The sequence below is a fragment of the Myotis nattereri genome (genome assembly GCF_964212035.1).
Source record: "Myotis nattereri genome assembly, chromosome: 1".
NCBI lineage: Eukaryota > Metazoa > Chordata > Mammalia > Chiroptera > Vespertilionidae > Myotis > Myotis nattereri.
This window is the reverse complement of record NC_138075.1, coordinates 163566788-163698392: the sequence shown is the minus strand read 5'-3', so window position 1 is coordinate 163698392 and position 131605 is coordinate 163566788. Positions and strand designations below refer to the sequence as shown.

Below are 131605 nucleotides of genomic sequence, written 5' to 3'. Positions count from 1 at the left end.
CCAGACCCTAGAAAGGCTCCGTAATCAGCAGCCTCGCGCCTTCCAAGGACCAGCTCCTTCCTGCTGTTGTTGTTTGTTTTTTTAACAATGCTTTAAAGTTTTCTTTTGTTTACTGTGTTTGCTGATCATATAAGCCTGTGCAATTTTAATGTTTCAAGACAATTTTTTTTCCCTTGGGGAGGGGGATGGGTGGAAGTGGACGAGGGTATAGGGGGATAAATGGTGACAGAAAAAATGAAATAAATTTTAAAAGACAATTTTTTTTTCTTTATCACTGTAGCTACCCTCAGTAGAAGCTTTAATCTTTAGGAAAATGTTATGTTTACAACGATCACTGACAATTAGTCATTTATCCCCAGGCTGGCATCCTATATTTCCTTCAAGACGGTGTTCTTCCGCACAGTCTGATTATTAATACAAGTAGAAAAAGAGAAACCTCGTAGAGAACTACTATGGTGTTCTAATGAGAGAGACATATTATTGGTATTTCCCATGCTTCTTAGGAATGTTAACGCCCAACATCAGTAGACGCAGGCTGCCTGTGCCTGCCCGCCTGCCTGTAGTGTCACTGATGTCCAGAGCTGCGTCATACCTATTATTGAGTACATAATGGTTGCTTGAGTTGACTAACTCATAATTGAGGCTGCATAACAACTCAAAACCATTGCCTGTTCATGTTTTGATTTACCTGGATTGTCGGATGTGATTGCTGAGAGCTTTTATCTAGTCTGCTTAGCTGTAGTAGGTGTGAAGTAGATGGAATTCTAAAAAGTTAACCAATAAATGGACTTCACCTTACTGAGACCATCTGTTAACTAATAACTACTGACTATTATAGTTACTTAAACTATCCAAAGTAATTATAATTGATCTCAGTGGTATTTTCTGTTAGTTAAAAGTAGAATCTGATTATCTTCTTGGGGGAGATACCATACATGTACCATCTTCACGATGCTGCTAGGTAACAGCAAAGAATTAAGGAGATTTCAGTACCTACATAGGCCTGAAAACCAGTGATTTTCTTAACTATTTTTTTTAATGATAACCTCCAATTTATTAACTTTCCTCTTGATAAAAAAACTCCCCATTTTGTCAATCATCCTCATACTTTTCCAATACTTATGCTCCTAGTCTTTATAACTGTTGTGCCCAGATTTCAAGATCCCCAAGAAAACCACACCAGGGAGCCAGCCAGTCCGATGCAAAAGTAGAGGGTCCTTTATTGAGCTAGCTCGACTCCCCCTCCTGGCCGACGCAGCAACCGGAAGCAGAGTGAAACCCCCGTGAGAGAAACAGGGTTTTAATAGGGGGTGGAGTGAGGGGAGGGGAGCTGACTGTGGGCCCTGCCGATTGGCCAGGCGCCAGTCGGGTCTTCTTACACAGGATGTGGTCATCTCTATGGCACGCATGTCCCTTGATTGTCATTGGTTAGTTCAAAGGAATCCAGGGCGTGGCCAGCGGGGGCCTGGGCTTCCGGGAAGAAGGTACTCTCCTGAGCACATGGTGGCTGCCCCAACATGGAGAGTACGGGGCAAGATGGAGGGCATAGCCCTCGCCCTTTCAATAACTTAATTTCTCTCCTTTTTGTATTCAATCTGTTACATGTGTTTTATGGCACATTCATGTGTCTGCCTAATATCACCATTAGATTCCACCATGTCAAAGATTTGTGATTAAAGCCCTGGCCAGTGTTGCTGAGTTGGTTGGAGCCTCGTCCCAAACAACAAAAGGTGGTGGGTTTGATTCCTAGGTTTCTGGTTCAGTCCTAGGAGGCAACTGATTGATGTTTCTCTCTCCCTCCTTCACCCTTCCTCTCTCTAAATCCAATAAAATAAAATAATTTTTAAAGATTTGTGATTAGGTTTTTATCTATGTGTATATGCGGTTGTTTTGGTTTTGCCAATCAGAAATATACACAGCAGAAATTTTATACTTTTTTCCTCTATTATTCCACAAAAAATTACATTTATTACCTTACTGCCATCTTTGTGCTTAAAGAAGAGAGTAATAGGAAGATATATGAAATAGAATATGGTACTAAAATACTATTCTACTTGATCACATCTAGTTTAATACATAGCTAATTATAGCTCAGTACTATATCATGGTAACTATTATTTATAAGCCTGGAATAATTGGTTATCATTTAGCATCTGTAAATAGTCATGACCTTTTCTCTACATAATATAATTAAGTTGGTATATTATTAGTCTTTATAGTCTTTATGCTTACTGTAAGGGACTAAATAATTTAGTATAACACAAGTTGTTCTTAATTATGTATTTACCTCTTTGTCATTGGAGTTTTATTTATGTTCTCTAGATAACCAAAGTCATTGTTTTCTGGGCATTGTTCAACTATGTCATGTTGATTATATCTGTTGTGATCAATCCCTCACTGTCTACACTGTCTACAGTTTGAAAAAAAACAGTCCTCAAAATTTTAAACGTTCTGTTTAGATGCCTTTCTTTGTCTCTAATCAATAATAAGCAGCCGTTTTTCTTTATGTGAATAGATTTTTGAAACAGAAGATATGAAAATAATAAATGATCCTTAATACTGAAATGTTGGGTATTAACTTTAGATATAATGTAAAGCAACCTCTAATTAACATTAATATTGATGTGATTGTTTTTAACCTTGTTCACTCTTTTTAAACTTGGTTGTACTTACACTTTATGCTCTGTTTTTGTTGTTATTGTCACATCTATAGTGACATTTCTCTAGGAAAGACCTGAGATGATGGCTTCTAACAGGATCGTTTTAAATTATAATTGTGTAATTTGGTACTGAAGAACATGGGCTCCGATGTCAAACTATCTTGGTTATAATCCCAGCTGTACCACTTACTATTTGACCAGAGGCAGTCTCTTTACACCCCATTTTTGTTATGAATTAGATGGGACATTAACAGTAGTTATCTTGTAGGTAAGTGTGAGAAAGAAATGAGCTAATCTATGTAACATGCTTACAATAGTTCTTATAGTAAGCACTCAGTGTTAACTATAATTCTCATTATATAGTATTATGACATAAATTTCTTATACTTTTTAGTATAGTATAAATGCTTAAAAATTCTTTTAAGCATAGATAGAACCAACCCCCGCCCATTATCTTTAAGGTACTCCAAGCTTTCAAAGTAAACTAATGTTTATTGATTTCCTATAACATAACAACTATTTTTCTTTTTAAAATTTTATTTATCATATTCTAAAATATGATTTTATTGATTTTAGAGAGAGAGAAGCGTCAATGCATTGCCTACTGCACAAGCCCTGACCGAGGATCAAACCCGCAACCTGGGCATATGCCCTGACTGGGAATCAAACCAGCGACCTTTTGGTGCACTGTACAAAGTTCAACCAACTGAGCCATACCGACCAGGGTTCCAAATATTTTTCATATTGATTACTTCATTTGACCTTGATAACAATTATGTGAATTAAACATTATCATCCCCATTTTATTTTATTTTTTATATTGTTTTATTGATTTCAGAGAGGAAGGGAAAGAGATAGAAACATAATGATGAAAGAGAATCATTGATTGGCTGCCTCCTGCACATCCCCTACTTGGGGGGGATCAAGCCCACAACCTGGGCTTGTGCCCTTGGCTGGAATAGAACCTGGGACCCTTTAGTCCGCAGGCCAACACTCTACCCACTGAGCCAAACCAGCTAGGGTTATCATCCCCATTTTATAAAGAAACAGACTCAGTAAAGTTAAGGGATGCATGAAAGTCCACGCAGCCAGTGGTAAGCTGGAATCCAAACCCAGTTCTCTTGACTCCAAGATTCTTGCCTGCATACCATAGCTGCTTTCCTCTGGTAGGTTCTTCCAAATGCCTTTCTCTTCAAAGGACTTCTAGTACCAGGTTCATTTACAGAACTGACCGGTCATTCAAGAAATACCAAGTTAGTAATGGGAAATGTGTCATTGCTGGAGGCTATTTAAAGGACATGGGAAGCCCAGGCTCTTCCTTCCTGGACTCTAAGAGCTGCTTGGCACCCTAAGTCATAGGAATATAAATAGCTCAGTACCCCCACAAACGCATGTGACTAAGAACCTAAAGGATGTAGCTAACAAGCACTCACTCACCTAATGAATGAGCCAGTCACATAGTTCTCTCCTTTCATTTTGCTCTCTGTTCCAACGCCATCTCCTGAGGGAAACCTTCCTTGACCACCCTATCTAAATTAGCATGCCCACTACTCTTTATCTCTTTATTTTTCTTCAGGCCACTTCATAACCCTAGCTCTAAACCCAACATTATTTAATTAATTGTCTGTGTCTCCACTAGTAAAATAGTACCTTCTTGATGATTTGTAGGTAGAATGCTAACAAATATTTGGGGAAAATCAAAATCTAATTTTAAAAGCTGCACAAAAGTCTGGCCTCAAGACTAATGTAAGTAATAGGAGAATTACTACATGCAAGGCACCATGTTAATCCGTTCACATGGATTGATAATACCTCATTTTTTCTTCAACATTTTGAGATAGCCCTAGCCAGTTTGGCTCAGTGCGTCAGCCTGCAGACCCAAGAGTTCTGGGTTCAATTCTGGTCAAGGACACATACCTTGGTTGCAGGCTCCTCCCCAGCCCAGGCACTGGTCAGGGCTCATGCAGGAAGAAACCAATCGATGTTTCTCCCACATCAATGTTTCTCTCTGTCTTTCCCTTTCTCTTCCATTCTCTCTAAAAATCAATGGAAAAATATCCTCAAGTGAGGATTAAAAAAAAAAATTCTGAGATAGATAAGGAAACTGAGGTTAAAACACTTTCCCAAGAAAACAGTTCTGTCTTCAGGGCTTGTTTTGTTTTGCTTTTCTTGCTTTGTTTTGTTATTTGTTTGTTTGTTTTTATCTTCAAGGCTCTTAACATTATATCATATTGACTAGATTGTAATTGGACTGCCTAATCAGAAAGATTATTGTCTGAAATAATGAGAAAGAAATACTCTACAAAGAGTATGTGAAAAATTCATGTAAGTAGTATACTGGGTCAACAATAAGGTACTTTTCCCAAAATGAATTTCATTTACCTTTTAAAATTTAAATTTGGAAATAATTAAAATGTATGGGACAAGATAAATAGTCTTTAGAAATAACCCACAGGTTGTAAACACCCAAAATTCAGAGGTTTGGGTGGAACTCCAGAGAGAGACACTGGGTTTTCATTGCTACACACTTAAGTAAGGGCTTGCATTAAACTTGTCTAAAGAAAGAAATGTATTCATGGGTAGGAGTTGGCCTGCTTGCCGTTTATAAAAGCGGAATCTAGAATGAAAGCATTTGATGATCTATCTCTAGCATTATTCCAGGGACAATGTACTCTGGCACAAAAATATGGCTCTCTGGTCCATTGGGAACTAGAGGCCCGGTGCACAGATTCGTGTGAAAGGGCGAGGACTACGCCCTCCACCTTGCCCCAGGGTAAGGGCTACGCCCTCCACCTTGCCCCAGGGTAAGGGCTATGCCCTTCATCTTAACTTGGCCATGTGCTCAGCAAGCTTCTTCCCGGAAGATAGTCAAGGGAAGTGCACGCCATCACTATGACCACATCCTGTGTAATGAGACACCGACTCGCGCCTGGCCAATCGGCAGGGCCCACAGTCCTTTCTCCTCCCCTTACCCCAAACCCCTATAAAACCTCTCTCCACACAGAGTTTTCTCTCTCTCGGCCACTGGAGCTTACCGTTGCATCGGTGAGTGTGGCAGGGGAGCCAAACCTAGGTTTGAAATGAATGACTCTTTGCTTTTGCATCGGACTCGCTGGCTCCCTGTGGGTTCTTGGGAATCATGAAATCTGGGCACAACACGTGCACCAGTGGGGTCCCTTGGCCTGGCCTGCAGGGATCAGGCCAAAACCGGCTCTCTGACATCCCCCGTGGGGTCTCAGATTGCGAGAGGGTAATTGTCACTTTAGAAAAAGGAATAACCAAACATTTGAAATGTTTGGACTCAGATATGACTTTACATTGATACCTAAAGCCCTGAAGCATCATCCTGGTTCCCCTTTTAGAATGAGGACATATGGTGTTCAGGTAAAGGTGATCAGAGTCTAGTTCACGGTGAATCCACTGTGCCCACAAACCCACACAGTGGTTCCTTTACCATTCACCAAATGTGTAACCAGAATAGATATGTTTAATAGTTGGGACCTTGACTTTTGGGAGAAGAGTTACCATAGTGAGGAAGGTCAAGTAAAAACCTCTGAATCTCCCCTAGCTGGTTTGGCTCAGTGGATAGAGCCTCAGCCTATGGACTGAAGGGTTCCGGGTTCGATTCCAGGCAAGGGCACATGCCCAGGTTGCAGGCTGGATGCCCAGTGGACAGCATGTAGGAGGCAGCCGATCAATGATTCTGATCATTGATGTTTCTATCTCTCTCTCTCCCTTTACCTTCCTTTCTGAAGTCAATAAAAAATATATATTTAAAAAGCAAAACAAAACAAACTCTGAAACTGTCCCTGGCTAAGGCAATAAGGTAAAAGCAATATATTTCTGGGAAAGATAGTAATAAATATTACCAATTCTAAAACTGAAAAGGGGAGAACCAAGATGGCGGCATAGGTTAACGCCGGAGTTTGCTGCTTTGAACAACTACTTCAAAAGTGAAACCAAAAAACGGAAGGGACATCACCCAGAACCACAGGAACGCTGGCTGAGTGGAAGTCCTACAACTAGGAGGAAAGAGAAACGCATACGGACACTCAGAGGAGGCGCAGTGCTGAAGTCAAATTCTGAGGTGCGGAGTGCACGGAGCGGGCTGGCGTTGGAGGGCGCGGTTGGCGTTTTCAATCGGGAGGGAGTCGCAGACTCTGAGCTCCAGATACAGGCGAGTCTTTAGGGACCCAGACTCAAACGGGAGAAGCGGGACTGTCTGGCTTTGGTCAGAGCGAGTGCAGCTTTCTCTCCGAGGTTTGCAGCCATTGCTGGGACTCAGAGAGGCAGAGCCCCTGGGGACAGGACTGAGAGCCACCATAACTGCTCTCTCCGGCCCACCCTGTTGATCCTGTGCGACCCGCCCCGCCCAAGCCCTGCACAGAGGCATTTGCCGGATAGCCTCAGGCAAAGGCTAGATTAGCACCTCCCTAGAGGACAGAAGTTCTCTCACTGCTGACACAGCTGATTCTCATAGCCACTTGGCCTGGAGGTCAAACCCTCCCTGGAATTAGCTACAACAAGATTTAACTATAAGACTGTGAACAAAGACCACTAGGGGGTGCACCAAGGAAGCATAACAAAATGCGGAGACAAAGAAACAGGACAAAATTGTCAATGGAAGATATAGAGTTCAGAACCACACTTTTAAGGTCTCTCAAGAACTGTTTAGAAGCCGCCGATAAACTTAATGAGATCTACAAGAAAACTAATGAGACCCTCGATCTTATATTGGGGAACCAACTAGAAATTAAGCATACACGGACTGAAATAATGAATATTATACAGACTCCCGACAGCAGACCAGAGGAGCGCAAGAATCAAGTCAATGGTTTGAAATGCGAGGAAGCAAAAAACACCCAACCGGAAAAGCAAAATGAAAAAAGAATCCAAAAATGCGAGGATAGTGTAAGGAGCCTCTGGGACAGCTTCAAGCATACCAACATCAGAATTATAGGGGTGCCAGAAGATGAGAGAGAGCAAGATATTGAAAACCTATTTGAAGAAATAATGACAGAAAACTTCCCCCACCTGGTGAAAGAAATGGACTTACAGGTCCAAGAAGCGCGGAGAACCCCAAACAAAAGGAATCCAAAGAGGACCACACCAAGACACATCATAATTAAAATGCCAAGAGCAAAAGATAAAGAGAGAATCTTAAAAACAGCAAGAGAAAGAAACTCAGTTACCTACAAGGGAATACCCATATGACTGTCAGCTGATTTCTCAACAGAAACTTTGCAGGCCAGAAGGGAGTGGCAAGAAATATTCAAAGTGATGAATACCAAGAACCTACAACCAAGATTACTTTATCCAGCAAAGCTATCATTCAGAACTGAAGGTCAGATAAAGAGCTTCACAGATAAGGAAAAGCTAAAGGAGTTCATCACCACCAAACCAGGATTATATGAAATGCTGAAAGGTATCCTTGAGGAAGAGGAAGAAAAAGGTAAAGATACAAATTATGAACAACAAATATGCATCTATCAACAAGTGAATCTAAGAATCAAGTGAATTAATAATCTGATGAACAGAATGAACTGGTGATTATAATAGAATCAGGGACATAGAAAGGGAATGAACTGACTATTCTTGGGGGGGAAGTGGGTGTGGGAGATGCGGGAAGAGACTGGACAAAAATCGTGCACCTATGGATGAGGACAGTGGGTGGGGAGTGAGGGCGGAGGGTGGGGCGGGAACTGGGAGGAGGGGAGTTATGGGGGGGAAAAAAGAGGAACAAATGTAATAATCTGAACAATAAAGATTTAATTAAAAAAAAAAACTGAAAAGGATGCAGGGTTGGTGGTCTCCATCACATTTTTATTTAATTTACAAGGTTGGCCCATGTAAAAACTGGATAAATTCCTCAAAATGACATTAGATTCAACCATGTGGAAGGCCCAGTTGCTGTTGCCATACCAGACATACTATCTTTGCTATAGCAAGTTAACATGGCCTCGGTAGATGGTACATATTCATTAATTTGGTGAAATTTCTTTTCTATCCTTATCCAAAATGGGGATTAAAATATTTTGCATTTGCATGGACAAGGTAGTATACATTTATAATTTTGCCCTTGGACCATATTATAATACAGTATATTATATACTCCTGTCATACTCCAATGAGGTTTTGAATGTCTGGACGTCCTGCAGAATATCACACCACTATATCTATGACATCATTCTAATAAAACTGGATAAACAAAAATGAGCTAGCACATTGGAGACCTTGGTAGGACATATGTGCACCAGAGGGTGGGAGATAAGCCTTACTCAGATTTGGGAGCCTGCCGTGTCAATAGACTATTTAGGGGTCCAATGGTCAGGGGCATGCCTGGTTATGCCACCCAAACTAAAAAAACAATTATTGTATCTCCCACCTACTGAAAACAGAAACACAACATCCAGTGTTCTTGGAGGCAGCACGTGCTACATCTGGGATCAAGGGATAAGAAAGGGTGCTATCTTTGAGTAGAGCCCAGAGGATAAAGGGCTTTGAAGCAGGACCAGGTTGTGGTGCAGCCCTGTCCCTTGGACCGTATGACCCAGAAGACCTATGATGTTAGGGGTATCGATGGTGGAAAAAGATGCCGTGTGAAATTTCTGGCAAGCCCCAGTGGCACAGTCACAATGCAAACCTTTTTGGTTCTAGAGCAGCAGAGAAGTTTACGGTTCTTGAAAAACAATTTGTGGCATACTGTTTCCCTGGTAGAAGGAAAATACTTGACCATGGGATAACATGTTGACTATATGGTTGCAACTATTCATGATGAGTTGTATTCTATCAGCCTTATTCCACCAAGTCACAACATTCGACAGCCTAGCAGTAATTCATGATGAGATGAAAGCAGTACATCTGGGACCCAGCATAAGCGGGACCAGAGGGCACAAGCAGGTTGTATCAGCACCTCTCCTTGAACTTGCACTATGGCTATATGGGAAACTCTTCATGATTAGCTGATGGAGAAGGAAAACCTCAAGTTGAATCACGGCCAGGTCAATCAATATGTGGTTGAAAGTAGAAGCATCATTACATTCCCACAGGACTATGCCCTTATAAAACACTAGTGCGTGAAATTCTTCCCAGTGGGTACCTTGTGCACTGGGTTTTCCACTTTGTGTAGAAAGGTAAGTGCCCCAGGGTTAGAACATTGTAAACTAATGGCAGTGGTGGATTCCATGGCCAGCTGGATGGAGGTTTGAAAGAAGAAATATTAGAAGATTAGAGTCAAGTTCATCTGGGGTAGAGCATGTGGATGAACAAATGAGAATGAACATGAAGTATGATGATCTTTATGTCACATGTTAATGTCCACTAGAGAAGAAACTAAACCAAGAAAGGAAATGACTTGGCCACTTGATATTAGCCACCTCTTTCATTAGTTACCTCAGTGCTTGAACAATGGGTTCATGAACAGAAGACCCCTGGTGGCAGGGAATGGGAGGCTGTGTATGAACTTTACTTACCAAGGCTGATCCAACTACTGCCATTGGCAAACTCCAAGTTAGTAGACAAAACGAGGAGTCATCATCCTGTTGGAAATAATTGACCCTGATGATCAGGAAGAGAAATAACTACTGCTGAGCTATGGGGACATTGAAGATAAGCTTGGTGTCCAGGAGGTCCATTTGGGTGCCTCTTGGTACTTCATTGCCCAATTTTGATAGCAAATGAACAAATACAGAAACTCTGGGATGTGAGGGCGATCTGGCTGTGACATCTGTCTCCCATTGATCTCCAGGGTTGATTCGGCTGATCTGGCTGGCTATGCAGGTGTCTCTCTCCTCCTCACGGATCCAGGTGCATCCCTCCCTAAGCTGCGTGCTAGGTACGAGAGGAAGACCTTCCCCTCAGAGGAGAGGACCTGCCATACTAGTAGCTGCACTCCTTTGCTAAAACCTCTAAACAAGCTCTCAGAAACTCTGGCCAAAGAAGGACTCGAAATCCTGACAATCAGACCCCTACCATAAGGACCTAGGCCAAACCATGGGCAGACTACCAAGACCAGCAGAGGTACCGTCTGAGGGGGAGGAGAATCCTGAGTGGATAGTGGAGAAGGGAGATGAAGGGCCTTAAAGAAATATTTTAAAAATATGTACCAGCATTTGAATTGACCTGGAGAAGTTTATGATCTACACTAATAAAAGAGAAACATGGTAATTGGCGTACGACCACTACCCTTTCCATTGGCTAATCAGGGCAATATGCAAATTAACTGTCAGCCAAGATGGCGGCCGGCAGCCAGGCAGCTTGAAACTAACATGAGGCTTGCTTGCTTCAGTGACGGAGGACTCCAACGTTCCCCGCCAGCCTTGCTGGCCTCCGAACCTGCAGTTTCAAACATTGTAACAAATAGAAAATGCTAAACAAAACTCCAGAAATCAGCTTTTAGCCAGCTGGGATCTCAGAGCTGGAGTTGATACAGAGTTTCGATTGTAGAACCGAAACAAACCAGATACCTGCTTTCAGGAGCGGAGGCCTAAGAGCTGGAGCCTCAGAGCTAAAGCCGGCCCAGAATAAAAAAAAGAAAAAGAAAAAAAGGAGCAGTTGGGAGCTTCAGTCCCAGCCTGAAAACAGCCCTCAGCCCCTCACCCAGACTGGCCAGGCACCCCAGTGGGGACCCCCACCCTGATCCAGGACACCCTTCAGGGCAAACCAGCCGGCCCCCACCCGTGCACCAGGCCTCTATTCTATATAGTAAAAGGGTAATATGCCTCCCAGCACTGGGATCAGCGGAGTTGCGAGGTCTCCCAGCACCGGGATCAGCGTAACAGGGGGCAGCGCCCAAACCCCCTGATCGCCCTGCGGCTCTGTGTGTGACAGGGGGTGGGGCCACAACCTCCCTATTGGCCCTGCTCTGTTCGTGACAGGGGAAGGCGCCCCAACCCCCCCCCCCGCCCACCACGGGCCCTGCTCTGTGGGTGATGGGGTAGAGCCATAACCTCCCCATCGGCCCTGCCCTGAGTGTGACAGTGGCGGCACCCCAACCCCCTGATCCGCCCTGCTCTGTGTGTGACAGGGGGCAGTGTGCCAACTCTCCTATCGGCCCTACTCTGTGAGTGACAGGGGGGAGCTCCCCAACCCCCTGATGGGCCTTGCTCTGTGCGTGACAGGGGGTGGCGCCACAACCTCCCCATCGACCCTGCCTTGAGTGTGACAGGGGACGGTGCCCCAACCCCCCAATTGGCCCTACCCTGAGCATGACTGAGGGTGGCATTGCAACCTCCCAATCCGCCCTGCTCTGTGCACGACAGGGGGCGGCACCCCAACTCCCCAATTGGCCCTGCTCTGAGCCCAACCAGGGGCTGCACCTAGGGATTGGGCCTGCCCTCTGCCACCTGGGAGCAGGCCTAAGCCAACAGGTTGTTATCTCCCAAGGGGTCCCAGACTGCGAGAGGGCACAGGCCGGGCTGAGGGATCCCCCCTCCCCAGTGCACAAATTTTTGTGCACCGGGCCTCTAGTTAAATTATAATTGTGAATAAATTGGGAAAGGTATAATGTCATAATTTTTTATAAAACCCTGAGTACATATATTAAGCTGAATATGTAAATCAAAGAGTGAAAAATATTAAGTTGCGATGTGACACATCTGGCAACTTAAGCTATGATTTCTGTATTTTTTTCTGGCTTGTTACATGAATAAGTCATATGTCCTGATTGAAAGGATTATTAATGCTATTTGGGAGGATACAGTTTGAGAATGTGGCTGAATATTATATTTATTTTTTATTTTATTTATTTTTATTTTATTTTTTAATATATTTTTATTGATTTCAGAGAGGAAGGAAGAGGGAGCGAGAGATAGAAACATCAATGATGACAGAGAATCATCTATCAGCTGCCTCCTGCACTCCCCCCACTGGGTATTGAGCCCACAACCCAGGCATGTGACCTGACCCAGAATTGAATGGTGATCTCTTTGTTCCTAGGTCGGACGCTCAACCTCTGAGCCACACCTTGTCTGGGCTGAATGTTATATTTAGATGGAAAGCTTACTCATTTCCATATTTGGAAATGCTGAAATCCTAAAATTATACTTCATATGTTATTTATAAAGTTCCTGCTATTTTTGCTTGGGTTGAGAACAGGTAAAAATCCAGCATTCAGACAAACTGGACCTACAGTCTCCAATCCCCACCACTAAATTCTAGCCCTGGGCTGCTAGGGCAAGACTTTCCCCACTAAGTGACATTTTGTGTCCGTATTAGTCAGGGTTCTCCAGAGAAACTGAAACAAAAAGATACAGATATAGATACATGACTCACGGAACTGACTCATGCCATTAGAAAGGCCACGAAGACCCACAATCTGTCATCTGTAAGCCGCAGAACCAGGAAAGCCAGTGGTACAATTCAATATGAGTTCGAAGTTCTGAGAATCAGGGGGCCAATGGTGCAAGTCCCAGTGCCAGTACTAACACTCAAGAATCAGGAGGCTGATGGAATACATCCAGGACCTAGTACAAAGGCCAAAGCTGGGAACACTAATGTCCTAGGGCAGAAAAAAAAAAGGATGTTCCAGTTCAAGTAAAGAGCAAATTCACCCTTCCTCCATCTTTGTTTTATACAGACCCTCAACTGATTGAGGGATGCCCACCCACTTTAGTGAGGGTGATCTTATTCCATCTACCACTCAAATGCTAACCTCTTCCAGAAATACCCTCACAGACACACCCAGAAATACAAGTTTTGAGGATTGTACTAGCGGAAGAAAGAGTTCAGAACAGCCTGTGTTATCAGAATGACATACCTCAAAAGGTTGTTATCACCCAAACAAAGTAATGTTTCTTAGATGAGAGGAGTGAAATGGGAGTTTCCTTAAACTAGACAGGAGGCATCCTCTCCCTCTCGGGAGAAAGCCCACACCTTTCTTCCTTCTCAGGCATGCATCTCCTAAACTCTAAGGCAGTGGTTCTCAACCTGTGGGTCGCGACCCCTTTGGGGGTCGAATGACCCTTTCACAAGGGTCGCCTAAGACCATCGGGAAACACATATATAATTACATATTGTTTTTGTGATTAATCACTATACTTTAATTATGTTCAATTTGTAACAATGAAATTGGGGGTCACCACAACATGAGGAACTGTATTTAAGGTCGCGGCATTAGGAAGGTTGAGAACCACTGCTCTAAGGGGTCCCAGGAGATTTGCAACCAGGGGAGCAATGGGCAATGGCAGCTTGTCCTGGGCTAACCCCCTGAACCTGTCTCCAAGACCCCTTTCCTCTGACTTTCCAATGAGCCAGAGCAGCCACACCTCAGCTTATTTCTTTCCTATAATATTTCTAGAGGGCCAAAGCAGCTCTTCCTTGTTTCAGCTTTAAGAAACATACTCTCAAAACAAAGTAAAATAACATTTTTAAAAAACTAAAGAGGATATGTTATTTAGGAACCTAGCATAAGCAAAAAAGGGGGGAGTTAGTTGTAAGTCTGTTTTAATTGAAGGAACTTGGAAAAGACAAGAATGCAACCTAGGTCTCAGGATCAGGGAGCTTGAAGGACTTCAAAACTTCCTCTGTCTCTTATTGTGCTCTCATGTCTGCTTCGTTCTCGCACTGCAAACTGGCTTTCTCCACATTGTAGGAAACATGACTGCCAAAGATTCTAACTCTCACCAGTGTCTTACAGTGTTTCCCACCATAAAGGTACTGACTCCCACGGTCCTATGCTGAAGTAATCCCAAGGAAGGAAGAGTTCTAAGTCAGTGGTCAATGCCTGGACCCATCAAGGACGTCTAGCAGGGGTGGGGTGCTATGATTAGCCTAACTTGGGTTATATGCTTAGCCTTGGACCAGCCAGCTCTGCCTGGGGGAGGGGTAGCAGGTGTAACAATGTAGTTGCTTCTGTGTGAGTCCGAAAGTTGGAGGAAAGGGAAGAAGAGCAGGTTACAGGAAGGGGGCAGGAGTGATGTACTGCCAAGAAAGGAGTGTTTAACCTGGCTGGTGTGGCTCAGTTGGTTGAGCGTCGACCCATGAACCAAGAGGTCACTGGTCCGATTCCTGGTCGTGAGGCACATGCCTGGGTTGCAGGCTTGATCTCCAGTAGGGAGCATGCAGGAGGCAGCTGATCAATGATGTTTCTCTCTCATTGCCGGGAGCTGGTCCATGCTTGCTGTTTCAAGGGACCTGGCATATATGGCATACTGTTCTTAATATGTTTGCTCACCTTCTTGGCACTATGTGTTTTAACCAAGGTCTCTGAGAAAGGTTGTTTCCCTAGGTAGGGATTTTCCCCTGAAGTTAGGGAGAGAATAAAACCTCTTAACTAAGTGCCAGGTGGGTAATTAATCACTTTAACTACGAACAATCATGCTTAAGCCACATAATCTTTACTCCCTGGAATGGAGATAAGAAACGCCCTAACCTTTGGAATAGAGATTGATAGGATTGGAATCAACTGGTATAAATACAGATGTAACAAGACAGAATGGATAGAGAGACAGAAATTGGCACAGAACCTACACAGAACGTTCTCTAGAGACAGAAGAACTTCGCTGGAGAGAACATGGCAAAAGATCCTGGACAGAAACTGGCAACAGAACCTAGAGACAGAAGAACTTCGCTGGAGAGAACATGGCAAAAGATCCTGGACTGAACCTGACTACAGAAATTGGCAAGAGAACCTGACTAGAACCTGGTGACTGAACCTGGCTGGAGAACCTGGAGAACCTGGCTGGAGAACCTAGCAAGAGAACATGGACACAGAACCTGGCTGGAGATCCTAACCAGAACTTCGCTGGAGATCCAGAGCAGAACCTCTCTGGAGATCCAGACCAGAACTTGGCTGGAGATCCTGGCTAGAGATCCTGGCTTGGCTGCTGATCAACTGAACGCTGTCTCCATGTCATTCCTTCTTTGCTGACTCCGTCCACACCTTTGGGGACCCCTGGTCCTGCTGGGGTTGGACCCCAGCATCTCATCGATGTTTCTATCTCTCTATCCCCTTCCCTTCCTCTCTCTCTAAAAAATAATCAATAAAAACATGTTAAAAATAAAAGAAAAAGAAAGGAGTGTTTCATATAGGAGAAAACCCAGGACAAGAACTTAAGATCATATACAGATGAGTAACTAATCGGATTAACCAGCTTAGACTTAATGAGTTCTAACAACAATAGACTAAGAACTAAAGCATATTTTGAAAGAACGGTAATGTGAAAACATCCAGAAGGATGCACATCAATGTGTTAGCAATGGTAATCTCTGGAGAGTGTGCAGGAGGAAGGGACCATGGGGAGGCTTTCACTCTTTACACTACGATAGTGTTTGAAATTGTTATGAAGAGATGTACTTTTGTAGTATGTCAAAGCTGGGGAGGAAGTAGCAAACGAGGATAGAAGGCCCAAGATTCCTTTAAAGTCTTTCAAACAACAGAATTAGGGGAATATTATATATTGGGAAGCTAACAGAGGTGCCCTGTGTGATGAAACACACGCCGGAATCTATAGAATGTAACAGTCTTCAATTCTGTAGATTTGAAGAGAAAATAGCTCTGGCAGAAGAGCACAGTAAGACCTTACTTATCGTCATCATAGGTTCTTGGAAACTGCGACTTTAAGCAAAATGATGTATAACAACACCAATTTAAACATAGGCTGATTTATAAATAAGAGTTAAGTTCCTTCCACATATTTCTGGTCATAAAAACATCACTAAACTTCTAAATAAAGACCCAAAACACTTCTAATATTAAACATTGAAGTAAATGTGAGCTACACATACATTTAAGAAAGATGAATAAAAACAAACAAAATAATATTTTCCAACCCACTTCAGGGTTGAGGGTGGCACAAGGTAGGACCCACCCTGGGCAGGAGGCCCTTCTATCCAGGATCACTCACATGTTTAACCAGCCTAGACATAAGATGTCACACCCACACTCATCGGACTGGTACAATTGAGACAAACCAATTCACCTCATGTGCACATCCTTGGGATGGGGGAGGAAATCAGAGTCCCTGGAGAAAACCATGCAGACATAGGGAGAACATGTCAACTCCACACGGACAGTGGCCCCCACCAGGACTCGATTTCCCCCCCTCATCATTTGTAGTAACAAAACTACATTGACTGAGCCAACATTACTCAAGTACCTGCTACATCTGCAAGAGAACACCCAAGCTGATGAAATTAGTAAGCCACTGATATAAGGTTACAAAGTGCATTGGCATCTAGCTAGATAAGAGAGAAAAATAAGTGATTAGAGAAATCTGAGGCAAGAAAAAGTTGGCTAGGGATAGTTCAAATATCTTTAAGGCCTAGATTGTTGAGATAGGCCTGTAACCAGTAATCTCTATATATAAAACCCTAATATGCAAATAGACCCAACAGAGGAACAACTGAACAACCGAAAAACCGCTTGCTATGATGTGTGCTGACCACAAGAGGGCATGCCCAGAACATGATGGGCATCGGCCACAGTGGGATGGTGGAGCAGGCGAGCGGGGACACCAGACCAAGGCAGGGCACTGGTCACTGTCATCGGGGTGAGCCTCTGGTGGTTACTGAAAATTATTTGCTCCCATGCACTGTGGTCCTGCCCAGTGCTCATAACTACTGCCAGCGCCAGCCCCACTCGCACCGGCTGCTGGCACCTGGCACCAGCCCCAATCACTCTGCGCCATCAGCAGGTACAAGCAGCAGCTGCCGGCCCCAGTGGCCCCTCAGGGCTTCTCCACCTCCCCCTGCTCCTGAAGGGCGATTGGGGTCAGCAGCCACCTCTAGCACCCGCTGCCAGCAACAGCCCCACTCATACCCACTGCCACTCTCACCTGCTGCTGGTGCCTGGCACCAGTCCTAATTGCTTGGCACCATCAGCGGGTGCAAGCGGTGGCTGCCAGTTCTGATTGCCCCTGAGGGCTTTCTCCACCTCCCCCTGATCCTGACGGCGCAAAGCAATTGGGGCTGTGCTGTCAGCAGGTGCGAGCGGGGCCACCATCAGCACATGGGACAGTGGTGGGAGTGGGGCTGCCAGCAGAGAGGGGACAGGGGGCTGTAGTGGGAGGGGCCGGGTGAGGGTGCAGAGGATGGGCCAAGGCCCGCCCCGTGCCCACCGCAGCCTTGTGGCCACAGTTCCTTTCAAGGTGCACGAATTTGTGCACTGGGCCCCTTGTCCTATATAAGAAAAGGCTAATATGCAAATTGACCAAATGGTGGAACAACCAGTTGCTATGACACACACTGACCACCAGGTGGTAGACACTCAATATAGGAGCTGTCCCCTGGTGGTCAATGCACTCCCACAGGGGAGCACTGCTCAGCCAGAAGCCAGGCTTACAGCTGGCGAGCACAGCGGCAATGGCAGGAGCCTCTCCCGCCTCTGTGGCAGAGCTAAGGATGTCTGACTGCCGGCTTAGTCCCGCTCCTGCCAGCAGTTGGACATCCCCCGAGGGCTCCTGGACTGCGAGAGGACGCAGGCTGGGCTGAGGGACGCCCCCCCTACCCCGCATGCACGAATTTAGTGCACCAGGCCTTTAGTTTAAAAATTAAAAAAATGGGATGAGGGTAAACTTACGTGATTCAAGGAAACAAAAGCAAAGCATGAATGATAAGCTTGCTTCCTCAGTGAGAACAGAATGAGGGTGTCTAATGTTTCCTGGTTAGGCAGGGTTTGACATTTGTTTTCTTTTTTTATTTTCTTTCTTTTTATCGTTGACTTTATTACAGACATCCCTGTTCCCCTCTCCCCCTCTGCCCATATCTAACCAGTCCCTCTCCCCCTTCCCCCTGGCACTGTTGTCTGTGCCTATGGGTTATACATATATATTTTTTGGCTAATTCTTCACCTTCTTTCATCCAGTCCCCATCTCCCACCTCCTGTCTGTCAGCTGTCAGTGCTTGTATATCTATATCTCTATATATTTTTGTTTTGTTTTTAAATTATTGTTGACAGTTTATAGATATCCCCCATTTCCCCCTCCTTTGCCTCCCTCCACCCAGCTCCTGTCCCACCCCAGGCCTTCCCCATGCTATTATCTGTGTCCATGGGCTATGACTATATACATATATGTTCTTTAATCTTTTCTCATCCCCTCTATTCTTCTACCCTCTGAGATCTGCCATTCTGTTCCATGCATCAATGACTCTGGACTTACTTTGTTCATCAGTTTATTTTGTTCATTAGATTCCACATATAAGTGAGATCATGTGATATTTGTCTTTCTCTAACTGGCTTATTTCTCTTAGTATAATACTCTATAGGTCCATCCATGCTGTCTCAAAGGGTAAGAGATCCTTCATTTTTATAGCCACATAGTATTCCATGGTGTAAATGTACCACAGCTTTTTTATTCACTCATCTACTGATGGGCACTTGGGCTGTGTACAGATTGTATCTATTCTAAATAATGCTGCTATGAACATAGGAGTGCATATATTTTTTCTGATTGGTATTTCAGGATTCTTAGGGTAGCGACCCAGAAGTGGGGTCGCTGGGTCAAATGGGAGTTCCATTTTTACCCTTTTGAGGAAATTCCATACTGTTTTCCACAGTGGCTGCACCAGTCTGCATTCCCACCAGCAGTGCACTAGTGTTCCCTTTTCTCCACATTCTTGCCAACACTTGTCATTTGTTGATTTATTGATGGTAGCCATTCTGGCAGGTATGAGGTGATACCTCATTATAGGTGGCTTTTTTAAAATTTTTATATGTTTTTATTTATTTTAGAAAGAGAGGGAGGGAGAGGGGGAGATAAAAACATCAATGATGAGAGAGAATCACTGATTGACTGCCTCCTGCATGCTCCCTACTGGGGATCCAGCCTACAATCTGGGCATGTGCCCTCAATGGGAATCAAACTGGTGACTTCTTAGTGCATGAGAATACTAGGGCACTCAGCCAACTGACTAGGCCTCATTGTAGTTTTCATTTGCACCTCTCTGATGGTTAGTGACATTCAGCACGTTTTCATATGTTTCTTGGCCATCTGTGTGTTCTCTTTGGAGAGGTGTCTATGTAGGTCCTCTGACCATTTTTAAATTGGATTGTTTGTCTTCCTGGTGTTGTTATATGAGTTCTTTGTAGTTTTTAGAAATCAACCCCTTATCAGATGTATCACTGGCAAATATGTTCTCCCATACAGTGGTCTTTTCATTTTTGTTGGTGGTTTCTTTTGCTATGTAGAAGCTTTTTAGTTTGATTTAGTCCCATTTGTTTATATTTTCCTTTGTTTCTCTTGCACTTGGAGATGTATCAGCAAAAATCTTACTAAGTGAAATGCTGAAATTTTACTGCCTATGTTTGCTTCTAGGATTTTTATGGTTTCAAGACTTACATTTAAGTCTTTATCCATTCTGAGTTTATTCTTACGTATGGTGTAAGTTTTTGGTCTAGTTATATTTTTTTGCATGTACTGCTCCAATTTTCCCAACACCATTTATTGAAGAGACCATCTTTATTGTATGCTTGATATTTATTTTAACAAATTTAAAAGTTGTCAGCTGCTACTCTAAACAAAGACAGAATTTGACTTTAGAGCAGATCTTTCTTTTCTGAGGAGACTCACTGGAGTGGTTGATTTTACTTATCTACACTAATAAAAGAGAAAAATGGTAATTGGCGTACGGCGATACCTTTTTCATTGGCTAATCAGGGCTATATGCAAATTAACTGCCAACTAAGATTGGCAGTTAACTGCCAACTAAGATTGACAGTTAACTGCCAACAAGATGGCGGCTAATTTGCATATGTAGGCACAATGCAGGGAGGTGAAAGGGAAAGCAGGAAGAAGCCCCCTGCCACTGACAGTGATCGGAAACCCAGGGGGGAGCTAAGAGCTGGGGGGCAGGGCAAAGGCGGCCCTGGGGCCCCCCAGCCATGATCGGAGAATCAGGCGCCTTTGCCGCCCTGGCCAGTGATAGCAGGAAGTAGGGGTGGAGCCAGCGATGGGAGCTGGGCACGGTCGAAGCTGGCAGTCCCAGGAGCTAGGGGTCCCTTGCCTGGGCCCAAAGCGAAGCCCACAATCGCGGCGCCCCCCGCTGCCACTGCAGGTCCCCGCTGCCTGGGCCGGACGCCTAGGCCAGAGGCGTTAGGCCTGGGCAGGGGCGGAGCCTGCAACCGCGGGGAGCTGGGGGTCCCCTGCCCAGGCCTGACACCTCTGCCGGAGGCCTCAGGCCTGGTCAAGGGGCCGATCCGGTGATTGGTGATCGGAGGGTGATGAGGGTCAACTCCTCTGGCTGAGGCATCAGGCCTGGGTGGGGGGCGGAGCCGGGGATTGGGGGGATATGATGGTCAGAGGCGTCAGGCTTGGGCGGGGGGTGGAGCAAGCGATCAGAGGGAGATGGGAGTCCCCTGTCCAGGCATGATTCCTGGGCCAGAGGCCTCAGGCCTGGGCGGGGGCCAGAGCCAGTGATCGGGGGGAGATGGGGGTCCCCTGTCCAAGCCTGACACCTCTGGCAGAGGCGTCAGGCCTGGGCAAGGGGCCGATCAGGCGATCGGAGGGTGATGGGGGTCAACGCCTGAGGGCTCCCAGTATGTGAGAGGGGGCAGGCTGGGCTGAGGGACACTCTCCCCACCCCCCCCCCACACCCAGTGCACGAATTTCGTGCACCGGGCCCCTAGTCTATCTATATAAAACCCTAATATGAAAATTGACCAAACAGCAGAACAACCCGTCGTTATGCCATGCACTGACCACCAGGGGGTAGATGCTCAGTCAGAAGCCGGGCTAATGGTTGGTGAGCGCAGTGGCAGTGGCAGGAGCCTCTCCCACCTCTGCAGCAGTCGGACATCCCCCATGGGCTCCTGGACTGCGAGAGAGCACAGGCCAGGCTGAGGGACTCCTACCCCCGAGTGCACCAGGCCTCTAATCCTATATAATAAAAGCCTATTATGTTAAGTGTCTGACCGTTCATTTGACTAGTTGCTATGATGCGCACTGACAACCAGGAGCAGACGCTCTGACAGGAAGGTTAGCTTGCTGCTGAGGTCCAGCCGATTGGGACTGGGCGAGACGAGCCAGACACACGCTGGAGCCCTCCCACAGTCCCTCCCTGGCCCCGATTGTGCACCAGTGAAGTCCCTCAGCCTGGCCTGCACTCTCTCACAATCCGGGACCCCTCAGGGGATGTCGGAGAGCTAGTTTTGGCCTGATCCCCACAGGCCAAACCAAGGGACCCCACCAGTGCACGCATCCGTGCACCAGTCCTCTAGTGTAAATATAAGAACATACATCACCCTTTATTTTGTGGTTTGACAAAGGCTGCCCATCTAATGCCTCTTGGTATGCAAATTTTCATAGAAAACAAGGAGCCTCCTGGGTGGAAAGGAACAAGACCTTGACCTTTTGTCTTTTGATATTCCAGTTTATTAGAATCTATTTAATAGAGGGAGATGGTCCCAAATAATGTCTTCTGGTGTAATGAACACCAAAGGCACTAGGAGTTCACCATGAAAAAAGGGGGCATCTGGGAATGAGGATCAAGCCCTATATGGCACAGTATGCGGCTCACAAGGAAAGTCTCCCCCTCTCCACCTCACATCGTGTCTCAGAGAGTGTGCTCCTAAATGCAAGTTAAAATGCTGTAGCTTTGGTGGGCCCAACCCTAGAGTGACCTGTAGGAACAGCAAGGCTATCATTGTGGGAGGCAACCAATTGATGTGTCTCTCTCACATGGATGATTCTCTTTCTCTCTGTCTCTCCCCCTCTTTCCGTTCTCCATTCTCTCAAAAAAAAAAAAAAAAAAGTCAATGGGAAAAATATCTTTGGGTGTGGATTAACAATAAAATAAAATAAAAAAGTAAAAATCATAACCCCAGCGAGGGCTGTTAGTGAACTGGTCCACTTTCCTAATTCTCTCATCCACAGCTAAGCAGTGTGGTATTAGAACAGACCTCTAGACTTTTTTTTTTTTCCCCCAGAGGAAGGAAGAGTGAGAGAGAAACATCAATCTGCTGCCTCCTGCATGCCCCCTACTGGGGATGGAGCCTGTAACTCGGGCATGTGCCCTGACTGGGAATGGAACGGGGGACCTCCTGGTGCACAGGATGATGCTCAACCAACTGGCCCACACTGGCTGGGCATAGACGTTTTTATAATTCCAGAGAAAATGCCAAAACAAAGCATACTCCTCTAATAATGAGTAGAAATTACAAAATTCAATGAAGATGACTTATATGTAAATTTAGGGAAGTCCAATTGGCTTGCGATTTTAACCAGGAAACTTAAAACTAAGCAGTTGCAGTATACTCTGCCTGATCCACAATTGTCTCTTAAGAAGGGAGGTGGGGTGGTCTCCATGTCATATTTAAAAGGAAAGTTCAGAAAGATAAATTTGGCTGTGTGCAAATTCAGGGCCCTGGCACACAAATATGGTAGCTGAACTGTGGGCCAAGGGTCTCCCTTTCCCAGACTAACAAAGTTGGTGACACTTATCATTCGGTATGTTATAAAACTCAAAGACAGCCTTAGCTGGTTTGGCTCAGCAGATAGAGCCTCGAACTATGGACCAAAGTGTCCCAGGTTTGATTCCTGTCAAGGGCACGTACCTCGGTTGTAGGCTCCTCCCTGGCCGGGCCCTGGTTGGGGCACATGCAAGGAGGCAACCAATCAATGTGTCTCTCTCACATCGATGTTTCTCTCTCTTTCCCTCTCTCTTCCCCTCTTCCTAAAAATCAATGGAAAAATATCCTCAGGTGAGGATTAACAAAAACAAAACAAAACAAAAAGCAAGCAAACAAACAAAAAACCTCAAAGACAACCTAATAAAATTAGTCCCCAAAATGGTTTCCAGAAAAATGCTGATGAAGTTAAGTAAAGACCAAAACGGTACTAATCTCCCTGCTGCCTCACCAAACATGATTCTTTTCCTGAATTATTTATCCTGGCTTATGATAAAAATCGCCTTCCAATGATTCTTTTTCTACAAATCTTGCCATCATCCTTCCAATGACTTTTCCCCATCCTAGCCATGTGGTCCCACTGGAGTCTCTCTCATACATCTCCTATTCTAGCTGCAAGTGGAGGCACATGACAAGGGTTAGGAGTTAGAGGGGAGGCATTAGGGTGTGCTCAGAAATTAGCCTTCTTCAAGTCAAGGTTAGTATAGCGGTCACGGGAGATGACGCTCCAGCATTGGTCCCTGCCCAGATGATTAGTCTTCATACCATTGACATGCGGGGTCAGATTTATTTTTTATTGATAAAATAGACGTACAGTTCTGTATAAATTTAAGGTGTACAGCATATAATGGCATACGTATATTGTGAAATGATTACCAGATACATTTAGTTAACATCTATCACCTCATAAAGTTACCAAAAAAATTATATTTTCCTTGTGATGCGAACTTTTAGGATGTACTCTCTTAGCCACTTTCAAATACACCACTCAGCAGTGTTAACTATAGTCATCCTGTTGTATGTTACATCCCCTGTACTTATGTATCTTATAACTGGAAGTTTGTACCTTTGAACCAACTTCATCCAAAACCCACCCCCACCCCCACAATCCCCTGCCTCTGATACCACAAATCTCATGTCTTTTTATATGAATTTAGAGTGGCTTTCTTTTTCATATTCCTCATATAAGTGAGGTCATACAGTATCTCTCTCTGTCTTTACCATCACTTAGTGTAATGCCCTCAGAGTCCATCCACGTTTTCACAAATGGCAGGGTTTCCTTTTTTTTTGGTGACTAAATTTTATTTATATTTAACATAAAATTATATATACTAGATACAACACATTTTCTTTATCCATTCATCTGTCGATGGACAGGTATCTGGGCTGTTGTAAATAAGGCAGTCAACAGGGGGGTACGGTGATTTTGTTTCTTTTGGACAGATACCCAGAAGTGAAATTGCTGGATTGTGTGATATTTCTTTTTTTATTTTTTTGAGGAAGCTCCATGCTGTTTTACATAGTGACTGTATCAATTTATATTCCCATCAACAGTGTATAAGGCCTGGGTGAGTTAATTCTTGGTTGTGGGAGGCTGTTCAGTGCATTCTAAGATGTTTAGCAGTCCCTGGTTCCTACCTGTTGGATCCCTGTAATACTCTTCCTCCAGGTTGTGACCAGAATGCATCTGGACATTGCCAAATGCCCCCTGGATGACAAAATGACTCTAGGTTGAGAACCACCAAGCTATTCATTTTCCTGCCTTAGGTTAAGGACTGGGCAGTGCTCCCAGTCCTTCCACACTCCCAGACCTGGCTAATGTGGCACTAAGGAGTTGTCCACTAGAGGGCCTAAAGCGATTGCCTCATTCTTGAACCCCAAAGAGAGTCCTTTTCTTGCTAGAAGTGTGTCTGCATGCAAGTACTTGCAGCCATCTCGTGACCACAGGGAACAACTTTTAGGATGAAGCCTACATGAAAGGAGAAATATAGAAATGTAGGAATGTAGAGAAATGCAAGAAATTTGCATAGTTAAGTACTGAGTTGATGCTCGCCCTATGTGTACCTACAGCAATCTTATCTCTGGACTACCACTTATTTTTGAATATATATATATGTTAGTATATATACTTATTTGAGTATGTGTATATTTAAAAATATATATGTATATTATAAACATCAATATACAGAATATGCTAATATACTCTCAATTGGGTATATGTAAATGTTAATATTTTAAAATTTTTAAATATTTTTTTACATAATAATTTTTTTCTCATAATAGTTTAGGAGATGCCTCCATCTAAGTTTATATTGAACTGCTTCATTCTTTTAATTTACTGCAAATTATTCCATTTTATAAATGAAACATAATTTATTTAACCAGTATTCTGAAGGCTTTTATGTTTTTTATTTTTTATATACTTTTAAATATTTTTTTTTTGTTTCCGTGAGAGGAAGGGAGAGGAAAGACATAGAAACATCAATGAGTTGATTGGCTGCCTACTGGAGGTGGAGCCTGCAACTCTGTTTGTGCTAAATTGGCTCAGGTAGTGACAGGCAGCCCGGACCCATTTGTTGTCTGGTTTCACATATAAGAAGAATGAAATAAGCACATGATAAACTTGAAAATGGGTGATTGCTTTAAAGGAATTGCTTTAAGGGATGGTGAGGTAAGTTACAAGAAATTAGATATAAGGGAAATAAGAATTTCCTCCAATACTTAACTTTGAAAATAAATACAAATGATAGAACATGTATACACTATAACAATACTTACTATTAAAATGATTACATACATTCATAGTTATTGACATAGAAACATGTCTATAGAATATTGTTGAGTAAAATGTAGGTTATAAAAAAAGGCATGCAGCTGTGGCCAGGTGGCTCATTTGGTTATAGCATCATCCTGTACACCAAAAGGTTGTGGGTTCAATTCCTGGTCAGGGCTTGTATGGAAGGCAACGATAGATGTTTCTCTCTCACATTGATGTTTCTCTCTCTCTTTTTCTCCCTACCTCTCTCTTTCAAAAGTCAATAAAAACATATCCCCAGGTGAGGATTAAAAAAAAAAAAAAAGGCATGTATAATATACTTTTTTTTTAAAAAAATTAAGGGTGATCTGGAAGTATGTTTAGCAACTTCTTAACTGGTTAAAACTGGGTAGTAGGTCTCTGGTCCATTTTACATGCTTAATGCTTTTTGGAATATTTAAATGTTCCAGCTTGTAGTGATTTTAAAATCAGATAATAAACGTATTTGCATATGAAAAGCAAGAACCAATAATGGGTAAAGTCATATCGGATAGAACGGCTTCTTGACCTACCTGACTGGACTGGACGACGAAAGCATTAACAAATCTAAAGAAAGAATGTGTGAATGTGTCAGAGAACAGGGGACTGGTCTACTACTGAAGTTCTGAATGAGAAGGGCCGGAGAAACAACCTTAGGCAGTGGCCATGCCAGCGCTGTCCCAGAAAGGAAGACTCAGGCCAGCGGGGAAGTTTGATTGACAAGACCATTCCTATTGTGCAGGCGGGTGTCTCAGGCACTCTCAGCCTCATGGCACTAAATTATAACAAAAGAGAGAGAGAGAGAGAAGAAAGGCAAATATACCACGTTAGAAATGAAAAGGGAGTGTAGCCAAACAATTGAAAGAGTTTTTGAAAAATGACACAAACACGTTATATACAAGTTTATTGCAACAAACAAACAAGCCAGCCAGCCCTGCCTAGTGTGACTCAGTTGGTTGAGCATTGTCCTGTGCACCAAAAGGTCGCTGGTTCGATTCTGGGTCAGGGCACATGCCCAGGTTGTAGGTTTGGTCCTGGGTCAGAGTGAGTATGGGAGGTAACCTTGATATTTCTCTTTCTCTCTCGCCCTCGCCCTCTCCCTCTCTCTCTAAAAATCAATAAAAACATATTTAAAAATAAATTAAAGAATTTAGCCAAGAAGAGTGATGATTAGGTATACTAGTAACAATACAAAAGGTTTAAAGGTTTGATAAATTATATCAGATTTCAGGGAACAGATACTATATATTCTATTTATTTAATTTAATTTACTTTATTTTTTCCAACACCATTTATCCCTTTAATGACCTCTTCTACTTCCACCCACTGACCTCCTCACTGCAGTCACCGTTTAGATATTTGGGAGCAAATATAAAATACTAAAAATTTCTTTATTCATTTTAAGAGGCAAACATGATTCTAGCATCAAGAACAAACAGAGAACAAAATTAAAATACACAAAAACAATCCCTTAAAAATAGAGGATAAAAGGGGGTGAAATGTGTGAAGGGGGTCAAAAAGTACAACCGTCCTAAGTCATAAGGGTATAATAAACAACATGGTGACTAGAGCTTGTAATACTGTAATTGCTGCATATTTGAAAGTTGCTAAGAGAACAGCAACTCTGTATGGTGACAGATGTTAATTAGACTTATGATGATGATCATAAACACAAATATCAAATCATTATATTATGCACCTGAAACTAAGCTAATGTTACATGTCGATTGTACCTCAATAAAAAACAGAGGAAAAATAATTTCAAATAAAATATTGGAAAAATGTAGAGAGCACCTGGGAAGGCACATGAGCATTTCTTTGATTATCGTCAGCTGAGCCCAGTGGCGTCAGCAGAGCCACGTCCTGGAAACATACCAGAGGCAGGTATGTTGTCAGCCTGACCCTTAGCTCAGGTGCCAGGGGGTGGGTTTCATTATCTAAGTTCAGGAATGTTCGCAATTATCCGGGCTTAGCCAGGAGTGACAATTACAAAGAAGCCACAAGAATGAAGAATTACAGCTTGATCTTTAACCACGATTTCACATAATTTCCTTTGTCTTAACCTCTAGTAGAACTTCCTGGAATCATACTGTATAAAATAAACGTGCTGCACTGGCCCTGGGTCACCGTCTCTCTAGCAGAGGGCAATGTCCCACCTGGTCCCAGCTTTCCCTACTGTCTCTGTGTCTGTCTCTTTCTTTTTCTCAGTCCCCCATTGCCCCTACTCAGGACTCATAGTCCATTCTCAAGCCGTGCTGGCCGCAGCCCAAGAGAGAAATACTTACAGAAAAATATACCATTTCTGTGTTAAAATGAGTCCTGACAAAGCAAGATTCATTTCCACAATTTAAAAAAGGCATTTATTAAAAGACTATTATCTGTATGTATGTGTTATGTATATAATTGATGACATTAAACAGTTAAAGGAAAAAGTTCTCAAATTCATCTAGATAAATACCGAAAATATGTTTAATAAAAATTCAGTGCCCAGCTCAGATTCAAACTAGAATTGCAGTGCACTACTTTATTATCATAATAATCACTTATCTGAAGCAAATAGCCAATGTCATTCTTAACAAGGAAATGCTACAGGCATTCATCTGAAGTCAGGCATTCTTTTAAAAATTCTTACTAAGATAACAGTTGTTATGACTTTATGTATTGGTTCAATTTAAGCAAAGTTTCAGAACATAGCCCAGAACAAATGCCTACATGGAAGGCAGGTTGCATAGATGTGTGAGGCAGCCAGGGTATAATAAAATATTCTTGGCCACACACAAAGAGAGTGCTACCTTTTTTTTCAAGACACATGTAACTCATGGGCATAAGAAAGGTTTTCTTTTCCTCTGAACTTTACTACAGGAACCACAGAAACACAAGTATAATGATGAATGTCTATTGACAATAGCATTAATGTGGGGGAATGGTAGCAACTGAGTGTGCTTGCTAATAGGGCAAGCATCTTCAGACCCGGCACTGATGCAGAAGCAGAAAAACACACACCAAGTAAGCTTGAGGTCGGACTCTATTAGTTTGAGTCTTAACTTGCATGTACTTGCGAGCCACATCTATGGTACAAATCAGAGGTGGCCTCAGAGATATGACTCAGGACACCATAATAATGGTTTACACTCTCCATTTATGAAATGCAAGAAGTCATTCCATAGGGAAAAACTTCCTCCAAATTGCATTTGAATCTTTTAAGATCAAGTTTCTATGGTGGCCAGACCTGTGGTGTGTCCATTGGGAATATTTGTTTTGTGTTTTTAGTCCCTTTGTGATTTGGGATTTCACCTCTGCCTTTTGCCTTACCCGTCAGTACTACCTCCTGTCCCCAAGGATTTTCTCCCAAAGAATTCTCTTACCTCATGGTCACATCTCCGGGATATCTTTTCTCTTCAGCAAGCATGACATTTTCTATCCTGACGTATCTGCAAGCTCAGCCTTCAGCTTATACAAAACACATTGAAGACTGAGATAGCCCTTGGGAAGCTGAGAAAAAGACCACATGAACTCACTCATTTATGGATAATAAGGACCATTATAGACTGATGAACAAAAATGGATACAGAGGCAGAGCAGCATTGAGCAGACTGTCAAACCACAGTGGGAACCCTGGGGAGGGTTGGGGGGAGGAGGAGATCAACCGAAGGACTTATATGCATGCATACGAGAATAACCAATGGACACAGACACTGGGGGGTGGGGGAAGCCAGGGGAATGTCAAGGGGTGGGGGGAAAAAGGAGACATGTGTAATACTCTTTGTAATACTTTAAGAAATTTAAAAAAACAACAACACATTGATTGTAGGTAATTATGAAAGTTCAAAATTCTTTAAAGTTTTTTTTCTGAAAATGGAATATTCATACATAAGTAAAAGGAATAATAATAGAAATCACTTGCTTTACCGTGTATCAGGCAATGTTCTAAGGACTTTACCTGTAAAATCTCATCTAATCCTCACCACAACCCTATGAGATAGGCACTTTTATTATCCCCGTGTTCAGATGAGGAGACTGAGCCACAGAAGTGGTAACTGCATTGTGTAGGCTCAGACTACTAAGACGCAGAGTTGAATGTGAACCCAGACTGTTTGGCTCCAGTCTGCACTCCTGACCACATTGCCATGCTGCCGCAAGAACAAGGGTCAAAATGTTGAAGGGAAACAGTCCTTCTCTTACACATGCCAATCATTCCTTTGCCCCTTCATTATCATACTCTTTGGAATGCTTGCTATGGAAAAAATTTTCTCCTGGTGTAGGAAACAGGCCCCGGTGACCCATCTCCAGCATAGTCAAATGTTAATGGAAACAGTTGCTGAATTTCCCCAGCGTAAACAGAATGTAAGGAGGAGGGAAGAGGACATAAGAACAAAGAACGGTGGACATGAGCCCGCATCATGGTGGAAACCCTGAAGGCGCCCGCATCAACTGGACAGGGGGAGGTGGAGACAACTAGAAAAGGACTTAGCCCATTTTTTTAAAAAATGGCCCAATGGGAGACAATAAGTCCTCAACCTCGGCAATGTATGAGGAAAGAGGTGACCAAACAGTGCTCAGCCAATGAGGAACCAGAGGAGGGCCTGGATAATAGGCTGTGATTGCTACTCCGGGTGTTCTTGTGCAACCAGATGGACACCTACTCTCGAGAGCGTATTAAAAGTCTCGTTTTCGCCATACTTCTGTCTCCAAGTCCATTCTTTGAATTCAGACAGGTGAGCATTTCTCACACCTGGGAATGGTACAGACTAAAAGCAAACAAAGAAATAACCAACAAGTGCTACAGTAACTGAAGAAATATGTAAAATCAGTATGGGATAAAACAATTTAATTAGTTAGTAATCTATCTATAGAAAACCCTAATATGCAAATAGACCCAACCGAGGAATGACCAATTACTATGACGTGCACTAACCACCAGGGGGCAGACGCTCAACGCAGGAGCTGCCCCCAGCCTGCAGGCCCCAACCAGCAGTGGTGGCCGGGGGGCAGGGCCGGCAAGCAGGTGGCACCAGGACAGCCAAGGCTGGTGTGAATGGGGGCCCTGGTCACCCTGCAAGCTGCCCCACAGATCAGCCCTGACCGCCGGCCAGGCCTAGGGACCCTACCTGTGCACAAATTTCGTGTACCGGGCCTCTAGTTTATGATAATCAGATTTACAGTTAACTTTTATTTTTAGAAATCTTCATTGTTGAAAGTAATACATATGTCCTCTTTTTTCCGCCTCCTTGACCTCTGGATTTACAGTTAACTTTTATATAGTTCATAGTAACTTGTTCTTGAATCCCTAGTGAATGCTTTGGCATTTCTCAACAAAACTAGCTCAAAAATTCTTTTTATTTTCTCTATTTAATTCTATTTAATCTGAATAAACAATTGCTTTAAGCACATCTGATTTAGTCACTTTCTATGATGAGTTATCATGATAGATTTGACCTTTATTTTCTTTGTTCTTTGAATTATGGCCAGCTTTCTAAATTATTTTAAGATTCAGGATTTCAATGACTTATTATTTGTGTAATAATTTATGCAAAGTTGCTGAAACCTGAAAAGTCTATAATTAATTAGTCTAAGCAGTTGGCTCTGACATGAAGTAGGTTTTGTTTTTCTCATCTCTATGGTACTCTCTATCATTATGTTATCGCTTGTCCCTGTATATAAGGATGCCCTGGTTCTACTTTAGTGATGGAAACAGCATATGTATTTGTGCAACACCTACTTGAAAATCTCCTTTTATTCAGGCAGGCAGCACTGGGATATTGGACTTAGCTAGTCTTTGTAGCTGGTATTCCTATTATTCCATTCTCTCCACTGTCTTTCTTAGCTCTTGCCATTCATAGTTTATGACTACTCTTGACTTCTACTGTCTCAGGGCTTCTGATTGTTGCTTTTTCTCTAGGCATTTGGTTGGTTTTGTTCTTTTCATTTTTGAATTCTACCCCAACAATAAACTGCTGACTTACTCCATGTTTTACACATTCAGACTTTGCAAAAGAGACTATTGGTCCATTCATTCAGTTATGGCCACCTCTTTTGGGCAGAGTTCTCATACCTGAGTCATCTTTGCTGCATCCAGAGCCATGGGTTCTTGAACCTTTCTGAGCCTGCCTCACAAGGAATTGTGGTAGGACTGACTGTGGGCTAGATCTTGTTCCAAGTGTTTCCCAGTTAGTTTGTTCAAACTTCCGAATAAAATTTCCATTTTACAGATGAGAAAGCTAGATTGGTTAGAATTGAGCAATATTTTCAAGGTCACACAGCCAGGAAGCAGCAGAGCCAGGATTCTAGCTGGGTAGTCTGGCTTTTAACCACTGCCTTGCTAATTCAACTGAATTTAAAGAAATGTACATTGGAGTTGCTGTGCATAGCAGAGATGATTCAAATTCAGTGTCACAGTGGAGAGCTGTTAGTGAGAAGCAGCAGTGCAGGCAAGAACTACAATTTCCACTTCCTTTTTAAAATATATATATTTTTTATTGATTTCATAGAAGAAGGGAGAGAGGAGAGAGAGAGAGAGAAATATCAATGATGAGAGAGAATCATTGATTGGCTGCCTCATGCACACTCCCTACTGGGGATTGAACCCGCAACCCAGGCATGTGCCCTTGACTGGAATTGAACCTAAAAACCTGCAGTCTGCAGGCTGCTCTATCCACTGAGCCAAACTAGCTAGGGCTCCACTTCCTTTTCATCTAAATAGGAGCATATGACTGGTTCTAGCCAATGTGAACTTGTGTTTTACATTCAGGTTAAGGAGGTAAGGATCTGGTGTACCTTCCTCATGCTCTATTTCACTTCAGTGGAAATCTTGGAATTCACATATTTACAATGGTAGTGCTATGTGAAGGGGAGTACCTGGTTCCTTCATTGACCAGTTGGAGAAGAATTGCCTGGAAAGCTGCCCAATTAGAAGTATTTACTACACTTTGCATAAGAGAGAAAGACACTTAGGCATATGAAATATTTGGGTTGTTGGTTATGGAAGTGAGCCTGTTCTGTTAAATATACTGATTTCTTTAAAAAAAAAAACACTTGTAAATTTGTTGATAGATATGTGGTTGAGATGTTCTAACCATATAAATGTCTTGGACACTGATATTAAGTGAGATGACCTAAACAACTTTGACAAAGGCTCTGGGAAGAAAATGTTATAAACTTTTTACTGTTCTTTACTTAAGATCAATACATTGCAGTAGTAATTGGCTCTTCTATTCTGCATGTGTGTGGCCATGTATGAAAATACTGTTGTATGCTGAGGCATCTTTCCCTGGACCTCCAAGATCATCCATTGGGAAATAGTGTGAACTGCTTCCACATTTCCTGGATCTAGATCTTGATAGATCTAGCATAGCATATTCCTCAGTGTTATGGGTTGAACTGTGTTCCCTCAAAACTCATGTGTTGAAGTCCTAACCCCCAGTATTTCCAAACGTAACTGTATTAAGGTAAAATAAGATCATGGGTATGGGCCCTAATATAATATAACTGATGTCCTTATAAAAGGATAGAACACAAACAACTCAGACCCAAATATGACCATGTGTGGATACAGGCAGAGAGTGGCGACTGCCAGCCAAGAAAAGTGGCCTCAGAAGAAACCAAACTGTTGACACCTTGATCTTGTACTTCTAGCCTCCAGCATGAGAGAAAATAAATTTCTGTTATTTAAACCACCTAATCTGTGGTATTTTGCAATGGCAGCCTTAGCAAATTAATCTCTATATATATAAGCCTAAGTGACCAAATGACCATTCGACCAGTAGCTATGACGCATACTGACCACCAGGGGGCAGATGCTCAATGGACAGGCATGGAACCATGGAACAGACTGATGAATCTCAGAGGGGAGGGGGGAGGGGGGAGGGTGGGAAGAGGTTAAGCAAAGATCTTATATGCATACTAGAGGCCCAGTGCAAGAATTTGTGCACCAATGGAGTCCCTCGACCTGGCCTTTGGGGATGGGGCCAAAATCGGCAATCTGGCATCCATTGAGGGGTTCCAGATTGTGACAGGGAGCAGGCCAGGCCGAGGGACCCCATCAGTGCATGAATCCGTGCACCGGGCTTCTAGTATATCTCTAAAGGCCCTTTGTCCCTCAGAATCAACTTCTGCTTCAAATCTCCTAAGTCATCATAGGTATAATCTTGCATAGCATGGGTAGGATTCTTTATATATAAGCCAATTTCTGAATACGGTGAACACAAACATTTTTTGTTTTACTAATTCCATGGGCAAGAGCTCTCTATTTGCATCCTAGGAAATCTCTGTATATTAATAGCTGTTCCTTTATTTTCTGAGTTGGGACAGATAACCCAACTTTTCAATTAAGCCAGGAACAACCCTCTAAACTACTGATTGCATTTCAATTTTTGACTATCACTAACAATGCTAGTTAGAAAGATTCTTTTTTTTTTAATATACATTTTTTATTGATTTTTTATAGAGAGGATGGGAGAGAGATAGAAACATCAATGAGAGACAAACATCGATCAGCCGCCTCCTGCACACCTCCCACCGGGGATGTGCCCGCAACTAACGTACATGCCCTTGACCGGAATCGAACCTGGCACCCTTCAGTCCACAGGCTGACGCTCTATCCACTGAGCCATTGATAATCTCACAAATTCATCAAATGCTTTATTCCTAAGTGTAAAATAAGGGAGATATCTTCTTACAGTAAATATCCAAGGGAATATTGAGACTATTGGGGACATAACATGGTTTTGTTGGAGACTTCTATTTCTGTTTATTTTAAGAGAGGATGGAAGCCGTTGAGAGCAGGTTCACTAATATCAGAGTTTTCAGAGAGCCCTCCAAATGTATTTTATGGTATGACCTATTCAGTTTTTATAAATTACAGAATCAAGTAGTTATAGATAATACCAATGATTTAAATAAGATGGAAGGACATGAAGAATTGGAAGCCTATCCTGTTCATCTTTTTAAAAATATATATATTTTTATTGATTACAGAGAGGAAGGGAGAGGGTGAAAGAGATAGAAATATCAATGATGAAAGGGAATCATTGATTGGTTGCCTCCTGTACTCCCCACACTGAGGATCAAGCCCACAACCTGGGCATGTGCCCTGATCGGGAATTGAACCCTAACCTCCTGGTTCATAGGTCGATGCTCAACACCACGCCAGCTGGTATATCCTGTTCATCTTTGTAAAAAATAACAGAAAACATGAAGAAATTAGTAATGGATATAAAATTACTTGCGAATCCTTAGAGATGCATTACTAATAATCTTGTTGTAAAGACTTACTGAAAAAAAAAACTTGCCTAAATTCATTGTGTTTGAGAAGAAATATGGTTTAACTAAGATAAGAGAACTGAATTGTATTATGTAGTTGCATTATTCATTCTGATGCTGATGAGACTGGAATAAAGCAAAATAGATAGCTTGTGCAATCCCAGGCTGCACATCGACACCTTTTGAATTATCAAGACAATTCACCTTGCTTCTTTCATGGGCTTTTCTCTAAGCAGTACGACAGTCATGCTCGCTGGTCATTCTCACAGCACAGCTGTACACACAGCTGGATGAAGTGGCATCTGACAATCTGACCTCTCCTTTGAGCCTTCTCTGTTGCCCCTGTAGAGCTTACCTCTTGCACTGCTGTCAGACATGCCCAGAATAGAACTGAAGTCCTGCCATAAATCAAGGTTCATGAATGAATACTATAAAATTTCTAATTTATATGCTACGTGGTGTGTGTTCCTTTGAGACACATAAAGCTGTGCAAATGGAGCAACTAGGAAGCACTGATAGAAAGGACCATTTTGCGAAGAAAGGAAGCAACAGAAACCAGTCAACTCATTTTATGTGAGTGAGTGTATCACTCAGCAGGGCGAAAGGGCAGCTGCAGAGGGCCTCCTAAGAAGCTTGGCTGAGCTATCAGAAAAGAAGCTGATACCTTTATAAAATAAACAGGTGCTGTCTTTCATTTCCAAACTGGTCTAGTGCAGGGTGTCTTTCCTTCCATCTACAAGGAAGACATGGCATGACAAACCAGTCTGTGTAATCTGAGCCAAAGTGAAAGACAGGAAAAAATTGTTATTTCGCCTTGCTTCTGTCATGGGCCTTTCTCTTTGCTAAAAGGGTTGCCATGAACATAAGCAGACTACAAGAGGTTATTTCCTTGCGTATCAAAGTTATGTTCCGCAGTAATCAAATCTCCGTCTTTTAGATCCTGTTAGCCTGCAGAAGATGCATTACTTTCATAGTTCAAATAAGAAAGAAAGTTCAGAATCTGCTTTGGTGTTAAATGTATATGTCAAATATTACATAATCTATGGCTATTGTCTAACCCTACTTGCTCAAAGATTTCACTTCTTTCAAATTTATCAGAAGCACTCAAGATAGAAAACCAGAATGGTGCTTATTTTATACCACATCTCTAGGCCCACTTTTTAAAAAAATCACTTTCAGTTCAACTTGTATGTGTAATCAATCTTAGAACAGTCTTGTAATACATTTAGAATTTGGCAGCGGAAATAAATTCAAGCAACTCTTCAGTATCTCTTGCTGCCTCAAAGGGTTAGCATATGATGCCACTTGCCACTGTAATCTGTTAGACGGTATGGAGGGAAACCAGGCTGCAACATGGAACACGTATTTCCAATGAACCTTTGTAGAGCTTGGTTGATATTTATCTGAGGCATTGCATTTTAGCGTTGTATTAGCACAAAATTGGAGTCAATCAATTCAGAGACTGGATTGTAAACGAAACATGTGTTTTCTATGAAAAGTAGAGAAGATGGTTCCAGGAGTTTGTTAGGCGTGTGAATCCAGAACTCTTAGATGTTACTTTTTGGAAATGCATGTTGAAAAAATCCTCACCATTATCATTGAACTGAAATCCAGAACTTGTAATGAATTCAAAAGAAATAGATAATTTTGAAAATCCAAAATCCAAAAATATGTGGATTTCATATTTTTATCAATAGTATATTATGTAAGTTAAAGAAATAATGCTTCTTCGTTTTTAAATAGCTTTCCCCCTTCATTTTAAGAAAACACACCTTCATTAGGGGTACTAGAAAATATAGAAAAATATATAGAAAAAATTATTTGTCATTGTCCCACCATCCAAAGATAAGTATTATGCATATTTGGGTATGTTTCTCCTATACTTTTTTTATGCTTCTGTTTTGAGTTTCTGTTTGTTTTTATAAAAATTTTAAAATTCTGCTTTTTATAATTAGCAGTAAATAATAGCATTTATTTATGTTCATACATAGCTTTACAAACAATTTTAAAGGGTTGTACAATTTTCTATTAAATGTGGGCTTCATAGTTTATCTAGTCTCAAATCATTAAATAATTAGGTTTATCTACGATGAATATCTTTGTGCATAGAAAATATTCTTAATTCTCAATTTTAGACTATTTATTTAGGCTTTCTTCTCAGAAGGGAAGTCATATTTAAAGACCTTTTCTTTAGAAAGGACACTAGCATCAGATACCATCAGTAGGTATCATTGATAAGGTGTGAAAACCTGAATCGCATCCAGCATGACCAGGGGTGAACCTGAGGACAGGCAGTGAGGGATTAAAGAAGACAGACAAGAGAATACAGTTGGGACCAGGTGGCTCACTGCCTGGATGAGGAAACAGTGACCCAGCCTGTAAGCTGAGTCTTTATTTTATAGTCAGATCACACAAAGCAAAACAAGGGGAGTGGTCAACATGTTTACAATGTTCTTGCAAGTTTCAAATCTATTTTGTTACTCAAGCCTTGTTTTGGCAGCACTTGCTGCACCTCTCACAGCCCATTAGCTACCTAGGAACAAGGGAGGACTATAAGATCAAGCTTAATTGTGCTAGGAAGGCTCTGCCCTCCAAGCTGGGACTTGTATGTGGCTCTGCCACAGGTCAGTCCGAGGCTTGACCCTATAGCCACTCCCTACAAAAACCATCCTTTTAAAAGCACTAACAGCATGGCTCAGTGATTGAGTGTTGACTTATGAACCAGGAGGTCACGGTTTGATTCCCAGTCAGGGCTCATGCCCAGGTTGTGAGCTCCGTCCCCAGTGAGGGGCCTGTAGAAGGCAGCCAATAAGTGATTCTCTCTCATCATTGATGTTTCTATCTCTCTCTCTCCCTTCCTTTCTGAAATCAATAAAAAAATATTTTTTAAAAAAGGCACTAACAAATATTTACTAACTAATATTTATTATATCAATTTTTAATATGGCTTTAAATGTAAGTGTCATATTTGGAATAATTTAAAAGCCTATGTATTTATGTGTGAGGTGGGCATGTGAGTTTTTCCTCCCAAGGATGATTCCACATGCACATTGGCAAATAAAGACCAAGAGAAATTTTGTTATTTATACTCATAGTTTAATGAAAGCATATATTAAAATGAATTTAGTGCTTTATCCTATATAATAAAAGCCTTATATGCTAAGTGTCCGGTCATCTAGTCGTCCATTCAACCAACCAAAGCATAATATGCTAATAATATGCTAAGGCCACTCAACTGTTCTCTATGAAGTGCACTGACCACCAGGGGGCAGACAGTCGACCAGTTGACCAGTTGCTGTGACGTGCACTGACCACTAGGAGGCAGACAGTCTACCAGTAGGTTAGTTAGCTGCTGGGACCCGGCCAGACACGCCCTGGAGCCTTCCCATAGTCCACCCCACCCCGCCAGCTGGCCAACCTCCTACATCCCTCCCCAGCCCCAATCATGCACCAGTGGGGTCCCTTGGCCTGGCCTGCACCCTCTCACAACCTGGGACCCCTCAGGGAATGTCAGAGAGCTGGTTTCGGCCCGATCCCACAGGCCAGGCTGAAGGATCCACCGGTGCATGAATTTTTGCACTGGGCGTCTAGTAATTTAATAAGAACAAAATATAATTGTTCAGGATTGTAAACAGCTTGTTATGTAATTTGGTTATTAAAAGATTTTTAAAGTATATTGCAGAAAAGTCACACTATGGCAATACAGTAAAGGAACTATGGCTTCTATATAGGTTTAAGCAAGACATGCTAATTCTATTGCATTTCTTGAATAAAAATTATTATTAGAGATACAGTTTTTCATATCCATTGTCTAATGAACACATGGATATTGTATATTAGTACAGGAATATGTTTTGTGTGGTTCATGGCTGAAATGTGCATTTGTGTGAGACCATCGTTCTGTTATTCTGTTACTCTGTGTACATACACACATAAAAGCATAGACAAGTATGTATGTTATTAGTATTAACTATAAAAACCACTTTCTAGTAGAATTAAAATATGTACATGCTAAATTGAAAGCATTTAAATCAAGGTCAACCTATTGCCTCAAAGTAGATCTGGCAATTTTCATAATATCTATAGGTCAAGAACTAGCTCTGCCTATAATTTAAAAATTTTTAAAAAGTTTATTGTACTTTACATTAAAAATTAAATGTTATTTTATAAATACTTGCATAGAATGAGGCTATATTTCTTGAAAGAATTTCGAATTTTGAGAAAAGTTGTAAGTATAGTACAAGAATTATTTTTTCTTAAACATTTGAGAGTAAATTGCCTACCAATGGCCCATCACTCCCTAATACTTTATATGTTTATTGACGAGAGAGAGAGAGAGAGAGAGAGAGAGAGAGAGAGAGAGGCATCGATGTGAGAAAGAAACACTGATTGGTTGCCTCCCGTATGTGTCCCAACCAGAGAGTTGGGGACCAAACCTGCAACCTGACCAGTAATTGAACCCACAACCTTTACAGAACAATGTTCCAACCAACTGAGCCACACTGGCCAGGGCTCCCTAAAACTTTAGAGCGTGTTTCCTAAAACCAGGGCATTCTTCTCCATAACCATACACTGCTATGAAAATCAGGAAATTGCCATTGGTACATTGCTACGATCTAATCCTCAGAACCTGTTCAAGTTTTGCCAGGTATTCAAATAATGTCCTGTAGAGCCCAAGGACGCACTTCAGCATCGTACATTGTTTTTAATTGTCATGTCTCTTTAGTCTCCTCTGTCCAAAACAGTTCCTTAGTATTTCTTTTGTTTTCATGACCTTAACTCTTTTGGCCATTACAAGGCAGTAGTTTGTATAATGTTGCTCAGTTTGGGTTTGTCTGATGTTTCCTCATGATTGGATTTACTTGAGGCATTGTTGGAAGCGACATAAGTTCTTCTCACTGGATTTAATCAGGTGGAGCACAATTTCACTATGTCTCTTTCCCAATGGTATTTACTTTGCTTACTTGAGTAAGGTGGTGTCTGCTAGGCTTGTCAACTCTGAAGTTAAATTTTGTCCTTTATAAATTGACTAGAGGCCCGGTGCATGAAATTTGTGCATGGGAGGGGGGTCCCTCAGCCCGGCTTGTGCCCTCTCACAATCCGGGACCCCTCAGGTAGGGTCTCTAGGCCTGGCTGGCAATCAGGGCCTATTGGGGCTTTTCTTCCCCTGGCTGCTGGCAGCAGGCCCTGCATCCACCACTGCCACTGCTTGCCATCTGTGTGGTGCTGCCCCCCCTCCCCTGCCACCAGTCACCTCCTTCTGTGAGCGACAGGCATGGGGTGCGATCACCTGGCTGGCCTGGGACTCCTTCTGTGGGGTGATCGATTGTGGAGCCCCCAGATTGATCGCCCAGCAGAGGGAGGCCCCACCCACCTGGCCAGTGCTTCACAATCGATCACTGTGCAGAGGGTGGCCGGGGCCTCCCTCTTTGGGGCAATCGCAGAGCCCCCATCCCGGATCGATTGCCCCGCCGGCTGGTGTCCTGGGTGTCCCTCTGCGGGGCGATCATGGAGAGATGGCGGGCCCCCTGACCAGTCACATTGCACCTGCCTTGGCTGGGGAATGGATATTGTATTATGACTCAGATGACAGTGTCATTGACAATAATACTAGATTCAATGGATGACGCCAAAAAGGAAAATCTTCCCATTGAATTTCTTAAAAGTATTATTCCTTCGGGAATGCCATGTCATAAATTAGAATTGAAAGTAGGTGCAATCATCATGCTACTGAGAAATCTTAATAGTAAATGGGATCTTTGTAATGGTACTAGATTTATTATCAGAAGATTGTGACCTAACATAATCGAAGCTGAAGTATTAACAGGATCTGCGGAGGAGAGGTTGTTCTGATTCCAAGAATTGATTTGTCCCCATCTGACATTGGCTTCAGTGTTAGAATAAGTGTAATCAATTTATCAATGTTGTTTTTTATATCATGTTTTTGTTCTTTTTATATCATGTCTTTGTTGTTGTTATATCATGTTGTTATTGTTTATTTATTAATCAATTTATATATTTTCATATACATTTTACTAACTTTCTTTAATCTCTGACACTTCTATTATAAAGGGCAAATAGCAATATTAAATATTTCTTCTAATTAGTTTCCTTTCAACGTGCATGAATTCGTGCACTGGGCCACTAGTCTATATATATTTAAAATGGTAGTTCACACAGATTACTCAAATTCCAATTTAACATCACAGATTTTGCTTTAGTTTTCTATCTTTCATACTTTAATTCCCTTCTTTGAAAGAGAAAACTGGCTTTAATTACCCTTAACATATTAATTTATTTAATGGACCCAGCATACACAAATAATCTCCATTGCCACCACTGCCCTCCCCTCTGCACATTTTCTTCTTACCACATTAACACACCACATCAGTCTCCCCTTCCACACGGATTACTTCCTCACTCAGGTCAGGCTCCTACACCTTGTACCTGCCCCCTTCCCCATGGACTCCTCCACATAGCATTCAGGCTCCCCATGTTGGACCATCCCACAAGAGGGGTGGGTCTCCTACCTTACCCCATCAGGCTATGACTTTCCATGTGGACCTTCCCCTCTCCCCTGGGCTGGGACCCTCCTCTCTACACTCAAGAGCTGATGCCCCTTGCTAGGCCATCCTTCTGTGAGGATGCCCTTCTCACCCTACTCAGGTCATGATACCAAGCCTGGATTATCACTCTGCAGAGATGTCCTCGTCACCAGGGTGGGGCTCTGACACCTACTCCAGGTCATTCCCCTTGGGAAATACCATCCTCACACTGAGTATCAGAGCTTGAGCAGGATAAAAAGGGAATCTCCAAAAAAAGGCAGACCACAGTGGGTGTCAGCCTAAGCTGGGTGAGGTGTCAGGCTCTGACACCCAGTGCCATGCTATCTCCTTGCGTGGACCCCCCTTTGCAGCCTATGTAGGTAGTGACACCCGATTCTGAACTACATGGATCCCCATGCATGCAAGGAAGACTTCCTAGTCACTCTTGAACTCAGATGCCCTGTCCTAGTTGGTTCTACTCAACCTCCCATGGACACTTTTCTCACCTTTCTTGGTGCTAAGAACGGAATCTCTTGAAAAAAGAGCTAAGTGGAAGAACAGTACACCCTATACAGCTATAGTAATAGAGACAAGGGATAGCAAAATGGGCTAATATAATCTAATAGTATCAAGACACAAATCCACTCACATATGGATGCTTGATTTAAGACAAAGATGGCATGCAGAGCAGAGGGGAAAGGGTGGCCTTAAATAAATGAAGACTCTGTGTCTTGTTTAAGACATTGTTGCCTTCTGCAATGCCATGAAGATATTTTCCAATGTTATCTAGAAGATGTAGTTTCACCTTTCATATTTGTATCTATAATCTTCCAACACTGAATTTTTATGTGGCTGTCCAGAAAAAAAAAAAAAAGTGATTCCTACACAAAAGTCTCAGGGTAGACTTCTTACATGCTGAGTAGGTCCTGAGAGAGAGAGTATTCCAAGAGGAGTTAAAGTTGCTGTTGCAGCTCTCTTGAGGCCTGACCTCAGATGTTTCAGCATGCAGGTGCTCACCTGTGAAGAAGATTGAGGTGGCCAAGCAGGTAGGTGCACATTACAAGCCATACATATGAGATTTTGAAAGAAGATTTCAGAAAAAAGAGTTTCTGGCTGTGTTTTCTAAGGAAGGTAGACACTGCCATGGTGTCATCAGAGAATGGGTCTAGTCATGGGGCAGCATCGGCATTTGACAACCAATCCTTCCAAACCCTACTTCTGGGAAACAGGATTCTTGAGAAGCAAGTCAATTCTCAATGGGGCTTAACTACACACACACAGTAAAAGTGCTTTAGGCATTTTAGATGATGCAAATTCAATATTAAAGCATTATTGGGATGCTAAAAATGAATAGTGGATATTAGGCTGCATTAGTATGTGTATATTGCATTCATTTATTCACTCCTTTATTTATTCTACAAATATCTCTTGAATGATAGATGCTGATAGCTAGATGCTGATTGATCAAACTCATTTACTCTTATTTCTACACTAGAGACCTGGCGCATGAAATTTGTGCCCTCAGGAGGGGGGTGGGGTCCCCTCAGCCAGGTCTGTGCCCTCTCGTGGTCTGGAAGCCCTCGGGGGATATCCGACTGCTGGCTTAGGCCCACTCCCCATAGGGAGTTGGACATCCTTTGCGCTGCCGCAGAGGTGGGAGAGGCTCCCACCACTGCTGCTGCACTCATCAGCCGTGAGCCCAGCCTCTGGCTGAGTGGCGCTCCCCTGTGGGAGCACACTAACCACCAGGGGGCAGCTTCTGCATTGAGCGTCTGTCCCCTGGTGGTCAGTGTGCTTCATAGCAACTGGTCATTCCACTGTTTGGTTGATTTGCATATTAGCCTTTTATTATTTAGGATTTCTAGCTTTCATTGGAGCACTATGTGACCAGTGATTGACTTCTGGCCAACGGAATGGGCTAGCATGAAGAGCAGCGCTCCCAGGGTCGGCCTGTTAAATCTCACAAGCACAATTGCTCGGGTGCTAGCCTATCCTCAGGTGAGGTTTCCAAGGGTCTATCAGTGGTAGAGATAAAAGATGGATCTGGAGTCTCTGATTGAGTGGGAGAGCAGGGCTTCCTTGGCTGACATGTATAGATGATTCTGTAAACTCTGATTTTCTTAAGCTACTGAGAATTTCGCGATTGTTTTAGCAGTTCTCCTTCCCTGATTAAGGAAGTGTCTATTCAGTGCCAGCCTTCATTCTGGGCAAGAAACATAATAGCAAGCAAACAAGAGACAAGGTGCCTGCTCTCACAAGTCATGTTACAGAAAGAGGTGGGGCAACAATAAACAGCGGTCATTTACATTCATGTGGTGCTTTACAAAGTGTTTTCATAAGCACCCATTCATTTCATTTTTATAACTGTTTTACAGATGAGGAAACAAAAGCTCAATGATTTTAAGTGCCTTCCACAAAGCAGAGTTAGGAGCCATACACATGCAGCAGTTTTCTGGCTCCCAACCCATTGTTTATACCAGGATGTTTATCAAGTGTGAGGCTATGACAGAACAAGGACAATGTTAGTCCTTGCCAGAAAATTCCATTACTCAATTTTATTTATTTTTTATATTTTTAAAATTGATTTCAGAGAGGGAGAGAAACATCAATGATGAGAAAGAATCATTGGTCAGCTGCCTCCTGCATGCCCCCTACTGGGGATTGAGCCTGAAACCTGGGCATGTGCCCTGATTAGAATTGAACCATGCACGCCCTGGCTCATAGGTCCACACTCAACCACTGACCCACACCAGCCGGGCTATGTTTCTTAACCAAAGGTTGCAACTCCTGTTAGGAAGCTCTCTCTACCCAGCTCACTTTGGGTTTTGGTATTTGCCCTGTCCCCTTATTCCTTGGAATGGAATGGAAATGCTGCCCCATTGTGCCTTAACATATGGACCCTTTATTAAAACTCTTCACTCTTGTCAAATTTCCCAGCTTGAGGGTGTCATCTGCTTATTTCTAGGTTCTGACTGATGGAATGTTCTCTCTTCTCTCTTTCTACACACACACACACACACACACCCCACATTTTTTTCTTTTTTTACATATTTGAGATAATTCATATTTATAAAAAAATTAAGAATAAAAACCATTATGAAGCATTTATTATATGTCAAGCATTGTGACAGGGTTAAAGGTTGGGGATATAGAGAAAAATGAGAAATAAACTCTCCTGTCGCAAGTACGTCAGTCTGGTAGATGAGAGATGGGTGAAAAATTAAAGGCAATGAGTATAGTGGTTAAGAGTGTGAGTTTTGTAGTCAAACTCACTTGAGCTCAAGTCCAGGCTAAGCCACCTACTGGTGATGTGACCTTGGCTAGAGAGAAAAAAATGGGATTAGTACTAGGACCTTCCTTATAGAGGCCTTGTGAAGATGAAAAGTAAACCCATTAGCATCTATATGTACTCATACATTAGCATTTGGTGAGACCTTAATAAACGTTAACTAAGATTATTAACTGCTACAATTGCACTTTGTACCTAGTTTAAAGGTAGCACCGAGGAGGTCAGCAAAAGTTTAATGGGTGAAGTGATGCCTACGCTGGATTTTGAAGAAATAGTGATTGCACTGAGAGATCAAATAGAGACAGGCAGGCCAAGCAGAGGGAACAGCATGTATAAGAACACGCAAAAATAAAATAGCAGTGTGTGTCCAGGGAACTGTGAGCAGTTTGCTATTGCTGGAGGGTCAAGGCCAAGGCATGAAGAATAGTGAGAGGTAAGACTAACAAGTACTTTTGGGCCCTTAAGCACTACACAAATTCTACCCAACTTAATCACAACAAACTCTATGAGGTAGGCACTATAATCTGGATTTTTCAGATATAGAAAGTGAGGTTAAACAATTTGCCCATGAAAACATGACTAAAGGAGCAGGGTTGAAGGAAAGGGGTTTGCTTATTGCCCACGGCACTGCTTTCCTAAAAATGCAAGGAAGAGCAGTCCCCAGAGCAGACGGTCAGTAGGGGCAGGACAGTCTCTACCCTCCTTGTGCCCAAGAAGAAATCTTAGGATCTTTGGGACCAGAATTTTCAGAAATTCTTGTTCCTCCATTTTATTAGTTCAATCCTGAACACAACCCATCAGGGGTCAACAAACTGGAATTTCTTTAGAGTAGGTGGACATGGATTACAAGGGATCTAAATGTTCTATATAATACAAGGGGATGTTGCCGGAACTGACAAACCAGTTCCGACAACATCCCCTTGTATTTGTCTCAAATACATAAAGAGCTATCATATAGAAGAGGACTTACTGGTTTTTCTAAATCTAAGAGTAATCCATGGCATAATGTTATGTGAATGTGTAGACTAAAACATTTGATCAATATGTAAACATCGAATATGCCCGTGGATAAGGACTAAAGGTAACAAGGACAAATGAAACATTGACGTGTTTAGTTGATGGTATTGTGGCCAATTTGTGTCTTGGCTGCTGCTGCTTCTTCTTCTTCAGTATTTTTCTGCAAAAAAGAAATTTTAACAAATAAAAGCAAACATAAAAGAAAAATACAAATATTAATAAGAAAAAAATGTCTTATAATTTATTAAAAAAACAGGACATCATTTTCATTTATCAAAATTACAAGCGTTAAAAATAGATCGTAACTGGCACTAGTATGGTCTCTGGAAATAAGATCTCTAGTGCAGTTCTGACCAGAGTGTAAACATGTACATACTTTCTGAAGAAAATTTTGACAAACTGTATAAAAAATGAAGTGACAGCCTTTCGATGTATGGATTCCACTCTCAAGACTATATATCCCCCCTCCCAAAGAATATATCCTAAGTAAATAAGGATGTATGCAAAGTTCTTATTAAAAGGGTATTCGCCGAAGCCTTGTGTGTAACATATAACAATTGAAAATAACCTAAATGCCTATTAGTGAGATTGGTTCAGTAAATTATCCATACAACAGAATGTTATGCAGACTGTAAAATCATGTGGTAAAAGTATATTTAATGACAAGAAAAAAAGTTCATGGCATAATAATTGAAGAAAGCAGGTGACTAAATACTCTGCATGGTATGTTTTCCTGCTTTTGTAAAAAAATATTTTATATGTACATATATACACATGTAAAAATATATATATATATTACACATATATTTGGTGGTTGATGCCTTTTTGCTTATGTGTATATAACATCTTAAATTTTATTACATTATTTGCATTGCTTACATTGCAAAACAAAGTTATTTAAAATAAAAGTTACGTGAGCTTTTCTTGTCTAATAAATATGCATTTAGCCTTAACTGGTTTGGCTCAGTAGATAGAGCATTGGCCTGCGGACTGAAGGGTCCCAGGTTCGATTCCAGACAAGGGCATGTACCTTGGTTGCGGGCACATCCCCAGTAGGGGGTGTGCAGGAGGCAGCTGATCAATGTTTCTCTCTCATCAATGTTTCTAACTCTCCCTCTCCCTTCCTCTCTGAAATCAATAAAGATATGTTTTAAAAAAGATGCATTAAAAAATGGGTTAGCTATCACAAAGTTCACAGTATTTAGTTCAGTGGTTCTCAACCTTCCTAATGCTGAGACCCTTTAATACAGTTCCTCATGTTGTGGTGACCCCCAACCATAAAATTATTTTCATTGCTACTTCTTAACTGTAATTTTGCTACTGTTATGAATCGTAATGTAAATATCTGATATGCAGGATGCATTTTCATTGTTGCAAATTGAACATAATTAAAGCATAGTGATTAATCACAAAAACAATATGTAATTATATATGTGTTTTCCGATGGTCTTAGGCGACCCCTGTGAAAGGGTCGTTCGACCCCCAAAGGGGTCGCGACCCACAGGTTGAGAACCGCTGATTTAGTTGACCAATAAATTTTAGTTCCTCTCTCTTCTCTAGTGACAGGAGGTATTCAAGCACAAGTCAGAAAATGGCAGATCTGGGATGTGGTTGGAGAGATTGAGGCAACAGGTTCGCATGGGATGACCTCTAATGCTCCTTGCAACTGACGTTTCATGATTCTTACAATTGCCCTCTATTTACCTCTTACATTACTTGGGATGATACAAAAACATAGATACAGTATAACTAAGGCTTGTACTGAATACATAGTAGCCGCTGCCCTACTATTATTATTAGCACCTTAGATTGTGAATGGAGGGGGTGGTGCGAAAAGAATACCCGGCGCCAGGGAGGGCCAACGCCACCCCAGCCCCCCTCCTCAGACAGCTCTCCGGCCCCTTCTTTGTGAATGAGCCGCGGCCCCCAGCCTCAGAGCGGCGTCCACGAGAAGCAGAACTTTACAAAGGGGCGTTAGTCCCCTTTCCCAGGAGCTGCCGGCGGGACTGACGCCGGGAGCGAACCGCCCTCGCCAACCGCCCGGAGCGGGGACACTGAGGACACCGGGGCTGTCAGGCGGGACGGCTGGGCATCTGCCTCCGGCCGAGCGCGAGGCACGTGGGCCTCCCCTCGCGGGCCTCCCGGCCGCCCCGCCCCGCGCTCCCAGGGGCCGTCCGCCGCGCGGGTGGGGGTCTCGGCCAGGTCCCCGCGCCCCCACGTGCGCCGGCCGCCGGGGGGCGGGGCGAGGCCGGGGGGGGGGGGGGGGGGAGGGCGGGGCGCCCGCTGCGCGCGCGCGGGGCCGGGGCGGGGCGCGCAGCTCGGCCTGGGCCTGTCGGGCGCTCTCCTTCCTTCCGCGCCCGGCCTGGCGGGCCCAGCTCCTCCCCCGCTCGGCCTCGCTCCTTCCCTGGCCCTCCCTCCACCGGCCGTTCCTCTCTCCCTCCTCCTCCTCCTCTTCCTCGGCGAGGCGCTCCTCCAGCAGCCAGACAGCATGGCGGCCGTGGAGACGCGGGTGTGCGAGACGGCCGGCTGCAGCAGCGAGGCCAAGCTCCAGTGTCCCACCTGCATCAAGCTGGGCATCCAGGGCTCCTACTTCTGCTCGCAGGTAGACGCCCGCCTCCGCGGCCCGGCGCCGGTCCTCTCCCCTGCCCTCTCCGCCTGCCCTCACGGCCGGCCAGACGCGCTCCTCCTCTTCCCGGGGCTGGCGCGCCTGCTGCGCTCTCCGCGCCCCCCCCCCCCCCCCCCCCTTCGCAGCGCCGGCGCCCCCTGCAGCCCCCCTGCGATCTGGGGCCCGGAGGGACTGGGGAGCCGGCGGGGGCGGGGCGCGGTCTGTTGCGGCCATGTGGGGGGGAAGCGGAAGAGGACTTCCCCTGGGCGCCCGGCCGCCCCGGGGCGCTGCGTTGATGGGCCGGTTCCCGCCGCGCGTCGTCTGCTGGGGCGAGGGCTCCCAGGTGCGCGGGCTGCCGGGACAGGTGGGGATACCTGGGGAAGGGGTGGCCCTGGCCCTGCGAGTCGCCCCGGCAGCTCTCGGCGGGGCTCTTGTTTTGGATTGCGGAGTGGGGTGGGGGTGGGGGTGGGGGGTCTCCGGGGCCGGTAGTCGCTCTGGTCTCGGCGGGATTGAGGGGCGGGTGGTGGTCGGAAGAGACCCTCTGGGCTTTGGGGGGTGGGTTGCCTGGGGATGGTGGGAGTTGCAGGGAGGAGGAATGCTGGCTCCAGCCCTACCTCCGTCTTTGACACTTAGGCAACTTTGGGGGGTGGGGTGGGGTGGAGAGGGGTTTGTGTAATTTATTATTTTCCTTGGGTGTCCACAGTGACTGATTTAGAGAACCATAGCTTAACGATCCGAGTCAGCTTTTGCACTGACTGCATTTCCCATGGAGTGAAAAAGACAGTTCCATTCAGGGTTCTGCTTTAAGGCGGTAGTGCGTCTTAGTAAGTTTTGTGCAGTGGAGCACACCCGGCACCGAGTGGGGTCCTGACGGAGGCGTGTGCTTGTGTGTATGTTTACTGAGAAGTACTAGTGTTCCGGCTGCAGTTCACACTTAAGATTTGGGCAGAGCGGCAACGTTTTGGAATTGTGGCTTTTCGTTACAGTCCGGGTTTGCAGGAGACGCAAGAATACTAACGTATTAAATCGGCAGTGTCCTGCGGGGAGAAGAACATGAACATGGTCTGAAGGCCAGGTCAGGACCCTGCGCTTGCCAGTTACTGTGCGATTTTGAACGAGTCAAGTTACTTACCCTTTCTGAGCTCTCATTCCACCACCGTACAGAGAGGAAGATGATATTTTACTGACATATTTCGCAAGGTCGTTCCGAGCCCCAAATTATTCAATGAATGTGAAATGCTGGTAAAAATCCAAGGCATTTTTTAAACAGGCCACCAGTACGATGTAACACTGCCATATGTGAAAATATCAATGAATAGAATGAAAACATATATAAGAACAGCACACACAAATATGAGTCTGTAAACGTAAAGATGTATGTAAAATAAACATAAATAACATCCAAGACACTTGTAGATAAACCATTGTGAGGGATCCTAGCTATGTTGTGTAGGTCTTGTTTTCAGATAGGATATGATCCTTGACCTTGTTAGTATCACTTGGAAAAAGTTGCACATTGAGAAGTGTTGCTTATTCTAAAAATAGCAGTGGGCCTTCTCAACATACTAAATCTGGTATGAGTCCGTTTGTTTCTTTAAAACAATTTTCAGATTCTAATTTGTTGAGGCCTAAGTGGGACCTGGACTTAAAACATAACATATAGTTTCCTTTTGGAAACTGTGTGCCGTTTGAATCGAGTAATGTGGGTTACATTGTGTTTAAGAATAGGTGGGAATTGTAATGCTGAATTAATTAATATGTATACACATTTATCTGCTGAGATTTAAAAAAAGATACTATGAAACCATATTCCTCAAAAATAGGTGATGCTCTCTTAGGCATGATATTCTTCAGTAGAAGGAACTTTGGCTCATTGAGGTTTGTGGAAAAGTTCCAACACTTTTGTGAAAACATGCAGGGTTTATTTAGTGCTGTAGAACTGGAGTTGTGTCATGCTGGGTTCTGCAGGTATATTTCTGGTACCATTGCTATACTTGCAGTCAAACATATTCCAAGTTGCTCTCACACTGTCTCTCTTTCTTCATTCCTATTGCTACCTCTTAGGGTCAGTTTTTAAAATTTGACACCAAGCCAGTTGTAGTGGTCTCTTAATGTATTTCCCAAGTGTAGTTCCCCACTGTGCAAACACCCACCCACACACACAAAAACATCCAAACAAAACTTTCCTAAAGAAGTTATTTTTCCCCCAGCATAGCTCAGGATAATTATGCTTGCCCTCCACCCACAACAAGTAGAGTTACCATTGCTTCTGGGATGCTAGCCCCATAATCAGGGCCCTCTTCAGAGTTTAACTTTACATATTCTCTTGCTCTAACTAGTGCAGTGGTTCTCAACCTTCCTAATGCCCCGACCCGACCCTTTAATACAGTTCCTCATGTTGTGGTGACCCCCAATTTCATTGTTACAAATTGAACATAATTAAAGCATAGTGATTAATCACAAAAACAAGATGTAATTATATATGTGTTTTCCGATGGTCTTAGGCGACCCCCAAAGGGGTCGCGACCCACAGGTTGAGAACCCCTGAACTAGAGGCTGTACTTGTACTCTTTCTTTCACCCAACATGTCACCTGTTTTCTCAAATCACAGCTGTTCTTTCAGTCCCAGCTTGAGACTTTAACCAAATCACTAACTTTCCCTAAGCCAGTTTATACATCTGTGATGAAACTAGAGCTTTTTCTTGCCATTTCTCTGATTATCTTCACTAGGAGTGCTGTGCTCTCTACTTTTAGCTCCTCCAGTCCCCAGCCTGACTGGCCAGTTTGTCTTGTGAATAAACTGAGAATAAAACTACAAGAAGCCATCACAGAAGGGAGCCTTTCCCAGTTACTCTGTCACACCACCTTGTTTATTTCCTTTGTAATTTATACAATCTAGTTATCTTGTTTTCTTATTTATCTGTCTTTCAATCTCTGATTTAGGTGAGCTTCATGAATAAAGCTATCTTGTTCATTGCCCTATTGTCATTTTTCAACACAATGCTGTGTATGTGGTAGATGGTCAATACATTTTTTTAATGTGTTAATAGGTACATTTATTGAAAAAAAATTGAAGGCTATGTATCAAAAACCTTAAGAATGTTCACTATTTTGACCTAGGAATTTAAATTCAAGCAAAATAAAGAAAATTCCAGGGATGAGCACAGACTTGTTCCCATAAGACCAACATGCCTCTGATAGAGTGCCTGATAAGTTGTCCTTCTGCATGGTTGATCTGTCGGTGAGATCAAGAAGTGACACAGCATAGCTGAGGCTGAAAATGTTGCCTGAATACCAGCATACTGATGTGGGATCATCCTGTTTCTTTTCCTTTTCTTTCTTTTTTTATTTTAAGTTCTTTATTGTTTAATGTATTACGTAAGTCTCCTTTTCCCCCCATTGAACTCTCCCTGGCCGCCCCCAATCCCCCAGCACATGTTTCTCCCCCCCCCCCCCCCATCTGTGTCCATGGGTTATGCTCATATGATGCATGCATTCAAGTCCTTTGGTTGATCTCTTAGCCCCTCAACCCCCACCTTCCCTCATAGGTTGGACAATCTACCCGATGCTTCTATGACTGGTTCTGTTTTTGTTCATCAGTTTATGTTGTTCATTCTTTTTCTTTTTAAAGAACCAGGATAGTGAAATTTGTATTTTGGTAAAAATTTTAAAGGTGATTTTCCTTTAAGGTAAAAAATTGTTTAGTACTTAATATGTTTAGTGTTTGGTTTACAGTAAAACTGATAGGAAGGTACAGACATTTCTCATATATTTCTTGCCCCATAAACATGCATAACATCCACTATCAATATCACTCATCAGAATGGTATACTTTTTTAACCAAGGATGAACCTACACTGGCACATCGTAATCACTCCAAATCCAGTCTGTCTTTAGGGTTCATTATTTTTATTTAATAAATAAATAAATTATTGATTTCAGAGAGGAAGGGAGTGAGAGATAGAAACATCAGTGATGAGAGAGGATCATTCATGGGCTGTCTCCTGAATGCCCCCTACTGAGGATCGAGCCTGCAACTAGGCATGTGCTGTGACCTGGAATGGAACCGTGATCTCCTGGTTCATAGGTCGATGCTCAACCTCTGAGTCACACCGGCCGGTCTAGGGCTCATTTTTAATGTTGTACAATATGTAGGTTTGGACACATGAATAATGACATATGTCCATTTTATAGTGGCATACGTAGTATTTTCACTGCCTAAAATCCTCTGTGCTCTGCTTGTTCATTCTTCCATCCATTCCCACCCTCCCCACCCCTCAAACCCTTGGCAACCACTGATCTTTTTATTGTCTTCACTAGTGGCCTGGTGCATGAATTCGTGCACATTGAAAGGAAATTAATTAGAAGAAATATTTTAATATTGCTGTTCGCCCTTTCTCTATAATAGAAGTGTCAACCAAATTCACAATTGACAATGACAGATTGAAACACACGTGTGTGATTGGCACCAGCGAGAGCTTTATATGTATCGCATATGCATGCGTCAACTTAGCCTTTCATGTATATACTAGAGGCCTGATGCACGAAATTTGTGCAAGGGGCTCGGCCCTCGCAGCCCCGGCTTCATCTGGAAGGTTGTCCAGATGGTCTTTCGGCTGTTTGTTCTAATTGGCATATTAGCTTATATAGTATAGAATAAATTTGCTTAATTAGACCTGCTTTCTGATGTAGCTAAACTTTTTCCAGCCCAGTGAAGCACCCCAACTTCTCTTCCAGGTAATTGTCAGCAACACAGCAGTAAATATCAACATGAAGCAGATTATTATTGTAGATCACGCAGGGAGAACAAAGGATAAAATATTTAACTGCAGCAGTGTTTGACTATATTCTGTGCAGTGAGAAAACTTGAAGTCATTTTCAAGGTCTGTCATTTCTTCTTTTCAGTCAGGTCAAGTTTCTAAACTTTCTAAATCTCTGTTTTCTGGCTAATGAAAAGAAAATAGGATTCCACTGCGTCTCCTATCCACCTACTCCAGGACTTCTGTGAGGATCAAATGAGATGAGGCATGGGAAAACGCTTCACAGACATTCAGTTAAGGTGTGAAGTGTTTCCACCTGGCTATAAAGCAAGTTGTGTTACTGGGTTGAAGAAACTGCAAGGAGGCTAGTCGTCACTAGGGAGAGGAAGCCAGGCATTGCTACGTGACATCATTACCTGGATGGACACTTAGCATATTAGCCATATATATCTATCTATATAGATATAGATTTAGATTTAGATATATAGATATAGATATAGATATAGATATAGATATAGATATAGATATAGATATATAAATGTCCTGTTGCTAGGGAGAGGAAGCTTGGTGTTGCTACGTGATGTCATTACCCAGCACTCACAGCCATGGTTTCTGGGCTGGGCTGGGTTGGGCTGTGGGCTGCAGTTTGCACCAGTGTTGGCTGTGATTTGGTGAGCTGTCACTCTGGGGTGGTGGCAGGGCCTTTGTCCCACTTGGGGGAAGCTGAGTGTTGCTTTGTCAGTGCCAGGTCTGCGCTGCTGTTTCTCTGTAAATGGCAAGTTCACATCAGGCAGCTCCTGTGTTGAGCATCTGTCCCTTGATGGTCAGTGTGCATCATAGTGACTGGTTGGACAGTGGGAGGGACACTCAGCATATTAGCCTTTATGTATATACTAGAGGCCCGGTGCACAAATTTGTGCACGGATTGGGCCCCTCAGGGTGGTCCGTGGAGATCGGGTCCCAGCTTGCACCCCCAGCCTCACAGCCTCGCAGCCCTGCCTGACACCCCGCCTTGGCCTGGTGCCGCCCCCTCACCTGCTCCACCATCCCACCTACAGGGCAATCGATTGGGGCCGGGTCCTCCACCCAGCTCCCTCAGTGCCTGGAAGCTGGGTGGTGGCCCTGCCCCCCCGCTGCTGCCCCTGGTCACCATCTGTGGGGCGATCGGGCCCCTGCTCGCACCCGTCTTGACCTGGTGTTGCCCGCTCACCTGCTCCACCATCCCACTGTGGTCCTGCTCTCGTTGGGGCCCACTGGAGCTGGCAGTGCCTCCACAGCCGCCCACTGCCAGCTCTGTGTCGCCAACGTCTGCCATGTTCCACTCCGTCCCCCTGGTGGTCAGCGCAGGTCATAGCGTGTGGTTGAACGCCCAGTCTCCTGTTGAATGACCGCCCGAGGGGACAATTTGCATATCAGGCTTTTATTATATAGGATATATATAGATAGTTTTGATTTTCCAATTGGAATTACAGAGTATGTAGCCTTCTCATATTGTTTTCATTCACTTAGCAATATGCATTTAAGATTCCTTCATGATTCTTTATGCCTTGACAGCTCATTTCTTTTTAAGAGCTAAATAATATTCCACTATCTGGATGTATCACAGTTTATCCACTCACTCACTGTAGGAATCTCAGTTGCTTCCAAGTTTTAGAAATTACGATAAAGCTGCTGCAAACATCTGTGTGCAGGTTTTTGTGTGAACGTGTTTTTAACTCTTGGGTAAATACCAATGTGCATAATTGCTGATTTGTATTATAAGAGTATATTTAGTTCTATAAGGAAATAGGCTGTACCATTTTGCATTCCCACTGGCAGGGAATGGAGGTTTCTGTTGTTCCACATATTCACCTGAATTTGGTGCTATCAGTTTTCCAGATTTTGGTGATTCTAATAGGTGCATAGTGTCATCTTGTTTTAATTTGTGTTTCCCTGATAACATGTGATGTAGAGCATCTTCAGTATGTTTATTTGCCATCTGAATATCTTTGGTGAGGTCTATGTTAAGGTGTTTGACACATTTTTAAATTGGGAATAAATGTTTGAATCAATGAATAAATGTATCAAAAGGTAGAATAGCCGTGGCCAGCATGGCTCAGCAGTTGAGCGTTGACCTACGAACTAGGAGGTCAGGGTTTGATTCCCAGTCAGGGCACATGCCCAAGTTGTGGGCAACATCCCCAGTGTGGGATGTGCAGGAGGCAGCCGATCAATGATTCTCTCTCATTGTTGATGTTTCTATCTATCTCTCTCTCTCTCTCCCTTCCTCTCTGAAATCAATAATAATAATAATTTTTTTTTTAAAATATATTTTATTGATTTTTTACAGAGAGGAAGGGAGAGCGATAGAGAGTCAGAAACATCGATGAGAGAGAAACATCGATCAGCTGCCTCCCGCACATCTCCCACTGGGGATATGCCCGCAACCCAGGTACATGCCCTTGACCGGAACCGAACCTGGGACCTTTCAGTCTGCAGGCCGACGCTCTATCCACTGAGCCAAACCGGCCTCGGCAATAATAATTTTTAAAAAGGTAGAATAGAGAGGTAGACTACTGCATTTGAATCATTTACTAACTGGGCAAATAACCTCTCTGTTTTCTGTTACATTCTTTTAAAATAGGGCCATTTATAGTACTTCAGGGTTTTGGTGAAGACTAAATGCTAAGCATATGTAAAACACTTAGCACATGAGTAAGTTTAATCAGTGTTAGCTCTTTTTATTGTTATACTGTGTTTTATGTTTAAGAAGTTAGATATTTTTATCTGAGATGTTTAATTTTAAGAAAAGTTTGCCCCTGTAAATGAGTAAAACCTATTTTACTTAAAAAAATCAGCTTTTCAGGGGTTCCTGATGTTTGGTGATTTTTTTTTTAATGGACATGTTCATTCTTATTTAATAGTTTAGTTTTACTAGTAGTTTAGTAGTTTACTCCTGGTCCCTAGGAGATTATAACAATTTTTTTGAGGATGGAGGCTGCGCTTTACTCATTTTTTTGTCTTTCACTAAGTGCCTTGAACGCAGTAGGCAAGGCACTTATTAGTTCATTAAATGAAAGCAAAGAGGTTGGTGGGCCTGAGAAGGAAAGCATAGCATTCAAGCCTTTAGTTTACAGCCCAGGGCAGATGCTATCATATCTTTAGTTACAGGATCAGTTGAGAAGGACCTTATAACTCATTATAAGATTTAATAACTTAAAAGGTAGAATAGCATGAGTAGGAGACTAGGTTTGGAGTCTGACCTGGGTTTAAATCTTTGCTTCCATATCCATGAGTAATTCATGTCCTAATTTTGTAAGAGAGGGTGAATAGTGCACCCTCTTTATGGAGTTGAGAGGAAGGTGAATAAGAGAGAGCATGCAAAGTGCTTAACACAGTGTTCAGTAAATGGCTTTTTTATGCCTATAGGCTCATGTCTGATACTATTATAGTCAGTTACAAGGAAGGTTTAAAAGTGTTTAAAGAGAGGTACTATTTGTTTACGAACAATTTGAATAAATTCTTGCAATAGGCTCTTTCAAAGAAGCAGTGGCAAGGTAAGGTGATTAATTGGGTGTGCAGGAAGAAAGTGAGCGGCTGGCCATCTTGTAGGAGGAGTTGCCCTTCTAATACGTAGTGTCTTTGAAATGCAACCCTGTCCTCTGAAACATTTGTTTCTTCAGCAACCAAGTTCCTGACAATGCAGAGTGTTTCTGGAACTCATCTTCATCGTGGATGGAGATATTAACCATATTACGCGTTTTAATGATGGGGATTTTCTTTAAACTTTTCACATTACTCACCACCCCTCAAAAGTGCTGTAAGTTAAATGATTAGGCACAACTGTTGTAGTTTCTTGCAAGAAAAAGTACAATGAAGATTGTGATTTTTAAACATAAGAACTTTACTAATATGTTTATTATAGAAAAATTAGAAAATACAGGTGAAAAGTTACCCAGTGATAATTTCTGTGACTTTATTGTTGAAAGTATTACATATGTCCCCCTTCCCCCATTGGCCCCCATGTGACATTTGTGATGTGTATTTTTTGTTTGTTTTTTGTTAATCCTCAATCGAGGATGTTTTTTTCCGTTGACTTTTAGAGAGAGTAAAGGGAGGGGGAGAGATAGAGAGAAACATCAATGTGAGAGAGACACATCAATTGGTTCCCCCCTGCATGCACCCCAACTGGGCTGAGGATCAAGCCTACAACCAAGGTACATGCCCTCAAACTGAATCGAACCTGTGACCCTTTAGTCTGTGGACCACACTGTAACCACGTAACCAAACTGGCTAGGGCTTTGATATGTATTTTAAAAACATTTATATATTTTATATATATTAATGTGCATACACTTATATATATTTTTACAAAAATGGCACCATAATGTACATAATCCTAGGGAATTGACCACTTTTATGTCTTTCTTCCTTTTTTTTTTTTAGATCTTTATTGTTGAGCTTATTACAGATGTCCCTCTTTTTTTCCCCCTTTGCTCTCTCCACCCATTTCCTGCCCTGCCCCAGGCCTTCGCCATCCTTTTGTCTGTGTCCATAGGTAATGCATGTATGCATATAAGATCTTTGTTTAATCCCTTCCTGCCCCCACCCCCTTCCCTCTGAGAATCATCAGTCTGTTCCATTTCCATGCCTCTGATTCTAGTCACCAGTTTATTCTGTTCATTAGATTTCTTATTGGTTTATTTTTATTTTTAGATTCATTTGTTGACAGATATGTATTTGTTGCCATTTTGTTGTTCATATTTTTTTTTTTTATCTTTACCTTTTTCTTCTTCTTCCTCTTCTTAAAGAATACCCTTCAGCATTTCATATAATAGTGTTTGGTGGTGATGAACTCCTTTGGCTTTTTCTTATCTGTGAAGCTCTTTATCTGACCTTCAATTCTAAATGATAGCTTTGCTGGATAAAGTAATCTTGGTTGTAGGTCCTTGCTCTGCATCACTTTTGACTTGCATAGTTTCTGTTGAGAAATCAGCTGAGAGTCATAAGGGCACTCCCTTGAAGATAACTAACTGCTTTTCTCTTGCTGCTTTTAATATTCTCTGTTTGTCTTTTGCCCTTGGCATTTTAATTATGATGTGTCTTGGTGTGATCCTCTTTGGGTTCCTCTTGTTAGGGACTCTTTCTGCTTCCTGGACTTGTAAGTCTATTTCTTTCACCAGGTAGGGGAAGTTTTCTGTCATTATTTCTTCAAATAGGTTTTCAATATCTTGCTTTTTCCTTGTGACACTCCCGTAATGTGAATGTTGTTATGCTTGAAATTGTCCCAGAGGCTCCTTACACTATCTTCATATTTTTGGATTCTTTTTTCTTTTTGCTCTGCTGGTTGGGTGTTTTTTTGCTTCCTCATATTTCAAATAGTTGATTTGATTCTCAGAAGCCTCCACTCTTCTGTTGAATCCCTGTATATTCTTTGTTTCAATCAGTGTATGCTTAATTTCTGACTGGCCCTTTTCCAATTTTTTGAAGGTTTCTGGAAGATTCTGGAGTAACCTTATAACCATGGTTTTGAACTCTATATTCAGTAGTTTGCTGTCTTTCATTTCTTTAATTTGTGACATGTTTCATTTTGTCTGCTTCCCTGTGTTTGTTTCTATGTATTGGGTAGAGCTGCTATTTCTCTTTGAGTTGGTTGAGTGGCCTTGTGTAGTAGGTGTTCAATAGGGCCCAGTGGCTCAGCCTCCCCAATCACCTGAGCTGGGAGCTCTAGTTGCTTCCCTTTGTGTGCTGTGAGTACAGTCTTGTTGTAGTTGAGCCTTGATTTCTGTTGGTATCACTGGGGGGTGGGGGGATTGACCTACAGGCCAGTTGGCTATGGGGACCAGCTGCAACTACAGTGGGAGAACTGCTGTGCAGGAGACACCCTATGAGCAGGACTTGCTTCAGTGGGGCTCTGGTGCTTACTGAGTCTGCTCCTTTAGTGTGTCGCTTATGGATGTGAAGAGTTGTAATCTGGTATGGTCTGACACTTTTGGGCACACTGGCTCTTGGATCTCCAGAGAGGTGCAAAATCAGCCACTGCCTGGGGCTACCAGGCAGGAGCTACAGAGAGATCTGCAGATTCCTCCTCTTTGTATTGGGTTTGGAAATACCCAGAAGAGGCCTAGCTATGAAGCAAGGCAGGCTGGTGCTGGTGCTGGATCTTGGGCCTTTTATTGATAGATTTGGGGCTCCCTGGCCCAGCTACTGCTTGTTTGAGAGATTTTAGCCAGAGCAAGGACAGGCCACTTATATGCAAAAGCCAATGCACACAGCTTGGGTGGGGTTGTAAATTGGATGAGGTGGGGGTCTTAGGGAATCACCATGGTGGAGCAAACAGAAATGGCTGCCAGTCAGTCCTGTACTGGGGAGACCCCAGCATAGGAAAAATGATCCCTGCAAGCACCTCCATCTGGGAGAGAGCCACCCCGAGTTCCTGCCCAGATGCTAGACAATCCAGTTTCTCCTCACATGTGTCTATGTTCCCAGAGCCTCGTCCTAGTGCTGGAGCTCAGAGGAAGCAGGACCTTGTACGTTCAGTTTGTGGTGCCAGCCTTTTAAGAGGAACAGCTGGGTCTCCAGAAGTCTCTGTGTCACTGGACCCCAATCCACACTGGTTTTTATAGCCTCTAGTTTTTACTGCCGGTAGAGACTTCTTTTCCCAGCTCTGGGACCCTGGGTTGGGGTCTGGTGTGGCGCTGGGCAGCCTCTGCAGAGATGATCTCCCTCCTGATTAAAAAAGTGGTACATATGGGTGCCGGAACAGCCTGTTCTGTGCCTCTGCACCTCCTATCAGTCTCAGTGTGCTTTCTTCTTTACAGCCAGCTTTCCAGCGATTTTGGATGATGGTTGTAATTTTAGATATAATTTTGATGTGGTTGTGGGAGGCGCGAATGCAGGTGTTTACCTATGCTGACATCTTCCCTCTGGTTTTTTTTTCTTTTTAAAATATATTTTTTATTGATTTTAGAAAGAGAGAAAAGGAGAGGGGGAGAAAGAGAGAGAGAGAGAGAGAGAGAGAGAGAGAGAGAGAGAGAGAGAGAGAGATCAGAGTGAGAGAGAAACATCAATTGGTTGCTTCCTGTACATACCCCTACTGGGGACTGAACCTGCAACCTTGGCATGTGAACAGGAATTGAACTGGCGACCTTTTGGTGCATAGGACAGCACTCAACCAAATGAGCCACACTTGCCAATATATTAGTAAGACCACCCTTATGTCTTACCAATATATTGAGAATGTCTGTCATAGCTACATTTACATTATCCTTTATAGTTGCTGAATAGTATACTACATTATAGATGAACTGTCCTTTATTTAATCACCTATGGTTGCATTTGGTTTCTTTTTTGATTTTTTTAGCTGCTGTTTAACTGCTTTTCAATAAATGTTTGTGTAAAATTTAAATCATTTTGATTTACTCAGGCACAGAATAATAGTAGGACTGTATAGGAACCCAGAATTGAACCATCCCAAGCTGCTAGTAGTTCTCATAGTGTAATCAGTGGATCTTTGTTGGTTTGAAGACTTTCTGGTGGTCAATGGAGATTTCCTTATATTGACATACTTATTACAAATACTTATATTGCAATTTTGGAATGAACTATACTTTTATTTCACTAGAACTTGTAAAAAAGCAAAAAGCATCATTTGGTTGGCAGGTAGGCAAAAGTTGAGCAAGTCTTTAACTCTAAGTTACTTTTTTAGAGATTGAAGGGCCATTGGAAATAGGTGTGATCTTATGTGTTTAGAGAGGTTGTAGATATAAATTGTAGTCACTTCCTTTTTGGGGGGTGAGTCTTTTTCAGGTTTGTCATACTTGTAAAGTTTTTAGTTTGATCTTAGTAAATTTGGTGGGAATGAAGAAACATGTAGATATTAGGAGGGAGAAGCAGTAGCATGGTAACTCCTGTATTAGTGAGGAATTGTCTTTGATATTAATAGCAAACCTATTTAGTAGATGTATATAGGCAGGAATACTCTACACAGCAACCATTGATATTCTCTCCTTATTAAAGTTTTAATGTAATAGAAATACAATTATTACCCTTTCTCCTGACCTCACAGTTTTAACATGAAGCATTTGTTTATTCATGTTTGGGCAGGTAGTGCTCCCAGCTGAACAATTATAAGTCTTTTTATTTTGATTGGTATCAGTCTGCTGTCTGGCTTTGAATAAAGACTAATTCAACATACCCTGCAAGCCAGGTCTGTCTTACTCAGTTTATGTGTTAAATCTGGGAGAAGGACATTGGGGAACTTTGCCCAAATTATACATTGCAAATAAGTTATCTCCTTGCCCCACTGTTCACAGTAGCTAACTTGTGGAAACAATCTAAATGTCTATGGGTGGATGAGTGGATAAATACAATGCGGTACAAACATTGGAATACTATGCAGCCTTAAAAAAAGGAAGGAAACCCTGCAGTGTGCCACAACATAGCTGAAACATGCTAAATGAAATAAGCCAATCATAGAAAAACAAATACTGCATCATTCCACTTACATGAGGTACCTAAAATAGTCAGATTTATAGAATTGGGGAGAGGAATGGTGGTTACTAGGGCCTGAGGAGGGAGAACTCGGGGTTACTGATCAACAGCATGAAGTTTCATTCATGCAAGGTGAATAAGGTCTAGATGGCTGCTATTCAACATTGTACCACCAATAATGAAAATTGTATTGACACGTACGTTTGTTAAGAAGTTAGAGCTCATGTTAAAGTGTTCTTATTTAAAGAAAAAAAAAGTTGTCTCCCGTTTTTGTCTCCAGGAACTTAGTGTTTTATTGCAAAGTTCAGTAGGGACTTCTTCCTGATATACCAGAGCGGTGCCATACCTGTGGAAAGCATACCTAAAAACGCTGTCAGCTGGGGTCTGCTAATGGGGCATTTATTTGGGTCATAAGCCCATGTCTCTAAAGAGTGGGTAGAGTGTAAATTATAAGTGAAATTATGACTAGCGATTTCTTTATCATCATAATGTGGGAGGCAGCAGAGGCTTCTCCACATTGTGAACCTGCGTTTAATGATTCTGTCTTGATAAAGAGGTGCAGAAGGGCAACCTTTGCATCAGATTTTGACAGTTATGCTGTCTTATTCATCAAGCTGTGAGCTTAAATCATTCAGTAAAATAGGTAAATGTAAGGTTTTAGACATGGCAGAGGTTTTTATTTTTTTCTGAGTAGGACATGGCTTTTTTTTTCAAATGGGATTGATTTTATTTCTAATTATTTCACTAATTGGTGTTAGTGATGGGTTTGACTATTTGAATACTGATAACTTTGCATTGTTTATTAAACAAATGTAGAGGAAACAATAAATGCAGTTATTACATGAATAATTTAGTATTTCTTTGGAATTGAGGTTTTTAAGTACCTTAAAGTCAAGGATTTCTTTTTTTGCTAGACTAATTTTATTAAATGTTGAGTAGAATGAAAGACTGATAGTAAATCATCCATAATAATATAGTAGAAGCATGATACAGTACTTACCACCTAATTTATTAAAAAGAATATTTTGGTAAAATAGTATAACTAAAAGGCTTCTATGTGCCCCTCACCCTAAGGCACTCCCTTATACTGAATTTTGTGTTTATCATTCATTTTATTTCCCATGTATTTGATTTCCTTGCCTGATAATTATTTCAGTGTGGGTTACAAAAGGTGATTCCCACCCTCAACCACTCCCCATTGTCATTGAATAGCTGGTTATTTTACCTATCAGGAAGAGTTTTCCCTCATCAACTGGTGAATAAACTACTGTTCCACCTAAAATTGGCAGAATAAAATTCCTACTAAAAAGACATGTAATGGTAATACACTACTGGTCACTACTAGTGGTCACAAATGTAAAAGCATGTCATCTATGAATCAAGGTAATTTCACTTTTCCTTTTATTTCTTTTCCTTGCCTAATTGCTCTGGGCAAGACTTCCAATAATATATTGAATAGAACTGCTGAAAGAAAGCATCCTTTCCTTGTTCCTGGTTTTAAAAGGAAAAACTTTGCACCTTTTTACCATTGACTTGTGATGTCAGCTGTCAGCTTTTCATATGTGGCTTTTATTATGTTGAGATGGTTTCTTCTGTTTCTACTTTATTTTATTTTATTTTTATTTTTCCTCAGCTGTAAAGTTAGGTTGTTAGAGGTCTTTTTTAATGTAAGTTTGTTTATAACGATAAACTTTCCTCTAGTATTGCTTTTGCTGCATTCTATAAGTTTTGGTATATTTTGTATTTGGTATGTTGCGTATTTTGTTTTCATTTGTCTCAACGTATTTTCTAATTTCTCTTGTGTATTCCTCTTTGACCTAATTGGTTGTGTTAGAGTGCATTGTTTATTTCCTTTTTACTATTTTGGATTTTCCGGTTTTCCTTTTAACTTGTCTTTCTAAAACCCAAACCACTGTAGACTTCTTTGTATGCCCATTCATTTACTTTTAATGGCTACGGATTTCACCTACGTGGTAGGATCATAATTTATCTAACCTATTTTATATTAATGGATAACTAAAGTCTCTTTCATTTTTCACAATTATAAACACTGCAGTGAGCATTAAATTTGCATATATCTTTGCTCATTTGTCAGATTATTTACTTTGGTTAAATTTCTGAAAGTGGAGTTACTGAGTCAATGTATGTTTTTGTGTGTGGGTATACAGGGTGAGGCAAAAGTAGGTGAGGCAAAAGTAGGTTTACAGTTGTTCTTATGCAAAATATGAGCTAATTTTTGTATTCTTTATTAATTGTTGTATTACTTTCCATATGAACAACTGTAAACCTGCTTTGGCCCCACCCTACATCTGTCTTTATGTTTAAGTATTTATATGCATGCTATATTTATGCATGCTATATTTATGCATGCTATATTTTGATACCTGTAGCTTTCTCAGTACCAGCTGACCATTCAGCACTTTCATTAACATTGTGTGTTGCACCCATTTGCTCATACCCTTATCAACATGAATTGATTTTAGTTTTGAGATGGTGGAAAAGGTTAAGGTAATACAGGTTCTTAAGGGGATGAGTGGGTAAGTGGTCACATTCTGAAACCATTTAATGTTAATTCTAGCAAATACTTGTAGGATGGTTCAGAATAGGAAAAGATTAGGGAGAGACAAGAGAGGGCTGAGGTAGGGAAACCAGTTGGGAAGCTGCTTTGGTAGTTTGGCAAGTCAGTAGGGCCTAAAATAGAGTGGGAGATGTTGGGGTTAATTAGATAAGAAGAGTAAAATAGGAGATGACTTGCTCTGACATTGAAATGAAAATACAAATCTCTTAACTCTGGTGGTACTTTTTCACTCTCCAGTGATTCATAATCCTGCAAATAAATAAGAGTCACCTACATAGATTATCCTTTGAGTTTCTGACCTAATTTGAGACAGGGAACAGCATGTGTATTTGTAAAGAAATTCTTTCCAGGTGATTCTAATATGTCGCCAGGACTGAGAACCCTGTATCAACTCCTAAAATTGGTAGACACCTGCTGTAGTAAAGAAAAAGTGTGTTCTCTTGGGTGAAAATAAAAGTTTTAACTACTATTTATAAAAGGTAATTAGTAGACAGTACTTTGTAGTTGTTAAGTAGGTGGAAAATAAGGCAGTAAGACAAAGAGCTCTCAAGGAGTACTTAATAAATACATTTGATCTCTTAGGCTTAGGGTGGGAGTGTGTGTGGTGTGGACACTTCATGGAGAAGGTAGCATTTGAAATAGATCGGAAAGGGCAGGTAAAGCTTCTGAGGATACAGATATAAAGGTGAGTGTCAGGAGCAGATAGAGTAGGTTATGCAAAGGAAAAGAAAGTGTGGCATTCGTCTGGGAAACTCTAAATCTAATTTAGTTAGTTTATCGGTGCATTTTTTTTCAGAGATAAGGAGGGAAAGATTACCCAATTAAGGAGTCAGAGGTGTGTTCTTCAGGGAAAAGATAGTTATGCAGGGTTTTAAGTGGTCCTAGTCTGATAGTGAATAGAAGAAAAAGAGTGAGATTGTGGTTTAGGGAAGGAACACTTTTGAGCCTCCAAGAGCTATTAGGAAATTTGGAAATGTTCTTGATGCCATCAGTCATTTTGAAGACCATGAACCAGTTGCTGCATGGCCTCATCAAGTAAGAGAAAGGTGGGTATTCTTATACGAGTGAGAATTTTGGTTTCTTCACTTACTTGAATCCTCATATATCTTGAAGTACAAGCCATTAGCTAACTAAACTGTTTTGTGAGACAGTTCTTCAGTTGATTTAATGAGAATAATCCCACTAGTCTTCTTATTAAAAAGCTGGAATTTGATATAGGTTTCATGAATCAAATATAAGCACCACGAAATCCTCTAAGGAAAACACGAGACTACTTGAGTAGCTACTTTTCAATGAATGTGCGGAATTTCAAAATGTCAGTTGATGATGACTACATTGAAAATACAGTTGGGAGAAAATCTGATGTGGAGCAGAGTTGAATACCAAGTAGTTTGAAAAATGTAAAGCATCTTCTTTTTCAGGAGTGTTTGCTGAAGTAGAATCAAGGATGATTATTTTTAAATTTGGTAATTGGTCCATGGCTTAGGACTTTTCAGGATAGATACAAAAGGAAAATAATTTTCCATGAATGCTTAAGGTGTGTCCTAAATGTTGTCCTTTACAGATTACCCTGGTTTTTCACTCTGCCCACCATGAAGTGAGGATGGAGAAGGGTTTTGAAATATAATGCCTTTAAAAAACTTAACGGTTTTTAGTTTGTTCAGCGTTTACCTGAGAAAATCAAATCAATAGTAGAGATTACAATGGAACAGACCATTACAATGGAACAGTTCCATTACAATGGAACAGACCATTAGAGGCAGTGATAGCTTAAAGGGGGACAGTTTTACAGAGAATATGGCATTTAAAATCAATTGTCATCTTCTGTGTTCTTGAAGGGAGGTAAAGTTTGAATGGAGGAGAGGACATCTGATTACTTAAGTGTGATTGGTTTGAATTACACATATGGAAGGAAATACGTACAAGTGAGAATGTGAGAATGGCCCCGGCTCCCTGCTCCAGTCTCAGAGCAGCTCTTTTGTTCTGTTTTAAATACTGAAGATTATTTAGATTTATTTTAAAAAAGAGTTCTATGGTCAAGAGACTGAGAAGAAAAATGTTTGGAACCTACTCTGGTATACTCCAGATGGCAAGCATTTCAATTAGGAAAGTGTTCATTTAAAATTGAGGGACATTTGATGATTGGGTTCTGGATGTTGTCATATTGTAAAATGACATTACCTTGTGAGTGGAGAAACTAGGAACAATAAAAAAATGGGGAGTGTCTAGACATACCCCTGTAAGGGTGGCTCACTGAAGACAGCTATGTTGGGAGGCTGATGAGATTGGTGGGGAAGAAAGGAGTAGTCTGATGGTTTCTCTGGATGCCAGTCTGTCAAACCAAGTTCACCAGAAGGCTCATGTTCCCAGGGAAGAGGTTGAAAGAAGTGGTCTGTGTGTTTTGGCCACTGTGGAGATAGATACTCACTTGTGGGGCAGAGAGTAACTGTCTAGTCATGCTGTGAGCAGGAAAGTATAAACATGTTGCCTTACTGCTGTATTAATTCGTATAATGTGTTTCCAGAGACAAGTTGCTTTAACTCAGGATAAGAAAACAGATGGTGTTTAATTTAAAATACTGGCTGTAGGAAATAAGCCTTAATATATGTGCACTGTACATTTCAGAGGTTATACTAATTGTAATTTATTGTATTTAAACATATTTTTTAATTGATTTCTAGAGAGAGGAAGGGAGAGGGGGAAGGAGGGGGCGGAGAGAGAGAGAAAGAGAGAGACATCGAAGGTGAGAGTGAAACACTGACTGGCTGCCTCCTGCATGCCTTTTGTTAGTTGCCAAGAATTTAAAGTGAGGGGTGCCTGACTCCCTACTCCCTTAATTTATCTACTTCATCAGGAACAATTGCTATGTAGTCCCAGTTCAAGGTACATGGTACATCCCTTAGTTAGCATATTATTCAGCAGAATGTAGTAGGGACATTTTGTTTTCCTGTGCTTGATAACATGGGTTAATATAGTGTCTAATAAATAATTACTGCTGGAAAGAGAATTAACATACAATAACATAAGCTCTTGAATGAAAACATTTAATCTTTTTTTGAATGTTTAAGAGGTAAATATGATTCTGCTTGATGCCAATCTTCTGGGGTTTTTTTTCCTTTGACTTTATCCTGTTTTCATTTCTTACTATATACTGAGAAATGTGTATATATTTTTCATATTTATATTTTTTAAAGTCTAAGTTAAAATTGTTTATGTAGCATTTTCTCTTAAATCTGTCTCCTTTTACCTTGATGTCATCTGCTTCTTCCTCTCCTGTCTGCTGCTAGATTGTCTTTGTTTTTATTCATTTTTATTGGATTATTATAAGGGATAAACTCAGAGGCAGCCAAACATAGAGATGCACAGACCAGGGCATTGGGGGTGGGGGCAGTGCAGAGCTGGATCTTATCCCCTTTACTGAGCCGCTGCTTCTTCAGAGCTGCCCAGGAGCCTGAAGCTGTGTGGAAAGACAGTGGACTTTGGAGCCAGAGAGCTATATATTCAAATTTCAGCTCTGCCACCTGACAGCTGTTTGAGCTATCAAATTATTTAACCTTTTACAGCTTTAGTTTCCCTGCCTGTAAAATGGGAATAGTCATATCCAGTTCCTAGGATTAGTGTGAAGTCTGAATGAGATAATACACAGGTAAGGTGTTTGACACAAAAAGGCTCTCAACAAATGGTAGTTCCCACTACCAAATGGGAGGCATGACAGGCTGTTATCTATGATGGAAGGTGACAGTCCTGCTAGCCCAACTTGATGGCAACCTTTCTCTATAGATATTCAGCACCTGGTCCTTTTTACTCATGAAGAAGATGACAGGGCTATTTTTAGTTTTGAAACAAGACTCTGAAGCAGAAGTAATGGCTTCTTCCCTATTATGTATTGGGAAGTTTAGATAATAAGGATTGGTAATAATAATTAATAATAAGGGTTGGTAGTAATAGCAAAATGGCAGGTAGAAAGGAAAGGAAAGAAAGATCAGCAAGAAAACTGATTTAAAATATCCAGCAATACCTACTGAGAGACATAAAATGACCATAACTTTATAAAACAAATATGACCAAGTTGCACTATGTAGTATATGAAAGAATAATCAACCATAGTTAGCTACTTTATTTCAGGGAGGTAGAAATCATTAAATAATAGGAAAAGCTATTAATATAATACATCAAATACAAAAAATATAATTTTTTTTAGATTATTAAGATGTATTTGATAATACACAGGTATTATCAACAGGAGTCCCTAGTAACGTTATTTTAAGAGTAGAATTGGAAAAAAATTTTTCTTAATGTAAAAAAAAGTATGATTTCTCCAATTTCATTCTTTTTTTCAAAATCGTTTTAGCAATTCTAGTTTGTTTGCCTTTTTATATAAATGTTAGAATCATTCTTTTCTATATCTAAAATCTGTTATGATTTTGATTGAAATTACTTAAAACTTATAAATGAATTTGGACTTTTAAATGAATTTGAGGGAGAATTGATATTTTTTTTCTGTTTAGTCTTCCATTGCATGAAGACAGGATATCTCTATTAATTTAGATAGTAGTTGATTTGAAAAAAAATCATTGTTTCTTAGGTTTCAGCGTACAACATCTGTACATGTTTTGTTATATTCATGCTATTTATTTAATTTTGGGAGGGATGATTATAAATAGCATTGTTTACATTGCTAGTATATAAAAAATAAAGTAGGCTTTTATTTGTTGACTGGAGGCCCGGTGCACAAAAATTTGTGCACTCGGGGTGGGGGAGGTCCCTCAGCCCAGCCTGTGCCCCCTCGCAGTCTGGGACCCCTCAGGGGATGACCACCTCCTGGCTTAGGCCTGCTCCCTGGGGGATTGGGCCTAAGCTGGCAATCAGGCATCCCTCTGGCAGCCCAGCAGCCCTCGGGGGATGTCCACTTGCCAGTGGGGAGCAGACCTAAGCTGCAGTCGGACATCCTTAGCGCTGCTGAGGAGACAGGAGAGGCTCCCACCAACCCCGCTGTGCTGGTAGCCATTAGCCTGACTTGTGGCTGAGCAGAGGTCCCCCATGTGGGAGCTCACTGACCACCAGAGGGCAGCTCTTGCATTGAGCGTCTGCCCCCTGGTGGTCAGTGTGTGTCATAGTGACCAGTTATTCCTAGTCTTTCTGCTGTTAGGGTCAGTTTGCATATTATCCTTTTACTATATAGGATAGAGGCCTGGTGCATGGGTGGGGCTGGCTGGTTTGCCCTGAAGGGTGTCCCGGATCAGGGTGGGGGTCCTGCTTGGGTGCCTGGCCAGCCTGGATGAGGGGCTGATGGCTGTTTGCAGCTGGTCACACCCCCTTCAGGGTGGGGGTCCCCACTGGGGTGCCTGGCTAGCCTGGATGAGGGGCTGATGGCTGTTTTCAGGCTGGCCACGCCCCCTTTATGGTGGGGGTCCCCATTGGGATGCCTGGCCAGTCTGGATGAGGGGCTGAGGGTTTTCAGGCTGGCCAAGCCCGCTGGCAACTGAAGCTCCCAGCCTCTCCTTTTTTTCCTTTTTTTTAAATTCTGGGATTTATTTACCTTCTATAATTGAAACTTTGTTGCCACTCCAGCTCCCAGGCCATGGCCTGTTGAAAGCAGGTATCTGGGGTTTGTTTAGCTTCTATAATTGAAACTATGTTGCTTTCGGAGCTCAGAGCCGGGGAACCTTGGCTTCCTCCATCACTGGAGCACACAAGCCTCCTGCTCGCTTCAGCCATGTGGCTGCTGGCCGCCATCTTGGTTGGCGGTTAATTTGCATATCTCACTGATTAGCCGATGGGAAGCATAGCGGAGGTACGGTTAATTTCAATATTTGTCTATTATTAGATAGGATTATGTGTTTGTGACCTTGCTAAACTGGTATTTTAGATCTGGACTGGTTTTTCCCTTCGTGTTTTTATATAGATAAGTACGTCATCTTTGAATGGGGACAGTTTTATTCCTTTCCAGTCTATGCCTTTTTAATTTGCTTTTTTGCATTGTAAGACTTATGCTGTGCTGTTGAAACGGGAATATTAAGAGTGGAAATCCTTGTCTGGTTCCTTAGGGACAAAGCATTGTGTTTTTCACATTAAATGTGATATGTGATAAAACCTGGAGACTTTTTGTAGCTGGTCTTTATCAAGTTGAGGAAGTGCTCTTCTGGTCATCTGAGTTTTTATCATGAATAGATGTTGATTTTTGTTTCCAACTATATTTTGGATTTCTCTCTTTCTCCTTTCACTTCTGTCACTTTTTGCTTCCTATATGTTGTTAAATATATACAGTTTAGACTGCTATATCATCTTAGTTAATGATGCAGTTTTTGCATAATCATTATGGAGTTTTTCTCTTTACCCTTAGCAATTTTCTTTATTTTTAAATCCTCACCTGAGGATATGTTTTTATTCTAGAGAGAGGAAGGGGGAGAGAGAGAAAGAGAGAAACTTCAATCGGCTGCCTCCCATGCACGCACCCGCCCAGATCAGGAATCCCACTGGCAACATTTTGGTGTAAGGGATGACACTCCAACCAACAGCCACCCAGCCAGGGTAGCAGTTTTCTTTTTTATCATCACATAGGTTCCTGAGGCGCTGTTCATTTTTAAAATAAACTTTCCTGTGTTTGAATGGGATATTTTTTTTTTTTTATCTTTTAGTTCACTGAATCTTTTCTCTGTCATCTCCATTTTGTTATTGAGTCTATACACTTAGTTTTTCATTTTAGCTATTTTTCAATTAAAATTTTTTCATTTGAAAATTTAAAAAAAAAATTTTTTTTTAATATCTTCTTTTCGTGGCAAAGATTTTTCTCTTTTTCCAGGGTTTCAAGGCTATTCCTGATTGCTTATTAGAGCATTTTAATAATAGCTGCTTTGATCAGCTCTTTGTCAGTTAATGCCAACAGTATGAATGCCAGCATTGGTGTCTGTTGACTCACTTCCCTTATGAGTTAAAATTTTATTTCTTTTTTATATGCCGCATAATTTTAGACTGTACCCCTGAGATTTTGAATATTAAGAGATCTTGAGTCTTGTTTAAATCCTGTGCAGAATGCTGATATTTTTATTTTAGCAGGCTACTAATCTGGTTAGATTCAGGCTGCAAGTTCTCACCTGCCTCTTCGGGCTGTGGGTTCCAATGTCAGTTCCGTTTTCAAAGCCTTTGCAGTGCTCTCTAGAGCCTTCCCAGTGCTTGGTTTGAGACCTGGCTGACGGTCTACAGCTATTAGTTCTGTTTTCACAAGCACCTGCATTTTGTGTTATGAACAACTTTATGGGGATACTTTCTGGAGCTTCGTTGGGAATCCTCTTTTTTGGTCCTCTAGCTGGAAAGCAGGGGTTTAGTTACCTGCTCTGCTGCACACTTCTTTGACAGTGCCTGTGTCTGGGGCTAGATGGCAGGAGGACGCAGAGGAAAAAGCATTAGGGTTTGGCTCCACCTTCTCTGGACCACAGCCTTACCGTTAAGAGAGGAAAATGCCTTTTCCCAAGAATTTTGGCTTCTATAAAACAAGCTCATGGATCACTTGGGGTCTAGGATGTGAGAGGACAGAAAAGAGGAAAGAAGGTGGGTATTCGTACTCTGAGCACTGGGAATTCCCTTTCCTGTTCCATGAGCCAGAATCAGAGGGCTTCTCCTGGAGTGCTCTTGTGTTTTTGCCCTGGTTGTCACTTTCCTGGTGACTCTGGTGATTGGCAGTGGAGTGGTACCTCAGATTTGTGGTCTTTCTTAACCTGCCTGCATCTATTCACCTGTTAGAGTCCTCAAATAGATGCTCCCTGCATTCTGTTGAGATTTTATAGTTGACTAGTGGTCTGGTGCATGAATTCATGCATACTGAAAGGGAATTAATTAGAAGAAATATTTTAATACCACTATTTGCCCTTTCTCTATAATAGAATTGTCAGAGATGAAAGAAAATTAGAAAAGTGTATATGAAAGTAATATATAAATTTATTAATAAATAAACAGTAACAATCTGTCTGGGTCCTGGGTGCGAGTGAATGGGATTCCTGGCTGTCAGGCCGCTGAAGGCAAGCTAACCAATGGCTGATTCTGCGAGGGATGGGGCTCCTGCCGCCCTGCTGTGTTGGTCCTGGGTGCGGGTATCAGACTCCCTCCTCCCTCCTGTCGGAGTGTTGGGTGTGCTGTGGGAGCCAGAGTTAAGACCCTGCACACCTGTGCACGCCTCAAAATCACTTGAAACCCAGACTTGGCAAGCCCCACCCCCACTGGGCAAGACCCAGGAGGACACACACAGGCAGTGTCTCGCCCCTGGCCAGAGATGCAGGCAGACAGGTTCACCTAGCACAGGGCAGGGATGCACATAGGCAGCGCCACGTCTGAGGTCAGGGACACAGGCAGGCAGTGTCCCATCCCTGGCCAGGGACGCAGGCAGCTTCACCTCGGCACTGGACGGGGAGGCACACAGGCCGCGCCACGCAGGCAGGCAGCTGGTAGCCACTTCCTCTGGGTGCTGCTCCACCTCAGCACAGGGTGGGGACGCCGTGGGCCTGCTTGCTACCCCCAGCTAGCCGGCCTCCAGGCTGGGCGTTGCCGTGGGCCCGCGTGTGCCCCTCCTCGCTGGTGGCCACTCCTGCCGGGGGTCACTCCCAGGACAGGTGGTGTGGCGTTCTTGCTCTCAACCCCTGGCTGGGCGGTGCCGAGGGCTTGCCTGCGCAGGTGGCCACTCTAGCGGGGGGGGGGGGGGGGGGGGGGGAGGGGGGAGGGGGGGCCACTCCTGGGCCACGCCTGACTGGTCGTGACTATTTAGCATAGCTGGGATAATTAGCATATTCCCTGTTTATATATATAGTTTTTATAGTCTAAATCTGTGAATCTGTGATTTTTGTCTCCTTTGCAGTGTGGCTACTAAAGTCTGTGCTCATTTTATTTTTATTTAATTTAAAAAATTTTATTTCAGAGAAAGCCTAACTTTCTAGGGGTTGCCTTTGTGTCTGAATAACTCAGTATTCCATCAAAGATTGGTCACAGGTTGTGCTGGCTGGGAGCTCTTTTGAACTTCAGGTTCTACTGGGCTCTTGCATCCCCTTTCCCAATGCGCAGCTTCTGTGGGCAATGATGCTAGTGAGATACAATGCCTGCACTAATCACTAGCTGCCTAATTGTCATCAGTTTTCATAAGCCAAAAGTTTGGGCCAGGATTGACACACAGGTTAAAGATAAATATTTAGCATTTAAAATGCTTTTTAAAATAGTAAAATTGATGACAATTAGAATTGAGCACCTATTACTGGCCACACATTTTACACAGTAATTTTTTCTACATTACAGTTTAGGAAGACAGAGCTTAGAGACGGCAAGACTTTTCCCCAGTGTCTTACAGCGGATAAGTGACCAAGCTAGGGCACAAGTCTGTCTGTCTTCAAAGCCCATGATTTTAGCCACTGCCCTACATTTAGTTTTGAAATTGTTTTAGAAAACCATGTGGGTTTTGAGTTGTTTCTACTATTAAACTCTTTCTGAATTATGAATTATCTTTCTGAATTATGAATTAATAGTGGGCAGTACATTTTTTGCAGTACAGTGGAATCTCGTTTCTCAAACGTCTCCCATCTTGAACAATTTGCTTCTCAACCTGACAACTCTTTCATGCTGATGCTACCTGTATGATCAGTCACGCATCTCTCAGGTAACAAACCAAGGAGAGAATGCGCAAATTTGAGTCAGTTTACCACTGTTAAAATCTCAGGATATTGTACTGTGAATATTTTCATGTTTTTGCTTTTGTTACTGCTTATAATTATTGTTAAATTTCCATTTTTTACTGTACATTTCCTTTTTGCTAAATTTTCATTTACATTTTATGTCCTTTTTTGTCTTTAAAGTGTTTATTTATGGATTAAACCATACAATAGACATGTACTGTGTATAAGAAAGGTTAAATCAGGGAATCATTTGGGGGTCTGGAATGGATTAATTAAATTTACATTATTTCTAATGGGAAAAATGATTCGGTTTCTCGAATTAGTTTGAGAAACGAGGTTCCACTATATTAGAAAGGCAAAGATACACATTGTTTGTAACATTTTAAATGCTTCTTTTACCTCTTTTCTTTGATGGTTTCTTCCCCCTCCCTTTCTTGATTTCAATTGATATATAAACTTCTGTGTTTCTAAATGAATCAATTGGGAATGAGATGTTATTTTGTTTAAGGAAATATGTGTCAGCTTTTGTGAGGGAACAAAAGATGCTGTATGATGCAGAAGTATTTTGTTTCCATAACCTATTTAGAAAAGTTTTATAAATGGGTTGTATAAAGTTGCCAACTATATAAAGGCAGGTCATTTTTTTTCTTTATTGATTAAAGTATTACATATGTGTCCTTATCCCCTCATTGCCCCCCCCCCCCCGCCCCCCCACACACACACATGCCCTCACACCCCTGGTGTCTGTGTCCATTGGTTAGGCTTATATGCTTGCATAAAAGTCCTTTCGTTGATCTCTCCCCCTTACCCCCACCGTCCCCTACCTTCCCTCTGAGGTTTGACAGTCTGATCGATGCTTCTCTGTCTCTGGATCTATTTTTGTTCATCAGTTTATGTTCATTGTATTCCATAAATGAGTGAGATTATGTGATATTTATCTTTCTCTGACTGGCTTATTTTACTTAGCATAATGCTCTCCAGCTCCATCCCTGCTGTTGCAAATGGTAAGAATTTGTTCTTTGCCGAAACCGGTTTGGCTCAGTGGATAGAGCGTCGGCCTGCGGACTGAAAGGTCCCAGGTTCGATTCCGGTCAAGGGCATGTACCTTGGTTGCGGGCACGTCCCCAGTGGGAGATGTGCAGGAGGCAGCTGATCGATGTTTCTCTCTCATCGATGTTTCTAACTCTCTATCTCTCTCCCTTCCTCTCTGTAAAAAATCAATAAAATATATTAAAAAAAAAAAAGAATTTGTTCTTTTTTACCGCAGCATAGTATTCCATTGTGTAGATGTACCACAGTTTTTTAATCCACTCATCTGCTGATGGGCACTTAGGCTGTTTCCAAATCTTAGCTATGGTGAATTGTGCTGCTATGAATATAGGGGTGCATATATCCTTTCTGATTGGTGTTTCTAGTTTCTTGGGATATATTCCTAGAAGTGGCATCACTGGGTCAAATGGCAGTTCCATTTTTAGTTTTTTGAGGTAACTCCATACTGTTCTCCACAGTGGCTGCACCAGTCTGCATTCCCACCAGCAGTGCATGAGGGTTTCTTTTCCTCCACATCCTCACCAGCACTTGTCATTTGTGGATTTGTTGATGAGAGCCATTCTTACAGATGTGAGATGGCATCTTATTGTTTTGATTTGATTTGTATCTCTCGGATGATTAGTGACTTTGAGCATGTTTTCATATGTCTCTTGGCCTTCCTTATGTCCTCTTTTGAAAAGTATCTATTTAGGTCTGTTGCCCATATTTTGATTGGGTTGTTTATCTTCCTTTTGTTAAGTTGTATGAGTTCCCTATAAATGTTGGAGATTAAACGCTTATCAGTGATAACATTGGCAAATATGTTCTCACATTCAGTGGGCTTTCTTGTTGTTTTGTTGTTGGTTTCTTCTGCTGTGCAGAAGCTCTTTATTTTGATGTAGTCCCATTTGTTTATTTTCTCTTTAGTTTCTATTACCCTAGGTGCTATATTGGTGAAGATATTGCTTCGGCATATGTCTGAGATTTTTCTGCCTGTGGATTCCTCTAATATTTTTGTGGTTTCTCATCTTATGTTTAAGTCCTTTATCTGTTTTGAGTTTATTTTTGTGTATCGTGTAAGTTGGTGGTCTAGTTTCATTTTTTTTGCATGTATCTGTCCAATTTTCCCAACACCATTTATTGAAGAGACTGTCTTGACTCCATTGTATGTTCTTGCCTCCTTTGTCAAATATTAATTGAGCATAGTGATTTGGGTCAATTTCTAGGTTCTCTATTCTATTCCATTGATCTATATGTCTGTTCTTGTGCCGGTACCAGGCAGTTTTGAGAGCAGTGGCTTTGTAATAGAGCTTGATATCTGGTATTGAGATCCTTCCTACTTTGTTCTTCTTTCTCAGGATTGCTGCAGCTATTAGGGGTCCTTTTTTTATTCCAGATGAATTTTTGGAGTTTGTTCTAGGTCTGTGAAATATTCCGTTGATATTTTAATGGGGATTGCTTTGAATCTATAGATTGCTTTGGGTGTTATGAACATTTTAATGATGTTGATTCTACCAATCCATGAACACAGTATGTTCTTCCATCTGTTTATGTCTTCCTCTATCTCTTTTTACAGTGTCCTGTAGTTTTCCGAGTAGAGGCCTTTTATCTCCTTAGTAAAGTTTATTCCTAGGTGTCTTAATTTTTTTGGTGCGATGATAAATGGGATTGTTTTTTTAATCTCTCTTTCTGTAAGTTCACTATTGGTGTATAAAAATGCCACAGATTTCTTAGCATTAATTTTGTATCCTGCTACATTGCCAAATTCATTTATTAAGTCTAATAATTTTTTGATGGAGTCTTTAAGCTTCTCTATGTACAGTATCATGTCATCTGCGAATTATGACAGTTTTACATCTTTTCTAATTTGGATACCTTTTATTTCTTCTTCTTGTCTAATTGCTATGGCTAGCACTTCCAGTAATATGTCAAATATGGTGAAAGTGGGCATCCCTGACTCGTTCCTGTTCTTAGGTGAAATGGTTTTAGTTTTTGCTCATTAAGTATGGTGTTGGCTGTAGGTTTGTCATAGAAGGCTTTTATTATGTTGAGGTATGATTCCTCTATTTCCATTTTGCAATGTGTTTTTATCAAGAAAGGGTGTTGGATTTTGTCAGATTCTTTTTCGGCATCAATTGATATGACTATGTGATTTTTATCTCTCAATTTGTTTATGTGATGCATCACGTTTATTGATTTGTGGATATTGTACCATCCTTGCTTCCCCAGGATAAATCCTACTTGGTCATGGTTTATGATATTTCTGATGTACTGCTAGAATTTTGTTGAGGATTTTGGCATCTATGTTCATGAGGGATATTTGCCTGTAATTCTCTTTCATTGTGTTGTCTTTACCTGGTTTTGGTATTAGGGTAATGCTGGCTTCATAAGAATGAGCTTGGAAGTGTTCCTTCCTCTTGAATTTTTTGTAGTAGTCTGAGGAGGATAGGTATTAGTTTTTCTTTGAATGTTTGGTAAAACTCCCCTGTGAAGCCATCTGGCCCGGGACTTTTATTTGCTGGGAGCTTTTTGATGACTGCTTCAATTTCCTCCATAGTTATTGGCCTATTGAGATTTTTAGATTCTTCCTGATTGAGTTTTGGAAGGTTGTAGTTTTCTAAGAATATGTCCATTTCTTCTAAGTTGTCTAGTTTGTTGGAATAGAGTTGTTCATAGTATTTTTTTTTTTTTAACAATCCTTTGTATTTCTGTGAGGTCTCTTATTTTGCCTCTTTCATTTCTGATTTTGTTTATTTTAGTCCTCTCTCTTTGCTGCTTGGTGAGCCTGGCTAGAGGTTTATCAATCTTGTTTATCCTTTCAAAGAACCAGCTCTTGGTTTCTAAAGGCAGATCTTATTTTGCAGTTTTGACATGCATGAATTTTGTTACCTCAGTTCAGTAAAACAAAACCAGTTTCTCAACATTATGGAGTAATTGCATCAAGTACAAACTTTACTGCTAGTTCTTCCGTCCTTGGACCGCTGCAGAAAAATCACAGGTGTGCGGCTTATTTATGGAGCATATCATCCCACTTCTTTCAAAGCCTGCCAGTGATTGGTCACTGTGATCTGTCAGTCAGTTTTCCTGCAGACAGAAAAACCTGTACTTGTGTTGCTTTCATGTTTCCCAGTGATAAATGTAAATAACACTTAAAAAAAAAAGAAAAGATAATTAGCCCGGCCTGCGTGGTTCAGTGGTTGAGCATAGACCTATGAACCAGGAAGTCACAGTTTGATTCCCAGTCAGGGTACATGCCTGGGTTGTAGGCTCTATCCCCAGTTGGGTGTGTGCAGGAGGCATCCGATCATGATTCTCTCTTATCATTGATGTTTCTATCTCTCCCTCCCCCTCCCTCTCTGAAATCAATAAAAATCTATTAAAAAATAAAATAAAATAATGGATAATTGAAAGAAGGAATTGGACAACAAAGATGACAGTGTAGCAAAGGAGTGGTAACTGATAATTCTGGAAGTGAAATCTATATCAAACATAAGTGGAATTATAGAAGAATTAGCTGACCATGGGAATATTGATATTGCCCATGCTAGATATTCTAGCTGTGCAGCCAGAGGAACTCGGTGAGGCAAACTTTTAAAAAAATATGTTTCCATTGATTTTTAGAGAGAGAAGAATGAAGAGGGAGAGAGATAGAACATCCATCGGCTGCCTCCTGAGTGACCTCTCTGTGGATTGGACAATACCCACCCAACTGAGCCACACTGGCTAGGGCTGTGAGGCAAACTTTTGACATAAATGAAGAAAATGGTTGTGATGACAAGAATGACAGTGTTTCAGGGGAAGTGACACCAACAAAAAACTTTACATTAAAGGGACTCTCAGAGGTATTTAAAGTGTAAAAGATAAAATTTGTAAGACATTCCAAACCTAGACAAGAGTATGACAATTCGCTAAGCATGAAAAAGATGCTCATTCTGTTTTCTAAGTTATACAGTGGGAATAAGGCAAACATTGTTCAAACTAGTCTTGGTAAGTTTTTAAATAATGAAATAAAACACTCTAATTCTAGGTATTTCTAATCTTTTAAATTACAGTTTACTAAAGAAATATTAGTTTTACTTTCTTTTCCAGTTCCCTGTATATTTATAACTGACACTAAGGGAGCTTTTAAGGTTTTTGTGGGTTATTTGGACAGAAATGTCATAATAGAGTTTAATTGAATCATAGTAAGTTTATTTTTAATACATTGCTAATTTCTAATATTTTCTTTAGCACTTGTAATCTTTATATATAAAACCCTAATATGCAAATAGACCAAACGGTGGAACAACCGTACAACCAGTCGCTATGACATGCGCTGACCACCAGAGGGTGCGCGCGGAACATGGCGGGCGTTGGCAGCAGGTGGCAGAACGCAGAACATGGCAGGTGTCAGCCGTGGCAGAATGTTGGAGCAGGTGAGCGGGGGGCGCCAGACCAAGGCAGGGCGCCAGTCGCTGTCATCAGGTCGAGCCTCTGGTGGTTACTGAAAATTCTTTGCTCCCCTGCACCACGGTCCCACCCGGCGCTCTCACCTGCTGCTGGTGCTGGCCCATCAGGGCTTCTCCACCTCCACCTGCTCCCTAGGGGCAATGGGGGCTGGCAGCCACCTCTTGCACCTGCTGTCAGCAACGCCCCGCTCGCACCCTCTGCCGGTGCTGGAGCTGCCGCTCGCACCCACTGCTGGCCCCGCTTGCATCTGCAGCTGGCGCTGGAGCTGCCTGTCGCACCCGCTGCCAGCGCCCAGCCCCGGTCCTGATCGCTCTGTGCCGGCAGTGGGTGCGAGCAGCGGCTGCCGGCCCTGATTGCTCCTGAGGGATTCTCCACCTCCCTCTGCTCCTGAGGGGCAATCAGTGCAGCAGCCACTGTTTGCACCCGCTGATGTCCCCAGCCCCACTCTCACCTGCTGCTGGCACCGTCCCAATTGCTCTGCGCCATCAGCGGGTGCGAGTGGGGCTGGTGCCATCAGTGAGTGGGAGCAGTGGCGGAAGCGGGGCTGCCTGCAGACAGGGACTGGGGGCCGTGGCAGGAGGTGCCAGGCGGGGGCACGGAGGATGGGCTGAAACCCACCCCTTTGCCCACCGCAGCCTCGTGGCTCACAGTTCCTTTCAATGTGCACGAAGTTGTACACTGGGCCCCTAGTATAGATACAAAGTCATATGAGAAATTAGGCTGTTGAATGGAGTTTTTCTTCATATTCTTCATTTCTTTATGTTTTGTTTTTGTTGGCTAGTCAAGCTTCGTGATGCTACATATACAGGAGGGCTTATAGGAACCTTCTCTAGAATAGTACTAAAAAGCCCCAATATAATGAAAGCTAACATTAAGCTCCTTTGGTGTGCTTGGCATGGCAATGAATGTTACATGTACTATCTTATATACTGAGGGAAATTCTTCTGTTCAGACCTGAGTTGGGCTTCACACTCTATTCCTGCCTAATTGCTGCTTCATTATTAACCCATGATTCTAAAGGTGCTACAGGCATTCTTTTCTTGTTTTCCTTAGAAATGTGCAGGTGTTATAGCTCTGCACCAGGCCATTTGCAGCAGCGAATGTCAGCAAAACAGTAAAATGTGATGGTCCTAATAATAATGATAAACATAAATATTTTTCTGAGTTATCAATAAGCAGAATTATCAAGATACTAGGAAATCGCCCGGCCAACGTGGCTCAGTGGTTGAGCATCAACCTCTGAACCAGGAGGTCATGGTTCGATTCCCAAGCAGGGCATAAGCCTAGCTTGAGGGCTCAATCCCCAGGGGGGGCCTGCAGGAGGCAGCCAATCAATGGTTCTCTCTCATTGTTGATATTTCTCTCTGTCTCCCTCTCTCTTCCTCTCTGAAATCAATACAAATATATTTTAAAATAAATAAATGACTTTTTTTTTTTTTAAAGTAGTAGGAAATCTCACTGCCTTCATTAATAATCTTGAAAGGACAAAAGAGAACTACTTATCTGACCTGAAGGATTATTTTAAAGGACTTTACAATATTAACTAAAAAAATTTTAAAGATTAAAAATGTCAAAATCTTTCTTTTGAAAAATATACATTAAACCAGTGGTTCTTAATTGCATGCTCACCAGAATCCCCGGGTAGGCTTGTGAAAACACATTTCTGGGTCCCTCCAAGGAGTTTTTGAATCAGCAGATTTGGAGTCAGGCATAATAATTTGCATTTCTCACAAATTTCCAGGAAATGATGATGCTGATCCCAGGACCAAACTTTGAAAGAGCTACCACTTTACACAAATGAATGGACCCTCAAGCTTTTAAGGTTTTGACAAAAAATTTTAAAGTCACTTATCAATTACAATTTAAAAAATTTTATTTTTTAATTATAGTTGACATTCAGTATCTCTATATATAAAAGACTAAGTGACCATTATGACCAAATGACCAGAACAACCGGTCACTATGACATGCACTGACCACCAGGGGGCAGACGCTCAATGCAAGAGCTGCCCCCTGGTGGTCAGTGTGCTCCCACAGCCAACCTCCCCTGGCTGGCCAACCTCCCATAGTCCCTCCCCCCAGGCGTTAGGCCCCGATCACCTTATCAGGGCCAGGCCCTGGCTTGGGACGGGAAACCAGGGGTGGGTGGGGGGGGGGGCTGGTGGTCAACCTCCCTCCCCCCCAACCCCCCCCGGCCGGCAGGCCCAAGTGACTGTGTGGTGGAGAGAGAATGGGGAGGCGGAGAACCGCATGGTGGTGGTGCACCAAAAGTGGTGTCGGCGTCTGGCATCCGACCCTGCCAGGACCTTCAGGCCCCAATTGGCCTGGCCCCGATCAGCCTGGCCCCAGTCGGCCCTGATCGCTGGCCAGGCCTAGGGACCCCACCCGTGCACGAATTTCATGCACCGGGCCCCTAGTTATTTTATATTTGTTATTTTTTCTATTGATTGTGAAGATTGCTTTTTATGGTTACAGCTTGCTTGGTCATTTTTATAGTTCTATACTACTATGCAAAGCAAGGACTGCTTGTATTAAAAACCAGTTTTATAGAGTTCTTCAAGACCATTCTGTGTATTATTTAGAAAAAGGAGTTTTAGTTTTGGGCTTGTAATTGGTGAGCAGGAATGTCATGAGCTCAAGTCTTTATCAGGTTGTTCTTTGGTGTAAAACCCTTTAAAAGCTTTTTGTTGTCATTAGAATAGACCAGAATCCTTAATGTCATCTGACCCCTGCCTGTATTTTTAGCTCTGGTCTTCAACCTCTTCTCATAGCACTGTGTATCTTTTTCTTTTTAGCCCTTCTGACTTAAAATATGTAGTAATTGTGTAATTAGCCATGTGATATTTGTCAGAATAAACCTATATTGTTCACTGCTGAATGCTCAGCACCTAGCACAGTGCTTTGGACATAACATATGCTCCATGTTTTTATGAATAAATGAATAAATAGAATTGCATGCACATGCATATTCATACATGGATATTTTATTTTTCTTTGAAAGGGAATGATTGCTTTCCCACGATTCTCAAAGGATACAGTGATCTAAAGTTAAGTATCACACTGTAGGAAATGATACAGTGAAATGGATACTTAACCTACATGGTATCATTAAACATTAAAGACGTTCACTTTTCAGTCCCAAATTGCATTTAAATATCTGGACATATACAGTATTATATATGGCCATGAGCAAGCATTCATTTAGAATTATTACACTGTCTGTAGAACATAAAATTCACTTTAAAGAACATTATCTATGGGTTACATTAATATAATAGCATTTAAAAATTGTTGATTATCACATAAGATCTCTAACAGCAGAATAGAGTTGCTGTTGAGTGGAAAATTGGCTCATTCACAAATTTCATCTATAAAACTGTAAATTTCTTCTAGTTTAAAATTCTGTTTTCCTTTTAAAATTACTTATTGATTTTTTAAAGATACTAATTCATTCATATTATAAACTTCTTTAAAGGGGTTTCTTTAGCAGTGGGTATATATATTTTAAAATATTTTATGTTATATTGAATCTTAATTCACAATAAGGTAATCTAAATGTTTCTTAATTGGGTTTATGTTTACTACCAACATCTTAGAGGCAAAAATGTTACAAAAACATTCATTAAAATGTTTTTTTTTTAAAATTTTCGTTGATTGGTAAAATTATTTCACATACCTGGTTAAATGCTTCTAACTTATAAATTTCATCCTCCCTTTAAAAAAATATTTTTCTTGATTTCAGAGAGGAAGGGAGAGGGAGAAAGAGAGAGAACCATTAGTGATGAGAGAGAATCACTCATTGATGGGCTGCCTGCTGCACACCCCACACCCCAGGCATGTGCCCTTACTGGAAAACGAACTATGATCTCCTGGTTCATAGGTCAACCCATAACCACTGAGCCATGAGGGCCGGGCCCCTTCTTTTAATAGTTTCCTTTGGTCACTTACTGATTCATCCCCAAACTCTTCCACAATTGTTTAGAACTCCTTTTAGTACTTTTAAATGCATTTGACATTTAATCACTTTTATCTTGGAAATGTCTCTCTTGGAACCCTCTGACCTCCTGTAGCCAGAACTTCTTGCTCCCTGGGCTTGCTTCATAGTAGTCATCCTTACATCTCTCTTCAAGCATCATCCTGGAGATACCCTTGACTACTCTGTTGTCTTGTCGGTATCACATCTTCCTCTTTCTTGGTTTATTCTCATCCTGTATAATAAAAGCACAATATGCTAAGAGTCTGGTCGTCTGTTCAACCAATCAAAGCATAATATATGCTAAGGCTGCTTAACCACTAGCTATAATGTGCACTGACCACCAGGGGGCAGACAGTTGACTGGTTGACCAGTCACTATGACGTGCACTGACCACCAGTGTGCAGACGCTTCAACCAGTAGGTTAGCTTGCTGCTGGTCCGCCTGATCAGGACTGAGTGAGATGGGCCGGACATGCTCTGGAGCCCTCCCACGGTCCCTCCCCGGCTAGCCAACCTCCCATGTCCCTCCCTGGCCCAGATTGTTTACCGGTGGGGTCCCTCGGCTTGGCCTGTGCCCTCTTGCAATCTGGGACCCCTAAGGGGATGTTGGAGAGCCAGTTTTGGCCCAATCCCGCAGGCCAAGCTGAGGGACCTCACTGGTGCACAAATTTGTGCACTGGGCCTCTAGTGTTTTGTATAATACTAGAGGCTCAGTGCACAAAAATTTGTGCACTCGGGGGCGGGGGTCTCAGCCTGGCCTGTGCCCTCTCGCAATCTGGGACCCATCAGGGGATGTCTACCTGCTGGTTTAGGCCTGCTCCCCGGGGGGGATCGGGCCTAAGCTGGCAGTCAGACATCCCTCTGGCAGCCCAGGAACCCTCGGGGGATATCCACTTGCCAGCAGGGAGCAAGCCTAAGCTGCAGTCGGACATCCTTAGCGCTGCTGAGGAGGCGGGAGATGCTCCCACCATCACTGCTGTGCTGGCAGCCATTAGCCTGGCTTGTGGCTGAGCAGAGCTCCCCCTGTGGGAGCACACTGACCACCAAAGGGCTGCTCCTGCATTGAGCATCTGCCCCCTGGTGGTCAGTGTGTGTCATCACTATCACCAGTCATTCCCAGTCATTCTGCTGTTAGGGTCAATTTGCATATTATCCTTTTATTATACAGGAGGATTTCCTCCAGTAGCTTCCTGAGAAAGATTGTATGGGAGGTAAACTTGAGATTCTCTATATCTGAAAATTACTTGCTATGCCCTGACACTCAATTTTCAGTTTGGCTAGGTATACAATTCCAGTTTGGAAATGGTTTCCTCAGAATTTTTATGTTATGGATCCATTTTCTTTTAGCTTCCAGTGCTGTTGAAAGTCTCATGCCACTGGGATTCATAACATTTTCAGTATTTTTCCCTGCTATTTCTATGTAAGCTTATTGGGTTTTCCCTTGCACCTGGTATGAAATTTCACATTGTATACCTTGGGCAAATTGATTTTCATCCGTAAATGGCCTTTTTCATTTGGAAACTCCTTTCAGTTATGGAAAACTTTGTTATTTCTTTGACCTCTCCTCTCCATTTCCTTTCTGAAACTTGTTTATTCAAATATCAGACTTGTTGTTTTAATCCTCTGTTTCAAAAATACAATCTCTTTTATTAATTGTTATTTATTGATTTTAGAGAGAGAGGAAAGGGGAAAGACACAGAGAGAGAGACATCAATTTGTTGTTCCACTTATTTATGCATTCATTAGTTGATTCTCGTATGTGCCCTGACTGGGGGTCAAACCCACAACCTTGGCTTATTAAGATGATGCTCTATCAATGGAGCTACCTGGCCAGGGCCCCATCTCTCTCTCTCTCTCTCTTTTTTTTTAACTTTTTGTAATTTTGCTCACCATTTGGGGAAGATTTTTCTATCTTTATCTTTCTTTTGAGACATTCATTTCTACTGTCATTTAAAAATTTCTAAGAACTTGTAATCTCTTTTATAATCCTATATAATAAAAGCCTAATATGCTAAGTGTCCAGTTGTCAATTCAACCAATCGAAGTGTAATATGCTACTGACATGCAAAGGCTGCTCAACCGCTTGAGCACTGACCACCAGGGAGCAGACAGTCAGTCGACTGGTCAACCAGTTGCTATGATGCACTGACCACCAGGGTGCAAACGCTCTGACTGGTAGGTTAGCTTGCTGCTGGGGTCTGGCCGATCAGGACTGAGCGAGACGGGCCAGACATTTCCTGGAGGCCTCCCGCGGTCCCTCCCCGGCACCGGTGGGGTCTCTGAGCCTGGCCTGTGCCCTCTCACAGTCCGGGCTGAGGGACCCCCTACCCCTGAGTGCACGAATTTTGTGCACTGGGCCTCTAGTTACTTATAAAACTGGAATTATAGGCTTGTGGAGCTGAAGAATATCTAAAAGGTCGTTTGTGTTAACCCAATATAGAACTCACTTCTACATTGTTCTTACAAATTGTTTTCTTTTTTTTTAATGTCCTTTTGCTTCTTCATATTCTAACTAGAGGCTGGTGCACGAAAATTCGTGTACTCGAGGGGGTCCCTCAGCCCAGCCTGCGCTCCCTTTGGCAGCCCGGGAGCCCTCGGGGTATGTCCCACTGACAGCTTAGGCTCGCTCCCCTTCGGACATCCTTAGCGCTGCCGAGGAGGCAGCAGAGGCTCCCGCCACAGCCGCTGCGCTCACAGCTGTCAGCCCGGCTTGTGGCTGAGCGGAGCTCCCCCTGCGGGAGTGCACTGACCACCAGGGGGCAGCTCCTGCGTTGAGCGTCTGCCCCATGGTGGTCAGTGCGCATCATAGTGACGGGTCGTTCCTAGGGTCAGTTTGCATATTACCCTTTTATTATATAGGATAGGATTTCAGGATGGCAGGAAAAGGCATTGCCAGGCTGAGGGTATAAACTTTGCTAATGCTTATCTAACAATTGGAGTAGTTTAGGACTTTGGATAAGGGGGTTTATGTGCCCAACCAAGAATCTGTCCTTCATTTTTCAGGGAAGAAAAAAACAGTAGTGCTACAATATTGGCTATCTCGGTACCTAGGAGATGTGTATCCCACTTTAGCCATGTATAGTTCTCATTGGGCAGGCATTCAGTCGGTCTGTTCTAAGCTTGCATAATGAAAATGAATGGGGAATTGCACAAGTATATTTAGTATGCAGATGGTTTGTCTGGTGTTAAGGAAACATTAGCTTTAAGACCTGGAAGTGAAGAAAAGTAGTGGTGCACCCAACATTCTGCGGTGGTGGGACTTTGCCTCTGGGCCTGGATTACTTTAAAATGGGGTTCTAGGACCTACTTTGAGCTTTTCCTTTCACTTCTTTTCTTCCCCACCCCTGATCTTTTTCTCACTGACAGTCTTAACTGCCATAAACATCTTTGCCAGGAAGAAGGAAAAACAGGTGAAACTCCAATCTGCCCGCCCCTTTGCCAGTCATATCTGTGATGAAGAATAGCTTGGACAGGGAGGAAGAGAAGAAGTTGAAATTGCTGGCTAAAGTTAAGTTTCTTAAAATAACTCATCTGCCTTTGCTTGCCCCATTTATAAATTATCATGAATAATTGGGAGTTGACTCCATAAATAAGTACATGTAAGTTGAAGAAACTTCAGAAAGGCTGTCATTAGTCTTTCGCCCTGTTTCAGTGTAGTTAGTAATTGGATTCTTCCTCTGCTCTGCCCTGACGACTGGTCAGCTACTTTATCAGCTTCCTGCGGCTGCTGTAACAAATCACCACAAACTGAGTGGATTAAAACAACAAATTTATCCTCTCACAGTCCTGGGGGCCAAAAATCCAAAATTAGTTTCATTGAACGTAAATCAAGGTGGCAGCAGGGCTATGCTCCCTCCAGAGGTTCTACTGCAATGATGGCGAACCTTTTGAGCTCGGCGTGTCAGCATTTTGAAAAACCCAAACTTAACTCTGGTGCCGTGTCACATATAGAAATTTTTTGATATTTGCAACCATAGTAAAACAAAGACTTATATTTTTGATATTTATTTTATATATTTAAATGCCATTTAACAAAGAAAAATCAACCAAAAAAATGAGTTCGCATGTCACCTCTGACACGTGTGTCATAGGTTCGCCATCACTGTTCTACTGCATCACTCCAATCCCTGCCCAAAGTCACTAGAGATCCAGGCCGCTTGGGGTCTGCTTGTGGCTTTGTGGCCTCAGGACTGCTGCTTCACTTCAGGCAGCATCTCCCTGTTAGAAGCAGGAAAGGGCAAAGAATAGAAAATACATGTCGGGTTTCTAAGAAGCTTTCCAGAAGTCCTACCCAACAGCGAGGCTTACATTTTGTTGGCCAGACTAGATCATATGGCCACCGCATCATGAAGGAGGCTGGGAATGTTTTTAGCTGGGACATTACACCTCCACTAGCAGGATTCCGTTAGTGTTAAGGCAAAGGGAGAATGGCTATGGAGTAGACAGCTTGCAGCCTGTCCTAGTAGGTAATGAAAAGAGTTTACATTTCCACCTACAACTAGAAGGCTCTTGTGTATATGATCACGTTAATCTTAGTTCATTCTCTAACCTATATTGAGGAAACCTGTTCAGTTCCAGGCATAGTGATAAGCACTGGGATGTCGTTTGCATTGATACTTGCTGTAGGACAGACACTTGTTAACTACTTTCATGTAGGTTATTTACATCATCTCCTCTAATCTGCTCCATTTTCTGCTTCTGGAGATATCAACTCCACTTTATAGATGAGGCAACTGAGGATCCATGAGAATGGTTAATAATATCATTTTCTAGATTTAGAGATAAAATTTTAGCGCTTACAGTTGTAGAGCTTAATCACACCCATGTTTTCTGGTTCTAAGTTGAGTGCTAAATTATGCTTTGAATTGAATACACACACACACCCATAACCCCCACCCACACTTTGAAAAGCAGTGAGAAAGTATCACCTTCAGTGAGGTAATGCTGGGTTTGAGTCTTATTTCTGCCAGATATGGTTCTGTTATGTGATAGACAAATTATTGCATATTGGTGCTTCGGTGCTGTCGTTTGTAGAGCGGGGATAATGTCATCTGCCTTGCAGGGTTCTTGTGAGGATGAAATGAGATATAGGCCTATACTGCACCTATTCAGTAAACAGTAACTTTATAGTTATTATTATGGTTGTCTTCATATTATAGGTCAAAATTGACTTCCTTTCCTCTCCTGTAGTAGGCGTGGCAATACTGAAGAAATCACTTAGTTCTTGGGACTTTTCAAAACATACATATATGTTTTCCTACTAATTTCTTGATCTTTTTGCCAGTTGTGATTAGTTTTTGCAGTGTGACAACAAATAGGAATAACTCTTTTTCTCTCCTGTAACTGTTATAACAAATTATCACAAATTTGATGGCTTGAAGCAACAGACTTATCTTACAGTTCTGTAGGTCAGACGTGTGACAGAGGTCTTAGGGCTAAAATCAGGTGTTGGCAGGTTGGCATTCCTTTCTAGAGCAGTGGTACTCAACCTTCTGGCCCTTTAAATACAGTTCCTCATGTTGTGACCGAACCATAAAATTATTTTCGTTGCTACTTCATAACTGTAATGTTGCTACTGTTATTAATCGTAATGTAAATATCTGATATGCAGGATGATCTTAGGCGACCCCTGTGAAAGGGTCGTTCGACCGCCAAAGGGGTCAAGACCCACAGGTTGAGAACCGCTGCCTAGAGGCTCTGGGGAGACTTTTTTGCCCTTTTCAGTTATTACAGAGGCTGCCTGTATTCCTTGGCTCATGGTCCCCCCCTCCATCTTCAAAGCCAATAATGTAATTATCTCTCCCTGCCCTGCTTCTATTGTTACATCTTCCTGACTCCTTCTCCCTCCCTCCTCTGCCTTTTTAAGAACACTTGTGATTACATTGGGCCCATTTAGATAAAAAGATAACCTCCCCATCCCAAGGTCTGCTGATTAGCAGCTTTAACTCCCTTTTACCATAGTTGTAACCTAACAGAGTCACAGGTTTTGAGGGTTAGCATATGGACATCTTTGGTGCACTATTATTCCGCCCACCATGTCTCCATTCTCTCCAAAAGACTGAACTCAGTTTTAGCTTCAAAAAAATAAAAATAAATCTAAGGATGCTGTGGATACCTTTTTATACACTTGAAGTCTATTGATGTTGTAGTAGGAGAACTAGGTAGGACCTGGGTTTTCTTGGCTTAACTGCTGCAGGCTGTGAGGATACAAGGAGAGCAAAGGGGAAACAGTGAAGATCCTGGCCCTGGAGGCCCTCAGGCCCTTGGGTAGACCTCTAGGGAGAGTTGCCTAGCATCACTGGTGTAATGTAGTGTGATTACTACGTAGTTCTAGGGGTGTTTTATTTTATATTTTTTCTTACCTTTTCTCTTATCCATGACTTACTCTTTTATGTTTGCAAAGATAAAACATTTGTAGGAAGTTGTAGATTTTCTTAATATTTGTAATGATTTACAGTAGTCGCCCCCCCGCCCCCCCATATGATCTCCAGTAAATGCCTAAAACTGCGGGTAGTACTGAATCCTATACTTTGTTTTTTCCCATACATATAGACCCATGATAAAGTTTATGGATTCTCTTTGGCATATCCAGATTGCCACCATCACTCTTGTGCTTTGGGGCCATTGTTACAGTAAGTAAAATAAGGGTTACTTGACACAAGCACTGCAATACTGTGAGTCAGTCTGACAACTGAGACAGCTACTAAGTCATTAACAGGCGGGCAGTGTATATATTCAGTGTGGCTATGATTCATGTCTGGGGTGGGACTGCGCAAGATTTCAGCACGCTACTCAGAATGGAGCACACTTACTTTAAAATGTACACATTGGCCTGGCTGGAGTGGCTCAGTGGTTGAACATCAACCTATGAACCAGGAAGTCACAGTTTGATTCCTGGTCAGGGCACATGCCCGGGTTGCGGGCTTGATCCCCAGTGTGGAGCGGCAGGAGGCAACCAATTGATTATTCTTGCTCATCTTTGATGTTTCTGTCTCTCTCTCCCTCCCTCTCCCACTCTTTCTGAAATCACTAAAAACATATTTAAAAATAAGTAAAATGGTTTATTTCTGGAACTTTTCATTTAATATTTTTGAGCTGCAACTGACTGCAGGTAATGGAAAGCGTGGAAAGTGAAACTAATAAGGGCAACTGCTGTATTTTAAATTCTTTGAAAGAGAGACTCTGAAAACCAAAGCATAAGTAATATATACGATTGAATCATTTTTCTAATTTATTGCTTGAGTTCGTTATTTTAATTCAATTTATTACTTGAACTCGTTTTTCCAGTTCAGTAATTCTTGCTGGTGTCTGACATACGTTATCTGAATCTATTTTCCTAAGTGAAAAGCTTAGCCTTTCTAGTCATTAATCTATTTGTCCAATCAGCAAGTACTACCATGTGCTAGGCTCTCTGCTTAGCTCTGGGGACATGTTGGTAAGCTCAACATGGTCCCTTCCTTCATGGAGTTCAGTCTAGTAGGCTGTCAGCACATCATTAACAAAGTGGGTATGACTGAAAATCAGACTTCTATAAATAATGCAACATTTTCCTTGTCTTATGATTGTCTTATGATTTTGTCCCTAAATTATTTTAAAATACTTCAAAATGTAACTGTGCCTACTATTTACAGTATAGACTAATGTTGCTTGCTTATTTGAAGTAATTTAGAGTTTAGGTTGCTTTTTGAAATAAATTTTTAAGCAGATATCATTTCTTAAGCTTTTCTCAATATTCAATGAAGTCAAAGATTTCTTTTTTGTAAATGAAATTTCCAATAACCCTTTCTTATGTACAATGTTCCTTAAGATGTTTCTAATTGCCGAACCAGTTTGGCTCAGTGGATAGAGCGTCAGCCTGTGGACTGAAGGGTCCCAGGTTCAATTCCGGTCAAGGGCATGTATCTTGGTTGCGGGCACATCCCCACTGGGGGGCGTGCAGGAGGCAACTGATTGATCTCTCTCATCGATGTTTCTAACTCTCTATCCCTCTCCCTTCTTCTCTGTAAAAAATCAATAAAATATATTAAAAAAAGAAAAAAGAAAAAAGAAAAAGATGTTTCTAATTAAGGAAGGCCTGACACTAATTTTCATGTTTGCTCTTTTAGGAATGTTTTAAAGGAAGTTGGGCTACTCACAAGTTACTACATAAGAAAGCAAGTAAGTGAAATCACACATCTCTACACCGAATGTCTTCGAAGTGGCTTTCTTGCGAAAATTCTTCCAGTTTTGAAAGTGTATGTTTGAATATTCAGAAAGTGCATATTTGAATATTCTAAGTATAATTCAAAAGCTAGAATTTGAACATATTGTTTATTCTTTATGAGATGTTATCATGTAAAAAATGTGGCTGAGTAATATCTTTGTTAATATTATTGTATGACATGTGACATGAAAACATGAATGGTTGCTGGGATAGACGGATCTTGCTTGAGCAATACCTGAGAAGGTCTAATCTTTTGGCACCGTCTTTCCTTTGCTAGAAATGTATGCTTATTGTGGGCTGGGACACATGAGCTATCTGGCTTCATTTAGCCTGATCTCTTGGTTTTGTTTAGTTTGAATTTTGATGGCTTTTCTACTCAAAAGTCTATTACTTTAGGTTTTTTGGTCATGTAATGTTATTACTTCCAGTTTGATGTTTAATTTGCTCTTTTGAAGTTATTTTGTGAGACACCACAAAGTGAAACTATTGGCTGCTGCTTTAGCTATTGCTGTCACCACCGCGATGTGTCTCTGATTGAAATGGCCTTTCCTGCTCTGGCCATTCATCTTGTAAATTCATGTCATTAGTGTGGCTGGCTTAAGACAGACAACCCATCACAATTACTTGAAAATTGGCAGGGGGTTTCTGTTCTTATGGCATTGCTATCCTGATAGATGAACGCTTGCCAGACAGCACATGGTCCTCCGTATAAGGATTTTGTTTCAGCTTACTGACCTTGGTAATTTTTTTTTGTTATTTATCTCTTTGTATGTGTGTGTGTGTGTGTGTGTATTAGGAATTTGTTGATTTAATAAAGTTTGGTAGATTGTTTTATATCAACAGTTTAAAAAGATATTTTCTGTGCTGTGTAAAGTGAAGTCTACATTTAATGGAAATGTTAGACTATTGTGGGAGGAAATGTGGTTATAGAGGAGGAAAGCTGATTGTGAATAAATTACTTTCTCAAAGCATAAAAGGCAGAATTTGTTACCTCAAATCAAATATAGAGATTGATTTTAAGTAATGCCATTTAGTTTTATTCACTCATAGATAAAATGCTGTATTTCTAATGTGTTTGGTATTTTAGAGCTCTTTAAGGCAGTTATTAATATTTTTTTTTTATTAGTTAAGGTATTACAAATGTGTCAGTTATTAATATTTTATAATCAGGAGGTTAAAGCATAGGTGAGTGAAGAGTTGAGGTGAAACAGTATATTAGTAAAAGAGCTTAGAATGAGTCTCTACCCCAGGCATTTGTTAACTAACTGAAATGTGCCTCTTTCTTCAATCCTGGATTCCCAAGGGTGAATTATTTCATTAAAACCTATCCTACAAGAGAATTAAACCACTGATGTGCCCAAAGTGAAAATAACATAATTATTAACTGCATTGAACTGAGGCCATTTTGGTTTTACTCGTACCACAGTGTTTAGTGTGATGCCCTCTTGGATCTTTTCGGATGATTTTCTTCAGTGGTGAGCCTGATATTCTTGATCCCTTTGAGCTGTGTTGGAAAGAGACAACCCTCAGCTGGCTAGCCATGTATCTTCTCCCTAATAAATTGATCCCAACAACACTGTCGAGGATGGCAGTCCTAGAGGAGGGAATGTCTGGGGAAGGGTCCTCGTTGGAACTAAGATTATTGGGAAAGGAATTAGGGGGAAAGAATATTGGGTTAGGAAGGAACAGGGCATCATAAAACATAGCAACTTATTCCAAGAAACAATAGTGAGATAAGATATCAAGTAGGTCATGTCATGAGATGACTGCTTAGGCCTTTTTCCTTTTTTTTTTTTTTTAAGGTGTAGTGTGTACTGATCTCTAATTAAGGATGCCTGATTTATATGTTTGTTCATATGGGATATTTCTGTAATTTGCTTTTAATATCTTTGATTGGTTTTGGAATTAGAGTAATTTTATTGCCAATAAAATTCAAAGTGTTTCCTCCTCTTCTGTTTTCTGGAAAAGATTATGTCAAATTGGTGTTATTTCTCCCTTAAATGTTTAGTAGAATTCACCAGTGAAACCATACGGACCTGGGGTTCTCTTGATTGCAGGAGCTAATCAGGCCTTAGGAAAATTTCAAGTGTGAATTAAATAAATGATTCAAGGACAGGACTTTTTAAAAATATATATATTTATTTATTTTTTAAATATATTTTTATTGATTTCAGAGAGGAAGGGAGAGAGAGCTAGGAACATCAATGATGAGAGACAATCATTGATCAGCTGCCTCCTGCACACCCCCTACTGGGGATCAAGCCCACAGCCAGGCATGTGCCCTTGATTGGAATCGAATCCAGGACCCTACAGTCTGCAGGCCAGCACTCTATCCACTGAGCAAACCAGCTAGGCCCAGGACTTATTTTTTGTGTGTGATAGTAAGGACCAGTTAGATTACAAAGCCCTTAAAGGCACACAGTGCTGAAGCTTGGGTGCATATTTCCTATGCCGTATTTCCTGCCAGAGTGGACATAGTAGCGTTTCACATCTTCATACTCTCTTTTTCTACTTGAGGCCTGGTGCACAAAATTCGTGCATGGGGCGGGGTGTGTCCCTCAGCCCAGCCTGCACCCTCTCCAATCCAGGACATCCCTCTCATAATCCAGGACTGCTGACTCCTGAGTGCTCACCTGCCTGCCTGCCTGATCACCCCTAACTTCCCCCGCTGCCGGCCTGGTCACCCCCCAACTGCCCCCCACCCCTGCCGGCCTGGTCAGCCCATGCAGCCTGCTGTTCAGTCATCCGTCCGGTTGTTTCAGTCATGACAGCCCCTGGCTTTTTATATATTACGATATTCTTTTTATGTATCACTGATTTATTCAGTGTGCTTGTTTCCCATTTCTTAAAGTAAGAGGTGGAAGCATTTGATAGATGTCTTTTGAGTAGCCCAAAAAATGCTGTAAAAATTCCTTTGAAAAAACAACAACAAACCAAATCTAAATAATCACTCCTCTACCCTCAAAACTAGAGTGCTTGATTTTTGGATTGCAGAGTGAAGGTTTTATGTAATGTTTCAGAATTGATTCCACCAAAGACTTGTGAGCATACATTACTTTGAGCCTCACCTTCAAATGCTGAAATTTTGTCTGTTGTGAGGATTAAATAAATCCATGTAAAATGCTTAGCATACGTACAGTGCATAGTAAGTGCTGCACAGCTACTTAATAGTCATTTCTCGAAGAACTGAGTCCGAATTGTGATCAGATGATCCTGTCTTATGCAAAGCTTAGGTATAGGCAGTCATGTTGTGTCAGCTGACCAGAGGAGGCAGCCTGCACAGAACCTTTTAAAGACTAAAGCCTAGATATGATGTACTTTGAACCAGACTGTGGACGGAACAGGTCCTCTTACTTGGTCCTGTTTCATCCAGATGTGTGTGTGAGACTCAGCTTTCAGGTATTATTTACACTGTTCTGTGCTTTCACAGCTTTTTGAAAAAGATCAGTTAGTTTGCAATTTTGTTACCTATCCCAAGTCCAATTCAGCTGAATTAGGTGTCTATTATCTAGCACTTAGGCCTCAGCTCAGACTGACCCTAAAATGTAAATGAACTGACTTTTGAAGTGGATGTTTTCCTAAGTAAATTATTCAAAAAGAACTTGCCAGATTTCAATCTCATCTAGGAATCTTGTGGTTATATGTATTATTTGTTTGAGGTCTGCTTTTAATTCTCTTTTGAAATAGATTGTGGAAAACTTGGAATGCAGATCAGCTGGAAGCTTTGAAAGATTTTATATCCTTCTTTTTCCTTGCTGCCTCCCCAGGAGTATGTTAAAACAAAAGCCTGCATCTTGTTATTCTGCCCTAGGTTTCAGGTGGAAATGGTTATTGCAGTTCATATTCCAGACAAAAGCACTTGATGCTCTTCATAGCTGAAGCAGCATCAGTGGGCCTGCATCTCTAAATATTTCTGTAACGTTTGACCCTGAGGCAATGAATGCAGTCCAGTTTTGTTCTGGGGTGAGAGATAGTTTTCCTATTGACATTAACATTCACCGTGGCTTTCTTCAGTTCCTTACGTGAGAAAGATATTTAAAATTCAGTAGCACAGTAGAGCTTTTCTTTTGTTTTTCCATTCTCATTCTTTTCTGTTTCTTTACTTTATATGTAATATTATCATTGTATTATCTTCCAGAGTAATGTGAATGGATTGGCTACTGGAACCCTTCCCCAGTTTCCTCAGCTGTAAAATGAGGAAATTTGACTGGATTATATTTTTGTTGACTTTAGTCACCATGCTGTACATTCCATCGCTAGAACATATTTCTTATAACTAGAATTTTGTATCTTTTGACCAACTTCATCAATTTCACCATTCCTCATTAGCTTAATATGGTATGATTTCATCTTTTCTTCCCCATTTTGTACTTTAAATATATTTTGTAAAGGGGGAGTTTTATTTATCTCATACACTTCTAAAATTATCTAAAGCCTGATTTTCAAAACTTGTGATAGCATGGCAGTAATCAAGAAAAGAAGGGTGTGCCTTGGGAGGTATGTAGGTTGACACTCTGAGGGATTTAATTCCTGCTGTTCAAGGTCTATTTAGTGTTGTTGTTGTTTTTTCACATTGTAGATGGAGGTGTAGTCAGTGTGCTGATGTGAGATACCATAGAGGGGCTGGTCTGTTCTGTGTGAAAATGAGTCTTAGGTACATTTCACTAAATGCAACATTATGTGTTAATAACTTTAACCTGGTAAGGGTGTGTGTGTGTGTGATTCTTAAATTTTTCTACTGAGGTTTCAGTAATTTTCTACTGATTATTCCCTCCCCTTATCTTTACCTTTTTCTAATTTCTTCTGTTACCCCTTACTGAAAAAAGGCAAATGATGCTTATAAAATTTTTAAAGGAATTTGAAATATTGCCTTGGCTCAGACTTTATACTTCAAAATGGGCTTTCTATAAGTTGATCTTGTAGAAAGTATACATTTAGCATTTGCTTGAGGAAAGGAATTCTACTATGAGCTGTTCCTAGTCAATAATGTATAAAAACTTACAATATGTTTAGCTTAGGCTTTTTCTCACAAGACACTCAGATCTTTGAGGTATCATAGGGTTGTAAACATAGCAAGAAAACAATAGCTTTGGTGATATAGGCTAAGGCGGGAATTTGCTGGGTTTTTGTACCTGTATACTCTTTGGTGTGGCGTTCACACAAGTTACAGTTAAAGAATGCTGCTGCTCAGTAGTGTGACACTGAACCATTTCTTCCTCTCTTTTTCTCTCATCCATTTATCACGTAGAAGATGAAAAGGCAAAGCGGGAATTGTCTTCCTGGAGTCTAGAAGGTGATATTAACACTGACCCATGGGCAGGTTATCGATACACGGGCAAACTCCGACCACATTATCCACTGGTGAGTAAATAAGGTAATAAACACTTAACGTTCTTAAAACCAATTTTCAGTTTACTAAAAATGATACCTGTAAGTTGTATTCCAATTATGAATTATATAATCAGGATTAAGTTCACATTCTAGCTCTTTTTATGGAACATTATTTATTTATTTATTTATTTTTTTAAATATATTTTATTGATTTTTTACAGAGAGAAAGGGAGAGAGATAGAGAGTTAGAAACATCGATGAGAGAGAAACATCGATCAGCTGCCTCCTGCACATCTCCCACTGGGGATATGCCCGCAACCCAGGTACATGCCCCTGACCGGAATCGAACCCGGGACCCTTCAGTCCGCAGGCCGACGCTCTATCCACTGAGCCAAACCGGTTTCGGCTATGGAACATTATTTAGAAGTTAATAGGGATAATTGGCTATTATGGAAGAAGAAAAAATTTTTAGGTGAAAGGATTAAAATTTCTTTAATCTTAAAAAAGAAAATGGTAGATAGATATTTTCTGGCTGGCGTGGTGGTAGCGAATATTGCTACCTTTCTAAAATTGTTTAACGTGATACAGTTCTACCTTAATTTTGATAGGGCTTTCCTGCCACTCTCACTCCTTCCTATGTTCTTGTCAGATGGGTTTTAGCATGTTAACATAGGAATCCATTTAATTTGAAATCTATTTGTCATCCACAAATATTTGAAATTTTTTTACTGATTTTTTTATAAAAAGAATACATCTTTAAAAATTTGGGGCAAATATCAACAACATAAGAACATCTTTTTAATCCTAGCTCCCAGAGATAATAATGAACATAATGGTGTATATTTACTTAGCGATATAATTTATTGTTGTTGATGGTTTGCCAGCTTGTTCGGAACAACATGGTCACCTTGCTGTCTGCTTGTGATGTTAAATCCTTAATGGCCCTGGCTACCCTCCCCTCTTAGGATATTTAAGTGTCATTAGCACTAGGAAAATGAAGCTTAATCTTCATGAAAGAGATATATTGTGATAATTGAGGTGTCATTTAAAACTTTTTTCATTTAAATGAAATGAATGAACTTTTTAGTGTTTTCCTCACTTTTATTTCCTTTGTTAGTAAATTTTAATAGTGATGATTGCTTTCAGATTTGAATTGCTTTTAACTAACATATATCTCGATGTTTTCAGATGCCAACCAGGCCCGTGCCAAGTTACATTCAAAGACCAGATTATGCTGACCATCCTTTAGGTGAGTTTTGCGATGCTGATTCCTCAGTTTTCAGCTTGCGAGCCTGATGACCACTGCAAAGAAAGGAGTGCTTTTCTTTGGAAAACTTTTCAGTGCTGGATTTCTCTTTGTTTGTTTTTGTTTTAGTGCTGGATTTCTAGTAAATGTAAACAGCTTTTTAAGACACACTAGAACATTTGAGAAAATTAAAGACTCTTCCAAGAAATCTACCCAATTCTGAAAATAATGTTTAGATGTTAAGACTACATTCAACATAATATTGAATTTTGTGTTTTTATATCGAATTCTAGATTAAAAAAAACATTTTGATTTAACATGTTCTGTACTTTAATTAAATAAAACGTATTTAGATAAAAACAGATTGTGGAGGCCTCAAATGAATGCCTAACTAAAGACTGGTCTGTAGAAGTAATAGAACCTAGTATTAATGGCAATGATTGCAGTAGTACTGATGATGATTCTGTAAGTGATATTTGTTCATAACTATATGTCAGGCACTATGCTAAGTTCTCACGTGTTACTCCTGGGGTGGATTCTGTTGTCTTCTCCATTTTATAGATAATGATGGTGAGAGACCCAGAGAAGATAGGTGATTTGTAGCGCAAGTGGAGCAGTCTCTGATTGTAGGGCCTGTAGGCATAACTTAAGTGGATTATATGAAATTACTGGTTTTGCATGTCAAAACTGGTTGAATATTCATTTTCTTGTGGTTTAATCTGTTAAGTTGCCTTTGTTCTCTAAGAAGTGGCGAACCATATTACATTTTTATGAATATAATTTAAAAACTTAAACTTCACTATTTCAGATACATTGAAGGAAAAGATAGTCTGAATGATAGATAGCTCTTGAGATGTTTAAGTTCATTACTCTGTGTTTAATATTTTTTAAAAATAGGTTTTCTTATTGATTTCAGAGAGAGGAAGGGAGAGGGAGAGGGAGAGAGAGATTAGAAACATCAGTGATGAGAGAGAATCATTGATCGGCTGCCTCCTGCTGGGGATCGAGACTGTAACCAAGGCATGTGCCCTGTCCTGGTTCATGGGGTCGACGCTCAACTATTGAGCCACACCTGCCAGGCTGTATTTTTATATATATATGTATATATAAAATATACATATATATATATATATATATATATATATATATATACATATATATATAAATAAAATATACATATATATATACACACACACATATATACACACACACACACATACACACACATACATATACACACACACACACATATATATATATATATTAATATCTTTTATTGATTTCAGAGAGGAAGGGAGAGGGTGGGAGAGATAGAAGTATCAGTGATGAGAGAGAATCATTGACTGGCTGCCTCTTGCACACCCTCCCACTGGGGATTGAGCCCGCAACCGGGGCATGTGCCCTTGACCGGAATTGAACCTGGGACCCTTTGTCCACAGGCTGACACTTGCTGTACTGAGCCAAACCAGCTAGGGCTATTTAATATTTTTTAATGTAGTTTTTTCCCCCCAATATATTTTATTGATTTTTTACAGAGAGGAAGGGAGAGGGATAGAGAGTTAGAAACATCAATAAGAGAGAAACATCAATCAGCTGCCTCCTGCACACCCCCTACTGGGGATGTGCCTGCAACCAAGGTACATGCCCTTGACTGGAATCGAACCTGGGACCCTTCACTCCGCAGGCTGACGCTCTATCCACTGAGCCAAACCAGTCAGGGCTTAATGTAGTTTTAAAATCAACATAGACGTGGTAAATTCTGATAGGATAAAATGTTACATAGTGAAAAGTAAGTCCTACTCCCCAGAGGTAGAATCACTATTAACAGTTGCTTGCAAAACATTCCAGAGATCTTTTTTTTTTTTTTTAAATATATTTCTTTATTGATTTCAGAGAGGAAGGGAGAAGAAGAGAGAGATAGAAACATCAATAATGAGAGAGAATCATTGATTGGCTGCCTCCTGCACACCCCACACTGGGGATCGAGCCCACAACCCAGGCATGTGCCCTTGGCCGGAATTGAACCCGAAACCCTTCAGTCCGCAGGCTGACGCTCTATCCACTGAGCCAAGCTGGCTAGGGCTCCAGAGATCTTTTACATGTGTATGCACATTAGCCCCTCACCCTAATTATACACAGTAGGACCAAACTCTGTACAGCTTTTCACCATGCTTTATTCTTTTTTATTTTCACCTTGTTCTGGTCTCTTAATAGATCTTATATTCTTTTTAATGACAAGTATTTAATTATGGGTACATCATAATTTATTAAACCAGGCTCCTCTTACTAATGTATGTTTAGATTATTTCCAGGTTTTTGCTTGTTTGAGTGTAGTAACTGTTCTTGCATGTGAGAGTATTTCTGTAGGTCAGTTGCCTAAAGTAAAACACCTAGATCAAGGAATACATGTATTTTTGTATTTTGAGAGCTATAACAAATTTTAGCAATTTTGCCAGTTGTCATTTTTATTAAAAATCATATAGGAGTCTTTTTTTACTTATCTTCCCTAACATAGAGTGTTTTCAAACTATATGAATTGTGCTAATCTGAAAGATGATATTTTGTGTTAATTTGTATTTTTAAATTATGAAGAAGATTGAACATCTTTTTATACATCTGTCTATTCATCTTAGCCCTTTCCCAATTAGGTTACTTGTTTTTTCCATACTGATTTATAAGTGTTCTTTTTCTACTAAGGAAAATAATCCTTTGATGTGTGTTCTATAAAAGGTATTTCCCAATTGAACATTTTGTCTTTGTTTATAGCATTACATTTATGGCAAACTTTCAACATTTTTCTGTAATAAAATTTATCAGTGTTTTCTTTGAGGTGTTTATAGATTAATTACTTAGGAAGACTTTTTTGATTCAGAGATTATTATAAAACTAGGGGCCCGGTGCACGAAATTCGTGCACTGGGTGTTGGGGGGGGGGGGAGTGTCCCTCAGCCCAGCCTGCCCCCTCTCACATACTGGGAGCCCTCAGGCGTTGACCCACATCACCCTCCGATCACCTGATCGGCCCCTTGCCCAGGCCTGACGCCTCTGCCAGAGGTGTCAGGCTTGGACAGGGGACCCCCATCTCCCCCCGATCACTGGCTCTGGCCCCCGCCCAGGCCTGAGGCCTCTGGCCCAGGAATCATGCCTGGGCAGGGGACCCCCATCTCCCTCTGATCGCTTGCTCCATCCCCTGCCCAAGCCTGACGCCTCTGACCCAGGCTTCAGGCCTGGGCAAGGGGACCATCATATCCCCCCAATCCCCGGCTCCGCCCCCCACCCAGGCCTGATGCCTCAGCCAGAGGAGTTGACCCTCATCACCCTCCGATCACCAATCACCGGATCAGCCCCTTGACCAGGCCTGAGGCATCCGGCAGAGGTGTCAGGCCTGGGCAGGGGACCCCCAGCTCCCCGCGGTTGCAGGCTCCGCCCCTGCCCAGGCCTAACGCCTCTGGCCTAGGCGTCCGGCCCAGGCAGTGGGGACCTGCAGTGGCAGCGGGGGGCGCCGCGATCGTGGGCTTCGCTTTAGGCCCAGGCAAGGGACCCCTAGCTCCTGGGACTGCCAGCTTCGACCGTGCCCAGCTCCCATCGCTGGCTCCACCCCTACTTCCTGCTATCACTGGCCAGGGCGGCAAAGGCGCCTGATTCTCCGATCATGAATGGGGGGCAGGGCAAAGGTGGCCCCCCAGCTCTTAGCTCCCCCCTAGGTTTCCGATCACTGTCAGTGGCAGGGGGCTTCTTCCTGCTTTCCCTTTCGCCTCCCTGCATTGTGTCTACATATGCAGATTAGCCGCCATCTTGTTGGCAGTTAACTGCCAATCTTAGTTGGCAGTTAACTGCCAATCTTAGTTGGCAGTTAATTTGCATATAGCCCTGATTAACCAATGAAAAAGGTATCGCCGTACCCCAATTACCATTTTTCTCTTTTATTAGTGTAGATGACTAGAGGCCCTATGCATGAATTTTGTGCAAGAGTAGGCCTTCCTTTTCCTGCTGCCAGCACCAGCTTCCCTCTGGCACCCGGGACCTGGGCTTCCCTTGCAGCCCCAGCTTCATCTGGAAGGATGACCGGACTAATTAGCATATTATCCTTTTATTAATATAGATTTTCCCATTTTGTGTCTTCCACCATTTTTATGGCTTCACTCTTTTTATGTGTGATAACATTTTTATTTAGTATTAGGGATTAAATACAAATACAACTTTATTTTTCCCTTGAAAAATATCTGGTTGTCACACCATTAGTTATTTAAAATATCAGTCCTTTTTTTGTCTGATTTAAAATGCTGCCTATACAATTATATTAAATTCTCATAAGTCTTTGAGTCTGTTTTTGGATTCTATTCTGTCTCATTAACCCATTTGTCTAATCATGTGCCATTGCCAAACTCTTAATTATTATAGCTATATAATGTTTTCATATTTGGTAGGCCTTGTTGCCCCCACCTTTCCTCTTTTTCAGAATTTTCCTGGCTATTCTTGCATGTTTGTTTTTCCATGTGAAATTTGGAATTAGCTTGCCCCCCAAATATCCTGTTGCCATTTTTTAAGTGGGATAGTATTAAATTTATAGACTAATTTTGGAAGAATTGACACCTTTACAATATTGAGTCTTCCTATCCAAGATCAGGGTATGTTTTTCTATTTTATTTAAGTCTATCTATCTCAGTGGTATTTTAAAACTTTCTTCATTAGGTCTTGTATTAAGTTAATTTCTGGATATTTTATCTTTTTTAGTTGTTCTTGTAAATAGTATCTTCTATATTTTCTAGCTCATTGTTTGTATATGGGCAAGCTATTGATTTTGACATGTTTAATTTACAATCTGCCAACTTGCTAAATTATTATTTCTAGTCATTCACCAGGTGTCCCCTTATTTTAGGGATATGATTATATATAATCATATCTGAAATTGATAAAGATTTTGTCCTTTTCTTTCTAATTTAATATGTCTTATTTCTTTTTCTTGTTTAACATACCTGCTACTACTGTCAGAACAATGTTAAATAGTGGTGCTGAGGTGGGCATTCCATGATATGGGTTGTTGGCTTGAGATTTATATTTGTCATGCTGACCATGTTATCAGAATTATCTTTCTAGATGATCATTTAGTTTTCCTTCCTTAATTTATGTCTGTGAGGAATTATATTAATAGATTTGTTAATGTGTTTTTCCACTTATGTCATGGGGTATTATATGTATTTTGGATTCTGTTTAATAATATTTTAGTTGGGATTTTTATATCCACATTTGTTATTTTTACTATTTTTTATTGATAAAGCATTTATTTTTTTAAATATATTTTATTGATTTTTTTTACAGAGAGGAAGGGAGAGGGATAGAGAGCTAGAAACATCAATGAGAGAGAAACATTGATCAGCTGCCTCCTGCACACCCCCTACTGGAAATGTGCCCACAACCATGGTACATGCCCTTGACCAGAATCGAACCTGGGACCCTTCAGTCCACAGGCCGGTGCTCTATCCACTGAGCCAAACCAGTCAGGGCTGTCCACATTTATTTAAAAATATTAGTTTATGGTTTGTTATATTCTTTTTGTCAGATTTTGAAATAATTATTATACTGGCTCTAATATTTTTAAATATATGAATAATTTGAGTTAAGGTAATTTTATTAATGAAGATTCTTAGGGCAATATTTTTCAAGTATTTTTTTAATACTTTTTACTGTAACCCAAAGTGAGAAATATATTTTATAATACGATCTGTATATAGGCATGTGTGTGTGTGTGTGTGTGTGTGTGTGTAAATTAACAACCATTTCATAACAGTACTTACCCCTACCCTATATAATATAATCTATTATTTTCTATTCCATTTATTTACTTTATGGATCACAAACAGCAGTTTGAAAAACACTGACTTAGGTTCCTATTTAAAAAAATTAATGTGTATAATTGACTCATCAGTTGTCGGTATATAGTTTCCTTATTAGATGATGGTCATGAAAGCAGTTTGTAAATTGTGTGGTACTATTCAAATGTGAATAATTTACTAACCTTTACTAGCACACTGCCTGTTATGTAATAAGTATTCCATATTGACTGAATTCTCATAGATCTGTAAATTTCTTCTTTAGAATTCGCCCTTCAGTTACTTAGCAAATTTTTTTTTCATGTTGAAAATATTTTTTCAAAAAAAATCCAACTGGGATCCTCCTAAATTATGAAATATGTGAAATAGTGAAACTTGACTATTATTATGTCATCAGGGAGATAATTATGCCTAATACTATATCTTCCCATTCATTTGGCTTTATTTACTGATTTTCCTTTTCAGGAATGTCTGAATCTGAACAAGCTCTTAAGGGTACTTCTCAAATTAAATTACTCTCAGCGGAAGATATAGAAGGGATGCGACTCGTATGTAGGGTAAGAGTTTTTTACCTCATGGGTTAGAGCATGTTTCAGCAGTTACTAGACAGGAAGGCAGTGACTTGCTGAATTACAAAGGGTGGACGTGCTTGGTAGTAAGGCTTTGACTAGCCATACTTGCTTTTTATTAAACTACTAGAGGCCTGGTGCACGAAATTTATGCACTCATGAACGGGGGTCCCCTAGCCTGGCCTGTGGCCTCCCACAGTGCGGGAGCCCCATGATTGACTGCCCCAAAGATGTAGGCCTCGCCCACCCATCTGGGGCTCCTTGATGGATTGCCCCAAAGAGGTAGGCCGGAGACCGGGTCCTGCCTCCACGCAGCGTGGAGCCGCGGGACCCCCAGGCCTCACCACGGGGAGCCACCGGACCCACCTCTGTGCCATGCATGCAACATCAAGTTCCTGCCTGCTGTGCACGCAGCCTCCTGGTGATGGATTGTGATGGCGGGAGGTCATGATGACCATTTGCATATTAGCTCTTTATTAGATAGGATTGTTAGTATATAGTTCTGTACAACAGCTGTTATCTACTTAAATAATCTATTTGAAAATTAATATGGCAGGAAGTATATATTCAGTTGAGAGTCTATTTCTGTTATCCCTTATATTTTTAAAGAATCTAGTTTTTGTGACATTTTGTCATCTTATTTTCACAAGTCATTATAACTTAGGGCAGAGTTTAAGGCTTAAAGTTCAGCTAAAGATCCTATTGTGAAATACCGATGCAGTGTAGGATTTAGGCTGATACTTATTAAGTGAAGTCACATGTTCACATGTTTCTAAAGAAAAAAGGAAGAATTGCTATTGTTTGTTTGTTGTTTCTTTAATCCTCACTTGAGGATATTTTTTTCCATTGATTTTTAGAGAGAGTGGAAGGGAAGGGGAAAGACACAGAGAGAAACATTGATGTGAAAGAGACACATTGATTGGTTGCCCCCCACTCACGCTCCAAACGGGCTGGGGGATCAAGGCTGCAACCTGAAATACATTGCCGTGACCAGGATCATGACTCTTAAGTCCGCAGGCCAATGCTCTAACCACTGACCAAACCAGCTAGGGTGATATTGCTGATTTAGAAATGATCCTTAAAGTTTTTATTCAGTGCTTAAAGTGATTGGATACTGATTTTCTTTGATAATCTGGAGAAATTTTGTTGCCATCACTTATGTGCTGTGATTCTTTGAAGGAAATCATCTATTCTTTTACTTCCCTTTTCTTCCCCATTACAGAAATATGACAGGACTCAATCTCTACCAGTTGATCATTGTGTAGACTACTTAACATGTACATTTTCACATAGAAATCAGTCAGACTTACTTATTAAGCTATTTACTAGCTAGCCCAATTTTATTTATGTATTTACATGCACGTGTATTGATGGGCATTAGAAATACAAATGGTTTTAAAATGGAGCACGTGAAACATGCAGGATTATAACCTTTAAGGCGAGGTGCACTTTATGAATCTTCACAAAATCTGTGATGGGGCAGAAGGTACAGATTTCTGTTTTTATTTCCTTTCTTCTGAAATGTAAGAAGGGTTTCTCTTTTACAGCTTGCTAGAGAAGTCCTGGACATTGCTGCTGGGATGATTAAACCAGGTGTAACTACTGAAGAAATAGATCATGCTGTGCACTTAGTAAGGACTTTACTTTTATGTTTGAAAATGTTTCGCATTATTTAATGTTTTAGACTACTAAAAATTAAACTTAAGTTCTGAATGTCTAAAGTAACTTGGCTATGTTAATTTGAAAGCAAATTTTTACTTTGTTTTAAATGTGGAAAATATTCAGCGGTCATTATTTCCATCTGTAAGTATCTGTAAAATACCTTGTTTCTGAAACCTCACATTTCATAACATTTTAGTTTAGCTTTTATAAAATGATTAATTTATTGGTGCTTGAACTAAATCATGCCATTACATACATCAAATACTCTGAAATAAAAAGAATACAAGTTCTGAAACTAGATTAGTGGAAAAATTCCCTTTCATACCCACAATAACAAGGCAGTAAATAGACCAGGCACAGAATGGGGCAAAAGTAGGTTTATAGTTGTGAGTATACAAAACACAGTTTATTCTTGTATTATTTATTAATTATTGTATTATTTTCCATACGAATAGCTGTAAACCTACTTTTGCCCCACCCTGTATTTGTAGTAAATATGATACAGACCCTGCAGTAGACGAGTGTACACATTATATGAATAAATGGTTCACAAAAGAAGAGCAATAACTAGTTAAGAAATCACCTGGAAAACTAATTTTCTCTGGTCATCAAACAAATGCAAACCATGAAGCTCTACTATATTGCTAATTTTTTTTTAAAATGCTTATATCCACCACCTATTTGGGGATGATGAAATGTGGTGGTATGATTGTAAATTCGGACAACACTTTTGGAGGGAAACTTGACAATGTGTCTTGAGCATAAAAATGTTTTTAAAAACATACTCAGAATTTTATAAACCCTGACTTTTGGTTGTTGTTCCATATGTGATCAAATACGTAGTGTGCAGTAATAGCGCCTTGCGTCCTCCTGTGGGCGGGTGCTCTTTCACGTGCTTCTTTCACTCACTCACTTAATACCCTCAACCACTCCACGAGATAGATGCTGCTGGCACCGCCATTGTATAGGTAAGGAAATGGAGACAGGGAGGTTAACTTCCTGCGGTGACACAACCTGTGATGGCGTTGGCGTTTTTAGTCACGAGAATCTGTTGTAAGAAACATAGAAGTATAGTATTGTTAAGCAAGGCAAAAGTGATAGGTAGTTATTGGCAAAGGGTGATATTTTTTTTAATTCAGGAAATAATTTAAATTTCAAATAATAGTGTAATTGTCAATGAAGTTATTGTGTGCCACTATTTAAAAATTATTAGTTTGAAGACTGTGTGGCAGTGTGGAAAGAAAAATTATATGTGCTGTGACTACCACTGTGTAAAAATATCTTGGTAAAATAGGACTTGTTATGGAAAACCAGATCATTTTCTTAGAGGTTTCTTTGTTGTTCCACATGAATGCAGTAATTAAAATGTCTCTAGAAGTACTTTACCATTTCTTAATTACCAGGTGTACCGGTTAATAATGTGGAATTTTTTCAATAGATGGGGTTACATATATGTTGCTATATATGTGATTTGATAAGTATGCTATTTTGTTGTATTGACAACAAGCTTCAAAACTTCATATGTCAAATTTGCTGAAGGTGTTAACATCATAGATATATTTACACTTAAAAATGTTGAATTTTGTGCCAGAAAAAGAGCATTTGTGGAAATTTTAATTTATTACTTTATTTTGAAGAAAAGTGCTACTGAAAGTTATCGTATACTTCAGGAAGCTTATGGTGAACATGCTCCATCTCAAGATGCTTGTGACGCCGGTTTAAACACTTTAAAAGTGATGACTTCGATGTGAAAGACAAAGAACGTCCAGGTCAACCGAAAAAGTTTGCAGACCAACAATGACAAGCATTATTGGAGGAAGATGCATGTCAAACTCAAAAACAACTTGCAGGAAGATTAAACGTTGCTCAGCAAACAATTTCCGATCATTTACAAGCAATGGGAAAGATTTTAAAGAAAGGAAAATGGGTGCCACATCAACTGAACGAAAGACAAATGGGAAACCGAAAAGTTATCAGTAAAATGTTGCTTCAACGGCACGAAAGAAAGTCTTTTTTGCATCGAATTGTGACTGGCGATGAAAAGTGGATTTATTTTGAAAATCCCAAACGCACAAAATCATGGGTTGATCCAGGTCAACCATCAACATCAACTGCAAGGCCAAATCGCTTCGGAAAGAAGACAATGCTCTGCGTTTGGTGGGATCAGGAAGGTGTGGTGTGTTATGAGCTTTTAAAACCAGGTGAAACCGTTAATACTGATGGCTACTGACAACAAATACTCAATTTGAACCATGCTTTGATTGTGAAACGACCAGAATGTGCCAGAAGACATGGCAAAGTAATTTTGCTTCATGATAATGCACCATCACACACTTCAAAACCAGTTAAAGAAACGTTAAAAGATCTTGCCTGGGAAGTATTACCCCACCCACCATATTCACCAGACCTTGCTCCTTCAGATTACTGCTTGTTCTGATCTATGGCACATGCACTTTCTGAGCAGCACTTCAAAACGTACGGAGAAGTGGATAATTGGGTCTCTGAATAGTTTGCTTCAAAACAAGAAAAGTTCTATTGGGATGGTATCCACAAATTACCTGAAAGATGGGGGAGATATGTAGCTAGCGATGGGCATTACTTTGAATAAAGCACTTTTGATGTTTCTCTTGAAATTATTGTGTTTTCTTTGATTATAAATCTGCATTATTAACTGGTATACCTGGTATATTAAGTATTAATCTTTTGATTATAGGTATATAGGTTAGTTCTGTATAATAAATTATAATTACACTAGAGGCCCGGGGCACGAATTAGTGCACCAGTGGGATCCCTCGGCCTGGACTGTGGGTTCGGGTCAAAACCAGCTCTCTGAAATCCCCTGAGGGGTCCTGGGTTGTGAGAGGGTGCAGGCCAGGCCAAGGGATCCCACCAGTACACAATCGGGGCCGGAGAGGGACACGGGAGGTTGGTCAGCTGGGGAGGGACCGCAGGAGGGCTCCAGGGCATATCCGGCCCATCTCACTCAGACCCTAGCAGCAAGCTAACCTACCAGTCAACTGCTCCCTGGTGGTCAGTGCACGTCATAGTGACTGGTCGACCGATTGACTATCTGCACCCTGGTGGTCAGTGCACGTCATAGTGAGCGGTTGAACAGCCTTAGCATATCATTAGCATGTTATGCTTTGATTGGTTGAATGGCCGACCTTTTGACCGGACAACTTAGCATATTAGGCTTTTATTATATAGGATTAAAAGTACATGTTAACACATTGTTTGCAGGTAGTTTTTATCGCGTGCTAACAGGTAGCGTGGGCCATTTTTGCTAATTTTTTGCACAAATGGCAATGTTCAGTAAAATTACGATAACTTCAGTTTACGTATTTATACGTTACCCGCATTCTACCGCTAGTCTATAAAGAACGTATTAATACGTGTCCCGTGCTCTACTACACTGGTAGAACGTATAAATACGTTTCCCACATACAATGTGTTAATATTACCTTAAATATTATCTTTTTACTTGAAATAACACATTTTTCACAAGTAGTTAATTCTACACTAGAATCTTCATATTTGTATATATTTGTAATATGTAAATTTGCTTTCCTGTGCCATTATCAGGAATTTGGACTGGTTTTGCCTATAGTCTGTCTGACAAGCACAAATCCTATTGTAATAACTACTGTTTTTCTTCTAAAATAAAATATTAAGCAAACTTTCCTTTAAGAGCATCTGTACAACAAATACTTCCACAGTTTTTAAATTTTAAAATCTGGTTAATTGGGTAAGATTACACATTGCAAATTATTTTCTCTATATTTTAATTTATTATAGGCATGCATTGCAAGAAATTGCTATCCTTCTCCGTTGAATTATTATAATTTCCCAAAGTCTTGTTGTACTTCAGTGAATGAAGTTATCTGTCATGGAATTCCAGACAGACGGCCCTTGCAAGAAGGTGATATTGTTAACGGTAAGAAATATGTAAGTGTGACTTTGGTCACTATGGGTAAAGAAACAACAAGGTTTGGTGGGTGTCTGATAAGGACTTGTGCTTTCTTCACTTGCTTTCTGTCTTTAACTTATCCTTTTTCATATTTAAAATTTTTTTTTATTTTATTTTTTATTGATTTTTTACAGAGAGGAAGGGAGAGAGATAGAGAGTTAGAAACATCGATGAGAGAGAAACATCGATCAGCTGCCTCCTGCACACTCCATACTGGGGATGTGCCCGCAACCCAGGTACATGCCCTTGGCCGGAATCGAACCTGGGGCCTTTTAGTCCGCAGGCCGACGCTCTATCCACTGAGCCAAACCGGTTCTGGCCATATTTAAAATTTTAAATCTTAAATCTGTGAAAATATTTTTTATGGTGTTAAGATACTTCTAGTATGATGCCTTTGGTACAGCATGTCTTTCTTTAATGCAGATTATCATGTGATTGGTAAGTAGGTGAAAGGTGTCAGTGAAATGTGGGAGCAATGTTCATTCAAGTGAGAGTTTTCTTTTTTCTTTTGGTTCACTAATGGTTTTGAAGAGCTTAGCTCAGACTTCCTTACAGATAAAGAGAAATCCTTAGTAATATATGAAAACCTTAAGAAAAAAGCTAGAAATCTTACAGAAGTGCCCTTCTTATATAAGTTAAGCTCTTGAGAAGTTGCAAGTGCAGAGGAAGAAGCTGCCAGACATTTTCCTCTGAGATAAAAAAAGTTGAAGACTCCTCTAGATGGTACTTTTAATGTTGATGAACTTGGTCTCTTTAGTAATCCAGCCTCTTCAAGGACCTACATGTCAAGCGAGGAAACATGAGCCCACATGTGGAAGGTTGCAGAGAATGCACCCACGGGGATGCTGGCTGTGAATGACAGTGAAGGCACTGTTTTTATGTGGATTGTTATTGCTTTAATTAGGTATCTGTTTATAAAGTTCCAGAGGTGGTGAGATGCCTGCCCATCCCTGTTATATGAACCCTGTCATTTATTACATGCATGATGGGTGAGCTTTTTTAGGAATATGTGTATCAAGCTTGAGCCAACACACCTGTACTGTGATATTGTTGGCTGACTGAAAATTCGTGGTTTACAAAGACTCATTGAAAGTGCTTTCTAGTATAAATTTACTGTTTTATAATGGTGTAGTAGTAATATGTATTCTTTTTTTTTTTTTTAATCCTCACCCAAGGATATTTTTCCATTGATTTTTTAGAGAGAGTGGGAGAGAGGGAAAGACAGAGAGAAATACCGATGTGAGAGAAACCCATCAATTGGTTGCCTCCTGCATGAGCCCCAACCAGGGCCCGGGCCAGGGAAGAGACTGCAACTGAGGTACATGTCCTTGACCGGAATCGAACCCCTGACTCTTTGGTCCGCAGCCTACGTTCTACCCCCTGAGCCAAACCGGCTACAGAGCAATAATCTGTATTCTTAAACATGGGGACAAAGAGAAGGATGAATATTCACAAATAAGTGAAAGGCAAACGAGTTTTTAAAAAATAAGTGAAGAGTAGGGTAAGTTTTTCTATTTATTGATTCACCAAGAGGAGGAAAAACTGGTTGAATAAATTAAAGCAGTATTTTCTGTTTAATGTCAAATGTAACAAAGTCTTCCATTTAATATCATTAACTCAGATTATTGATCTTGCATGAATGTGTCCTGGATGCATTTTTCTTCTGCCATAAGTGATCTGTTACTACTATAAGAGTAATGAGAGCCCACTGTCTGGCTTGTGCTGTGTGACCATGTCTCTGTTCTCCACAGTGAGTTCAGTTGTACTGTAGATAAGAAGTGTCTGTCGGGCAGCAACTGTACATCCATTGGGGTCTAATAGGAGAATGCAGAATTATCTTTCTCATAAGCTGCTTGATGCTGTCATGTTGGAGAAATGACTTTGATTTTGAAATAAAAACAGATGTGGTCTTAAGCCCTGGCCAGTATGGCTCAGTGGTAGAATGTTGGCCTGCATACCCAAGGGTCGAGAGTTCAATTCCGGTCAAGGGCATGTACCTGGGTTGCAGGTTCGTTCCCTGGCCCCAGTCAAGGCATGTGCGGAAGGCAACCAATCAATGCATTTCTCTCACATTGCTGTCTCCCTCCCTCCCTCTCCCTCCTCTCCCCCTCCTTTCCTTCCATTCTCTCTAAAAAAAAAAAAAAAAAAAAAAAAAAAAAAAAAAAAAAAAAAAAAATCAATGGAAAAAATATCCTTGGGTGAGGATTGACAAAACCAAAACCAAATGTGTTCTTTATATTTGCACATTCTTTTGCAGTGGACATCACTCTTTATCGCAATGGTTATCATGGGGACCTGAACGAGACGTTCTTTGTTGGCGACGTGGATGAAGGGGCACTGAAGCTGGTTCAGACCACATATGAGTGCTTGATGCAAGCCATCGACGCAGGTCAGCTCAGTGCCGGGCCCCGTGGGACCTGCCTGTGTTGATGGGTTTTGAGTGACTCGTCACTGCACGAGGCATTGCTGTCCCCGCCAGCCTTGCCTCTGTCCTGCAAGAGTGAGCTTTGGGTTCTCACAGTGATGGTTTAAGGATGATTTGGAATCCCTTGGTGAGAATGGACTGAATGATTGCCTCTCATCCTTTGACTCTTCTGTGATTTTATCTTTCTATGGCTGACAAATGAATGTATGAATAGTTAGTTTTGAGTATAATTTTTTCCTATGTTTTATTCTTTAATAAATATTATGTTCTCATAAAACACTAAAACAGGATTCTAGATTATGAGGGAAAAATGAATGGTCCTCCTTTGCACTTGTCTCTCCTCTTTTTATATCTCTCTTTTCTCCAGAGGTATTTACTTTTAATAGTTTTTTTCTCTCCTCTGTGCATTAACACACACACACACCCACAAACACACTCATCCCTATGTGTATGTGGTTAGTTAGGATAAATGGAATCATAATTGTAGTATTCTGTAATTTGGTACTTTTTAACTTACAGTATCTTAGGAATCTTTCCGCATTAGCTCGTGTACCTGTATGCATAGTCTACTGCATTCTTTTAATGGCTATATATTGCATAATATGAAAATTTCTGCAACTATTCCTTATTGGACTTTGGTGTTTTCTAGATGTCTTGCTATAGTGAATATCTGTGGGTAAAGGGGTATTTCTGTAGGATTTTTTCTCAGGTTCTCTTTGTCCATGCAAACAATTCATCCAGGGTTTATTTTGTTGGTTTGTTTAAGCTATAGCTTGTGAGGAAAGAGAAGGAAAGGCTCTGTTGCAAATATTAACAATCCATTACCAAACAGGACAGTTTGAGGGCAAATAAATTTTCAGTTGAAATCCATAGCATTTCAGCTTTATTGTTCAATGTTCTATCTCTGTTTCTGCACACCCACTTCACTACCACAAAAAATAAAATAACCCTGTTCTATCATCAACAAAGTATTGGACAGGACAGAATTCTATTATCTCTAATAATAGAAATTCATTGTCTTTATTGTTTTTAGTTCATTTAACATGCATGGGAGATAATGACATTTTTACTAATGTAGTGAAGTTGGAGGAATGAAAAACGAAAGCATGTGATAGTTTCATGTATCAATATGTATTCTTTTTACGTATTTGCTGTTGATTATTTTTTAATATATTTTTTATTGATTTCAGAGAGGAAGGGAGAGGGAGAGAGAGATAGAAACATCAATGATGAGAATCATTGATCAGCTGCTTCCTTCATGCCCCCCACTGGAGATCAAGCCTGCAACCCAGTCATATGCCCTTGACTGGAATCAAACCCGCAACCCTTCAGTCCGCAGGCCGTTGCTCTATTCACTGAGCCAAGCCGGCCAGGGCCCCTGTTGATTATTAAAGGACTGTAATACTCCTAGTGGTTTTGTGTGATGAGAACTTGAGCGTTTAGTTGCTCATTTGTGGAAGCTTTAGTTTTAAATAATTGTTAGGGTTTCTGCCAGATAATGTGTTCAATGTTTATATCCTTTTTGATTCTCTGAGTTGATTGAAATAACCAGACTGCTGAAATTTATTTTACAAAGACTTGCAAAGAAACTACCAGAAACCAAAGTCATCATAACGTAGCCAGGAAAGAACAAAAGTTGCTTAATCTCAGGAAGGTGCTTTGTATGTGTCGTGTCTGTCCTATTTTCCATTAATTTGGCTGCCCACCGTATTGCTGAGCCACTGGAGAGCTTGACTATTAGTTGAAATTAGCCTTCTTCATAGGGTTTCTCAGCCTACACATTATTGACATTTTGTATCTGATAATTCTTTGTTTGAGGGGCCTGCCTTGTGTATTGCAGGTTGCTAGGTAGCATCTCTAGTTGCTACCCACCAGATGCCATATGTACACACTCCATGTTCTGGCAACCAAAAATATCTACAGATACTACTGCAAGCACCCTTGGGACCAGGATTGCCTCTGCTTTGAGAATTAAGGAGGAATTTCCCCTCTCACTCTCCCTCATTATTGATGAGTAGGGATTTTCTTTATTTGCTACTGTCCAACATGGGTTAAAATTTTGCTTTTCTTCCCATTGACTGGGGTTGATAGGAAGGCTTGATGGGAATGCAAGAGTATCATTATGAAAGTCAGCATGGTTCCTCAAAATCATTAACCTCCCACCCCCAAAAATGTCAAGCTGGAACATCTGGTTAAGAGCAAGTAAGTGTTAATAAAAATGATTCCTGAGCTTTTTGCCCAGAAATTTGATGAGCTGGACAAGGTATGTTGTACCTGAACCTCAAATTGAAATCAGGCACAGGAGGAGACTGGGGAGTTGGAGGACACCCAGAACCGTGGCTGGATTCCCCAGGAGTCTGGCAGGGCCCAGTGCAAGGGGTCTCAGTGCCAGGAGAGTCTTCACAGCAATGAGAACCAGTTCTTTTGTTTTGGTTTTTATGGAAACAGAAGTAAAAGTCATAAAAATTAAATGAACTAGGAAGTATATACACGTGAGAAGTACCTTTCTATACCTTACCCCCAGAGGCAGCTGTGAATAGTTTGAGAACCACGTCTATGGAAGTAATTCTTTGAGAAGTTGATGAGACTGAAACTCAGGACAAGTCAAGTTACTTTGGACATTCCTTTTTCTCCTGATGCTCTTTCCTCTCATCTCTTCCTCTCTCTTTAAAAGAATAGCACACTGGACCTGAGGGAAGGAGAGAAGTGTATTTTCCATTCTCTTGTTTATTCAGAAAGCAAAAGGTGCCTCCCCCCACTTACTCTATGCATCCACATCAAAGGAGGAAGTACCAGTGCCACTGGTTTGAATCACCCCTTTGCCATTTACTGCCAGAATAGTTTCTCCGTGCCTCAGGTTCCTCATCTGAAAGTTTCAGCATGTAGGCCTATAAAGCATTCAGAAAGGTTCTTGGCACACTGATAGTAATTGCTTAGTAAATGTTAGCTGTTATTACTGGTTCATAAGTCTCCTCTTTCCCTTTTAGTGAAACCTGGCGTTCGATACAGAGAACTGGGAAACATTATTCAGAAGCATGCCCAAGCAAATGGCTTTTCAGTTGTTCGAAGCTACTGTGGGCATGGAATCCATAAGCTTTTTCATACAGCCCCCAATGTACCCCACTATGCCAGTAAGTACCGTCCAAAGATTTGATATTTGTTAACCATTTATTCAACAGATATTTATTCAAACATTTAACAGGGCCTACTATTTTGTATTTATTAGAGTAATCTATTAGCTGTTATAAATAGACCCTAGAAATGTATATTTGCTCAAACACAATACATGTTTATATGTACATTTTGTTCACATAACAGTCCAAAGCATGTGTGTTTGGTCACTGTGGGGGTGGGGCAGTTATTCCGTGACCTAGGCTCTGTCATTGTCAACTCTTAGCTTTCAAGATCACTGTGGGAGTTTCCCTCCTAACCTATAGATACCGGGCGAGGGGGAAGCATTGGAGGGGTATGCTTGGGAGGTTTTAATGAGCCAGCCCGGACTTGGGATAATCACTTACATTTATTTTTCATTGGCAGAACTTTAGTCACATGGCTACACTAATTGTACGGGAGGTTAGGAATGTTATCTCGCTGATACCCTGGGAGAAAAGTAAACTAATTTTGGTGAATAGCTAACAGTCTCTGCTACCTGTCTATCCATCACTATTCTGATTCCTTCAGTGAAATGGCTTCAGCTTGGTTTGACCCGAGTTCTCAGTGTATGTCAGACTTTGTACTATTTGTTGGTGTTATTGAGGGGAATAGACAAAGTACCTTTCCTCCACGTGAGTGCTGTCTGATAGGATAACAAAGGAAGTGTAGGACAGTTTTCTCCCAGAAGGCTTTTTTCTTGGAGAATAAGACATACAGGAATAAGTCTTGTTATTTAGCGCTAGAAAAGAAAGCTGTTCACAGTAAGTGGCCTGAAAAGGAATTTAACAATTGTTATGTAAACACTTTCATGTATCTCCTTATTGCTTAAGTTTCCTCATCTGTATAATTTGAGGGAATGGCTGGCACCTACCCTAGAACTGTTATTGGGTAAAGTGAGATATCATTACATAGAAAACACTTAATGTTAACCTTTAGAATGGTGATGATGATTATATACATGATCTCAGTGATTTTCAGCTGGTATGTTGCAGCACCCTCATGTGCCACAAGAATTTTTAAACATGCAATACCTGACTGTTTAGTCAGGGGCACTGACCTCTTTTCTCTAAGATTGTCAAATAGCCGTCTGATGTGAATGCCCTGTCTTAAACCATAACTATATAGGTTATATAATAGAGTTGCATTTTATTGGTTACGTTGCATAATAAAGTTGCATCTGATTGGTTAATTCTTGGTACCAGAAATTCTTACATACATGTATAGGTACCTGATTTTTTTTAAAAAAGTCACTTGGAGCAAAAAGTAGGTAATTACTATTAATATTTTTTATGTAAATCAATCAAAATTATACTTTTTTATTAGATTGGCAAAAAATCTGTTTTTTTGGTGTGCTGCAGAATTTTAGTAATAAGTTCATATGATTCATGAGATGAAAAAGGTTGAAAATCATACATTATCTCATTTGATCATTACAACTCCTTGCATAATTTCTTAGCCCTATTTTAAAAAGCAGGTTTTGTGCTTAGAGAAGTAATTTATTTACTCAGCTTCACACAGACTAGTAAGACAATGCCAGGACTAGGATTTGTACCTGGGTTCTGTCTGGCTTTCTAGAGTCAGTCTTCCCCTGTACTTTGTGCTGCCTGGTAAAGACAGAAGCAGTGTAGTGCTGGGCCTGTGGGGGAAATAAAGAATGGCCAAGATTTGGTTTGGCGGGGGAAGATGAAGACCATTCCAGGTGGAGGGGAAGCATGAATAGGTGCTTCAAGTTGAGACTGAACAGAGATAATACAAGCTTGGCTATTATGTGTTAAGAACTATTAGTAATAGCAGTGCCAGCCTAAGGATATTTGACTTTATTTGTAGGGATTTTCAGAAACATTTTTGGGCAGAGGAGTGGCAAGTGAAGTTGCTGTTTTGGGAAGACGGATTTGGCAGTGGTATCTAGAATGTATTGGAGGTGCGAACTGGTGTTGCTAGTTAGCCCAGTGCCCTGGCAGTGGTCCAGATGTGAGGCGGTAAAATCCTAGATGGCAGGTTGTGAAGAGGAAGGGAAATGAGCCAGAAGCCACTTAGGAGGAGCTGAAGAAGTTGTTTAGAGTATAGCATTTAACATAGATCAATGAGCATTTATTAACAGGCCACATAGTTCTTTTTGTTTAAGTTGTGAATTATGCTTGAAATAAAAGCTAGGAGCAGAAACTTAGTAGCCGCCTGCATTCCTTACTGGTAAGCCCTCTAGCCAAGTGGTGTGCATTCTCTTAGAATAGAAGTAACTATTCTGATTACAGTGGTGTGTGTGTGTGTGTGTGTGTGTGTGTGTGCGTGTGTGTGTGTGTAAATAAAAAGTATGTGTGCAGGGAGGGAATGAAAATGTGCCCTTACAGAAGTGACAAACTCAGGCTTAGGTATAGATGATACAAAGAGAGACTGTTAGAAGGTGATAGAATTTGTGGGAGAAGGAGATATGTGTCACTGATGTTGGGGTCAGCAAAATACGGTGCCATTGGTATACAAGAGATGCCACTTGAAGTTTTTTAAAACCACCTAGTTAGAAATAAAAAAATTCTGAGGAAAGAAGCAAGGGCGAGCTAGATCTGCTTCATGTCATACATTTGATATGTTTACGAAACGTCACGTGTAAATCTGGTTTATATAAATCAGCATCTGTTGTGCTCACTTTAGGGAAGTGTTAGAGGAAACTGCTGAGAGAGTCCTTGTGGAGCGGAGGCCTTTTGGAATGTAAATGATCTCTGCTTTGGTTTGTAACTCCATATTCCTGACCTACTGAACTGGAACCAGGGAACTGTGTTAACTTCCCTCCACCTCTTCTGTATGAGAGAAGTCCTTATTAGATGAGAGTTTGCTTCATTATTTAAGTTGTTAATGGTTGGGAAGTAATGATGATAATACCTACGTTTAGAATGTATATTGCAATAATTCTGTGAGGTACACATTTTTTAAAAAGTACTTAGCACAGTGTCTGCAGTAGTGTAGTCACTCAGATAATGTGTATTGGTTGAGATACATTGAGAAGCTGAAACCGTGAGTTGAGATGTGTGGGAGTTGTAACCTTTCTAGAATAATGAATCGATGGCAGAATGAGGAGTGGAGCTCAGGTTCTCTGTATCAGTGCTGGTCAATAGAATAGATGGGGCACATGTGTAATTTAAAAATTTCTAATGGTCCTATTCAAAGAGTAAAAAGAAATAGGTGAAATTCATTTTAATAGTATATTTTATTTAGTCTATTACATTCAAAATAGTAGCATTTCAACCTGTAATGAATGGAAAAGTTATTGAGATATATTGCATGCTTTTTTTGTCTTTAAAATCGGCATATTTTTACACTTACAGCCCATCTCATTCTGACCAACCACTTTTCCAGTGCTCAGTGGCTACACGCAGCCAGTGCTGCTGTGTCGGACAGCAGCTCTAGATTTCTTCATCCTTTTTTCTGTCCATGACACCACACTGACACTCTTGATGTTTTCTCAAGGGAATAGGACCAATTCTTTATATGTAGTAATTGCATGTCATTTGGAGAAAGTTATTTAGATTAGAAATAAAAAGTCAAAATTGTGTTTACTCCTTAGATTTTGGCAATACCTCAGGTAGTGGAAACCCGCATGATAGCCATTTACAAGGAAAGATGTGGGTGAGGTTAGACCATACCTAGAAAGTGTGATACTTAGTAGATTCAGCCTCAGTGGACATGTGTCAGTCATTACCAAAGTCAGCACCATGAAGACAACCACCAGACCAAAACCCCCTGAAAGCCGTGTTTTGGCCCCCTGCTGGTCTGGCAGAGTAAATGCAGGCATTCATTTGTTGGGGCTGTTATTAGTTGGTTTTTAATTTGAAATTTAAACTGGCTCTCTGTTTTTGTCTGAGGGTCTAAAAAGGCCTATCCCTATTTTTAACTTTTGGCATCCTGGAGAGGGTTGGCAGGTCTGGACAGTTTGACTAATAGTTGTGTTTCTCATGATGGTCCTGAAAAATACTCTGATGTTAGTGAATTTGGATCAAAAGCTAAAACAGTATTTGGAGGGAGGAATGGAATTTCTGATTTCAAATAAAAATAGTCTCGTCAGCATTAAAAAAAAATAGGGTAGTGTGCAGAGGCTTTTTCCCCTTTGAAGGTAAGAAAAAGAAGACAACTGAAAATCATGCAGTGTTTCTATGGGCTGTGCCCCGACTCCCACCACTCACCCACACACGCTCCACACTGTTACACCTGGGTGAGTAAGCAATTTTGCTTGGTTCCATGATTGCATTTCTAATCCTGCTGTCACATAAATGGTGGCACTTCTCCTTTTGTAAAAGTGATAATCACATCTAAAAGTCAGCCTTTGGATGTCTGTACTTTCCTAGAGAAAACATAAGCAGTGACGTCATGGAGGAGAGCATCTGCTCCAGAGTAGGTGGTTATCAGTTGTTAATGATCTGCTGTAGGAAAGGAGAATCGGGAGAGGAGAAGGTAATGGAGGATGACTGATGGGAATACAGTTGTCTCCTCTTCCAGTGAGCTTTTCAGCAACACTGTTGGTTTTTTCTATGTTTTCAGTTTTTTTCTTCTTTAATTACAGAAAATAAAGCAGTTGGAGTGATGAAGGCGGGCCACGTATTTACCATTGAGCCAATGATTTGTGAAGGTGAGCAAAAAGGATGCTGTACATTCCTTAATTGAATTTTTGTTTACTCTTGGTTACTGATGTACAAATTAGTAGTCTGCTCTACTCACTTCTTGCTTCATTTCTGCTCCTGTCCCATCTCAGCTTGGTTCAGTAGCATGCAGAGAACTAGACATTGTGAGGGTGCCCGGCCGGAGTGGCTCGGTTGGTTGAGCTTTGTCCTGTGCACTGAAAGGCTGCTGGTTCCACTTCTAGTTGGGACACAAACAGAAGACAACTGATCTCTCTCTCTCTTCTCTCTCTCCCCCTTTCTCCTCCCTTCCCCCTCCTCTTTCCTATATCAGCATGTCCTTGGGTGAGGATTAAAAAGATAAATGTTTAAACATTGTAAGGGTTGTCAAGGAAGCGGGACTTTCTCTTGCTCTCAGTAGATGCTGAAGTACTTGAATCCTGGTCCCTTTTAATAAAGATCCTGTCACAGGATGCATTGTAATTTTTAATTGTTTATTGATTGATTTAAGGGAGGCGAGAAAGAGACAGACAGACAGACATCGGTTTGTTGTTCCATTTACTTTTTCATTCACTAGTTGCTTCTTGTATGTGCTCTGACAGGGGATCGAACCCCAACCTTGGTGTATCGAGACAACGCTCTAAACAACGGAATCACCTAGCCAGGGCCTACATTATCATATTTAGAAGCCTCCATCAAGCCTGTGTAGAAATTCTTGCTTGACATGGGGAAGGGGTGGGAAGGTGGACAGGAGGAGAAAAGAAGTAGAGCCACTCACTTTGAGACAGACACAGTTAAATGATTTAATTCTCCACAATTTATGAGGTAGGTGCTGTCCCCATTATACAGAAGAGCAAATTGATCCTCGAAGAGATTATGTAACTAGCATAAAGTCGTTTAGCTAGTTGCATGGCAGATTCTGTCGGATTCCAGTGTCCTGAGCTGTTCTGCCTCAAGGTCTGCACTCACGATGTCAGGTGGTGTCACACAACTATTGTGGAGAAAGCACAGCACAGACATACTTAGTGCTGGCAGTTGTTTGTCCTCACTGCTGTTATTCCTGTGGGAGGCACGTGGCAATGATGATAGACTCAGTTGGTAACTCGGTCTGCTTCGTGAAGCCTTCGCCTTTCCTTCCTGCCAGTTCTTTGTTGGGATGAGGGATGCAGGGTGAGGCAGTAGTAGTAGGCATGTGTCCTGGCCCTGTGTGAAAGGACATGCCTCTCTCTGATCGTCCCCGTCTGTTTTATAACTTAATCTTGGGAGAGACATCCGGCCACTCCTACCAGAGTCTCTTAGACCTGGTCTCTAAGCCCAGCCTGCACTCAGCTGGCGGAGGGGAGCGCTGGAGAGCCTGTGAGAGGCTGCAGCCTTGTTCTGTAAAATGGGAAATACAGCTTATATTGTGCCACTTCTCCAGGGCTGCTGTAAGAATGAAGAGAGACGATCTTTATTAACACCGGCTATAGTTTAGTCAGATGCCAGAGTTAGACCAGGAAAGAGCTACATTCATGCATTCATTTTTTCCCCTATAGCTTTATGGTGAGTGGTATTAATACATTTTCTAAAATGAAACCCACGTGCTTTTATTTTGGAAATACTATCTTGATTTGATATTTGGGAAGTATAAAACATGTCAAGTATAACACCTATGTAAATTTAAATATCAACAGCTTTAGCTAAAACTTAGTTGAAGTGTAAATAGGAATCTTAATACAGAATTTTCTAATTGGTTTTCTGTGCTATCTACAGATATAGGATACACAGGTACACTTACCTGGAACTTATTTAGAAAACTGGGTGATGGAAGTAAGAAATTGTTTCTGGTTGTTTTAGGTGGATGGCAGGATGAAACCTGGCCCGACGGATGGACCGCGGTGACGAGAGACGGGAAGCGGTCTGCTCAGTTTGAGCACACCCTGCTGGTCACGGACACTGGCTGTGAAATCCTAACCCGGCGACTGGATAGCGAGCGGCCTCACTTCATGTCCCAGTTTTAATTTCCCCGAGATGGCACATCTCAGTAACACTTCCTGGCTGTACTAGGCTTTTTATTGAGAGTACAGAATGGAAGAGAAAATTTTTTATTATTTGTTTTGTTTTGACTATAGATAAGGAAGGATTACAGCATCTGACACGTGTCCTCAAGAACTTGTCTTGGGTCTGGAAAAGCCAAGAAGAATAAAGGAAACACTTTCAACTCCTTTCAGTGTTCCCCTCTCTCCCTCCTCCCACCCCCAGTCTCTGCACCCCTGTTTTCTCATTTGCCCTTTGAGCACTTTTACCTAAACCTGCTTCTAGTTGCTTTTATCACTGCCACAACTGGGCACCGAGAGCCAGCTGCTTTCCAGAGAGATGAATGTAGAACATGAGAACCCTTGAAACTTTAGCAACATCCGTTGCTTCAGATTTTTTTTATTATCTAGGAAATATATATGTATACATTTTAAATTCCGTATATGTAATTACTGAACACTGTGTGCCCTGGGTATGTGTTGCTTCTGCTCTGACGGGTTATATGCTGTCATAAATGGACCCATAGTGTGCAGTAGTTAGTTTAATTCCCAGTTGGGAATTGCCCCTTCTCCCCCACTCCCATCCACCCAGTGCTAATTATTTACCTTTGTAGTTGTGTGTAAGGAACACTCAGTCAGACTGGCAGTGAATGGATGTGGCAAAATTCACTTTGGGAAAAGGTTAGGTTTTAAAAAAAATCTAGTTTATGGCAAAAATAGCCATGCTCCACATGGTGGTGGCTGTTGCAGAGCATGAGGGTTTTGTAATACATTGCTATTTCAGACCTCTGTTTGGTCAAAATGGGAGGGAAAGAGTTCCCTTTCTTCCACACTTTTTTATTTCTAGAGCACACCTTGGAGATATTCAGAGGAGGGTGGAGGTTGCACTTGGAAGTGGATGGGGAAGGCCAGTTCTGAAAGCTCTCCAGCAGTGAGCAGAGTCGGTCAGGTGAGAGGTTAGACCTGACATTTAGTAAGCCTGGTGGTGAGGAGAAAGGACCCCTTGCAGGACTGGCCTGTTTCCTTGCAGTAGGAATGCAGCTGTAAACATCCTTCACCTTTACATCTCTGGGAATCTCATTAGAAATGACCTCAGCTGCCCAATGTCTGTGTTCTTTTCAGTAGGTCAGTCCAAGTGGGATTGTACCCAGCGAAGGCACAGCAGGTCAAAGGCGTTGTCCTTAGAGTGTACTTGGTTACGGGGTTTCAGGTGACTTTCTTGTAAGATAATTCGATACCACTGACATGTTAATACTTGTAGGAGAATATCTTTCCCAGAGTGCCTCAGACGTTGTTGCTTTAAAAGAATTACGATAATGTTTTCATTTTATTATTTTAATGATTTAGTCAGGTGACTAAATCTGGTGTAGACTTTCGGGGGTATGTGTGCGAAGTTTTTTATCAAACTGTAATATTTGTGAATGGAATGCCTTGCAATATGAATGTTAATATAATGTGTAAAGGGAGATTAAAAAGTTTGAGTGATTATGCCGCCATGTAGTCATTAACTTTGCTGCATTTTGTTTGGGATTTCAGAGGGAAATGGGGCGGCTGATTTCATAATCTAAAATAAACTCACAACTAGTTGAATAAAAGTACTTCTTCAAGTTTAATGGCCATATAAAAATTCCAGTACTGTGTTTAGTTCAGCAGAGTCTACCCAGCAACATTTGAGATGCAAATGTGTTTTTGAGAGCTTTTAAGACAGAGAATGCTACATAGTTAGTGGAGCATTGTATGTACTGGTGGTGGGATTAAGTGTGTGCTGATTCGATGTCTATCATTACAAAATAAGCTCCAGGAAAAAAATCTTGGTAGGATCGTTCTTTTGTTAAAAGATAAGACACCATACTGGTGGTGATGCTTTTCTCAGTTTGGGAGATTTTACGATAATACGGGCTCTATTCTGATTGTACATATCTAATTATAGATGTTAATTAGTTTTAGATAAGAAAACATCTAGTTACATCATTCTGCCAACTTCTCAAAAAAAATGAGCCAATGTGTTAACTTTTTTTTGTAATAACGTTTTGTTTTGTTAATCCTCACCCAAGGATATTTTTCCATTGATTTTTAGGGAGAGTGGAAGAGAGAGGGAAAAAACGGAGAGAAACATTGATGTGAGAGAAACACATCGATTGGTTATCTCCTGCACACTCCCTGACCTGGGCCCTGGGCCGGGGAGGAGCCTGCAACTGAGGTACGTGCTCTTGACCAGAATTGAACCTGGGATCCTATGGCCTACAGGACAACACTCTGTCCACTGAGCCAAACCTGCTAGGGCTGTAATAACTTTTAAATAATCTTTTTTCCCCCCTACCAGTCCTACATGCCCCTTTGGAATTATAATTTAGAAGAAGGAAAACATATTAGCCTTTTAATTTCATTTTATGTCTTTTGCTGATAAAATGGATTAAGGTTCATTAGAACTCATTTACCAACACCTTTATACCACTTGCCATCCACATGTCTTAAGTAAATAGGAAGAAGAGGGTTAGAAATTTGTTTGCCATCTTAGCTTGATTCCTCAATTTGTTCTATAATCACTTCTGGTATTGCATTGGATTTGGTTAAAATTAAGAGCAGGATGCTCCACTTTGCTAAAGCCCAAGGCACCCCCATGGTATCAGTAAGCTATTTCTCTCTTTTTTCCCTTAGTTTCTTATTTCCAATTTTTTATTTTGAAAATTTAAAAAACCTTGAAAGTATATTTATAAAAACCATGAAATAATCACATTTCTTTTTCTTGTACTCAACAATTGTTATTTGGTCATAATTTGTCTATATAAGCACACTTTTCATTTGAAAGAAGTGGCATTGTACTTCAGCCATTACTAATACAGCATGTATCTTAAAACAAGGACATTTCCTACACAACCATAGTACATTTATCTTACCCAAGGAATTTAACATTGATACAGAATTGTCTACTGCAGTGATTTTCAACCTTTTTAATTTCATAGTACACAAACTAATTAAAATTTGGCACATCAAAAAAATTTTTTTGTTGATCTCACCAAAAAAAAGATATTATTTTGATTTATTCACACTAGATGGCTTTTGTGTTAGTTTTTTTTTTTTTTTTTATTTGACAACCTAAGGGAAAAGAAGTCAGTGCCCCTGACTAAATAGGTAGTGAATGTTTTAAAAATTTCTTGTGGCACACCAGTGTGTCATGGCACACCGGTTGGAAATCACTGGGCTAATGTATCATACATATTCAAGCTTGAGTCTCAATTTCTCCCAAAATGTTCTTCAAAGTTTTTTTTTTTTAATCCAGGATCCAGACCCATGGCATTCAGTTGTCATGTATCTGTGGTCTTCTTTACTCTAGAGCAGTGGTTCTCAACCTTCCTAATGCTACGACCCTTTAATACAGTTCCTCATGTTGTGGTGACCCCCAACCATAAAATTATTTTTGTTGCTACTTCATAACTGTAATTTTGCTACTGTTATGAATCGTAATGTAAATATCTGATATTCAGGATGTATTTTCATTGTTACAAATGGAACATAATTAAAGCATAGTGATTAATCACAAAAACAATATGTAATTATATATGTGTTTTCCAATGGTCTTAGGCGACCCCTGTGAAAGGGTTGTTCGACCCCCAAAGGCGTCGCGACCCACAGGTTGAGAACCGCTGCTCTAGAGCAATTCCCCTCCCCCCCCCCCGCCTTTTTTTTTAAATTGACACTTGAAAAAGCAGGCCAGTTAGCTTGTAGAATTCTGTATTTCTCTGTTTCTCATAAATAGGTTCAAGATAAACATTTTGGCAGAAGACACCATAATGGCATATGGTATGTCCCTTTCATTACGTCACATCTCATCAGGAGGCACATAATATTGTCATATTTAATGCCAATACAAGTTTGTCACTTGGATTCTGTCAGATCTTTTTATTTTAAAAATTTAAAACATCTTTTTTTTAAAAAAGCAAATAATTTGGGAGGAGATACTTGGAGACCATTTGGAGATCCTTTTCACTCAATGGTTTTAGTGTTCACTGCAGAATCCATTATTTTATTGAATTGATTGCTGCAAATTGGGACTTTCTAAACCTAGTATTTCATCTGCATTATTAGCTAGCACCCTTTTACAAAGATGTGTTTTTCCTCCCTCTTACCACTTTTTTTTTTTTTTTTTTTTTAGTATTTTTGGGTTCATAGATTCTTTTTAAACATTCTACTTAAATTACTGGAATTCCAAATTGGGTCAGCAGGAACACCTTTAAAGCTTATTCATGGGTTATTTTGACTTGGGCCTAAAAGGCATAATATCGTGCCTTTTGCTATAGCAAGATATTCTAGGTTTATCATACACTTTGCCTGCTCCACACTGGTATCTGGCTATTTCTTCAAGGAAAAACCCACTTTCTTTTCTTGGGAAATCAAGATCTGTGTGCTACTGGGGTGTCATCGTTTCTAGGCTTTTTTAGGGAATGGAGCCAGAAAATGCATTGCTTATATATCATGAATTTCTTCACATACTTTATTTCACATCTAACATCTGTCTCACCTTTCCCTGTTCCCTACCTGTATCTTCTCTGACGGTGAGAACTTTGGTTCTGAACATCAGTATTTACTATTTAGTTGATTCTACAAGATGTAAAATTATTTCAGAATGACTACGTGAAGATCACTACCAACAATAAAGTTATTTAGTGCAAAGTTTGTGATTCTTTTTATTCTTGGAACATGTCATTAAGGGCATGGAAGTATTGGTTTAAAAATTATTTGAATTAATTTTGATCCTACTGTGTGCTAAATTTCATAAACTGAGCTACTGTTTAACAGTGAATGCAGTGAATACAGTGGGAGTAGTGAGGATAATTTAGTGGTCTGGGAGTTAGAAATATTGGAACCGTTTGAGATAGTATGATAAGATTCTGTCTGCATTTGATGGTGTTTGACTTCTCTCAGGCTCCCTAGCCTATGAGAGGAGCAAATTATACCACTTGCGGATATGTGGCTCATTTTCCAATATAGTAGGGGGGAAAATCATCTGGACAGTAATGTTTTAGGAACAAATTGTTTCACAGCGTAGGCTGCATTATGCTAATATTCTAAAAGGTAATGTGTTTAGCTTCATTTTAAAAATGAACATCTAAGGAAAGGTCAGCTTAGTAGCACGTGCTCCACACATGGCAATCCTCTGGCTTCAGTGTCTGAACTCTGAGGTGCAAGCAGTCTTTGGTGGCAGCCTCCCCCTTACCTCTTCTTTTTGGTGTGAAGGATGACAATAAAAAACTGGTTTGCATTTGGTTATTTTGCAAAAGAGCAAGACTAAGATGGCATTGACTACCTGTCATCTGCCGCCTTTCATGTTGGAGACTGGGTGAGCAACAACTGTCTAGATGGCAGTTCTGTGATTACATTAAATGTATATTTTACTAAAATGTGCCAAAAAGTCAAATATGTGGAGCATTCAGGAAGGGCTTCCTGGAAAGACTTTCACATCAATATGTGTTTTTTTAAATGTATTTTTTATTGTTGATAGTATTAATATGTTTGTTATAGTTCAAAGTATTTTAATATTTTCCTATGAACATCGATTTTTATGATTGTAAAGCTTTTAGTGGAGTAATAGCTCCCATCTCCTGGGTGATTAGCCCTTTTACTATTATTACCCCCACCTTCTCATCCCACTCACAACAACAAACACATGCCAATACTTCTCAAAACATGTAGGCACATTTGCCTTATGATGTCATGAGGAGGGCACAAGACCAACAGTCAGGACACCAGGGCTGTGATTTCCCGGATTCTTTCACTGGTTGCATGGCTAGGAGGACAAGTGCCATACTTGATCTTTGTGTAGGATGACACCACTACTTAGCAACTGTTTTATTCTATATACTAGAGGCCTATTGCATGAAATTTGTGCAAGAGCAGGCCTTCCTTCCCCTGGCTGTAGGCACCAGTTTCCCCCTGGCACCTGGTACCTGGGCTTCCCTCGCTTCGTCCTGAAGGATGTCCGGTCTAATTAGCATATTACACTTTTATTATTATACTGTGACTATAAAGCAAATCTGCTTTAGTTTAGTAGCTGCATCAGAGTTAAACAGAAGATTCAGGCTAGAATTTTTAGAACTTGATCAGTAAATCTGAGCCCTAGCTGGCTTTGAGGAAACAAAGTAGCCAATGATAAAAACATTTAGTATGAAAATGTAGATTCGAGAAGAGATCAACATATTTTAATCCAAATTTCCACTGTTTTACCTTAACATAGCTTGATTATTTTTGGTGTTTTAGTCCCTGTCTAAAGGAGGTAGCTCTATGGTGAATTAATGCTCCTTCCGTGGAAGGAGCATGCGCATGTTTACCTCATCTCAAGGGATTCTGTCAGTGTCCTGTTTGATAAAGGCAGTGCTTGACAGCCCACCCCATCTGCTTTGTTCTTGTGAAGAAAATGAAACTGGTATAGTGGAGGACTTGGAATATCTCTGTTCACTTTATGGTTGTTTCTCTAAAGATATGATTTCCTTGGTATAGTTCTATGCATTTATGATCTAAATAGCTTTGAATATACTTAATAAAATGTTTTCCAAATGTGTTTGCAGTGTACTTTTTCCTAAAGGTATTTGCTGGCAGAGAATCTCTGATCTTGCGTGTTGATTGAAACAAAATTGTCTGAGTCCAAAGTTGGTCTTTTTCCTGGGTCAGCAAAATGTTTCCAGGCCCAAAGTTACTTTCGGACTTTGATCATCAGCCTGCTTGTAGGTTGGTAGCGAAGCAGAAGATGTTCTGAAGCGTTCTGTGCATGCAAAATGTCTCCCCCCACCCTCCCCAAATCAAAACATTTTGAGAATTACGTATCATTTGCATCCAAAATGGATAAATAGGAGTAGCATTATGTGTATGCTTTGGGGACATTTTTGGTGTGAGTTTTACACACCTTAACCTGCTCCATGTGACAGAATTTTGGACATAATGCAGTTTTTTCCTCATCTCCATTCAAAAAAACCAACCACCCATCATTCTACACATTCTATTGTATATGTTGTTCTCTGTGCATTTAATAAATAACTTGTCCAGCCTGGCCGGCGTGGCCCAATGGTTGAGGGTCAACCAATGAACTAGGAGGTCACTGTTCGATTCCTGGTTAGGGCACATGCCCGGGTTCTGGGCTCAATCTCCAGTGGGGGGTGTGCAGGAGGCAGCTGTTCAATGATTCTCATCATTGATGTTTCTATATCTTCTCCCTTTCTGAAATCAATAAAAATAAATTTTAAAAAAAGAACTTGTTCCAAGTTAGGCATGCCTGTATATGGACAATTTTCAGCGAACATCATTAAATGAGTTAAGTAGAAAGCAGGAGAGACCAACATGCTGAAAATGGAAATGAAGATTTAAAATCTTAGGTATGTGAAAAATTTTCAATAAAAAATAAAAATGAAGCTGCTTAAGGTTCTTTTTTTTTTTTTTTTTTTTAAAATATATTCTATTGATTCCCCACAGAGAGAAAGTGAGAGAGACAGAGAGCCAGAAACATCAATGAGAGAGAAACACCGATCAGCTGCCTCCCGCACATCTCCCACTGGGGATATGCCTGCAACCCAGGCACACGCCCTTGACCGGAACCGAACCCAGGACCCCCCAGTCCGCAGGCTGAGGCTCCATCCACCGAGCCAAACCAGCTTCGGCACTGCTTAAGGTTCTTAATATTGTAATATTTTAGATCCTTAAAAATACATTTTACTAGTTTTCATAAAATATACAGTGGAAGTTATAGCCATATATGTTAAAATTATATACCTTTTGTCCAAGATACGTTAAAAAAATTTCCAACATTTCTAAGGTGGCAGAATCCTAATTTTGGACGACCAGGATAGAATTGCTGATATGCACATAGTGAATGGTTTTTAGTCCTGTGCTGAATCTATATTTTCCTCCAAAAACTTTGGTTCAGCAATATACATGACATTCTAGATGCCACCCAAGAGGATGTATTAAAAGGAATCTTAATAAGGAATACTTTATCCATATAGTCCCATGATCCAAGAATCCTTATAGTAGAAAACGGGAAATAAAAGTTTTTTAAAAGAATTATTAGCTCTCCATTAGTACCCTACATGCCCATTTTGTTATTGCAGCTGCCCAAGGCAATAACATGCTTTGTTCCTGGAAGGTTGGGCTAAACCAGACCCGATTAAACACAGTTTCTACTGCAGGGGTAGAAGCTAGTTTTAATTTCCCCTTCATGTTCACCCAGGATAATAAATAGTTCAGGTCACCTGGGCCCCTACGGTCTCTCTAGCCCTCCAGCTAAGTGAGAGGTAGGTTACACTGCCTAGCCCTTCAAATGCACAAAGATTTAAAAGGAGAACCCAGACCATACTTCCACTTTTCCACTAAATTTGCTCGATCAGAACAACCTTTTGGGAGCAATTAAGCAACATCAATCAAAAGTATTAAAAAAGAAGCACATGGTTTTCAATCTAATCAAAGGATATATCTATGCATGACATATCTGATGTGCCGATACTGAAACAGTCTAAAATACTCTATCATGTAGCACAGTATAGCGTTAATAGTATTCCTTTGTGTAATTTTTTTTAAATTAATCTTTATTGTTCAGATTATTACAGATGTTCCTCTCCCCCCCCCCCATAGTTCCCCTCCACCTGCCCCCCCCCTCCATGCCCTTACCACCTGCCACTGTCCTCATCTATAGGTGTAAGATTTTTGTCCAATCTCTTCCTGCACCCCCCACACTTCCTTCCCCCCAAGAATTGTCAGTCTACTCCCTTTCTATGTCCCTGCTTCTATTATATTCACCAGTTTATTCTGATTTAATTTTTAGGTTCACTTGTTGATATTTATTTGTTGTCACTTTGTTCATAATTTTTATCTTTACCTTTTCTTTTTCTTCCTCTTCTTAAAGAATATCCTTCAGCATTTCATATAATCCTGGTTTGGTGGTGATGAACTCCTTTAGCTTTTTCTTGTCTGTGAAGCTCTTTATCTGACCTTCAATTCTACATGATAGCTTTGCTGGGTAGGGTAATCTTGGTTGTAGGTTCTTGGCATTCATCACTTTGAATATTTCTTGCCACTCCCTTCTGGCCTGCAAAGTTTCTGTTGAGAAATCAGTTGACAGTCGTATGGGTACTCCCTTGTAGGTAACTGACTGTTTTTCTCTTGCTGCTTTTAAGATTCTCTCATTGTCTTTTGC

The 131605-nt window shown here is 41.1% G+C and overlaps 1 protein-coding gene across 1 annotated transcript; it reads left to right on the top strand.

The window, feature by feature from the left end:
• Positions 1–48195: 48195 nt before the first annotated feature.
• Positions 48196–123913, top strand: METAP1 (methionyl aminopeptidase 1). Its single transcript, XM_081086680.1, has 11 exons — positions 48196–48506; positions 91528–91579; positions 96874–96986; positions 98145–98205; positions 104498–104589; positions 106149–106232; positions 110059–110197; positions 112488–112619; positions 115643–115786; positions 120358–120423; positions 122249–123913. The coding sequence occupies exons 1-11, from the start codon at positions 48393–48395 to the stop codon at positions 122410–122412; spliced, it is 1161 nt and encodes a 386-aa protein (XP_080942806.1). The 5' UTR covers positions 48196–48392; the 3' UTR covers positions 122413–123913.
• The last annotated feature ends 7692 nt before the right edge of the window (positions 123914–131605 follow it).

Excerpts from the sequence above, each read along its gene's own strand:
- METAP1 (XM_081086680.1), top strand. The coding sequence starts at position 48,393 with ATGGCGGCCGTGGAGACGCGGGTGTGCGAGACGGCCGGCTGCAGCAGC. Across the intron at positions 48,507-91,527 it reads GCTCCTACTTCTGCTCGCAG|GAATGTTTTAAAGGAAGTTG; the intron begins GTAGACGCCCGC and ends TTGCTCTTTTAG. Across the intron at positions 98,206-104,497 it reads TTATGCTGACCATCCTTTAG|GAATGTCTGAATCTGAACAA; the intron begins GTGAGTTTTGCG and ends TTTCCTTTTCAG.